The sequence below is a fragment of the Equus caballus genome, chromosome 20 (assembly GCF_041296265.1).
Source record: "Equus caballus isolate H_3958 breed thoroughbred chromosome 20, TB-T2T, whole genome shotgun sequence".
NCBI classification, from domain to species: Eukaryota; Metazoa; Chordata; class Mammalia; order Perissodactyla; family Equidae; genus Equus; species Equus caballus.
This window is the reverse complement of record NC_091703.1, coordinates 33,182,542-33,323,398: the sequence shown is the minus strand read 5'-3', so window position 1 is coordinate 33,323,398 and position 140,857 is coordinate 33,182,542. Positions and strand designations below refer to the sequence as shown.

The window sequence follows — 140,857 nt, the reverse complement described above, 5'->3', positions numbered from 1 at the left end:
AATCTAGTATTATTTGGAGGAACAGGCTTGAGGCCACACAGCCAGAAACAGAATCTACAACCCCACCATAGGACAGATCCCACATAGGAACCACTGCCCCTGCTGCTGGATGCAGATGTCACTACTCACACCACTGACACCCTTCGTGAAGGACACTGGATCCTGCGGCTGGGACTTCTACCGCCACTGCTCCTGGCAACTGGATATTGTTGCTGCCACTCATGCCACCCTTGCCAAATGCATTCTGCGCAGTTCCAGCCTCTCCATGTCACCACATGCTGAGTCAGAGTCTGACGTGGTCTCCTGACTGGCGGAGCCTGAGCTTCACGTTGTATCCATCTGCAAGAATGTTTGGGAAAGTGGGTTTTCCTCTTTTATGGAGAGAGGTGGTCTCTGCCTCCTACCAAGACTCTTTAAGTGTGGAATTCTCCTAATGTAGGTGTTTGGGGGTAAAGGATGGAAAAAGAATGACAAATTGTAATTCTTGGAGCAAAGATCTAGATGGGACTTTATCTGATACTTTGTAAGCACCCAAGTTTGGTTGGACAACAAGTGACTAATAAATGACATCACTCATCCCCTTGATACTATATTACTAGATCCCCCTTTGTCTACTCCAGCTTATACTCACAAATAAGTGGAGTGGCATTGCGGGATGGTGAAATGATTATTCAAAATGCCTCGCCCTGCCTTTGTCTCTTACTAGGATTAGAACACCCAGGTCTGTAAGACTTCAGAAGGTCTGGTCTGTGTGTGCACTGATGTTTTACAATAACATTTACATTTACATATATACATTGAAATATCTCTGGGGAGAGAATCTTTAACATTTACGTTTTATTGGACCCCCAAAAAAGACTACAAAACAAACAAACAAAATACCAAAACATCATTCTACTTTTCTAGTTTAGATGTAGTGCCACCAAAGTCTGGACCATGAACAGATGGTAATTGACCTGAGGACATGATATAAATGCTTATATTTTGCTTATCCTTTGCTCTGGGACAAGATAAGGTAGAGCCTTACTTGCTTACTCTTACTCTGAATTTCTCTTTGGGGGATAGTGAGGGTTTTTTCCTCCACCAAACAATTCTCTGGTTCTCAGCCACCAACTGAGTGTCCTACAATCAGAGAATTTTGACACTATCTTGAGCTAGTGTCAGACCCCTTAGGTTTAAGGGCTCAGTCCTAGAAGACTGCCTTCATTTAAGACACAAGTTGTCCCCATTTTACCATGGGCGCACATCACCTGCACTTCTGTCCCACTTGGCTATGAAGTTGGGTTTTCTCCTCCTACATTCTATAATTTGCTGTAACTGATAACGAGCCTCTTAATCTCAAATTCAATGTGCCCAGTGCACAGCAAGCCAAACACTGAGACATTGGTGCTTGGAGATGGGGAAAGTCTCCATTTGAGTTGGCCAAGATGAGAAGGTGGGAGCATGGGTCCTCTCAAATCCACCTTCACAAGAGCAAAAAGCAGTGGATGTTTTATAGAGCTAACGGGCTTGGCAAGAGGAGCTTCAGAGCAACAAAGGGGTCACTCCAAATAAGCCCCTGGACAATCTGCAATGGCTGCTGGGAGCTGGCCATCTGGTGATCCCAGCCTCCCCAAAGGCATATTCTTTCTTCTGCAAAACAAACTCACAGATCTTAGAGACCCAGGTCACCCCTCGAGTTAAACAAGAAAGCAGAAAATTGACAAGATTCATCTGTGTCTGCATTGGGAACAAGGTCAAAAGGCCATCATGTTCTTATCGAATATCTACAGTAACCCTCAGGTACCTGGCTTCATTAGAACTCATAGCACTCAGGAAAATGCTATGCTTGTTATTATAGTTTATTATCAAAGATACAAGTGAGCAGCCAGATGAAGAGGTAAGTAGGGTGAGGTCTAGAAGGGTCCTGAGGGCAGGAGCCTCTCTGTCCCATGGACTTGGAGTGTGCCACCCTCCCAGCACATGGATGTACTCACCAATTTGGAAGCACTCCAGATTTTGTCATTTTATGTTTTTTAATAGAAGTTTCATTATGTAAGCATGATTGATTAAATCCTTGACCATTGGTAATTGGACTTAACCTCCAGCCCCTCTCCCTGGCGGTCAGGAGTGAGGCAAAAAGTTCGAACTTTCTAATCATGGCTTGGCCTTTCTGGAGACCAGCCCCCACCCTGAAGCTATCTAGGACCTCTGGGCCAAGAGTCAAATCATTAGCATCCCAAAGACGCTCATCATTCAGCAGACTCCAAGGGTTTGGGAAGCTCTATGCCAGGAACTAGGGACAAAGACCAAATGTTTTTTATTATACCTCTGGCCACCCTCTGGTCTTTGACCACAGATCCCTTATACTAAAAGGACCATAACAGGTAAAAGATGCTGGCGCATTACTTGATCCCCATTCAGTCATTAATAGTTAGTCCAGTCCATCACCTATTGCATGAGTATGTCTCCCAGGACAAAGCCACTTGGGTTTACAGGCTTCCATTTGATCAGGTTCCAGAAGCAGAAATGATCCCAGCAATACATGGCTTCACCCTTTCAGGCATCTGGATAATTGAACTAAGAGACAATATCACCTCTTGCTCACACCTTTTCTGAGGTCTTAATGTAATATTGAATTTCATTCTTAACATATCCCATTTATTCATTCCTTTACATTCAGCTAATATTTCTGCTTCACTCTGTTTGCACCAAACTTTTCAACCTTTGGAAGGGACGTTAAGTTTGGCCACTGTGCTCATCTAGACTGCAACGATACTAGTCTAATGGTTCCTCCTCCTCAGTCCACTCCCATTCATAGAGGAGAGGGTCACATAGGCACAGAACTAGCGGGTTAACTGACCACTAGGCAATATAGCTGCATTCACTGTCAGCCACAGTTTACCAGATGGGGTGAAGGCACAACCCATCCCTTCAGGCCCTTAGGAATTCTGACATAAACGTGTAAAAATGCAGTTACAGTTTCTTGCTTAGGAATCATTCCCATTTCTGCCCCTTGTAGTTGCATCCCTGTCATGAGACCACTGCATCAGTTTGGAGGAAGAAAGTTAAGGTAAAACATAGTTATATCAGTGACCTCCCCACTTAGGAATAATTTTGTAGTCATATGACCATCCTGCCTCACCCCTCCTCCACAGATCCTCCAGGAAAAAGATAGGAAACTCTTTAGTGGAAACATTCCTGTAGCCCCACTCATGTTGAGCCTGAGCACTCACTCATGAAGGTGTGTAAGCCAGCCCTTCATACCTCTCTATTCCCCCACCCCATTTTAGACCACCAATGTTCAAATTGCCCATTCAAATTCTCTATCAAGCTATCATTCTGAGAAGTGATATCTCTCTGCCCATTATGGGACAATATGGGCTGTAAGGTATGTCCTTTGTTCTGAAGGAATGTGACTCAGCAGTCCAAATTGGTGCGATATCTTCTGTTCTGGTTCTTTTCTAGCACTCTGAGTATTTGTATCTCCCCTTGGGTAAGCAAAGCCCAATCCAGAGTCAATATCTACTCCCGTCAAGACCCATTTGTAGCCCCCTGGGCCACCAGCATCAGACTGGTTTGCCAGTTATGTTCAAGGCCTTCCCACTAGGGAATCGGCCACATAGCCCTCTGCAGTCTCTATCTCTTTTGCTGGCAGACAGAACAGTTCTTTTTGGTATTTTGTGCCTCAGAGGATGCAAGACAAGTCTAGACTCAGCCCATCTCTGCATTGCTACCACCCCCCCATGTCCACTTATTTCATGGACTCAAGTGGCCACCTCAAGTGAGGACACCATGATATCCACCCATCAGTTCCAATCACCTTCAAAATCCAGAAGGGGGTTCTTGTGATGAGCATCAGAATGTCCTACTTACCCACCCCTCAAATTCCCATAGTGATTTCTATAGGAGTGTGCTCCTTATAGGCATTCCTTTAAGAATAAATTCTCATTGCCCTCTGCCTGACCACATGGCCAGGCTTTTGGCCATTGCCCATGAGTTGGTAAAAACCAAAACATAGGGGATTTTATCATTTTCAATTCTTCCAAAACTGCTAGGGAAACATCACACAATTCAGCTCATCAAGCTGATCTGTTTTTACCTTCCTTGATCGGAGAAGTGAACTTCCAAACTAGATATTGTCTTTTCACCTGGGAACTGCCATCCACAAACCAAGCAGCTCTTTGTAGGTTGGTTGAGAGCTATTTATAGGACACTGTTAAAGTGGTGATGGAATCCAGCAGCTCCTCATGCAGTTACAAAGTCAGTCCTAGGGGAAAAGAGGCTCCCTGCTCATGTGTGTATCCTCCCTGCATTTCCCTGGTAACATTATCCTCTATAAACTGTGTCCACTTTTCTATGGAACTCTTCTGGACACTGTCCTCAACATTAGAGTGTTTCTCCAACCTTATCTAAGACCTCATGTTTATTTCAGGTTTCAAGATTATTTTATGTCCTTCAGTCATAGAGGTAGTTTCAATTAATGTCCAATAGCAAGCCTGTAACTGCCTCTTGAATAGAAATTCTCTAGTTCAAAATCCCATTAGTCAACACTGGGAAGGACTCAGGGGCTTTTCCAGAAGCCTCAGTGTGTGCTCCATGCAGGGCTATTGTACAGAGAATGTGTCTGCACTGCACTGAAGCTTCTATTCTACACTGTTTGGTTTCCACTGAATGTAAGCAATTAATATTGCTTGAAGGATGGATTTACATGCCTTCTGTTTTACAATTGTGGGGGACCAGAATTTTCCCATCCCAAAATGTGTCTCTTTGGTTTGATTATTTTTAAAAACAAAAAACTCTGAAAGAAACTTTGATCTTGCCCCTAGCTGCCTAAAAGAATTTAAGATGGAAAGTCTGTTCCAGGAAGGAGCTAATACCATATGATAACTATAGTATAATATAAATAAGGTGTGATAGACAGGGAGGAGCCTAGCAAGGGCCTTTTAATCAAAGTCCTCTCCATCTCTTTGTCTTCACAAGGTTTGGTTGACATTTGTTTACCAAACATTTGCTTTTCCATCTCCATGTAAATTGCCTTCCTTTTCTTTGAAGTCCCAAACCACTACCCCCAACATCCTCTTTTGTCCTTAGTTGAAGATGGTATTTAAGGTAATGGCTTCTGCCATTTTAGCAAGTTATTCAGTTTTCCTGGGTTTCTCTCATGTATACGTGTTATTAAACTTGTCTGATTTTCTCCTGTTATTCTGTCTCGTGTCAAAATAATTCTTAGACCAGCCAGAAGGACCTACGGGGAAGAGGAATAATTCTTCCTCCCCTACACGATACTAGGTAGGGAAAGTGTTTCCCTGTCAGACATAATATCCATTCTCGTAAAACATTCAGGTAAAGGAAACATAACCTCTCCTCTTAAAGCCTGTTTAAACATTCCATTTTCATCCAAATTTTCACCTTAATCCTGTCAACTCTTACATTTCTATATTCTCTCAGTATCGCTACAGCTCATGTTAGGGCTTGACCAATGGGTTTTAGTGCCACAGTGTGTGGAGCTCCTGAAAGGAGCCAACCTAGACCATTTTACCCACTCTTGTGTATAAGGCTTTGGGTCCCAGTGAGGGGTTGAGCCAAACTACTCTGGCTCTTTAGTTATCTTTGTCTTGATTAATCTGCCTGAAAAGTGATTGCATGTCAGGTTTATCATTGTAATCTTTGCCTTCCTGCTTTTTAAATTCCTCCAAGTTAAGTAAATAAGGCCATCTTGTTTGAGGCACTTTATTTTGGGGGGACCAGAAAGGGGTCTACCCAACCTTCAAAAGTGCTGTGTTAATACCTTTGTTTTAACTTCATCTCATTTCTTTTTCTTCTTCTATTTTTGCAAACAAACAAAGGCTCTTCAGTTAGGAAAACAAATGCTACCTTTCAGGAAAGGAATAGTGGTACCTCAGCCTTTCTTGCTACAGAAATGCGTAGTTTTAAAGACGATTAAAATAAACTGAAATAGATACCCAAAACAATCAGGAATGAGTCATATTTTATCATTATGTCTCTAGGCTAGTATTAAATAGAAATTCAACTGAGTAAATTTAAAGTTCATACTGGCTATATTCAACAATTCATGATTCAGGCAGCATCCCATCTAGCAAATAGAAAGGAGCTTTGCTAAGCTGTAGAAAAGGAAGGGTTTAAAAAGCCCGTGGCTAAGTGGTTAAGTTTACATGTTCTGCAGCCCAAAATTCTCCAGTTTGGATCCTGGGCACAGATCTACACCACTCGTCAAAGTATGCCATGGTGGCATCCCACATAGAAGAACTGGAATGACTTACAACTAGGCTATACAACTACATACTGGGGCTTTGGGGAGAAAAGAAAAGGTGGAAAGAGGGCAGAAAAAGGAAATTATAAGTAAAGAATATACCATTTCAAGCAAGGTCACCCTAAGAGGATCAGAAGGGGTCTATTGGATGGATTTCTTCCATAGTGCTGACTAGGTAATTCCAGGTTGACTGGTTAAAGGTTACATTCCAGGGAGAGGCTGAAACTGCAGTTAGGTTAGGTCTTGGTTTGCTAATGAAGGGCTTAGCACAAGTGACTGCATTTAGGGTCTGTTGTCTCCTTTTTAACACTAGCGTGCCCTTAGGAATACATTAGGACATTGAGATTGTCCCCACACTGAATCTTTGGGACTGTTATAGTGTTTTGTGTTATGCTAACTCTTTGTTGTACTAAGTAGTAAACAACATGCTTGGTTTTGTGTGAGCTGAACATGCATCAGTTTGAAATACTCACATGATCACTGGAAGAGTAATAGCCCCTGGGTAACTCTAGATTTTCCTTGAAGAGTCTTCTAGGAATTGAGCACTACTCTGGGGCCAGGATGAACTGGGCTGCAAGTGTGGAGCCAGCCATGGGTTTTCCTGAGGATCTGTCGACTTTGGAGGTGGGAATTGTGCACAGGGGCTATTCCTCAACATGTCTTGCCAGGAATTCCAACGAAGTTCTCTAGTTTGTCTTCCACCTAAAAATAAGAATACATTTTAAAAGTAACTTTAAAATTTTTTAAAAAACGGTTACAGGAAATTAGGGACAAAAGAGTGGGCATATTATAAACACAGCATGGTATGACTAAGTTCAGGCATGTTAAATATGCCACAACAGTGAAAACAGGGCAGATAAAAAATTAAATCATATCGTTACTTCAAAGGAAACAACAGAAGCAACTTGTTCTGCTCTGTTTGTTTTTTGTCATCAGAGAGAGCAATGTGGGCCCATAAAGGGAACAGACACAGCAAAGCAAGACTTGATGCTCTGAACCAGTGGTTTCAACCCTCCTACACATTAGAATAATCTGAAGGGCTTTTTAAAAAGACTAACATCTCAGTGTCCACCCCAAAGATTCTCATTTATTTTGATTTCGGGTGGGGACCAGAAATTGCTAGTTTTAAAAGCTTCTCACTGGATGACTGATGTCAGCATCATGACAGAGTAAGCTCTCCCCTTAAGCTCTCCTCTCTAAGATACAAGGAAAAGGACATTCATATTCCAACAGAGGACATCCACACAGCACAAAAGATATCTGAGAGACCCACACAGCCATAAGTCTGCAGGTGGAGGTGCTGCAGTCCCCCTGAGGAAGTGGAACAATGTAAGAGGAATCTTCTTTTCCTCCTAAAGGGCAGCAACCCAGGGACTGTGTGTGGTTCCAAGAGAAAAGGGGGGACTGCCCTCTGTGGGAACACCATCACTCTCTTAGATCCCTCAGAACCCAGGGGAAAGCACCACACAGAGGTGACTAGCTATCCTTGGGGTGTCTTCATCAACCTAACACCCCAAAAGAGCAGATAATTAGGGTGGAGCATGAAGCTCCCAAGATGGCACAGAAGAAAGTGCCCCTCCCCCTACCCAGTGCCACAGTTCAGCAGGTACTGAAAAGCGGTGGGCTGGGAGCTGAGCTGTGGATTGTGGCAGGCTCAGAATATGCAGCTCTGGATCGCCACCCAGTGGCAGCAGGTGGAAGCAGCAATCAAATACTACCACTATGTGGAAGCACAAATCCACACCATCTAGCAATATGAAAAAATATATTAAATCTCCAGACCAGAAGGAAAATGACAAGTACCCAGAAATTAATCATGAAGGCACAGAAATCTATAATCTAAATGACGGGGAATTCAAAATAGCTATCATTAAAAAAACTCAAGGAGTTACAAGAAAATGCAGATAGACAGTTCAGTGAATTCAGGAACTTCTTCACAAAAGAGATTGAAACTATAAAGAAGAATCAATCAGAAATATTGGAGATGAAAAACACAATGGATGCGATAAAGAAGAATATGGATTCCCTGAACAATAGAGCTGATATTATGGAAGAATAAATCAGCAATATTGAGAACAGAAATATAGAAATGCTTCAGATGGGGAGGAGAAAGAACTAAGACTAAAAATAAGTGAAGAAATTCTCTGAGAAATATCTGAATCAATTAGGAAATGCAACATGAGGGTTATAGGTATTCCAGAGGGAGAAGGAGAATGGAGCAGAAAGCTTCTTCAAAGAAATAATAGTAGAGAACTTCCCAAACCTGGGGAAGGAGCTGGAAATGCAAGTGAAATAAGCCAATAGATCTCCTAACTACATCAATATAAAAAGACCTATCATGAGGCATATAGTAGTGAAGATGGCAAAAGTCAATGATGGAGAAAAACTACTGAGGGCAGCAATGCATAAGAAAATAACTTACAAAGGAACTCCTATCAGGCTTTCAGTGGATTTCTCAGCAGAAACCTTACAGGCTATGAGAGAGTGGATGGTATATTCAAAACTCTGAAAGACAAAAACTTTCAGCCAAGAATACTCTATTTAGCAAAAGTTCCTTCAGATATAGTGGAGAAATAAAAACTTTCCCAGATAAACAAAAGCTAAGGGAGGTCATCACCACAAGACCCCCCTCTACAAGAAATCCTCAACAAGGCCCTTATACCTGGGAAAAAAAAGCAAGAGCTTACAAAGCCCTGAGTAAGGAGATAAATGGGAAGACAAAATCAGAAAATTGTAGCTATCCATCAGAACATTGCAAGAAAAAAAGCTGAGAAAGAGACAAAGATGTGGAGACTAAACAACATACTATTGAACAACCAATGCATCACTGAAGAAATTAAAGGAGAAATCAAAAACTATCTGGAGAGGGCCAGCCCAGTGGCACAGCTGTTAAGTATGCATGTTCCACTTCAGTGGCCCGGGGTTCACCAGTTAGGATCCCGGGTGCGGACATGGTACCGCTTGGCAAGCTATGCTGTGGTAAGCATCCCACATATAAAGTAGAGGAAGATGGGCATGGATGTTAGCTCAGGACCAGTTTTCTTCAACAAAAAGAAGAGGATTGGCAGCAGATGTTAGCTCAGTGCTAATCTTCCAAAAAAAAATAATAAACCTATCTGGAGACAAATAAAAGTGAAAATATACCAAACCAACTTATATGGGATGCAGCAAAAGCCATCCTAAGAGGGAAATTCATTGCTATACAGGCTCACCATAACATACAGGAAAAATCTCAAATAAGCAATCTCAAACTACACCAAACAGAATTAGAAAAAGAAGAAACAAAGCCCAAAGTCAGCAGAAGGAGGGAAATAATAAAAAAAAAATAGAGCAGAAACAAACGAAATCCAAACCGAAAAAACAGTAGAAAGGATCGGTGAAACTAAGAGCTGCTTCTTTGAGAAGATAAACAATATTGGCAAACCCTTAGCCAGACTCATTAAGAAAAAAAGAGAGAAGTCTCAAATAAACAAAATTAGAAATGAAAGAAGAGAAATTACAACAGATACCACAGAAAAACAAAGGATTATAAGAGAATACTATGAAAAACTATATGCCACAAATTGGATAAACTAGAAGAAAAGGATGAATCCTTAGATTCATACAACTTCCCAAAACTGAATCAAGAAGAAACAGAGAATCTGAATAGACCAATCACAAGAAAGAGATCAAAACAGTAATCAAAAACATCCAAAAAGTAAAAGCCTAGGACCAGATGGCTTCTCTGGAGAATTCTACCAAATATTGAAAGAAGATATAATACATATCGTTTTCAAACTATCCCAAGTAATTGAAGAAGTCAGAACACTTCCTAACTCATTTTATGAGGCCAACATCACCCTGATATCAAAACCAGGCATGGACAGCACAAAGAATGAAAATTACAAGCCAATATTATTGCTGATGAACATAGATACAAAAATCCTCAACAAATATTGGCAATCGAATGCAGCAATACACTAAAAGGATCATACACCATGATCAAGTGGGGTTTATACAAAAGACACGGGGATGGTTCAACATCTACAAATCAATCAATATAATACACCACATTAACAAAATGAGTAATAAAAATCACATGATCATCTCAATAGATGCAAAGAAAGCATTTGACAAGATCCAAAAACCATTTATGATAAAAACTCTTGATAAAATGGGTATAGAAGGAAAGCACCTCAATACAATAAAGGCCATATATGACAAACCCACAGCCACCATCATACTTAGTGGTGAAAATCTAAAAGCCATCTCTCTGAGAACAGGAACAAGACAAGCGTGCCCACTCGCGCCACTCCTTTTCAACATAGTACTGGAAGTTTGGGCCAGAGCAGTTAGGCAAGAAAAAGAAATAAACGGAATTCAAAGGGGAAAGGAAGAAATGAAACTCTCACTGTTTGCAGATAAAATGATTCTATATATAGAAAACCCTAAATAATCCATCAGAAACCTATTAGAAATAATCAACAACTACAGCAAAGTTTCAGGGTACAAAATTAACTTACAAAAATCAGCTGTATTTCTATACACTAATAGGAAACTAACAGAAATAGAAGTCAAGAATACAATCCCATTACAATTGCAAGAAAAAGAATGAAATATCTAGGAACAAATTTAATCAAAGAGGTGAAAGACCTATGCCCTGAAAACTATAAGACATTATTGAAAGAAATTGAAGAAGATATAAAGAAATGGAAAGATATTCCATGCTCATGGATTGGAAGACAAACATAGTTAAAATGTCCATACTACCTAAAGCAATCTACAAATTCATTGCAATCCCAAGCAGAATGCCAATGACATTCTTCACAGAAATAGAACAAAGAATCCTAAAATCTATATGGAACAACAAAAGACCTTGAATAGGCAAAGCCATGCTGAGAAAAAAGAATAAAGCTGAAGGCATCACAATCCCTGACTTCAAAATACAATACAAAGCTACAGTAATCAAAACAGCATGGTACTGGCACAAAAACAGACACACGGATCAATGTAACAGAATTGAAATCCCAGAAATAAAACCACACATCTATGGACAGTTAATCTTCAACAAAAGTGCCAAGAACATACAATGGAGAAAGGAAAGTCTCTTCGATAAATGATGTTGGGAAAACTGGATAACCACTTGCAAAAGAATGAAGGTAGACCATTATTTTACAGCATAAACAAAAATTAACTCAAAATGGATTAAAGACTTGAATGTAAGACCAGAAACCATAAAATTCCTAGAAGAAAATATAGGCAGTACACTCTTTGAAATGTCTTAGCAGCATTTTTTTTTTCAAATGCCATGTCTACTCAAGCAAGGGAAACAAAAGAAAAAATAAACAAATGGGACTACATCAGACTAAAAAGCTTCTGCAAGGCAAAGGAAACCATGAATAAAATGAAAAGACAACCCACTAACTGGGAGGAAATATTTGTAAATCATATATCCAACAGGGGATTAATTTCTGAAATATATAAAGAACTCATACAACTCAACAACAGAAAAAACAAACAATCCAATAAAAAAAATGGGCAGAATCATACACTGATATTTTAGCCTAGAAACCTCAGATTAATTTTGGAACTAAATTTAATTTGAAATTCATGTGAGTGTTAAAGCTACTTTTCATACTTGCCTCATAGCATATTATTAATTTTTCAAGTATTTTCCCCACCACCCCTTTCTAAAACCTGTGACAGGATAGACAAAAATTAAAGCCAGACAATAAAATTCTATGATATATTTTTTTAAAAGGGCAGAAGATATGAACAGACATTTTTCCAGTGAAGATATACAGATGGCCAACAGACACACGAAAAGATGTTCAACATGACTAATTATTAGGGAAATGAGATATCACCTGTCAAAATGGCTATAATTACAAAAGACATGGAAAAAAATTACAAAGGAAAAAAATAAATTTTAGAAAGGATATAGAGAAAAGGAACCCCTCATACACTCCTGGTGGGAAAGCAAACTGGTGCAGCCACTATGGAAAATAGTATGCAAATTTCTCAAAACATTAAAAATTAAAAAACCAAATGATCCAGCTATCCCACTATGGGGTATTTAGTCAAAGAACTTGAAATCAACAATCCAAAGAGACTTTTGCACCACTATGTTCATGGCAACATTATTCACAATAGCCAAGACATGGAAGAAACCCAAGTGCCCTTCTACGGATGAATGGAAAAGAAGATGCGGTATACATATGCAATGGAATACTACTCAGCCATCAAAAAAATAAAATTGTCCCATTTGCAACAACATCGATGGACCTTCAGGGTATGATGTTAAGTGAAATAAGCCAGACAGAGAAAGCCAAATACAACATGATTTCACTCATATGTGGAAGATTAACAAACACATGGATAAAGAGAACAGATTAGTGGTTACCAGAAGGGAAGGGGACTGGGGCTGGGAAAAAGGGGTACAGGGGCACATATATATGGTGACAGGTAACAATTAGACTACTAGTGGTGAGCACAATGCAGTCTATACAGAAATTGAAAAATAGTAATGTACACAAGAAACTACACAATGTTATAAACCATTATGATCTCTATGAAATAATCAGAAAAAATCATGTTTTCTTGTTCCAACAATTGTGTTGTGGCTGTATTGCCAATAATAACCCTTCTTGCCTTGGTAGCCTAGCTGATAATGGCACGTGTGGTTAGGTAGATGGATCGGGGTTGGAATGTCACAGAAGAGTAGGATTTATATTAACTATGCATACTGAGGAAGAGTCCTATATTTAGAGAAATGCATGGACGACGACAAGTCAAAATGGGATCTCACAATGCATGGTGCATTAATATGTCCCTGAGCATTTGGCTGGATCCTTCAGTAAGGGCAGAATTTGAAATGAGGAGCTTGGTCAAGCCACTTTGTAGACTGGCGGCCAACACATTGACATAAAACTTTACAGCGCCACTCGCTTGAGAGGAGTGAGAATGGGTGTGGCTCTCATACCACAAAGCAGTGGGGTATAATACCCGCCAAGAGCGGAATACCAGGCATCTAATTAACTATTCTACAATTATCCCATTGCCCAGGGTTAGCGGGCAATGATTCCCTTGAATCAATGTTCCACAGAGGTATCATTGCCTTAGACAGCAAGAAGTTCTGTCGCTATTTGCAGAGGTTTTAGCGGGCATGACTCCCACACATACTTGCCATTTGCTGTTGACCACCACGCCCTCTGCTGGTGCCTACCTACTGGCTAATCCAGCCTAGTCGAATCTGTTGTTGAATCCGTTAAGACTTTAGTAAGGTTTCCCCTACCAGTAAACCAGCAATCATTAGACAGTTACAAAATAAAAATAAATAAATAAGGTTTCTTCTGTTGCTTGGCAATATGACATTTTTATTTGAAAATTCTCAAGGGAATATGATAGAAATAGTATGATCACAAAAGGAAAAGCCAATGCTACATTATAATAGTGTTTGTTAACATTTCCATTCTTGCAACAGAGAAAGGAGTAAAAGTACTGGTGCTGTGAAGAGAGGAGAATCTACATTGCCCGATGCACAACTAGTCAGGATTTGAATAACATTACAATCATTCAAGATGGGACAGGGAAATATCAGCACAAGGTTGCTGCTGAAGGGGAAGTAAGGAAAACCGTGAATATGTTAAAACAACACACAGAAAAAGAACCAAATGCAACACCATAGCAGGTACTTCAAAGAACTCTTTGTAATATTCATAGTGAAGAGGTCCTGTTAATGCTACCAGAAAGAAACTCATTAAAGATGCCAGTGTATAGAATTCAAAATAGACATCAACCTCCAAACCCAACTTCCTTGCATGGAATTGAAATCCCAGGAGTACAAAGGGATCAGACATGGAGAACCATTTCTTATGCATGATTCCAGTGCACAAGATGATGAAAGAATTCTTATTTACACAACTTATGACAATATTTGATATGTAAGTATCAGTACCACATTATTGATGGCATCTTCAAGACAACACCAACACAGTTCACTCAGTTATTTACTGTGCATGATGTATTATTGGGTTATACTATGCCATGGATCTATGCACTAACAATGAAAAAGCAAGAAGACACAGATATACATATAAGAAAGCACTTGCATTTGTATGGGGAAGAAATCTCTTTTTCGAATGCCCTTTATTAATCCTTCATTAACCCTTCATTGTGTGTGATGGATTTTGAGATTGGAAATATGAATGCGAGTCGACTTGTTTCACTTTTCATAATCACTGTAGTGAAACGTATCTTCTTTGGGTCTAACACATGAGTATATGATGATGGAAAGTAAACCTGTAAGTATGCATCCATGTTGTTTGGACTTCCATTTGTGCCTTTGGAAGATGGAAATGAAACTTTTGAATACATTGTGGAGAGTGCAGAAGAAAATTTAGATGACCTAATTGATTATGTTGAGAGAGTAGATGACCATGGAAGGTGTGGCAGAGGCAGAACACCACCAGAAGCTCCAAGATCTCCACCAGAAACTTTGAATGTTTATACATCAGTACTGAATGTCAATCACAGGATGAACAATGCAGTGGAAGGCTGGCATAGGAAATTCGAAAGCTGGTAATAGTGCATCAGTCTTCAATTTGAATATTTATTCAAGTATTAAATGATGAACAGCATGTCAATGAACAAGCTATCACCTAGGTTCTTGGTGGTCACAATCAAATATGGGCACCAACTTCATGATGATACCAACAAAATCAAACTTGTATAACTGAAACTGTTAACAGATACAAAGAATATAAAGCAAATAATCAGGTCAATATGTTGAGAGGAATTGCTCATTTTCTTGAGTAATCCTGATGAACTTTATGATAAGGAAGAATAAGTGTGAAATCCAAAATTAATCATGAATTACAATAAAAACAAGGTAAGTAAAATTTTGACAAAGTTAAATTTTGCATTATTTACCAAATCATGGGACCAAATGTCTCAATGGACATTTGCCAAATATCAAGGAACTAAGATCCTTGGGCGTGGACCAAATGTCTCTATGGATGTTTTGGACAGTACCAAATATCAAAGACCTTTGGTCATGCACCAAATATCTCCGTGGATGTTTTTCACAGGACCAAAAGTTCTTCAGGGGCTGCTAGAAGCCATTTAGTACAGGGATTTGAATGGACTGTTCATGCCAAGACTGTTTACAGTTCTCAGTGTGTGTGTGTGTTAGTGTGATAAAAACAAGTGAACAAGGAGAGAGAATATATCAAATTCTCTTTGTTGCTGCCTTGTTCTAATGTATATATGATATTAGCAGTATGATATTAGCAAACAATGGAAGATAAAGTTTGAATCATTTGCATTTTCTAGAAAGTTGTTACACATCTGAAAAACAGGAGACACTAGGGAGATCTTTCACAGAAAATATACCCACTATGAAAACTATTCTTCCTCCTTTGGAAAGTACAAGAAAATTTCAGTACATTAAGTTTTATAGGTCTTTATGTATTTACCTTCAAGTTTCTAGTTATTACTTGCATAAATTTGTTTTCATTGCTCTATCTTTCTATCTATAAAAGTCATCTTTGAGTCTTGCATAGGCATAAAATGTACCATAATTTTTACCATTAGGAAAATTTTATTTTCTTTATATGTTTCATTTAAGGGCAGAGTGTCCAAAAATGAATTAAAGTCATTAAAGAAGAACAGGTTTCTATGCACTTGGACGTTTCTCTTGTGAAAGTCAGTATTCAATCATATCATCTACAAGTCAGGATACTATTAGCACTTTCTTTCCTATTCCTTCGTCATTCATTGCTTGTCACTTTCTGATGGCATTGGCTAATGTCTTCCAAATAATGTGAAATGATAATGAAAATAGTGGGCTTCCTTGTCTTCTTCCTAACTTAGCACATATGCATTCACCATTTCTCTAACAAAGTCAAATGCCAACTAGTCTGATCATCAATTACAATGTGTATGGGAGTGCTCTCCCCATACCAGCAAGCAGCTCAATTCTGTCACTACCTACCCAGAGATAGCATCAGATTCTGCAGGTTAAGGACTCAGTCCCACAAGACTGCTCTCCACTTCAGATGCCAATCGCAAGCCCAGGTTGATACCTGCGCTTCTGACTGACCGGCTACAGATGGGAGGTTCCCAGGACCTTCTCCTTGGCTTTGATTAATTTGCTAGAGAAGCTCAGAGAACTCAGGAAACCTGTTTACTCATTAGATTACTAGTTTATTACAAAGGATATTAAAGGATTCAAATCTGCTCACTATTTATTGAAATTTATTTATGATAAAAATGACTGAAAAATGTAAAATATGTCAGCCATTAAAAATATCAAGAAATTTAAAGCTATTCACATTTTCCACCTAAACTTTTTTTTTTTTTTTTGAGGAATGTTAGCCCTGAGTGAACATCTGCCACCAATCCTCCTATTTTTTGCTGAGGAAGACTGGCCCTGAGCTAACATCCATGCCCATCTTCCTCTATTTTATATGTGGGACGCCTACCACAGCATGGCTTGATAAGCAGTACGTAGGTCTGCACCCAGGACCTGAACCGGTGAGCCCTGGGCTGAACTATTTGAGAAATTTAAACAATTTCTCCTGAGTTAGAAAAATTATTCCTACTATATACACACACACAAACACACACACAACTTCAACAAAAAAGGCAGTCCAATATTGTGATTTATAAGAAATATATTTATTTGTTCATTCAGATGACCAGAATATATTTCTCATGTATATTTGGTCTTCTTTCATGGTTCCTGGCTCACGTGTCCCAAAATCCTTAATTTCCTCAGGGATAATAGCAATGGGATCATCTTTTGTTATAATATTTGGTTTCTTGTCCTCAGTTCCTGAAATAGCTTCAGAGCCATAGACATGAGTAATGGGAATGCCATCAGGAGAAAAAGAAAGAACAGAACTGAAGAAATATTTTAAACAATAGTGACTGAGAATTGTCCCAAATAATGTCAAACACAAAACCACAGATGCAGAAGCTCAGAGTACACTAAGCAGGACAAATATCAAAAAAAACTACACCTAGGCATATCATTTTCAAATTATGGAAAATTAAAGAAAAATTTAAAATCCCGAGAGAAGCTACAGGAAAACAATACCTTACCTATAGAGGAACAAAGATAAGAACTACATTCAACTTCTCCTCAGAAATGATGCAAGGAACAAGGGAGTGGAGAAAAAAAATCACCAAGCTAGAATTCTGTATCCCAGGAAATTATCCTTAAAAAGTGAAGGAGAAATAAAGACTTTCTCGGACAAATAATAATTGAGGGAACTTATTGCTGATAGTACAGCTTTGCAAGAAATCTTAAAGGAAGTTCTTTAGAGAGAAGAAAAATGACATAGGTCAGAAACTCAGATCTACATAAAGGAAGAGCATGAAAGAAGGAATAAGTGAAAATAAAATAAATACTTTTATTTTTTTGTCTTAATTGATCTAACAGAAAAGAGTTTGGTTAAAACAATAACAGCAACAATGTATTCAATGAAATACATGTATGCTTGTGTATATATCATATATATATGCTTATATATAAATGAAATGAATGACATCAGTAATACAAACTATGATAAGGAGAAATTAGGGTTATTTTGTTATTATAAGGTATTCACACTAGCTTTAGTATTAGTTGAAAGTAGATTACATTAGTTATAAATGTATATTGCAAACTCCAGAGTAAGCACTAAAAAAGCTTTTTAAAAGTATGCTGGTGTACTAAAAAAGAAGAGAAAATGGAATCATGTAAAATATTCAAACAAAACCACAAAACGTAGAAAAAGAGTAGAAGACCCTAATAGAAACAAAGGACAAGGGTAATAAGGGGAAAACAGTAACAATTATGGTCGATAAAAATCCAACAATGTCAGTATTGACTTTGAACATCAATGGTCTAAATGCACCAATTAAAAAACAAGACCCAGGGCCAGCCTGGTGGCATAGTGGTTAAGTTTGCACACTTCTCTTTGGCAGCCCGGGGTTTGCAGGTTCAAATCCCGGTCGGGGACCTAGCACTTCTTGCCAAGCCACACTGTGGCAGTATCCCACATAAAATACAGGAAGATTGGCACAAATATTAGCTCAGTGACAATCTTCCTCCCGTAAAAAGAGGGAGGTTGGAAATACCATATGACCCAGCCATCCCACTACTGGGTATCTATCCAAAGAACTTGAAATCAGCAATTCCAAAGGACCTATGCACCCCTATGTTCATTGCAGCATTATTTACAATAGCCAAGACATGGAAGCAACCTAAGTGCCCATCAACTGATGATTGGATAAAGAAGATATGGTGTGTATATATATATACAATGGATTACTACTCAGCCATAAGAAAGGATAAAATCATCCCATCCTCAACAACATGGATGAACCTTGAGGGTATTATGTTAAGTGAAATAAGCCAGATAGAGAAAGACAAACTCTGTATGACTCCACTCATAGGTTTAAGTTAAACACGTAGACAAAGAGAACTGATTGGTGGTTACCAGGGGAAAGGGGGTGTCGGGGGTGGGCACAAAGGGTGAAGTGGTGCACCTACAACATGACTGACAATAATGTATAACTGAAATTTCAAAAGGTTCTAAACCATCATAATCTTAATAAAAAGTAAAAAAAAAAAAAAAAAAAAGAGGGAGATTGGCAAGAAATGTTAGCTAAGGGGCCAATCTTCCTCACACAGACATTGAAAAAAACAGACCGAAATATATGTTGTCTACAAGAAGCTCACTTGAATATAAAGAAACATATAGATTATAAGTAAATGGATGAAGAAAAAATATACCATGCTAACACTAATCAAAGGAAAGCAGGAGAGGCTTTATTAATTTCAGATAAAGCAGACTTCAAATCAGAAAAGTTATCAATGATAAAGAAGGACAATACCTAATGATAAAGAGATCAGTTTGCCAAGAAGACATAATTCTTTACCTGCAAGCACCTAAAAACAGTGTCAAACTACATGAGGCAAAAACTGATAAAACTGCAAAGAGAAATAGATGAATCCACTATTATATTTGCAGACTTCAAAACTTTTCTCAGAAATGGGCAGACCAGAAGGCAGAAATCAGTAAGGACATACTTGAGCTCAACAAGTATGGATATAATTGAGATCTATAGACTACTTCACCCAACACTAGCAGAATACACATTCTTCTCAAGCTCACATGGAACACTCACCAAGATGGACCAAATTCTGGGCCATACAACAGCCCTTAATAAATTTAAAATTGAAATCATACAACGTCTGCTCTCAGACAACAATGAAATTAAACAAGAAATCAGTAACAGAAAGATAACTGGAAAGTCCTAAATACATGGAGATTAAAAACACACTTCCAAATAACACGAGTCAAAGATGAAATCTTAAAACAAATTTATAAATATTTTGAAGTAAGTGAAATGAAAACACGACTTATTAAAATTTGTGGAATGTAGTGAAAGCAGAGCTTAGAAGGAAATGGGTAGCACTGAATGCGTGTATTTAAAAAGAAGAAAAGGGGGCTGGCCCTGTGGCTGAGTGGTTAAGTTCGCACGCCCCGCTGCAGGCGGCCCAGTGCTTCATTGGTTCGAATCCTGGGTGCAGACATGGCACTGCTCATCAAACCAAGCTGAGGCAGCATCCCACATGCCACAGCTAGAAGGACCCACAACAAGGAATATACAACTATGTACTGAGTGGCTTTGGGGAGAAGAAGAAGAAGGAAAAAAAAAAGAGAAAAAAGAAGATTGGCAATAGATGTTAGCTCAGGTGCCAATCTTAAAAAAAAAAGAAGAAGAAGAAGAAGAAGTGATCATGTGATTTTTATTCCTCATTTTGTTAATGTGGTTTATCACATTGATTGATTTGTGGATGTTGAACCATTCCTGCATCTCTGGTATAAAACCCACTTGATCATGGTGTATGATCCTTTTAATGTATTGCTGTATTTGATTTGCCAATATTTTGTTGAGGAATTTTGCATCTATGTTCATCAGCAATATTAGCCTGTAATTTTCCTTCTTTATGTTGTCCTTATCTGGTTTTGATATCAAGGTAAGTTGGCCTCATAGAATGAATCAGGAAGCATCCATCTTCCTAAATTTTTTGGATTGGTTTGAAAAGTATAGGTATTAAATCTACCTTGAATGTTTGCCAGAATTCTCCAGAGAAGCTATCTGGTTATGGACTTTTGTTTTTTGGGAGGTTTTTGATTGCTGCTTCAATTTCTTTACTTGTAATTGGTCTATTCAGATTCTCTATTTCTTCTTGATTCAGTTATGAGGATTCTGTATATAAAAATCTCTAAATAATCCACCAGAAAGCTATTAGAAATAATCAACAACTATAGCAAAGTAGAAGGGTGCAAATCAGTTTACAAAGATCAATTGCATTTCTATACCCTAAAAATGAACTAGCAGAAAGAGAAGTCAAGAACAACCCCATTTACAATTGCAACAAAAATTAAAATATTTAGAATAAATTTAACCAAGGAGGTGAAAGACTTACACTGAAAACATTAACACATTATTGAAAGAAGTTGAAGAAGACATAAAGAAATGTGAAGATAGTCCATGCTCATGTATTGGAAGAATAAACATAGTCAAAATGTTCATATTACCTAAAGCAATCTACAGATTCAATGCAATCCCAATCAGAATTCTAATGATATTCTTCATGGAAATTGAACAAAGAATCCTAAAATTTATATGGAACAACAAAAGACTCTGAATAATCAAAGCAATCCTGAGGAAAAAAACAGTAAAGCTTGAGGCATCACAATCCCTGACTTCAAAATATGCTACAAAGCTATAGTAATCAAAACAGCAAGGTATTGGTACACAAACAGATCAATGGATCAGAATTGAAAGCCCAGAAATCAAACCACACATCTGTGGACAGTTAATCTTTGACAAAGGAGCCAAGGACATACAACGGAGAAAGGAAAGTCTCTTCAATGAACGGTATAGGGAAAACTGGAAAGCCACATGCAAAAGAATGAAAGTAGACCATCATCTTAAACTATACACAAAAATTAACTCAAAATGGATTAAAAACTTGAATGTAAGACTGGAAACTATAAAACTCCTGGAAGAAAACATAGGCAGTACACTCTTTGACATTGATCTTAGCAACATCTTTTCAAATACCATATCTACTCAAGGCAAGGGAAACAAAAGAAAAAATAAACAAATGAGACTACATCAGATTAAAAAGCTTCTGCAAGGCAAAGGAAACCATGAACAAAATGAAAAGGCAATCCATCAATTGGGAGAAAATACTTACAAATCATATATCTGACAAGGGGTTAATCTGGGAAATATATAAAGAACTCATACAACTCAACAACAAAAAAGCAAACAAACAATCAAAAATGGGCAGAGGAGGGGCCAGCCCCATGGCCCAGTGGTTAAGTTTGCACGTTCCACTTCAGTACCCCGGGGTTTGCCAATTCGGATCCCAGGTGCGGACCCACACACTGCTTGTCAAGCCATGCTGTGGCAAGCATCCCACATATAAAATAGAGGAAGATAGGCATGACGTTAGCTCAGGGCCAATCTTCCTCAGCAAAAAGAGGAGGATTGGTGGCAGATGTTAGCTCAGGGCTAACATTCCTCGAAAGAAAAGTGGGCGGAGGATATGAACAGACATTTCTCCAAAGAAGCTATACAAATGGCCAACAGGCATATGAAAAGATGTTCAACATCACTAATCATTAGGGAAATGCAAACCAAAACTACAATGAGATATCACCTTGCACCTGTCAGATGACTGTAATTACCAAGAGAAAAAAATAACAAATGTTAGGGGCTGGCCCAGTGGCACAGCAGTTAAGTTTGCGCGCTCTGCTTCAATGGCCCAGGGTTCACTGGTTCAGATCCTGGGCGTGCACCTACATACCACTCATCAAGCCATGCTGTGGTGGCAGCCCACATAGAAGAACCAGAAGGACTTACAACTATGATATACAACTATGTACTTGGGCTTTGGGGAGAAAAGAAAAAGAGGAAGATTGGCAACAGATATTAGCTCAGGGCCAATCTTCCTCACCAAAAAAAGAAGCATATCTTAAAAAAATAAATAACAAATTTTGGAGAGGATATGGAGAAAAGGAAACCCTCAAACACTGCTGGTGGGAATGCAAACGGTATGGGGATTTCTCAAAAGATTAAAAATAGAAACACTGTATGATCCAGCTATCCCACTACTGGGTATTTATCCAAAGAACATGAAATCAACAATTCAGAGAGATTTATGCATCCCTGTGTTCAATGCAGATTTATTCACAATAGCCAAGATGTGGAAGTAACCCAAGTGCCCGGCAACTGATGTATAGATAAAGAAGATGTGGTGTGTATATATATACAATGGAATACTACTCAGCTATAAAAAAGACAAAATCGTCCCATTTATAACAACATGGATGGACCTTGAGGATATGATAAGTGAAATAAGCCAGACAGAGAAAGACAAATACCGTAGGATTTCACTTATATGTGGAAGATAAACAAACACACGGACAAAGAGAACAGACTAGGGGTTACCAGAGAGGAAGGAGGTTAGGGGGTGGGCATATAGGGTAAAGGGGCACATATCTTTGGTGAATGACAAATAATAATGTACAACTGAAATTTCACAATGTTATAAGCTATCACGACCTCAATAAAATAATAACTCAAAAAGACAAGAAATAACAAGTGTTGGAGAGGATGTGGAGAAAAAGGAGCCCTAATACACTGCTGGTGGGAGTGTAAACTGGGGCAGCCACTATGGAAAACACCATGGAGATTTCTCAAATAATTAAAAATAGAACTACCATATGGTCCAGCTATTCCACTTCAGTGTATTTATCCAAAGAACGTGAAAACACTAATTTGAAAAGATGCATGCACCCATATTGTCATTGCAGCCTTATCCACAATAGCCAAGACTTGGAAGCAACCCAGGTGCTCATCACCAGATGAATGGATATAAAAGATGTGAGGTATACACACAATGGAACACTGCTCAGCCATAAACAAGAGAAAATCTTGCCATTTGCAGCAACATGGATGGACCTTGAGGGTATTATCCTAGGTGAAATAAATTAGAAAAAGACAAATACCACTTGATTTCACTCTTGTGGAAGATAAACAAACACATAGATAGCGAGAACAGATTGGTGGTTACCAGAGGGGAAGGGGGTACAGGGAGAGCGAAAGGAGCCAAGGGGTACATATGCATGGTGATGGATGGAAACTAGACATTTGGTGGTGAACACGATGCCGTCTGTACAGAAGCCAAAACATAATGATGTACACCTGAAATTTACACAATGGTATAAATCAATGTGACCTCAATAAAATTTTTTTTAATGTTGAGATGAAAAAAGAAAAGTCTGTTTTGTCTGATGTAAGTATACATACTTCTAATCTCTTTGGTTTCCATTTGCATGGGAATATCAGTTTTTAAACAAGGGGAGAGAATGAGGACCTATTTATCTTCCCTAGGAATATTGAAAGAGGGAGGTTCTTTGCTTAAGGTGAAGAAAGTCAAGGCTAACGGGCCAATAGCTGGTGAAAATACCAACCATGTATATTACTAGATGTGAGGTCACTCAGTATCACCTACCATGCTGACGAAGAGATTTAAGACTTCCTTTACAAATCTCTGAAACAGACTGAAACAAACATAATTTTTAAAAAACTAATGAAGATGCAAAAGACAAGAGGATAAGGAATCATTGGTGGCACCTAAAGAAATGAGTGGTAACAGTGAACCTTTACAAAACTCATCAAAATCAGAAATGACAATGTGGAAGTGAGCAGATTATCACTGGTGGCTAATGGAAGTATCAGTCATGATCAACAACCTACAATTCCTATTATCCTTATTCCTGGAGAGGGAAAGCCATAGAGAATAAGCACCAAGGACTACACAGTTTCAGAAGTAACATTCATACAATGGCCACTAGAACTTACAGAAAAGCAATGGGAGCAACAGAGCAGGAAGCAGAGTGATTGCATCAGGATAATTTGGAATATAAATATCAGAAAAAGTCAAGTAGCTTAAACAATTAAGGAGATTAATTATCTTACAAAACTGGCTATGCAGAAGTAGAACGAGTTTTAGGGATGTTGATCCAGTGGCTCAAGAATGGCACGAGACGCCCAGGTTTCTGCCATGTCTCTGCTCTGATATGCTCAGGACATGGATTTTGCCCCTAATACGATGCCTTTAAGGTCACAAGGTAGTCAGGTAGTCCAGGCTCATAACCAAGTATGGCCATGACCAAAGAATGAAAAAACAAGCTCCTCCAGTGTCTCCCTTTAAGAGACAGCACCTCCTTATTTATCATGTGCCACTTGGCAAGAAGGACATTACACAATCATTCCTAAACTGTCTCAGGGACAAGCAGGGTAATTTGTTAAAACGGCGAGAGAATAATACAACCTCTAATTACACTTGCCAAGATCTCGAAAACAAAGGAGGCTGAGTGGGAGAAGTCTGCCTGGTTCTTTATCTGGTTCTGTGACTAGCAATGTGTTTATCCAAGACAGCCCTCTTTGAAGTGGATGCCTCTTTGAAATGGATGCCTCAGCTATCAAAACTTGTCAGGCATGTGCATTACCAAAAAGAGAAAATCCAACGATGAGAGCTTACATTACACTCAGGCAGACCCAGGACCAAGTCTGTGGGAGAGAATAGACCACTGACTGTTGCTAAAGAGGGAGGTCGGAGGAAACACCTGTGGACTCCCGTTAGGATGTGGCGTCCACAGGGCGTTGGCAGCTGGGGAAGCCAAGCTAGACAGAGGCTCAGACCTGGTCCAGCCCACTTCCCTGGGGCTTCTCCTAGGTTCACTTGCCTTCTCACAACCTCCTTCAGCTTCTACTGCCTAAGGACTGATGATGCTGCCACATTTCCAGTAGCCATGTGCCCCACTTCCGGAGAAGCTAATCAGAGTTCTTAGAAGTTTCATTTCTAAGCAGGTGGGGATTTTAAGGTTCTCCCAAGATTCTGAGGTGTCTGGAGCAGCTGGTTCAAGAGGCCTCAATCCCCTTTCTACTCCTCTGGAGAGCCCTAACCCTCACTGAGACGTGGGCCCTAGAAGATTCTGGAAGAAGTGATGCTGAGGGAGGACCCTAACAGACATCGGGGTGGGACGGAGTCCAGGGAGCAGCTGAGCCCAGCACGGGGTGGACAGCCAAGAAAAGGGTGGGAGGGTCACAGCCCACTCCCCACCTATCCTAAAGGAACCGTTTCCTCCCCAGGCTCTCAAACTCTGAAGTATTTCCTCACCCCCTTTGTCTGCCCAGGCTTCACCACCACCACCTTCGAGGGCGACACGCAGTTCCTGCCCTTCAACAGCTACAGGGCGAATCAGAGCGTGACACTGCGGCCAACGTGGCTGGGATGGGGTCAGACTCTTGAGGGAGGAGAAGGATTTAATGAAAACGATAGCAGAAACATTCCGACCACGCTTGCTGCAAGGAAAGATGAGGATCAAGGGGACCAGGCCGGGAGCGACGTCAGGCACAGAGGGGCGGGGTTCCCCACGTGTCCAGGGAAGGGTCTTAACCTTGGAGACGCAGAGAGGCACTAACCCTTCTGCCTGGGAATAGCGTGCGGCATTTTACTTCAGGTTTCATTTTCAATCTGGGTCGTGACTGACTTTTGCTGTGACCAATCATAGGGACAAATATAAGAATGGGCGGGACAGGACAAGAACCACCATCCAAGATGACACCAGGCCAAGGTCCAGGGCCTCGCAAACTTGCAGATGCTGTCCTACTGTGTGGTGGCTCCGAACGGGACCTTCCTGAGGGAACTCTTTAAACTTGCTTATGACTGTGAGGATTTCATCTACCTGGACAAGTACCTACAGACTTGGACAACAACACACAGTTGGGCTAAGATGACGAAGCACCGCTGGTGGAAGACGAATTTTGCAAAGTTTATGAGGCACTATTTGACTGAAGTGTGTGTGCACCAGCTGCTCAAACACCTGGAAGTTGGGAAGGAGACGCAGCTGCCCGCAGGTACTAGGGGCAGCCCACCCCCTTCACGATTGCCCCGGGGGAAGATCAGAGTCCACTGTTGGCCTCACTGAAGGCACGGTGGGGAGAGGACTGACCTCTGAATCGACCTCTGGGACTTCTGGTCTTGGCAGGTGACTGGAGTGTGTGCGGGATTTCAGACACGTTTCCTGGCATACCTTTCCCAAAGTGACCCCAATTCCATTCAGTCTTGGGTCAGGTCAGAGGGAGGGCCAGAGGGAGAGAAGGAGGGAGAGTCAGTGACAACAAAGGAGCAGCACTTCCCTTAGTCCCGAAATGGACTGTGGGACCAAGTGTACAAAGGCGACTTTTACTGCCCTTCCCCTCTGTCCCCAGGACTCCCCTCTTGGGCCTGTGGCCCCCCACCCCCACCCTGTGAACTGATGCTCACCTGATCTTTCTCCACTTGTATTAGGATCAAGTCCCCTTCAGAACTGGAGCTGCCAACACTGTCTTCTCTCTCAGCCTAGAAAGTAGTTTGCCTTCTGACCGCTGGTTAGGGAATACTAGGTAATTTAGGAGACCCACACTCTCACTGAGAATAGCTGAGAAATTCTGTTGAGGGGCCAGCCAGGTGGCGCAGCGGTTAAGATCGCTCGGCGGCCCGGGTTCACCGGTTTGGATTTCAGGTGCGACATGGCACCGCTTGGTAAAAGCCATGCTGTGGTAGGCATCCCACGTATTAAGTGGAGGAAGATGGGCACGGATGTTAGCTCAGGGCCAGTCTTCCTCAGCAAAAAGAGGAAGATTGGTAGTAGTTAGCTCAGGGCTAATCTTCCTCAAAAAAAAAAAAATTCTGATGAAATGTGTGGATCACCTTCTTAAAAGCATCCGCATGCAATCAAAACACTGGGAAAGTGCCAGCCAAGGTCTCAGAGAGGACTACTGCCTGAAGAGTTGAGGTCAGCGAGTCCAGAGCTCCAGATTCACTTTTGCTCTGAAGGTATTTGAGAAGAAATTGAGCTGAGCTTTAAGCTGCCTCGAGGTCCTAAGGATAGAAAATCACCTCGTATTCCAAGTTTGCTGTGATTATTTATCATGAATAAGTGTTGGGTTTTGTCAAATGCTTTTTCCGAATCTATTGACACGATCTTGCGTGGTCTTGCATTTTTAATTCTTTAATCCGTTGATGTGGTATATTTGTTCAATTAATTTTACATGTTAATCCACCTTTGCATTCCTGAGACAAATCCTCCCTGGTTATGCATAAAATTGGTTATACATAAAATCTTTTTTATATATGGCTGCATTCGGTTTGCTAATATTTTGTTGAAGATATTTGTGTCCTTATTCATGAGAGATATTGATCTGTAGATTTTTTTTTTTTGTACTGTCCTTGTTTAGCTTTGGTATCAGGTAAGACTGGCCTCACAGGATGAGTTGTGAAATATTCCTTCTTCCTCTATTTTTTAGAAGAATTACTGGAGCATTGACTTTATTTCTTATTTAAATGCTCAGTAGAATTTGCCAGAGAAGCCAGTGGTCCTGAGCTTTTCCTTGTAGGAAAGTTTTTAACTACAGATTCATTGTCTTTATTTGCTGCAGATCTATTCAGATTTCCGCGTACACATTGAGTCATCTTCAGTAACTTCTTTCTTGCAATTTGTTCATTTCATCTAAATTGTCTAATTTGTTGGGAAAATGTTGTTCATGGTATTCCTTTATACATCTTTAAATTTCCATAAGGTCAGTGGTGATGTCCACTGTTTTTCATTCCTGATTTTGGTGAGCTGTGTCTTTCTGTTTCTTGGTCAATCTAGCTATAAATTTATCAAATTTGTTGATTTTTCAAAGAGCCAAGTTTTTATTTTCTTATATTTCTGCTTTCAATTTAATTGATTTCCCCTTTAATCATTAATATTTCCTTCCTTCTTCCTGCCTTGGGATTGGTTTGCTCTTTTTTTCCTAGATTCCTAAATGAAAGCTGAGATTATTGATTTGAGATTGTCCTTTTTTCTCATATAGACAATAAAGGTATAAATTTTTCTCTAAGCATGTGTATTAGTTTGCTAGGGATGTCATAATTAAATACTACAGACTGGGTGGCTAAAAACACAAAAACTTATTTTCTTACCCTTCTGAAAACTGTAAGTCCAAGATCAAGGTGCCAAAAGGCTGGATTTCTCCTGAGGCCTCGCTCCTTGGCTTGCTGGCAGCTGTCCTCTTGCTGCCTCTTCATCTGGTCATTCCTCTGTGCACATGCAACCTTGGTGTCTCTCTGGGTGTGCTAGTCTCCTCTTATGAGGACACCAGTCAGATTGGATTAGGGCCCGCCCTAATGGCTTCATTTTAACCTAATCACCTCTTTAATTCCCTATTTCTAAATACATATTCGTAGGTCCTTGGGATTAGGGCTTCATCATGTGAAATGGGGAGGGAAGTACAATTCAGCCCATAACAGCAGGCATTGGCTGTGTCCCATACATTTTGAAAGATGTGTTGTCATTTCATTCAGTTCAAAATATGTCCTAATTTCCCTAGTGATTTCTTCTGTGACCCACGGATTATTGGCAATGTGTTCTTTAAGTTCCATCTATTTCTGTATTTTGCAGATTTCCTTCTGTTCTTCACTTCTAATTCTCTTGTGGTCAAGGAACATACTTTGTATAACTTAATTCTTTTTTATTTATTGACTTACTTTGTGGCCAGGCATATGATCCATCCTGGAGAATGTTCCATGTGTGCTTGAAAGGAATGTTCCACAAGCGTTTGCTGGAGTATTCTATAGAGTCTACTGAGGTCAAGTTGATTGATAGTGGTTTTTAGTTTTCTACAGCTTTGCCGATTTTCCATCTAGTTGTTCTATTAATTACTGGGTGCGGAGTATTAACTTCTCTAACTATTAGTTGAATTTTCTATTTCTCTTTCACACTCTTGTCAGTTTTTGTTTCATGTATTTTGTACTCTGTTGTTAGGCACATTAATGTTTATAGTTGCTATATCATCCTGATGAATTGACCCTTTTTTGTTATGAAATATCCCTCTTTGTCTCTGAGACATGTTTTAAAATCTTTTTTAAGTCTATTTTGTCTAATATTAGTTTAGCCACTTCAGCTCCCTTATGTTTACTGTTTTCATGGTGCTATCTTTTCCATCTTTATACTTTCAGCCTATTTGCATCTTTAAATCTAAAATGTGCCCCTTGTACAGAGCTTATAGTTGGATCTTGTTTTGTTTATCCCGTCTGACAATGTCTCATCATCGAAGTGTCTAATTCATTTACACAATATAATTATTGATGTGATTGATTTATATCTATCATTTTGCTATTTGTTTTTGTAGATGTCCTGTGGTTTTGTTTTGTTTGCTCCTCTTTGCTGTTTTCTGTTGAGTTCAGTGGATATTTTCTAGTGTACAATTTACATTCTTTCGTGGGTTTTTTTTAACCTATTTTTATTGAGCTATAATTGACATATATTAGTTTCAGGTGTACAATATCATGATTCTATGTATGTATGTTGTGAAATGATCACCACAAGTCTAGTTAACATCCATCACCACAGGTAGTTACCAGTTTTTTTCCTTGTGATGGGAACTTTTACAATCTACTCTCTTAGCAGCTTTCAAATATACAGTACATTATTATTTACTGTAGTCACCATGCTGTACATTACATCTGCAAGACTTATTTATTTTATAACTGGCAGTTTGTACCTTTGACTCATTTTGCCCACCCACCACCACTCTCTGCCTCTGGCAACACAGATCTGTTCTCTATATTGGTGAGTTTGATTTTGGGGTTTTTCTTTTTTTGTAGATCCCACATACAAGTGAAATCATATGGTATTTGTCTTTGTCTGTCTGACTTATTTCACTTAGCATAATTCCCTCAAGCCCATCCATGTTATCACAAATGGCAGGATTTCCTTTCTTGATGGCTGAGTAATATTCCATTGCATATATATACCAAGTTTTCTTTATCTATTCATCCATTGATGGACACTTAGGTTGTTTACATGTCTTGGCTATTTTAAATAATGCTGCAATGAACATAGGGGTGCAGATATCTTTTCCAGTTAGTGTTTTCATTTCCTTTGGGTAAATACTCAGCAATGGAGTTGCTGAATCATATGGTATTTCAATTTTTAATTTTTAGAGTAACCATCATACTGTTTTCCATAATGGCTGCACCAATTTACATTCCCATCACCAGTGCAAAGAGTTCCCTTTTCTCCATATCCTCACCAACACCTGTTATCTCTGGTCTTTTTTTTTCTTTGATGAGGAAGGTTGGCCCTGAGCTAACATCTGTGCCAATCCACCTCTATTTTGTATGTGGAATGCTGCCACAGTGTGGCTTGATGAGCAGTGCCAGGTCCACGCCTGGGTTCTGAGTCTGTGAACCCTAGGCCATTGAAGCAGAGCGTGTGGACTTAACCACTACACCTCCAGCCTGGCCCCCCTTATCTTTTTTTTAATAGCCAACCTAATGGATGTGCGGTGATATCTCATTGTGATTTTGATTTGCAGATCTCTGATGATTGGTGATGTTGAGCACTCTCTCAGGTACCTGTTGGCCATTCGTAGGCCATTTGTCTTCTTTGGAAACATGTCTATTCAGATCCTCTGTCCATTTTGTAATCAGATTGTTTGTTTTTCTGCTATTGAGTTATATGAGTTCTTTATATATTTTGGATATTAACCCCTTATCAGATATATTATTTGCAAATAGTTTCTCCCATTCTGTAGTTTGCCTTTTCATTTTGTGGATGATTTCTTTGCTGTGCAGAAGCTCCTTAGTTTGATGTAATTCCATTTGTCTATTTTTTATTTTATTGCCTTTGTTTTGGTGTCATATCCAAAAAATTATCTGCAAGACCAATGTCAAGGAGCTTACTGCCTATGTTTTCCCTTAGGAGTTTTATGGTGTCAGGTCTTACATTCGATTTGCAGTCGATTTTTATGAATGGTGCAAGATAGTGGTCCAGTTTCATTGTTTGGCATGTGGCTGTTCAGTTTTCCCAACACCATTTATTGAAGAGACTGTTCTTTCTCCATTGTATATTCTTGACTTCTTTGTTATAAATTAATTGGCCATATATGCATGAGTTTATTTCTAGCCATTCTACTCTGTTCCACTGATCTATGTGTCTGTTTTTATACCAATACCATACTGTTTTGATTACTATAGCTTTGTGATAATAGTTTGAAATCAAGAAGGATGCTGCTTCCAGCTTTGCTCTTCTTTCTCAAGATTGCTTTTGCTATTTGGGGTCTTTTGTGGTTCCATATGAATTTTAGGATTGTTTGCTCTATCTTTGTGAAAAATGCCTTTGGAATTTTGATAGAGATTGCATTGAATTTGTAGATTGCTTTGAGTAGTATGGACATTTTAGCAATACTAATTCATCCAATCCATAAACGTGGAATATCTTTCCATTTATTTGTTTCTTCTTCAATTTCTATCATCAATGTCTTATAGTTTTCAGTGTACAAGTCTTTCACCTCCTTGATTATTTCTAAGTGTTTCATTGTTTTTTTTTAAGATTTGACTTTTCCTTCTTCTCCCCAAAGCCCCCTATACATAGTTGCATATATTTTTTAGTTGTGGGTCCTTCCAGTTGTGGCATGTGGGACGCTGCCTCAGCATGGCCCAGTGAGCAGTGCCATGTCCATGCCCAGGATCCAAACTGGTGAAACCCTGAGCCACCGAAGTGGAGCACGTGAGCCTAACCACTCAGCATGGGGCTGGCCCTGTCATTCTTTTTGATGCAATTGTAAATGGGGATTTTCTTTTTTTTTTTTTTCTTGGAAGATTCACTCGAGCTAACATATATTGTCAATCTTCCTCTCTTTTATTTGTGAGCTACCATGACAGTATGGCCACTGACAGACAAGCCATCTAGTTCCGCACCCAGGAGCCAAACCAGGCTGCCAAACTGGAGTGCACCGAACTTAACAACTAGGCCACTGGAGCTGGCCCAGATTATTGTCTTAATTTCTCTTTCTGATAGTTTGTTATTAGTGTATAGAAATGGAACTGATTTTTGTATGTTGATTTTGTGTTGTGCAACTTTGCTGAATTTGATTATTAGTTCTAATAGTTTTTGGTGGAGTCTTTAGGGTTTTCTATATATAATATCATGTCATCCACAAATACAGTTTTACTTCTTTTTTTCCAATTTGGATGCCTTTTATTTCTTTTTCCTCCCTAATTTCCCTGGCTAGGACTTCCAATACTATGTTGAAGAACAGTGGCAAGAGTGGGCATCATCTTCTTGTTCCTGATTTTAGAGGAAAAGCTTTCAGCTTTTCACCATTGAGTGTAATGTTAGCTGTGGGCTTGTCATATATGGTCTTTAATACATAGAGGTACACTCTCTCTCTGCCCACTTTATTGAGAGTTTTTATGATAAATGGATGTTGAATTTTGTCAAATGTTTCTTCTGTATCTATTGAGATGATCACATAATTTTATCTTTCATTTTTTTAATGTGGTATATCACATTGATTGATTTGTAGATGTCAAACTATCCTTGAATCTATGGAATAAATCCCACTGGATCATGGTGTATGATTTTAATATATTTTCTATTATAATTTAATATATATTTTATAATATAATTTAATATAATATAATTTGAATTCCGTTTGCTAATATTTTGTTGAGGATATTTTCATCTATGTTCATCAAGATATTAACCTGTAATTTCCTTTTCTTGTAGTGTCCTTGTTGGTTTTAGTATCAGAATAATGCTGGCCTTGTAAAATGAGTTTGAAAGTGTTGCCTTCTATTTTTGGAAGAGTTTGAGAAGAACTGGTATTAATTCCTCTTTAAATTTTTGGTATATTTTTAGTTATTTTGTTAGTGATCTCTGGGGATTCTATGTGTATCTTAACTTAAAATGACCTACTGCAGATTAATACTAACTTAATTCCAGTAGTGTCTAGAAACTACTGTGTATCGAAGTCCAATCTAGCTCTCTTCCTTCCACCCTCCTTTGTGCTCTTGTTGTCATAGAAATTACATCTTTATGCATTGTAAGCACAACAATAGCTACGTAATTACTGTTTTATGCAGTTGCCTTTTAAATCACTATTTAAGAGTAGAAAAGAGTAAAACGTATGTCTATACTGAATTTTATAATTACTAATGCAATTACCTTTACCAGTGCTCTTTATTTCTTCATACAGATTCATGTTACCAACTGGTGTCAGTTTCTTTCAGTCTGAAAGACTTCTTTTTAAGGCAGCTATGCTAGCAACAAATTCTCTCCATCTTTGTTTATCTGGAATTGTCTTTATTTCACCCTAGTTTTTGAAGGATAGTTTTGCTGGAAATAGAATTCTTGGTTGATAGTTTGGAATTTTTTTACCAGCATTTCAAGTATATCATTCCACTAGCTTTTGGACTCCATTGTTTCTGATATGAAGGCTGCTGTTAATCTTGTTGAGGTTCTCCAGCACATAAAAAGTCATACTTTTCTCCTGCTGCTTGCAAATTTTTCTTTGTGTTTTGACGGTTTCATTATGATGTCTCTATGAAGTATTTGGCTTGTGACAGTTTTACTGTGATAAGAAATAGACGTGAACCTCCTTGAATTTATCCTACTTGGAGTTCGTTGAACTTTTTGGACATGTAGATTAATATTTCTCATACTAGTTGGGATGTTTTTGTCCTTTATTTTTTCAAGTATTTTTCCTGCTTCTTTCTCTCTCTCCTCTCTTTTTTTGTGAGGAGATGTAATTGATTAATTGTGACTCCAATTACATCTATATTGGTGGTCTCCCACAGGCTCTGCTCATTAGTCTTCATTCATTTTCCTTTATGTTTGTCAGATGGGATCATTGCAACTGGCTTATCATCATTCGCTGAATTTTTGCCTGCCAGTTCAAATTTTCATTTGAGACCACACATTAAACTTTTATTTCAATTATTAAACTTGTCAACACCAGAATTTCTAGTTAGTTCTATTATAATTTCTATGTCTTTATAGTCTATATTGGGTGAGTTATTATTATCATCCTTTTAATTCTTTAAATATAATTTCCTTTGTTTTTCAGAATTTTTATAGCTTGCATAAATTATTTGTGTACTTAGTACAACTTCTAGGTGTCCACAGACTGCTTCTATTCACTGCTGTGGACCACAATTTCCTGTTTATTTACATGTCTTGTTATCCTTTATTTTGAAAAGTGGACATTTTAGGTAACATGTCCTGGCAACTCTGGCTTATGATCTGCACCAGGGGTTTTGATATTGCCTGTTTGTTTGTTTGTTTCATGACTGGATTTTTAGTGTAGAATCTATCTTCCCGGCAGTATACAGTTATAGAGACCATGCTCAGTTTTGTGGGGTTTTTTTAAATTCTTGCTTTATTTATTTTGTGTGTGTGTGTGTGTGTGAGGAAGATTGGCCCTGAGCTAACATCTATTGCCAATTTTCCTCTTTTTTCTTGAGGAAGATTGTCACTGAGCTAACGTCTGTGCCAATCCTTCTCCATTTTACATGGGATGCTGCCACAGCATGGCCTGATGAGCAGTACTAGGTCTGTGCCGAGGATCCAAACCCATGAACCTTGGGCCACTGAAGCAGAGTATGTGAATTTAATCACTACGCCACTGGACTGGTCCCCTAATTCTTGTTTTGTTTTTAAGCCTTGCTTTCTGTGATTCAATCCTCAGTCAGTCTAATGGTCATCCAATGATTGCTCAAAAGTTTTCCTTAAACACTTTGATCCAGCAAGACTTCTACCCTTTGCTGAGGAGATATGTGTAAGAGTTTGGAAAGTCTTCAAAGTTCAGACAGTTTGCAATTCTGCATTGGCTTTCACTTTCTGTTTGCTCAGAACCTCACAGTTAGCTATAGATAACTGGGGCCTTTTCTGGTCTTTCCTGAGCATGCACATGTGCACACCTTTTCAGATCCACAGGAATATGTTGAATATTTTCAAAGCACCCCCTATGACTCTCTTGTTTCCATGATCCCTCTTTTTAAATTTTTGAGTGTTTTCCTGCTTTCCCAGACTGATATCACAGTCTTAGGCAGCTGAAATCTTCTATTTGTTTGCTATGCCACAAAGCTGAGGAGACAATGAGCAAAGCCCCAATTAAAATGCCACAGAGCTCACTGTATTTACCAAATTCAGTAGTTTTTACAAAATAAACATTTTTCAACCAAAGCTATGAACCTTGTTTCCAGAATTCTTGAATTCTTTTTAAAATTTTGCCACTTTCATCATTGCTTTTTTGGAAAAAGAGTGTACTAAGGTGCTCGATATCCATTGCAGAAATGCCATCCTCCTAGAACTGAAGTTTGAAGTAAGAGAATTTCCCCTTCCCAGACTCTCAGGAATCTGGCATTAAAGTTTCTCAGTTTGCTTTCATCTTTCGGCACATTCTGTCCATGTTTTGTTAACTGTTTCTGTCTTGGAAAAAGAATTTTCTTAAATTTCTTCTGATTCCTCCGATCCTTTCAGTGTCACCATTAGCATATGTGAGCCATCAACCTAGGTCTGATGGCAACATTTGCCTGGGCCCTAGGATTTTACCCAGGGGAGATCATACTGACTTGGATGCAGGATGGTGAGAGTAAAACCCAGGATATTGAGCCGTGTAGACCAGCCCTGCAATCAATGGGACTTTCCAGAGGTGAGCATCTAGAGAGGATCAGAAACACACCTGTTAGGGACTGGCCCCATGGCTGAGTGGCTAAGTTCGCACACTCTGCTGCAGGTGGTCCAGTGTTTCGTTGGTTCGAATCCTGGGCGCAGACATGGCACTGCTCATCAAACCATGCTGAGGCAGTGTCGCATATGCCACAACTAGAAGGACCCACAATGAAGAATATACAACTATGTAATGGGGGGCTTTGGGGAGAAAAAGGAAAAAAAATAAAATCTTTAAAGAAATACACCTGTCATGTGCAGCCTGAGGGGCTGCCTGAACTCCTCATCATGAGGTGGGGTAAGAAGGGAGATGTGAAGGTAGAAGGCCCTTCTTAGAACCAATATAGCACAGATATTTTGGGTACCTGTGGGAGGGTCAGTGTATTGTCCACGAGGCTCATGGTCCCTACTATTCCCTTCTCAGATCCACCTTCCCAGTTCATCCTTATCACTGTGGGAATCATTGCTAGCCTAGTGCTCCTTGCTTCTCTGATCTTTGGAGTTCTGACCTGCAAGAAGATCTCAAGTGTGGAAAGAGTACGGGAATAAGGGATTCTTCAGTCTTATGTCTAGAGTCTCATCCCAAGGAGAGGATTTGCCATGACCCTAGACAGAAATGAAGATTAGTGACATGCAACAAGTTTTTGAATAGAGCCTGACAGACAGAGAGATTGTCAGAGAAGCCACTACCTGTTCAGGTGACCATTTGCATGCAAGCAGAGAAAAAGTAGGTAGAGAGATTGTTCCTGGGAATTGTAAGCTTGGAAGCAGGTAGGTTGGCAAACTGCTCGCTGGACATGGAGGCAGAGGATATCAAAGTCAAGAGCCCTGGGCTCCCATAGATCCCAGCGTCCAGGACATCCCCTTATTTAACTAAAGAACACTGGCCCTCAGACCATCGCTAGGCTGCAGAAGTCATGTCTGGACCCACATGTCCCACACTTCTCTGTGAGATTGTGGCCAGCAGGATAACAAATGTCTACATAGACATTGAGGGGGTATCCAAGGTTTCCTGAAATCAGATCAGATCTTTATGTCTTCATGTTCACCTTATAAAAATTGTGTCCTTCAGTTTTTACATTTCTTTGTAGAGATTAAGTGTTATCAAACCAAGTATTCAAAATGAACATACTAACTAGTAGATGAGTATGTGTGTGAAACAGCATCTCACATTGTATACATTGGGTGGGAAAAATAGACACCTGCCCAAGATGCAGCTAATAAGAGCAGGCAGTAGTGTTTACACCAAGCATATGGAATGTTGCCCACCCAGTACTTATAGGCAAGAGAGAAAGGTCCACTGCTGCAGCACAGACCTACAGGAGTGTGATGCTATTGTTTCTGCCATGTCTTCTCTCTCATTGTTCCCTGATGCTGCCCAAAGTCTGAGTTGAACTTCTTGAATCTTCCTTGGTGTATAACACTAGCCAATTATCTTAGAACCTCGATGCCCCTCCCCACTGTAACAACTTCTCAAAGGATGTTTTCTTCTATGTGTTAAATAAATGCATTAATTTCTAATTCAAGTGGCTATACGATAAGTGGTAGAAACCTGATCTCCATAACCTTTGTGATAAAGGAGAAATCCAAAAAGTAATCCCCATCCTATCCCATGACTCTGTCTGTGAATTAGGCCCAGATTAAACTTGAAGTTTTTCCCCAGGCAGTAAGGGAATGCTCAGGACACTCAGAGCTTCTTCTTTTTCTTTTTCTTTCCCTCTCCCCAAAGCCCCAGTACATAGTTGTATGTCCTAGTTGCAGGTAATTCTAGTTCTATGTGGGATGCCACCACAGCATAGCTTGACAAGCAGTGTTAGGTTTGCACCCAGGATCCAAACCAGTGAACCCCGGGCTGCTGAAGCAGAGTGCTTAACTTGCTTTGAAGCAGACAACTTAACCACTCAGCCACAGGGCTGGCCCCTCCTCACAGCTTCTTCAGCTGTCATGCTTAAGGGCCAGGTGGGAGAGAGGATTGAGGCAGTGGAAAACCGGTTTGGCTATAGCAGGTCTTTGGTTTTTGAAGTTAAGAATATGAAAGAGAGGTGACGTCAGCATCATGACAGAGTGAGTTCTCCCAGTGATCTCTCCCTGCCACGATACAATGAAAAAGACATTCATACTCCACAGAGGACATCCACACAACACAGAAGATGTCTGAGAGACCCATGTAGCCATATGTCAGAGGGTGGAGAAACTGGAACCTCCCTTGGGAGAGGTGGAACGGGGTGAGAGGAAACTTTGCTCCTTCCCCAAAAGACTGCAATCTGAGACTGTGTGTGGCCTCTGAAAGGGAAGGAAGGGGGGAGATCATCAAAGACCCCAGAGGTCCCTTGCAGGTTAGGAGGAAGCCCCCTACAGGGGTGAAAGCTATCATGGGGGGGCAACCTCATCAAACCAACACCCCAGGAGAACAGATAGTGAGGGGAGAGCAAGTAAGCCTGTGAGAGCATGCAGAAGAAAGCCCCCTCCCACCCCCCAGTCAGTGCCGGCTCCGGCACCTGGGATCCTGGTGGGATGCAGAGGACTCAGAATACATGGCTCTTTACCCCCACCCAGTGGCAATAGGTGGTAACTGTGACCAAATAATACCAGGATGAAAAGAACAAAGCCACGCCCTCTAGCAGTATCAAAAATTGTATTAGAGATCTCATCAAGATGGCGGTGTAGGCAAACTCTGAACTCACCTCCTCCCACAAACATAACCAGGTTACAACTATTTTTGGAAAAGTTACCCTGGAGAGAAAACTGAAAACTGGAGAAAAAGAACCCCCACAACAAGGGACAGTAGTGACTAAGGCAAAAGAGGCAGAAATTCCTTCTGGAGATAAAAAAGCCACCTTTGCAAGAGGCAGAGCTTCACAGCCAGCTGGGCAGGAGCCACCCTAAGGTATGCAGCCCTCCCTGGAGAAGTGGGGACCAGTGCACCAGCCTGTTACAGCTATAAGCATCCTTCAGACTCAGCACAACTGAGATGAGTGTCCTACTATCTGGCTTCACTGGCTATTAACTACAACAGGGATATCCTCAGAAAAACTATCAGACAAAAGCCGAAAAAACCCAGCTCATAACGGGCCCATGCACAAATTCACGTGTCTCAGAGAGTAACCTAAAATCACCAAAAAGAAAGCTGCACAGTCCTTTGATGAAAAGAGACTCACCTGATAGGTTCTGGGTGCATCTCAGTGAAAGATGAGACCTCTCCAGAGACTGAGACATTGGTGGGGGGCCATTGTTCTGATCTGGTCCAGGTGTGCTGACACAGACTGGCAGACACCATTGAAGTTCTCCCCCTGGCCTGATAACCCAGGGTCTGCCACATCCATTAGAGCACAGATTTAATCCAGTTCAGCCAGGGCAGGCAGCCTGCCCTAGGGACCAGCCTCACAGCAAGCCCTCAGACTACTTGCCACACTGCATGGACTGGGTGCCTTGATCCTCTACAGGCAGGCAAGTGTGTCCACCTCTGTGAGGCAAGGCCTATGTGGGGACTAGGTGACCTGGGGGTGGGGGCGGGGGCATTGGTGGAAGGTGGGGGCCTCTGCAGTGGGGCAACTGGGTATGCTCCAGGGGGTTGGAAAGTGTGCATGGACCAGGGTTGTGTTGACAGTGTGTGTGGACCTGTGGGAGGTGGGGCTTATCAGTGGCAGAAGACATGTGCTTCACAAACAGCCACAAAGAGGATCGGCCCCACCTTCCAAAGCCTGAAGAAATTGGGTGCTCCCATGCCTACAGCCAGCCCCACTCAGCTGCAATCCTAAGAGAGCTGACAACAGCCTTGCAGGCCTGAGGCCTACAGCAACTCTAAGCACCTGAGCCTAGCAATCAGCTACACTGAGTACCTACTCAATTAACAGGAAAACTGCAACAGCAGTGTGCTATTAGACCTTGTAGCCAGCAGTGCTGGGGCTCCCCAAACCCGATTTACAAACAGCTGGCCAGGGAGGGAAAGACTAGACTCCTTGAGTACCTGCAGTAAGAGCAACTCTGTCAGTAGCAGAAGGACACAAGTAGCTCACACAGGGGTCGGTCACTCCTGGGTCATTTGGACTGGTGGCAAGAGGGAAGCACACTGCTGGGCCTCAAAAGGCATCTCTTACATAAGGCTACTTATCCAAGATCAGGAGACATAGCTGACTCACCTAATACATAGATATAAGCACAGAGAAAGAGGCATAATGAGGAGGCAATGGAATACATTCCAAGCAAGGGAACAGGGCAAAACCCCAGAGAAAGAACTAAATGAAACAGAAATAAGCAGTCTACCTGACAAAGAGTTCAAACAAAAACTCATAAGGATGTTCACTGACATTGAGACAAAGCTGGATGTACACAGTGAGAACATCAACAAACAATTGGAAAATATAAAAAAGAACCAATCAGAAATGAAGAATACAATACTGGAAATGAAAAATTCACTAGAAGGCCTCAATAGCAGAGTAGATGATACTGAAGAATGTATCTGTGAGCTGGAAGAAAGACTAGAGGGAATCACCCAAGCTGAGTAGATAAAATAAAAAAGAATTAGACATAATGAGAACAGTCTAAGGGAACTCTGGGACAATATCAAGCTTACTAACATTCATATGATAGGAGTCCCAGAAGGAGAAGAGAGAGACAGAGGGGCAGAGAATCTATTTCATGGAATGATAGCTGAAAACTTTCCTAACGTAAGGAAGGAAACAGACATCCAAGTACAGGAAGCACAGAGAGCACCAAAAAAAAGGAACACCAACAGGCTCACACCAAGACACATTATAATTAAAATGTCCAAAATTAAAGATAAAGAGAGAATCCTAAAAGTGGCAAGAGAAAGGCAATAAGTGACATACAAAGGAAAGCCCATAAGGCTATCGGTGAACTTTTCAGCCAAAACCCTACAGCTTTTGTGTTGTAAATGAAGTCAAGTAATCTTAAATCAATGCACTTTATCCAGGAGAGGAGGGACACAGGCTAGAAGAGAATGGCATGACATATTTAAAATGCTAAAAGGAAAAAACCTACAGCCAAGAAGATCAAGCTAAAGGGACTATCAACTCAATATAGATTGCTATATACATAGAATATTATATAGGAACCTCATGGTAATCACAAACCAGAAACCTATAATAAGTAAACAAATAAGTAAGAGGAAAGAAATCAAATATATTACTAAAGAAAGTCACCAAACCACAAGGGAAAAGAGCAAGAGAAAAAGAAAGGAAGAGAGAACTACTAAGATACACAGAAAAAGAAAAGTAATAAAATGGCAATAAATACATTTTCATCAATAACTACTTGAAATGTCAATGGACAGATTGTTCCAATCAAAAGACATAGGGTGACCAACTGGATTAAAAAAAATAAGACCCATGTATGTGCTGCATACAACAGACACACTTCAGACCTAAAGACACTCACAAACTGAAAGTGAAAGGATGAAAAAAGATACTCCATGCAAATGGCAAAGAAAAGAAAGCTGTGGTAGCAATGCTTATATCAGACAAAAGCAAATTTAAAACAAAAACTGTAACAAGAGACAAAGAAGGGCACTACATAATGATAAAGGGAACAATCCAACAAGAGGCTATAACATTTGGAAATATCTATGCAGCCAACATAGGAGCACCTAAATATATAAAGCAGTTATTAATGGACATAAAAGGAGAAATAGACAGTAACACAATAATAGTAGGGGACTTTAACACTCCACTTACACCAATGTAATCCAAAAAAGGTAATCCAAACAAAAGATCAATATGGAAACATTGGCCTTAAATGACATTTGATCAGAAGGACTTAGTAGATATACACAGAACATTCCATCCAAAAACCACACGATACACATTCTTTTCAAATGCATATGGAACATTCTCCAGGATTGATCACATATCAGGCCACAAAACAAGTCTCAATAAATTTAAGAAAATTGAAATAATACCAAGCATCTTTTCTGACCACCAAGGTATGAAACTACAAATCAAGTACAGGAAGAAAATCAGAAAAGCCACAAAATGTGGAGATTAAACAAAATGCTACTGAACAACGATTGTGTCAACGAAGAAACCAAAGGATAAATCAAAAAATACCTAGAGATGAATGAAAATGAAAATACGACATGCCAAAATCTATGGGATACAGCAAAAGCAGTTCTAAGACGAAAGTTTATAGCAATTCAGGCCTGTCTCAACAAACAAGAAAAATCCCAAATAAACAATCTAACAATGCACCTAAATGAACTGGAAAAAGAAGAACAAGCAAAGCCCAAAATCAGCAGAAGGAAGGGAATAATAAAAATCAGAGCAGAAATAAATGAAATAGAGACAACAAAAAAATAGGAAAAATTAATGAAACCAAGAGCTGGTTCTTTGAAAAGATAAACAAAATAGACAAACCTTTAGCTAGACTCACCAAGAAAAAAAAAGAAAGAAGGCTCAAATAGATAAAATTCCCAGAAGTGAAAGAGGAGAAATTACAACAGACAACTCAGAAATACAAAAGATTATAAGAGGGGCTGGCCTGGTGGTGCAGTGGTTGAGTTCACACGTTCTGCCTCTCAGTGGCCCAACGTTCACCGGTTTGGATCCCGGGTGCGGACATGGCACTGCTTGTCAAATGCCATGCTGTGGTAAGCGTCCCACATATAAAGTAGAGGAGGATGGACATGGATGTTAGCTCAGGGCCAGTCTTCCTCAGCAAAAAGAGGAGGATTGGCAGTAGTTAGCTCAGGGCTAATCTTCCTCAAAAAAAAAAGATTATAAGAGAATATTATGAAAAACTATATACCAATATATTGGATACTGTAGAAGACATGGATAAATTCTTAGAATCATACAACCTTCCAAAACTGAATCAAGAAGAAGTAGAGAATTTGAATAGACAAATCACCAGTAAGGAGATTGAAACAGTAATCAAAAATGTCCCAGGAGCTGGCCCCGTGGCCGAGTGGTTAAGTTCTCACGCTGCGCTGCAGGTGGCCCAGTGTGTCATTGGTTCGAATCCTGGGCACAGACATGGCACTGCTCATCAAACCACACTTAGGCAGCATCCCACATGCATACAACTAGAAGGACCCACAACGAAGAATATACAACTATGTACTGGGGGGCTTTGGGGAGAAAAAGGAAAAAAATAAAATCTTTAAAAAAAAAATCCCAAAAGATAAAAATCCAGGACCAGAAGGCTTCCCTGGTGAATTCTACCAAACATTCAAAGAAGACAATATTATCCTTCTCAAACTGTTCCAAAAAATTGAAGAGGAGACAAGGCTTCCTAACTAGTTCTACAAAGCCAACATTATCCTGATACCAAAACCAGACAAGGACAACACAAAAAAAAGAAAATTACAGGCCAATATCGCTGATGAACATCAATGCAAAAATCCTCAGCAAAATATTAGCAAATTGAATACAACATACATTAAAAAGATCATACATCATGATCAAGTGGGTTTTATTCCAGGGAGGCAGGAATGGCTCAACATCTGCAAATCAATCAATGTGATACACCACGTTAACAAAATGTGGAATAAAAACCACATGATCATCTCAATAGATACAGAAAAAGCATTTGACAAGATCCAACAGCCATTTATGATAAAAACTCTTAACAAAATGGGGATATAAGGAAATTGCCTCAACATAATAAAGGCCATATATAACAAACCCACAGCCAACATCACACTCAATAGGGGAAAACTGAACACAATCCTTCTAAGAACAGGAACAAGACAAGGATGCCCACTATCACCACTCTTATTCAACATAGTGCCGGAGGCTTTGGCCAGAGCAATTAGGCAAGAGAAAGGAATAAAAGGAATCCAAATAGGGAATGAAGAAGTGAAACTCTCGCTGTTTGCAGATGACATGATCTTATACATAGAAAACCCCAAATAATCCATCAGAAAACTATTAGAAATAATTAACAACTACAGTAAAGTTGCAAGGTGCAAAATCAACTTACAAGAATCAGTTGCATTTCTATAGTCTAACAACGAACTTACAGAAAGAGAACTCGAGAATACAATTCCATTTACAACTGCAACAAGAAGAATAAAAAAGCTAGGAATAAATTTAACCAAGGAGGTGAAGGACTTATACAATGAAAACTATAAGACATTATTGAAAGAAACAGATGATGACATAAAGAGATGGAAAGAGATTCCATGCACATGGATTGGAAAAATAAACATAGTTAAAATGTCCATACTACCCAAAGCAATCTATAGATTCAATACAATCCCAATGACGTTCTTCACGGAAATAGAACAAAGAATCCTAAAATTCATATGGGGCAACCAGAGACCCCAAATTGCTAAAGCAACCCTGAGAAAAAAGAACAAAGCTGGAGGCATCACAATCCCTGACTTCAAAATGTACTACAAAGCCATAGTAATCAAAGCCATGGTACTGGTATAAAAACAGGCACGCAGATCAATGGAACAGAACTGAAAGCCCAGAAATAAAACCGCACGTCTACGGACAGCTAATCTTTGACAAAGATGCCAAGAACATACAATGGAGAAAAGATAGTCTCTTCAATAAATGGTGTTGGGAAATCTGGACAACAACTTGCAAAAGAATGAAAGTGGACCATTATCTCATGCTATACAGAAAAATTAACTCAAAATGGATCAAAGACTTGAAGCTAACAACTGAAACCATAAAACTCCTGGAAGATAATATAGGTAGTATGCTCTTTGACATCAAACTTAAAAGGATCTTTTCAAATACTATGTCTTCTCAGACAAGGGAAACAAAAGAAAAAATAAACAAGTGGGACTTCATCAGACTAAGGAGCTTCTGAAAGGCAAAAGAAACTAAGATAAAAACAAAAAGACAACCCACCAATTGGGAGAAAATATTTGCAAATCATATATCCGACAAGTGGTTAATCTCCATAATATATGAGGAACTCACACAACTGAACAACAAAAAAACAAACAGTCCAATCAAAAAGTGGGCAGAGGATATGAACAGACATTTTTCCAAAGAAGATATACAGATGGTCAATAAATACATGAAAAGATGTTCAATATCACTAATCATCAAGGAAATGCAAATCAAAACTACACCAAGAAACCACCTACACCTGTTAAAATGGCTATAATTACTAAGACTAAAAATAACAAATATTGGAGAGGGTGTGGAAAGAAAGGAACCCTCATACACTGCTGGTGGGAATGCAAACGGGTGCAGCCACTATGGAAAACACTGTGGAGATTCCTCAAAAAACTAAAAATAGAACTAACATATGACCCAGCTGTCCCACTACTGGGTATCTACCCAAACAATTTGAAATCAACAATCCAAAGTAACATATGCGCCCCTGTGTTCATTGCAGCTCTATTCACAATAGCCAAGACATGGAAGCAATTCCAAGTGTCCATCAACCAATGATTGGATAAAGATGATGTGGTATATATATACAATGGAATACTATTCAGCCATAAAAAAGACAAAATCATCCCATTTGCAACAACATGGATGGACCTGGAGGGTATTATGCTAAGCAAAATGAACATGAGATTTGAATAGACCTTTCACCCAAGGAAATATACGAATAGCTTATAATAAGCATACTGAAAGATTATCAACATCATTAGTCATTATGGAAATGCAAATTAAAACCATAATGAGAGGGGCCGGCCCCGTGGCCGAGAGGTTAAGTTCACGTGCTCCGCTTCGGTGGCCCAGGGTTTCGCCAGTTCACATCCTGGGCATGGACATGGCACTGCTCGTCAGGCCATGCTGAGGCAGTGTCCCACATGCCACAACTACAAGGACCCACAACTAAAAATATACACCTATGTACCAGGGGGGGCTTTGGGGAGACAAAGGAAAAATAAAATCTTTAAAAAAAAAGCTATAATGAGATACTACTCATTATGAAAATGGCTATCACAAAAATGACAGAAGCAAGTGTTGCTGAAAATACAGAGAAACTAGAACCCTCATTGCTAGAGTATACACTGCTGGTGAACATGTAAAATAAAACAGTGATTTTGCAAAATGCTTTGTCAGATTCCTAAAAAGTTCAATATCAACATACCACACAACACAGTGATTCCACGTCTAGATATACCCAAGAGAAATGAAAATATATGTTCACATAAAAACTTAAACATGGAGATTCACAGCAGGATTGTTGATTATAGCCAAAAACATAGGAAACAATTCAAATATGCATCAGCTGATGAAAGGATAAAGAAAATGTGGTTTATCAATGCAATGGGGCACTATTCAGCAGTAAAAGGAAAGGAACCATAGATACATATTACAACTGGAATGAACTTAAGAACATTATACCAGAAGCAAAATAAGAGTGCATATCATGTATTTCTGTTTATATGAAGTGTACAGAAAAGACAAATCTAGAGAGATAAGTAGCAAAATAGTGGTTGCCAAGGGTTGGGGTGGGATGCAGATTGAGTGTCAGGGGGGTCAGAGGACTCCTGGGGCGATGGAAAGTTTCTAAAACTGGATTGTGGAGATAGTCTATAATGTTCTAAAAATTATGGAGTTACACATGCACACAGGATGAATTTTATGGATGTACACTGTAGAGAAGCAGAATTGGCCACCCCAAATGTGTCTCTTTGGCTTGATTATTTTTAAAACAAAAGACTCTGAAAGAAACTTTGACCTTCTCCTAGCTGCCTAAAAGAATTTAAGATAGAAGTCCTGTCCCCAGGACAGGCCATCACCATAGATATCTCTGGGTACCAGTAGACTCAGAGGGTCCTTGCTAAGCCCATTCTTATCAAAGTTCTGTCTACCAAACATTTGATTTTCCATCTCCATGTGAACTGCCCTCCTCCCCTTAGAAGTCCCAAACCACTACCCGCAACATCCTCCTTTGTCTTTAGCTGAAAATGGTATTTCAGGTGGTGTCTTTGGCCTGTCTGGCTGAGTTACTCAGTTTTCCTGGGTTTCTCCCTTGTATACATGTTATTAAGCTTTGTTTGATTTTTCTCCTGTTATTCTGCCTCATGTCAGTTTAATTCTTAGACCAGCCAGAAGGACCTAGAGGGTAGAGGAATTGTCTTCCTCCCCTACAAAATCATACCTCCATAAAACTGTTAACAAAAGAAAAAGAGGAAGCACAGGAGAGCTGATAGCTGAAGGAAAGAGTCTTAGAGAGACAGACAGAAGCAGAACAAGTAAAGAAAGAAAAAAAGGACAAAGGCCTTGGACATTCAGGGTTTTTTTGAGAACAAGGTAACCAAATGTCAAGGAGGACATACTCAGGCAGGACATCAGCCTTACTGCACACAGCGACTTTTCAGATCTCCCACTCACCCTGTGAAGCACACAGGGCAGGTGTAATTATCCTAATTAACAGATGATGAAAGCAGGCACAGAGGGGACTCACCTCCCCAAGATCACACCAAAGTGGTGCAGACAGCAGGCCTGTATCTCCTGGACACTTCACCAGGTCCCTGTGCCCTGCTCATACCCCACTCTCCACCTGTTTCATTGCCTTTATTATATACTAGAGAACAGACATTTTCTCTCCCCCTTTTAACTCTTCTTTCAAGCAATTAGGTTGTGGAGCAAAAATTGTTTCCTGCCATCCCTTACTGCACATTCACTTGGCGCTGACCACACCAAGAAATGAACATTAGCTCAGGAAAGGCAACCTGAGGACACAAGAGCACTGACAAAATGCCCATCTGTAAGTGGTCCTGGAGACTGTGCCCCACGATGGGCTGGACGGGAAGAGAACTTAGAGGCAGGATGAAAACAGTAACCAAGGTCCCCTGGAGAATGGACTGGTTCTTTAAAATAGTCCATGTATATCTGTTCTTCCATATTCTCTGAAGGGAAGCACCAGGAAGCATGAGAATACGCTATGGGCAACTTGAAAAAGAGTAGAGGCTAGGAGTGACTCAAAGGATAACAGAATCAAGCTCCTACAGGAAGAATCTGAGGAGCTACATAATGGAGAAAAGACCGTTATTTCTGCCCAAAACCCATTGGCCTGTCAGGGCTCCCCAAGGCACTTCACATACAGGAGGCTCAGGCACTATGCAAGCACCGTATTTGGGCATCATGTGCATTGTCTTGCTTCCTTACAGTGGCAGGAGAAATTAAGGGAAAAGGAGGAAGGTAAGCAGACAAAATAGTCTAGGTACATCACACCACACTCCCCATCCCTATGCCCCACTTCCTCTTCCTCCCCAGGGGATCCAAGACTTCCCCCATTTGATCCCCTTGACCCCAAGTTCCTTGTGGGCCTTGCCCATAAGCACGTGATCCCCACCACAGTTCAACAGGACAAGCCCTGCTGAGCCTGACATGAAAGGAATGAGATCAGAGCACAGGTGGGAGCCACAGCCCTCCCTGCTGTCAGCTGATCGCTCTCCTTATCTAGGCAGCATAGAGAAGCCCAAATTAAGAATTCAAGATTCTTGGCTCCGGCCTTGGCCATGTGCACAGATAAGCAGCATTTGTGGACTTACTGCCCCCAATTCCTCTCACACCTACTCCAACTTGCGTCTCCTGTTACACTCCAGTGAGCAGGAAGACTTGTCATCTCCACTCCTATCTGTGCAGAAGGAGAAGAGAGGGTCCTGCACATTTCAGCAGAGCCCCTCTCATCACCATCCACTGCCCAAGTTTTTCACCTGAGCTTTCTGCAGCTGATGTGTCTTCTCCTTGCACACCAAAGGGCATACACAATAATGGCACTAATAACAGCAACCCCCAGAATGGGTGGCCATCCACTCTGCTGCACCACGGCCTTTCCTGAAAAACAGCCTTATTATAACCCGGGCACCCAGAGCACAGGCATGCTCTCCTCTCTCCCACCCTGGCCCCTGACCCTAGCAGGGGCAGAACCCCCTCCAGGAGCATCCCAGGCACAGGGTGCAGTGTGGTTCCCACTATGTTCCACGTGACACATGAACCTCTGCTCTTCTCCTTGGGGAATCCTTATGGCCACCCAGGTGTGGTAGGTGTCATTCCCATAGGGCAGGACCCCCCCAGACTGCTGGGCTTCCTGGCTCAGGGGTTCCTCATCCTGAAGCCAGGTCAGTGAGATGTTCCTGAGAGAGAACCCAAAAGCCCAGCAGGTCAAGGTGACCAGGCCCTCCCAGGCCTGGCTGCGGGTCACGTTCACTGCTGGCTGCTCTGGGGAGGAAAGCACAGAGGCAATGAGGCTGGCAGCCAAGTTCTGTTCCCCTCCAAGGGAGACAGAGATAACAGGGCTCTCCCCACCTTTCCAACTCTGGCTGAAGCCCCCACTGACCCCAGACCTTCTCCAAATCTGTTCTGCACCCTGGGGTCCAATTCCTCCCAGTCCTGGAAGGAGGATGGGCAGGATTTAGGTCTCTCTCTCTTGAATCCAAGTGCTGATGCTGAGTAGGGGGATGTGAGGGGTGGTTTTTCTGTGACAGGCAGGCTGGGAGCCAAGGGGACTGGCCCCCCAGACTCCCCAGAGAGGAGTGTCAGTCCTCTCGTGCCTGACACTCACCTCCCCAGATTCAGCGTTCTGTCTGAGGGTGCACCGCTTCCCTGGTTTATGGACACTGGGACAGTTCCCCACCTGTGTGGTGTCTTTATCCAGTGGCTCTAACAGGACAGTCAAATCACAACACAACATGCCAACACAACATATATGCATCCCATAGTACAGGGATGGTCCCCTTGGGCAGAGTTGAGGGGGATGCTTCAGGAGTCTGGTGGATAGGAGGGACCTGACCCAGGGTCATACCTGTTCTCTCCATGAAACCCATCCAGGATTCCAGATATCTCCACAGCCTTCCACAAAGCTCTCCCTACACATGGGCCCAGTAATCCTTGCTTTGAAAGCCATCTGTGTCCCAGGACTTCTTGATCTCCACAGTCAGGGTCTGAGCCAAGAAGTGGAGCATCATTCATCATGGGTCTTGGGGTGATAAGAGAGGAAGAGCTCCCCATCATAGTAGAAATGTCTTAAGCCCCTGGCGCTGTTGTCTTCTTGAATCTCGCAGCCCCAAATCTCCTGGAGGGAATGCAAGTCTGCCCCCACTCAGCAGTGACTTCTCCATTCTCTGTGTCCCTCTGCCTTCCCTGCCCAAGTGAGAAACTCCAGCCAGGACCCCCCTCCTTTCTCTCCTCCATGTCTTCCTGTGCTGGCTGAGTAACAGCCACCTCCATGCTGAATTCCACAGTCCCCAATCCTCACCCCCTCTCCCAGCCTAATCAGTGGAAAGACACAGGTCCCTGCTGTCTGCCCTAAACTTTCCTAGAAAAGATCTTACATCACTCAGGCACACTCCCCACTCTCACCTCCTTTCTGGTCCTGCAGGACCATGGTTTCTGCCAGGGTCTTTCTGTTGTCCTTCCCCTTCTCTGCCAAATCCTTGGTTTCTATGTCCCACATGTCAGTTCCCAGGACAGCTTCTGCCCACAGTCCCTAGGGCTCTGCTCTGCCTTTCTCACTATCATAGTGCAGGAAGGGCTGACCATCCAAGTGTCCCTCAGCAAAAAATCTTGGTTGCACAGATCCATCCTGGGACACCACTGTGAAGTCATAACAAAGACTGGGATCCTGGGCAAAGAGGAGACCAGATGAAACTGCTTCCCGGATACAACTGGACATCAGATGTTTCACAGAAAAGTTCTGCTGTCTTGAGCTTCTCAAGGTCTTGAGGATGCAGAAAATGCACATGAGCAAAAGGACAAGAATGAGATTTCCAATACAGGAAAGTAGGAAAGGGGAAAGGAGGAGAGGAGAATTGAGGAATGGAAGGAGGGGGATGGAGATGGGCAAACATGTAGGACAGGTACCAGGAGAGGGAGGCATGGTTGTCCTAAGGGTCCAAGTAGGAGGTCAAGGGGAGAGGCTGGCCTGCAGGGAACAAGGGAGATGCAAGAAGGCCATGGTGAAGGGGAGATCTTGTCAGCTTGGGAGTGAGGGCATGTGAGGGGCCCAGGATGGGAGGGATCCATGGTCAAGTTGACTGTGGTGCAAAGGCGGTTAGGGTGAGATGGGGAGTGAGGGGCTGTTGCCTGTGGTGAAGGCTCATCATGGACAAGCTGGGGCCAAGGGAGGGTGTGGCAGTGAGGCACAAGGGGTGGATTGTGACACAAAGGAGTTTAGGGTGGGTCAGTACCCCTGGAGGAGGTGAAAGTGTGGGCCTGGGCCCAGAGTGGAAGAGGCATGATGAGGCCCCAGGTGGGGAGGTGGATGGACCTACCAATGTCCCCTGGGGAGAGGTGGGTGGTGGGGTCTCAAAAAGGCAATGCAGTGTGTCCAAAGGTAGTTTAGAGTTAGAAAGAAGGAGGAGGGATGGAAGAAAAAATAGATCTCAAATGCCAAGGTACACAGCCTGGGGAAGGACCTACACGGTGGGAGTGGCTCAGGAACAGAGGCAGGTCCTACCTCCAAAGAGGGTTGGGTTAGACCTCCAGCACAGGAAGGGCAGTGCTTGGAGAAGGCCCACTGTAGGGAAAGAGCGGAGCCAACCAAGTGTCATAAATAAGGATTTTGGCTATGTGGTGTAGGGACTGAGAGGCCAGTGGGGTCAAGGAACCAAAGGGGGAGGGATGAAGGCCAAGGAGCTAGCAGTTGGACCAAGAGTAGGTTTTCATGTCGGTGGTGGGTACGGAGGAGCACAAGAGGCAGCAGAGGAGATAATGGTGAGAACTTGGGACTGGGGGCCGTGGAAGAGCACTGCACAGGGGTGACTGGAAGAACGCGGGTTAGGGTGCCGACAGGAGGGGGTGCTCTGAGAGAGGGTGAGTGAGGTCAGGGTGGTGATTGCAAGGGTCCCATTGGAGGGGGCTTGTGAGAGATAAGAACTTGGTGAAGGCCCCAGGCAGATGGGCACAGGGTGGGATCAGGGCAAGGTGCCATGGCAGGAGGGGTGCTGATAGTCCAGGGAGAGAGGGAGTCTAGTACCTGTGGGCTGGAGAGTGGAGGCCTTAAGAGGGTGAGGTTTGGGATAGAGGAGTAGGGTTGGGTGGTGCTGGGTGAAAGGCTCATGATGAAGCAGGGCCAAAAGCAGGAGCCTGTACTGGAGGGGAGGGAGGGCAACTGGGCATCAAGACAGGAGATGGGTCTGTGCACAAGGGATTGTGCACTGTGTCTCAGGGCTCCCCTTGGTGAGGGCAGGAGCGGAGTGGGGATGGAGGGAAGACCACCTGGGCAAAAGTCACCCCCAAAAAGTTAGGGTTCAGGAAAGTCATGAGGAGTTAGAAGCCAAGCAGGTGAAGGCTCCTTGTAGGCAATGGCCCATGAGGGGAGGAGAAGGGACTTGCCGTTGGGGGAAGAGGAGGAAGGGAGGACGCACTAGAGAGGGGTCAGAGAACTGCAGAGAGGAGGGGATGGTGGGAGAAGGGAGGACAAAGGACTGAGGGGCACATGACATGGCAGGAAAGGAGGCCAGGACAGAACCTGGTGTGGGAAGCTGGCATATCAGAAAATTAGAGTTAACCTTGGGAAGGGACAGTGAGATGGGAGGAGGGTGGAGACCAGAGAAGTCACAGATGGAATCCCTTGGCCAGAAGCCTTCAGACTCTACCCTCCCTCAGTGTGAGAGTCAGGAGCAGCCTCAGTGCCCACAGCAGGAGGAAACACGGTTAGAGCCTGGGATCCCCCATAGAGCTCCTGGTCACTAGAAAAAGGCCTCTAACTCCTAGGAGTGAGGATTACGCCTGCCTGGATTCTCCTTGTTACCCAAAGCAGGAATTGGGACAGGAGCAGAGAGGACAGTACTCAGGGCCCTGAAAGGACACCCCAAAAACTGGTGGGAAGTGTTGTCTGAGCCTCCGACCTCCAAGGGCCCTTGAATGTCATTCAAAGCACCAGCCCAAGAAGCAGCCCAGGGCCCGGGGTGGTCGGAAGGACTGAGATGTTCAAATGGGAAGAGGAAAACAAAGAGAGCAGAACATGGGGGCAGGGGCGGAATGAGAAGAGACCTTGAAAGAGATTGGAAAAGCAGAAAGCTGGGTGAGCTGGAGTGGCGACAGGCCATGTCCAGCCCCCAGCCCCCCTCCCCCGACGCCACACTGCAGGCGCGATGGTCCCCGTGACACTCACAGAATCCGCCCCCTCCAAGCCCCCCAGACCCCTGGAACTGTCCTAGGGTCCTATCTGGCCAAGGACCTCAATGAGCCACCTCAGTAGCGGTGGTACGCAAAGAGCCAGAGGGCAGCGAGGGCCGGGAGCAGGAGGACATGGCACAGTCACATGGCCACAACTTTGCCAACCTCGCAGCAGGCCAGACAGCGGCAAAGCTCAGCTGAGCCCCAGCAAATGCGGGCGGAAATTGATTAAGGAATATACCGGCCCGCTCTACCACGCTTCTTTTGCATGGACTCGTGAGCAGGGAGCAATGGGCTACACTTGTGAAATGTAACGCCCCCGCTGAGCCCAAGCAGAGGGGGAAAAGCGGAAACCTCAGCCAGCTAGACCTGACATCATCGCCGTTCTAAGCGCCAATGCTGGCAAAGCGTGCGAGGTGGGATCTCCAGGCAAGTTAGACCTCCCGTGAGTGCAGCCAAATACCACAGGGACAGGCTCTGAGCAGCTGAGTGGTAGGGCCCCAACCTCAGGGGCACCCAGATCACTGCCTCCCTCCTCACCAAAGCCGACTCCCCGCCCAGGAGCATCGCTATCCTCACAGAGCTCCTTGTAGAGACACGCACCTACCTGCTGGCCTCTCCCTGGCTTCTTCCTTTCAGGACAACCTTCTCTCCTACACACACCTCTCTCCTTAACCAAGCACAGCATTCTTGGCAACATCACTAGTGACCAGATTTGCATACCTCTATGCAGATTTCAGCCACCTCTGCTGTCTCTCAGAAGCAACTTCCCCAGTTGAATCACTCAGAGTCCAAACTCACTTAGATCTTGCAGCCTCCTCCACCTCCCAGTGACTCCAGAGACAACCAGGTCTCTTTTCCTATGGCCACATCCTGTAAGTGTCTATCCAGTCCTCGAGGGATCACAGCCCAATGGGGCGGCTCCCCACCTTCCACGTCAACAGCAATGTCACTCCAGACTCTGCCTTCCAACCTACCTCAGGACATCTGCACCTCTTGGAACATCTGCCTCTCAAATCCAACAGGTCTACAAGGAAACTACACCTCTCCCACCAAACCAGCCTCTCCCCCTCCCCTACTTCTCTTGGCATCACCATCCTCAGTCCCTTCTGATCCCCCTTTCCCCTGCCTCATGGACTCAAAGTCAACTCCTCCAACCCCTTTTCAATCCCACAGCCACTACCTTAGTCCAGGCTTTCATTTACCTCAGCCTAGAAAACTGTAAAGCCTTCCTGAACACTGTGCCTGTCCCCAGATATAACTATAAGGTCTCAAGCCATCCACAGCTTGCCCATCTGCTGTATTTAGTACATAATGCCTCTCCTCTACCATCAAAGCCCACAGCTGCCACAACCTGCTGTCTGGCATCACCCCCATTTCTCTGGAGGCATGTCCCCTGGGTTGCAATAAAAATGGACCCTCCCCATCTCTTTACCCTGTCCCACCAAAATGTCACTGCTTAAGCATTTCCCTCCTCTGGATTACTCTCACCTCTGCCTTCCAACCCATCAGACCTGCACATCCTAAAAGATCATCCCAATTAGATGATGGTGATGGTGGCACAACCTTGGGATTATACTAAAAACCACCTAATTATACACATTAAAAGCGTAAACTATGTGATATATGGACTATATCTCAATAATATTAATATTAATATTAACAAGAATGCCATTGTGAAAGACCCTACTGAAGGCTGTGCTTTATCCCCAACACACATCTCTTGGTCTTTGGAACATTTCGCCCATGGTCCTCAATCTTGGCTGCTTCTTAGAACCACCTGGAGAGTTCTTACACTCCATATACCCAGGCCGAGGCCAAAACCAATTGAATCAGCGTCCCTCGAGTTGGACCTAGACCTTAGTATCTTTTCAAGCTCCCCCGACGATTTCAATGTGTAGGCGAGTCTTAGAACCACTTGTCCAGCCCGGGGTTTGAACCTCCCCGATGGTACCAAGCGTGCCCTGCCTTGAACCCCATCTTACCAACTTACAATCTCCCCATTAGACAACGAGCCACTCCAGAAGCAGGAACTGCTCATTTCACCTTTGTCTGCCCTGCAAATCCTTTTTCAAAGTTGAACTGTACCCACCATTACTAACCACTCCACTAAGACCCTTCCCCTAACACTTTCTGTGGACGGAAAAGTCGTGCATCAGAAGGTTTTAACAATTTCTTAGATTTCACATCCATTTTTATTAATTACTTTGACCATCATACTCTATTTCACAAATCAGGAATTGGGTCCTGTCCCATCTCAGAGAGGTTCTTTTCCTTGCTAGAGGTCACAAGGGGAGTGCGAGTGTTAGAGGCAGATGGAACCCAGCTCTCCTGACAGCTGGTCCCAAGCCCTTCTATCCAAGATGTCAACCCTTCTTGAGGACTTCCTAGGTGTGGCAGCTCCAGCAAACTGTCTCATTCAGCTCACCCCTCCCTCCAAAAAAAGTACTTTTAATACCTTAAATGAAAATAAAAATAATAATAATAATAATAATATACTAATATAATAATAATATAATAATAATAATGCTGTTCCACAGCATTTAGAGATGGTTGCAATGAGAGACGAAGCCATTCCCACTCTTTCTGGGAGTTAGGAGAGGCTCTGATGGTCTCGAGCTCCGGATTTGGGGTGCTCCCCAGGATCTAGGCCTGGCTGCCCCTCCTCCACCAAGCCTCCCAGGTCATCTTCCATACAAAGCCCTCTCCCCTCAACCCCACCCTACTTTCAGCCCTCTTCTCTGCTGCTCCATAAACTTTTTCTCCTCCATTCTCGCCTTTAGACCCCTGGCCTCACAAGCATAGAGGCGTCATCCTCGCGCAGACCTCAGAGACCTCTGCTGGATCCGGAAAAGAAACTAAAAAGCCCCAGTGAGCTTACATAACCCAAGGCAGGGCGGCCTGAGCACATTTTCAGGTGGGCTGGTCCAGAGTTTATGGGGACGATTGAAGATCCCCCGTCCTGCCCCCGCCCCTTGCCCCACTCTGGCCTAAACAAAATAAAAGTTGCTCATTGATATAAAAGCAGAATGAAGGTGCCATGGGCAGAGTGGAAGGGAAAAGAGTTGTATTTAGGTTTCTAGTTCTCAAACTCTTGGACAGTTACACCTGCCGGTGGTGAGAACGCAGACCTGCCAGGTTCTGCAGGACATTCGGAGCCCCAGAGTCTGGAGGGAGATCTGGAATCTGACTTATTTTAAACAGCATCCTGGGTGATTCTGAGGCAAGTGAGTAGGGAAATGCTGCTTCCAGTCCCCTCCCCTACAGGGCCCGACCTTGGATTCCAAGACCTGAAAACCCTTCCCACAGCCTGGCGTCACCCCAGACTCACCCCAGGAAGGAAAGTGTCTGGCGCGGGAAGGTCCTGTTTCAATCGAACTCTGCCGGCCTGATGAAAACCAACGACTAAGAATCCAGGACAAAACCACCGAGCTTCTGTCACCTTCGGTGAGGAATATATTTTAGACCTGGTGTGACTTCCATCAAACACTGGAGTGACTTTCACTGAAACAGTGACAGCGCGCTCTGGTAGCGCTTTGCTGCCTACAAAATGCACCGGTGACCAGAGCGCTTTGGAGTCTCTGTACCTGAGGGTTCTGAGTTGGACACAGTCGTACGTGTTGACCAGGGGGCTCAAATATGCAGGGAATAAGATGTAAGGGAGAGAGTGGGAAAAGGAGGGAGGGAAGAGGGAAAGGAAGAAAGAAAGAGAGAAGAAAAAGGGAGAAAAATGCTAAAGGGGAAATAAATTTTAAAAGATATAATTTTATTATTTCTAACCTTTATTTTCCCCCTCTATTTAGTTTTGTCTTTTATTAACATTTGACTCCAGCTGATTTATCCCTCTCTGAATGCATAAATAGATGGCTATTTTTGTTATTGCCGGACCATTTGAGAGCAGGTTGCAGATCTGGACCCTTTACCTCCAGATGTGGTGGAGTGTGTCTTTTTTTTCTTCTTCTTCTTCTCCCCAAAGCCCCCCAGTACACAGTTGTATATTCTAGTTGTGGGTGCCTCCGGCGGTGGCATGTGGAACACCTCCCCAACCTGACCGTGCCAGCGGTGCCAAGTCCGCGCCCAGGACCTGAACCGGCGAAACCCAGGCTGCCCAGGTGGAGCGCGAACCCAAACACTCAGCCACGGGGCCAGCACCTGGAGTGTGTCTCTTAAGAAAAAGAACACAGTGATTTGTTTGTTTTGTTTACAGAACCAAAGTACAAATTTCAAAGAGGATAATATTTTTAAAACCAACTTCTTTGAGGCATACTTTACATACAATATAGTGCATCTATATGGAATGCAATTTCATTTGAAATGGTTGACTTTGGGCAATTGTACACACCCATGTCACCATTGTAGATGCAGAACGTTTCCATTGTCCCTAAAGAAAAGCCAGGTGATAAAATTCTATGCAACCATTATAAGGAATAAGATATATTTTTAATATATTGCTATGAAAAGATGTGCTCAGCATACATCTAAGCTTTTGTAAAAACTAAAGAACATACTGAATTATAATGCCATTAATACCACCTACATAATATAATATATATTTTAAATACAGGGAAACCTGGAAGATTACTCACCAAAGTTTTGACAGTGGTACCTCTGGGGACTGAAATACCTTGGTGACTTACACTTTGTCTGAAATGTTGGAATTTTACCTTTTAATATAAATTTGGATTTGTATTGGGGAGGATGTCAGAGAGAGAATATTTCTGTTTAAAAATATTATGAAGCTAAACCCCAAAGTCAGTAAGTTACAGATTTTTAAAAACCAGAATGTTAATTAAAACCCAACACTAGATATTTTCTCTTTTAAGATAATCCTTCACATTTCGATAGCTCTGAATCTTTTTAAATTGTTTCTGAAAGGGATGTTTTTAGTGGGGTCGACAGACAAGTCACAACTATGACAAAAGGTGCAGGCTAGAATTAAAAGAAGTGTAAAAGCCAGTGCAGGCACCAAGGACGCTGTCACAGTTACACTTCAACCACATTCGAACCCCACGTTGCCATAGCATCCTCGGGTCTTAGACAAAGTCAGGGCAAATCTTGTTGCTTGAGCATCGATTTGCCCTTGAGAAAGGTCAAAGGCTCTGGAGCAAGTCTAAAGAATGACACTGACTTTCTGATCGAAAGCACTTTCAAGAATGTTTGGGCAAAGGCAGGGTCTGTAAGAGGATCCAGCCCATCTGGGTGATGCTCTCTCAGGCTCACCCCTTGTCAGTGGCTGCAAGGAGACAATGCAGAGAAACTGCACTGGCAGGTCTGAGATCATGAAGGGCTTCCTGGGCCGAGCACTGGGGCTCTCCTTTGCTCCGGTGTGAGTGGGATGAGGGGTGGGGTGGCAGCAGGGAAGCAGGAACTCAAGCAATAACTGCCCAGAAAGGAAGCGTGGAAGGGAGGGCCCAAAGCCCCCATGCCCTTCCTTCCTTCCTCGACCTCGCAGCCCCAGCCTCCCTCAGCCCAAACTGTAGGTGGAAGTGCAGAGACCTGAGCAGCTAAGTAGGTTCGAGCAGGCACTGTGGGCCTTGTGATGGTGCCTGGCTCCCTTCTTCAGGTGACTGGTGATGAGTTCAAACTGGGAGGAGACTGTAAATGTTTTCCTTTGAAAAGTAGGTCCCTATTTCCCATGCCTGCTGATTTACCAAATTCATCTTAATAAAATACAAAAACAAAATAAAACAAACTCTACCCTGATTTATCTGGCCAGTAGAAGGTTCTACACTCTCCCCATTCCTCCTGGGCTTCAGGCCTCCCAGCAGTGAGGCTCCAGGCTCCAGACCTGCTGCCAGCAGGCCAGGCCCCTCTGCTCCTGGACCCTTCACCTCCTGCCCAGCCCCTCTCTGCTTTGTCTCTACCTCCTCTTCCTTTTCCACTCTCTACACTCACCCCTGAATATCTCACACCTTCTTCAAAGTTTTCTCCTCCTGAGTACAAATTCCTCCAAACTTCAGGAAAACAAACACCAATGGAGAAATCCTGCAGGATGCCTGGGGCTCCCACTCTGGACCTCAGCCCCCACATCCACCCACCCAACTCTGTGTAAATGGAGAGTCAAAGTCTAGGAAACCTCCCCACGTTGGTATTGCAAGCAAGAGTCTGTGCTATGTGCACATGTGCCTTTATTTCAGGAGATGGGACAACGATATTCATCAGATCAGCAGACTGTGGAAGATGCCCTAGTCCCCTAAAGTTTAAAGGACTCTGCATTAGGGAGGAGGGAGAGAGTGGGGGAGCCTTTGACTCCAAGTCTACTGATCGCGCCTACACAAAGGGATACTGAAAAGAAGTGCAAGGCAGTCCGTTTTTTCCAGGGACCAGGCAGGGAAGTCAGAGTCACTGTGAGTGGACATCAAAATCCATCAAAGAAATACCGTTACAAGAAAATCTCTCTGTCACACTTTGAAGCTCACACAAATGATCAGACAGAATCAACAACAGAAAACTAAAATCCTAGCTCAGCTGACATCACTGAAGTTGGCTGTAAGGCTTTGCGGGACGGGTAGATAGAAAGAAGGACATCAGGGCCGGCCACATGGCTGAGCGGTTAAGTTCCTGTGCCGCTTTGGTGGCCCACTGGTTCAGATCCTAGGCATGGACATGGCACTGCTCATGAAGCCATGCTGAGGCAGCGCCCCACATAGCACAACCAGAGGCACTCACAATTAGAACATACAACTATGTACTGGGGGGATATGGGGAGAAGTAGAAGGGAAAAAAAAAGAAGATTGGCAAGAGTTGTTGGCTCAGGTGCCAATCTTTAAAAAATAAGAAAGAAAGAAAGAAAGAGAGAGAGAAAGAAAGAGAGAGAGAGAGGGAGGGAGGGGGAGGGAAAGAGAGAGAGGGAGGGAGAGAGAGAGAGACAGAAAGGAAGAAAGGAAGGAAGGAGGGAGGGAGGGAGGGAGGGACAGAAGGAAGAAAGAAAGAGAGAGAGAGAGAGAGGGAAAGCAAGAAAGCAAGCAAGCGAGAAAGAAAGAAAGAAAAGGATATTTCTAGGGCTACAGCCCAATAGCACCTATGTCTTGGGGCCCCGAGAAATGACCCTCTCTCTTCAGCAGTCACAGTGAGGTCATGTAGAATGTCCTTGGTTATCTGAGGTTTTTACACTTACTCAACGACTTTGTAGGTGTTGAGTTAATCTTTGAACATCTTGGGATTAATTTGTTTGACTCAAAGTGTAGAACTGGAAACCGTTCCTCGAGCAGGAACAGGGGACTGACCCTGAGCTGTTGCCCCACCTAGTGTCTCTCTTATGCAATAACCATAAGCGATTTTTGAGCCAACAAAATCCCTAAGTAAACAGTCAACTCTCCGTTTCAGCAAATATTTCAGATGTTCCAGTTTGCCTAGTAATGTTCTAGCTTCACCCCAGTTTTATGTTAAAATTTATGTTTTCCTTGGTGTTGACTTTTAAATAATTCCTGTATATTACATTGGCTTTGTTGCAGTAAGCCACTTGAATCAACTGCGGAATTAAAGCAAGGAAATAAATGAGTGATTCTCCATAGAATTACTGATGACACCATCTTAAAAATGTACCAACGCATGGGGCCAGCCTGGTGGCGCAGCGGTTAAGTGTGCATGTTCTGCTTCTCTGCGGCCCCAGGTTCACCAGCTCGGATCCCAGGTGCCGACATGGCACCGCTTGGCAAAAGCCATGCTGTGGTAGGCGTCCCATGTATAAAGTAGAGGAAGATGGGCACGGACGTTAGCTCAGGGCCAGTTTTCCTCAGCAAAAAGAGGAGCATTGGCAGCAGTTAGCTCAGGGCTAATCTTCCTCAAAAAAAAAATGTACCAACACTGAATCCAGTCACTTCTCACACCTCTACTGCTTCCATCCCGGAAGCATCCTCTACAACAGTGCACAGGTGGGCCTTCCAGCTGGGCCTCCTGCTGATTCCATGCCCTGTTGTCCATTACCCATGTAACAGACAAAACAATCTTTTTATTTTTTTTTAAAGGAAGATTGGCCCTGAGCTAACATCTGTTGACAATCTTCCTCTATTTTTATATGGGACACCACCACAGCGTGTCTTGACAAGTGGTCCTAGGTCCGAGCCCGGTATCCAGGCCTGTGAACCCCAGGCCACCAAAGTGGAGCAACCAAACTTAACCACTATGCCACCAGGCCAGCCTCCCAAAGTGATCTTTTAAAATGTGCGTTAGAACATATCCTCACCACCACATCCCACAGAACACTCCAGTGTCTTCCCTTCTGGGGCAGAATGGAGCCCAGTCCCTCACCACTGCCTACAAGGCCCACAGGACAAGGTCCCTCTGACCACTCTGGCCTCATGCCACCACCCTCAGCCTAGCTCACTCTTCTCTACTCACACCAGCCTCTGGACCCTGCCTGCGCCTGTCTCAGGGCACCTGCTCCTGCTGTGACTCCCCATGTGCACCTCCCCCCTGGGGACCCACATGGCTGCTCCTCACGCCTTTCAGGTCTCTCCTCAAGAGTCCAGTGGTCAAGTCTTCAGAAACATCGTGTCCAACAAACCTGTCTGAAACATATGCCCTGCCATTCCCCCGCACCAATCTTCTAGCCCAGACATATTTTTCTCCACAGCAATTATCACTAACGTCAGAATAATTGTTTTTATTTGTTGACTGTCATTGAAATATATGTTCTTTAAAGCAAAGACCTTATCCACTTCTCATCACTTGTATCCCCAGCATCTAGAACAGTCTCATTACAGAGTAGGGACTCAATAAATATGGGTTTAATGAATGAATATAAGTGGTATAATGCTGTTGAGAAGCAATTTGATAACATGTACAACAAGCCTTCAAAGTATCCATAATCTTTTACCCAGTCATTTCTTTTCAAGAAATCTATGATTTTAAAACAAAATATAGAGGGATATTTAGGTATAAGGATATTAATCAGACATTATTTATAATGATAAAAAAGATACAGGAGAAGAGTGGTCATATCCTTCTTTTGGAAATAGCATACAGTAGGTAAAAGCAGAGTTTAAGAAGAGTTTGTAATATATAAAGTTTCTTATTGATAATAAAAAAAGTTTTCAAAAGCAAGATTCAAAATAAATCATAACATATGACCACAGCTACATAGGCCTGTATAGACATGCACATACATAAAAAACAACCGGTGGGAACTCAGGGTGGCTGCAAAGCACAGCTCCAGGGGCCACTTCACAATGAAGTCTGGGGAGATCTGCCCATCAGAGCTTTCACCATGATCCTGCTGAGGGAGACAGTAGGTGGTTTCCCATCTTTCTGCTTCTACACATTTTTTATATTGTCTGTGATTGAGCAGGCTTACTTTTCTAATAGGATAAGATAACTATTATGAAATTTTAAAACATTTGAAATAAAATTTTAATGGAAAAGGTCCAAATCTCCTTTCCCAACTCAGCTTGAAGCAAAATCTTTCCTTGGACACCAGGCGCAGAAATCCCAGTTGATGATTCCTCCAGAGGGAAGCAATGAACTCTCCCTCCACAATCCTTGATCCATCCTTGGGTTATAGGGGTTGGCTGAGCAATAAAGGCATCACTAAGAACACCATCAATTTATAGATCACTGATTGTCATATAATTGTAATCCCACCACACCTAAGAGAGTGGGATGGATTCTTTCATTTTCATAGCTTGAGAATCTGAGGCCCTGAGATCCCGAATCCCTGGCCAGGATTCTCCAAAAATGTTGGCCTTGAGATCTAAAGGACGCTCGACCTCCTGGGAAGCCCTCCCGGGCATGAATCACACCAACAGAGGCTCCACAACAGGGGGAAGAGGCATGCCAGCATCAGACCCCAGAGACCTTCCCACTCACAGATGGTCTACACCCAGTGGAATGCAGAAGGGAGGTCCAAGTGAGAATCTAGCCCCTTCCTTCAGCAGTGAGTGACAGATGGGTGGTTCAGTTAGGTGCTAGCATTCCTCAAGATATCTGTAGCTTTTCTCGTGAAGATCCTTGTGCATACCAAAACTATGTATTCATTTGTCCAGCAGGCCTCTCTTTAGAAATGCAAATATAACTTCCCTAATGTCAAGGCCAACCATTGTCCCTCCCAGTGAATCATCCTAATTGGATAATTTCCTAATCCCAGTGAGATTTGCCTCAGAGTTGCAGCTCAGCATTGGAATCCAAGACAGAAGTCATCTGGGGATTTGAATGGCTGATCTGGAAGGCAGTTCTGAAAGCAAACTCCAGTGGGCTCTGTGGCCCAACAAAGGGATTTGGAAAATCTTCTCCCAGCCACTTTTGGCTTGTAGTTTCCTGTTCCAATTCTCTGCTCCATCGGAGCCAATTCATTTATTTGGTAAGCATGTATTAAACACCTACTATGTTCTGGGCATTGTCTTTAGGAGGAGCTGGGGCTGATGGAACCGAACTCTCCCTGCACTCAAGGTTGGGACAGTTTGCTCAGGTGCACACGGGTAAGGAAATTTTGACACAAATGGTAAGTGTGACCTGCACACATGCTTTGTGGACATAGATGTAGGCCATCAACTATGACCAAAGAGTCACAAAAACCTTATAAGAGAGACAAAATTGGAGCTGCATTTTGAGGTGTAAGTAGGAGCCCAACAGGTACCCAGGACAAGTAAACAGGGCTCAGAATCCAGGATGTGAATTTCTTTGCCTGGGCCAGGCCAAGGCTCAGACCAAGCTGATTAAGGACCCAAGTGCCTCCTGGTAAGAAAGTATGTCCCAACATCTGACTGTTCAGAAATCACAACTACTATATATTGAGACTTGAGAGAGAAAGAAGCCTTATTTGAAAAGCAAAAATCTGCTGAAGGGCTTGTTAAAATCCAGAGTGCCGGTTCCTCCCCTGGAGTTTCTCATTGGTAGGTCTGGGGTAGGGCCCGAAAATTGCATTTCTGACAAGTTCCCAGGCGATGCCAAGGCAGCTTGCCCAGGAACCACACTTTGCAAACCACTGCCCTATGCCTGTCAGTTTGGTTTCTAACATCAGAAGAGGGCTGGAAGAGGGCTATGAAGCAGAGTTACAGGACAAGCTAGACCATACCTGGCCCATCCCTGGAACCCCACTCCCAACCCAGTGATCCAGTATTTGGTTTCCTTTGGGTCCCAGGAATGGCAGATACCCAGATAGGGACCAGATTTGGAGGTCAGAGAGGATGATCCAGAGGCAATGCCTTACACACAGCACCTGGGGCTGCCTGCAACTCCATAGACTGGTTCCTGTACCCTCAGGTCCTTGCCATCCCTCAAGCCATCAACCTCCAGGCCTTGTTCTATTACATCTCAGCTGTTTGGGCCAATGATGTGCCCAGAGGAGTTCTGAGCATACTTTCTGATCCCAAGATAGGGTGACATAGTCTGACAAGTATGAGCAAACTTATAGGGACAACACAATGGGCTAATTATAGAGGTCCCTGAAATTTTGGCAAATGGCTGCATCAGGTATCCTAGACTAGAACTACCAAAGTGATTTTTTTCTAATTATTGAGATCTGGAGCCACATGGACACTAGAGGGCATCCTGAGCTTGCTGAAGCTAGAAGCATTGTGTCCCACCACCAAAAAATGCCTTATAGACTGGGCTTTCCTACCTAAACCAAGATTTGGTCAGTTTCCTTCATTAAACAATTGCATTTCTTAATTAATCAAGGTTTTGTTTTACCTTTTAATGAATGAAAAACAGACATGTAAAGAAAGATAAGACAATTAAAAAAGAAAACAACATACTGAATTAAAATGGTAACAAATATCCCTGTTCGAGGAATGATAAAATTTTAGATAACTGTTTTACCTTAATAAGGGTAAAAGAATTCTTTCTTTTTTTTTTTTAAAGATTGGCGTCTGAGCTAACAACTGTTGCCAATCTTCTTCTTTTTCCTTTTTTTCTGCTTTTTCTCCCCACCTCCCCCCCCGGTTTATAGATGTATATATTTTTTTGTTAGTTGTGGGTCCTTCTAGTTGTGGCATGTGGGACACCACCTCAACATGGCCTGATGGGCAGTGTTGTGTCTGCGCCCAGGAGCCGAACCGGTGAAATCCTGGGCTGCCGAAGCAGTGTGAGCAAACTTAACCACTCGGCCGTGGGGCTGGCCCCTAAAAGAATTATTTCTATCGAGGTTTTTACTAAGTTTTCACTTTGAGGTTTTTTGTTTCATTTGTTTTGTCTCCTTTAGAATTATCTTGTTTTATGTTTTGATTTGGTTCAAAATTCAAAAAGGTAAGAAGTCTCTCTCACCCCCATCCTATCCCTGACAGACAACCACTGATATTAGTTTCTTTCTTTTTTTTTTAAAGATTGGCCTGAAGCTAACATCTGTTGCCAATCTTCTTTTGTTTTTTTCTTCTTCTTCTCCCCAAAGCCCCCCCACTACACAGTTGTATATTCTAATTGTAGGTCCTTCTAGTTCTGCTATGTGGGACGCTGCCTCAGCAGGACTTGATGAGCAGTGCTAGCACTGAGCCCAGGATCCGAACCGGCGAAACTCTGGGCCACCAAAGCAGAGCTTGTGAACCTACCCACTGGGCCACGGGGCCTGCCTCTGATATTAATTTCTTGCTTATTCTTCCAAAGACATTTTATGCATATGCAAGCAAACATAAATATATAGGTATATATTCTTTCTCCCTTTTCACACAAACTTCAGCAGATTACACATGCTCTCCTGCACCCGGTTTTTTACGCCTAATTGTATGTCATGGAGACCATCCTATGAGGATATATCAAGAGCTTCCCACATCTTTTTTTTTTTAATTTCATGGTACTCCATCTTATAGATATGCAACACTTTTTAACCAGTTACCTACTGATAGACACATTTGGATTTTTTTTTTTTTTTTTTTTTGCTTTTACAAACAACGCTGCAACATGTAATTTTGAATACAGTCATTTTGCCGGTATGCAAGTATATTTTTGGACACATTGCTACAAGTGGGACTGTTAATTGTATGCATTTTTTAATTTAGACAGAAATTACCATTTTGCCCTTCCTAAAAACGTTACCAGTTTGCAATCCCATCTGCAACAAATGAGAGTACCTGTTTTGATGCGGTTATTTTTTTTCTATTATTAATGTTATGTTGCGGTTATTTTTTAAACTATGAAAAAGCTTAGAGGTACATATTTGGGAGCCATCTGTATATAAGAGAGATTGAAAATCCTGAAACTGGCTGAAACTAGAGCAATTGGGAAGGCACTAAGAGCAGAGCAAGCAGCCCCGGCACAGCTCTTAAACACGCCAACATGTAGAACAAAAGGAGACTGAGAAGGAGCAGCCAGGATGGTAGGTAGAAAATTCAAACTGCATCATGTCATAGAAGCTAAAAAAGCGGGAGAAGGACTATATATTAATACACCCATTTTGGAGAACAATTTGGCATCATGCAGCATCACACGGTAAAGGTGTGCAGTACTTCCTCTTCTACGTACATATCCTGCGAGAACTCACACAAGGGACCAAGAAATGTCCAAGAATGTTCATTGCAGTCTACGATAGAAACAACCTAAAGGTCGATGAGGAGAAGAGAGAAATTGTAGCATATTCATACTATGGACACTATTCTGCAGTGAAAACAAATGAACTATTTGTATAAACATGGATTCATCTCTTCCGTATACAATGTTAAGGGAAAAAACAAGCTACAGAATGATACATTCAGCAGGTAACAATTTATACAAAGTCCAAACACATGCCAAAGGGATAAAAAAAAATTCTTAGTAAAAATATAAAGGCATACACCAAATTCAAGACACGTGCACACACACACCCCCAGAGGCAGTCCCTGCCTTACAGTGTGAACTGAAACATATGCATATCAGAACCAAGCAAAATGAAGACTGTTTACATATATTTCTATTATTTACTGTGCATACTACACACAGCAGATAACATAAAAATGTTACAAATTGACAAACCTGGACGGTGACTCCATAAAAGTGTCTTACACTTTTTTATTCTTTTCTTCCAGCTAGAACTACTTTGTAATAAAATTTGTGAAGTAAATGCAAAGGAATTAAGCAAAATAAATAAAAGAGTTGTTGAGTGTGGGCAAAGTTGCTGAGAGATAAAGAACGTTGAGGAGATGACATCTCCTTCAGAGTTGACAATACTGAGCATGTCCGTGACCTTGACCAGGTTAGATTTAAAGTTCTTTGTTAGGATGTTTGCAATACATGTATCTGACGAAGGATTCATATCCATAGTATATAAACTCCTATGACTTAATAATAAAAAGACAAATAAGCAACAATGAACAGCAAAAATTAGTAAAAGACTTCAACAGGCACTCTGCAGAAGTCAATATGGTCAATATGCATGTGAAAAAGTTCCCACCTTCAACAGTCAACAGGGGAAAATGCAAAGTAAAACCGCAGTGAGAAACCACTATGCACCCACTAAAATGGCTAAAAGTAAAAAGATCAGTAACTACAAATACTGGCAAGGAGATGGAGCAACCTGAACTCTTCATCCACTGCCTGTGAGGATGATAAAACAACCACTTCGGAGTCAGTTTTATATCTTCTAACAAAGTTAAACAAGGACTCTATGACTAGCATTTACATTCTTAGGTATTTACTCAAGAGAAATGAAGATATTTGTCCATAAAAAACATGCACAAGACTGTTCATAGTCACTTTATTTGTAATGGCCAAAAACTGACAAGACCCTGAAATGTCTAAAAATTTTAGTATAAGCTACAGTGGAACACCACCCAGCAATAAAAATGAAGAACCACTGATCCATGCAACGATGTGGATGGATCACATGCATATTATGCCAAATACGAAGAGTCGACACAAAGGCGGCCATAATCTATGACTGCATTTGTATGAAGTTTTAAAACAGGCAAAACTACTCTATGGTGATAGCCATCAGATCAGTGGTTGCTTGGTGGGGGATGGGGAACTGAATGAATAGGGGCAAAGGGAACTTTCTAGCACAAAGGAAACTTTCTGTATCTTGATAGGGGTGTGGGCGACATGGCTATACGTATTTGTTAAAATTCATCGATGATTCACTAAAGATCTGTTCATTTCACTATATGTAAATTGCACCTCAATTTTAAAATGTTTATAATAAAAATGTTTTAATGTTAATCATAAAAGTGAGATAATTGGAGGCAAGATGTATGAAGACATGTGCCCCAGCATTGTGAAGGCAAAAACTGGAAACAACCAAAAATCCATCAACAAAGGGCTGGTTAAGTAAACAAGAATACAATGGAACTCTCAATTTTTGTGGCTTCTTTATCTTTTTTAGAATGTAACTTTGTATTGTTGTGTATGTTTTTAAACATGTATCTGTCTCGTGTATCATGTATCTTTGACTGTAGACTCTTTGAAGGTAGGAACTGCCCCAAATTTTAATAATCTGAAATGGAATATTCTGCCCTGTTATTCCTGTAAACATATGAATCATTTCTTTTTAAGCTTTGGGGCTCTCTTTGGACCCCTACCCCACTCCCTTTCAGTCTATCAAATACCATCTGTATGGGGCTGAAGACTCAAAGGAGAGAGTAAGGAGGCTGCACAAACAGCTTTTGCAAAGGGGATTCATAACTGGTGACATGAAACAGCTGCCGAGCACCCAAACTAGGCCAGAGGGAAGAGAAGCAGAAAGAGCTCAAAACCCCTGATATTGGGCACCTCCACATTTTAAGAGAAAAGAGTAAATGTACCAAACAACTACAGGATAATGATATAAGATCATATGCATCTGCTAGCCAACATTTTGTGACTTGTATGATTTCAGAAAAGAGAGAAATCAATGTGGGCCAGAGGAGGCATTAGGGGTTTTGTGGGAAGAGGGAGAAATTGATGGAGTGAAGTGGCTCACTTCTTTGTAACATATATTATTTGCCAGGACCTTTGTATTAGTACAGTATTAGGAACTATTAGTACAGTATCTCCTTTAACCTTCACAATGTTTCTTGGAGGAGGAAACTTCCATTTTAGAGATCTGTAACTGAGAGTCAAGAGTTTAAGTACCCCATCTACAAAATCACCCAAAAGCAAAGCTGGATTGGTACCAGGACTCCTGTTTCCATATCCCACCTCAAGACTCCTAAAAAGAAGGGTCCGACCCGGCGGCCGAGTGGTTGAGTTCATGTGCTCTGCTTCGGCGGCCCCGGGGTTTTGCTGGTTCAAATCCTGGGCATGGACATGGCATCGCTCATCAGGCCGTGCTGAGGTGGCGTCCCACATGCCACAACTAGAAGGACCCACAACTAAGGGTGCACAACTATGCACCGGGGGGCTTTGGGAGAAAAAGAAAAAACAAAACTGAAAAAAAAAAAAAAAAAAGACTCCTAAAAAGAGAAAGATTTTGCATGGGTCATGAGACTGGGGACAGTGCCTTCCAGCGAGCTGGATCTGCACTAAAACCCCGCCCATGGCCTCCTCAAAGAATCGGCATCTCCCCTCTGATCCACCCAGCACCCCTTTCTCTCTCTCCTCTAACTCACAAGGGTTAGAAGAATAGGGGAGGAAGGAAGAAGAAATTGCTTTTGCCCTTCTTGGGCCCTCCCTCTCCTGGGGTCTCTGCCTTTCCCCACACCAGCCCATTCACTTCATGACTGAGTGTTTATTGTCTGCCAAGAACTGTGCTTGCCTCTGGGGATAAGAAAATGAGTAAGAGAGCACCTGCTCTCAAGGATTTTACTGTCTAGGTGGGAACAAAGACACTAGAGCAAATTGTGATCATCTCCTTCTGTGTTAAAATTAGATGTCATTCTGGTCATTGGAGGGAGGCCCGGGTAATTCAGAGAAGGAGACCTGGATACAGCTGACACATAGGGTATGGCAGGTTCCAGAACTCTGTTAGAATTCAAGTCTGGACATTGATGAATAATGCTCTTCTGACTGAATTCCTTTCAGTCTTCCTGAGGAATGGGCAATCTCATTCCAGAACAAGGAAGACAGCTGGGGTGAAGAGGCCAGTCCCCAAGGACGTTGGCCCAAGACACTTGGGTTCTACTGGTCACTACTGCCCACTCGGACTTCTCCTGGGTCTAGCCTTCTTCCAAACCTCTCACAGCCCTGGAATGACTGCATCCCATGGTGTTCCCCATGGATGTCACTGACACAGCCAGCCTGAGAGCAAGACTAACCATGGCTGAATTAAAGGGGAGATGAAATCTCCTTGAGGCGCAGATAAACTTGGCACTTCAGCCTCATTAAAAGGTTTAAATTACAAATCCAAATGACCTGCAAACCTATGAGAGGTCACTCAGCTGATTAGCCATGACATCTACAGCTGATAAAGACACAGGGAAAAGAGCATTCTTGAGAATGAAAACTGTGGAGACCGAAAACTGCTTCCATTGTTTGTGAACATAATTTGACGATATTTATGAAAATGCCACCCCCAGCCCGGCAACCCATGGTCTGGAATAGCCCCTAGAGAAGGAAGAACCTGAGGTTAAGAATATGTAAGAATGTTTATTGTAGCTTTATTTGTAGTGTTGAACTGGAAACAACCCAAATGTCCAGCAAGAGCGCAAAGACTGGATAAATTGTGACACATCCATGCTATAGACTATTATGCAGTTATTACAAAGGAGTTTAACCTGTATGTATGGAGGGATGTTTATGAGTTGCAGAGTATTATTAGCATTAGTCTATCTTTGTTAGAGCAAATATAAAACTTTCAAATGTGGATATCTGTTTGTACAGTCATCAGAGAAACATGTGGAAGGGTATACAGCAGACTGGTAAGGTGGTTACCTCCTGGTGGTGGAAACAGTGCATTTGTTAACTTTTCTTGTATAAATTTTTGGGTTGTTCACTTGTAACAACAAGCGTGTATTACTTTTGTAATTTAAATTTTATACATATCAAAAGCTCTTTGGTGATGGTTGCACAACAATGTAAATGTATTTAATGCTACTAAATGGTACACTAAAAAATGGTTAAAATGGTAAACTTTACAGTATTTTATCTCAATTAAAAACAAAACCAATAAAACTTCTGATGTATCTTTAAATGATCTTGTGACTGAAAATGGAAGTTGGGGCTAGTCGGAGGATAGGAATTCAGACATAAAAGCTGATTTTTAAAAACACAATATTACACAATGACCGAAGAAGAACAACTTAAAAGTCAGATTTCCGAGCCGGGATGGACCAAAGCGCCTCTCTGCGACTGCGGAAGACGGAGTCCCGGCTCTAACTAGATTTAGTCCAATGGGAGGCAAGGAAAAGGGAAAGTACCGCCTCCCAAGCAGCTACGGCCCAATGGGAGCCTCTCGGGACGCGCCGCTCAGGCCCGGACCGGGCGGGCCCAGACTCAGCGGCTCCCCGGCGTGGTGTCTGACGTCCGCAGCGCCGCGGGCTGGGGCTCAGACCCCGGGCGAGATGCGCGCCTCTCGGCCGGCCGGCCGGCCTGCTCTCGCTGGTCCTGCTGCTGTGCTTGCTGGGGGCGCCTTGTTGCAGAAGCCAGGCCAGTGAGTGCGGGAGGCCGAGTGTGCGGGGGCCCTACTCCGCCTTCCAGGCCTGCTGACCGCGCCCCCACCCCCACCCTCACCCCCACCCCCACCCCTATCCCTAGCCCCGCAGCAAGAGGCTTGCCCTCCAGGGAAACTGAGGCCTAGTGCCCCCACCCCCACCGCCAGAGCTCTGACGGTGCCTCTCGGGCGCTGAGTTGTGGGTTGGCCCAATTGTGTAGACCCCCTCCAGTTCCCGCAACCACACCCTCCCCCAAACTGTGGCCTTTATGAGGCCCTTTGTGACCATTTCCTGAAGCCAGGGAGGACTGGGGAGATGGAGATTGCCAAATCTGAGGGAAGATAAGGCCAGGCGGGGGAGGTAGGGTGTCTCTGAGACCAGTTGCCTCTGTTACATAGATTACCCCGAATCCTCTCCGCCCACACTTGAACCTTGACCTTAACTCCTACACGTAGCGTGGCAGGAGATGAATAGAGAAAAGATGAATTTTATATCAAATTGATTTTTGCAACCTTTACTCAGTGATTAACTACTTCCTGCTTGTCATGAGGGATGCAAAGATGAATAAGATCTGATCTTAAAGGGTGTCAGTCTGGTGAAAAACTATGGAGCAGATTAATGCAGTCGAGTGTTATAGATGTTATCATAGCAGAATGCTAGGGTCTTGGAGCTTCCCAAAGGAGGGAGTGAATTCCACTCTGGAGGTGCAGAAGGCTTGAGATGTCAGCGGCTGATACTCGGTGCTGGAGGATGAGCAGGGTCTGGGGTAGACAAACCAGAGGGGAGAGGGCACTCCAGGCAACCAGACAGCCAGAGTGGGGTTCTAGGAACCACAGGTAGATCTGAAACCTGACTGGGGGTGGGAAGGCGCAGGCTGAATCAGCATATGGGTTGTTAGAGCGCTCATCTCTGCCTTTGCCTTCTAGGTATTTACTAACATTAAACTATTGACTCTCAGCCAGATCCCTCAGGTCTTATTTTCTGGGTTATGGGTTATAGATGAGACAGGGAGGCTTAGAAGTTATATAATGTCCCTAAATTCACACTGCTGGTATGTTAGTGACTGAGGGATGTCAATCCAGATTTTTCTGATTCCAAATGCTAGGCAGGTCCGAGTTTCCCACAGGAATCAGGCCAAGAAATTGATTGTTTTTGAAGGCAGTGGGGAGGGTCTCATTGAAGGGTCTGAGGCAGGGCAGTAAAATGATGGGACTTGTTTTTGGAAAAGATCACCTGAGCAGCTGTGTGGAAGAGAGATGGTGGGAGCCACAAGGGTAATGAGAAGTCCCAGAGGTGAGTGGGTTTCTCCAGGCAGTACTTGGAGAATGAGCAGAGGGTAGGGCTTGAGGAAGTGACTCAGAAAACCTGACAGTCAGTGCTCAGGCACTGGGAGGTGAAGAGAGGAGTCAGCTCTCAAGCAGGACAGTGACAAGAGGACGAGAAATCCAGGGTCACCGGCTGCTGAGAGACCCCGTCAGATAAGGGCTGAAAAGAGTTGGTGGATTTAGCAATTAGGAAGTGACTGGTGACCTCAACAGATCAGCATGTTGTTGAGGTGGAGGCAAATGCAAAGTCTGATGAGACATATATTTACTAAGTGGAAAAATAAATTACGTAACAGTAGAATCTCATTTTTTGTTTAAAAAGTGAGTTACCTATTCATGAAAAGTAATCTGGAAGAACATTCGCCAAGTTGACAACAGTAGTTATTTGGGGAGGGGGGGTTGGTGGGCCTATCACTTTCTTCGTGATATTATTCTGAGTTAGTTGGTATTACTTTTTTATCAGAAAAAAAATCAAGTAAGATATTTTGTTAATTAAAAGTGAGTAGGGGCTAAGGAAGTAGAGAAGGACAGTTTATTCTAGGGGCTTGTTTAGGAAGATAAGGAGTGAGTCTAAAGAGAGATATTTCTGAAAAAAGAGCCAATGACAACAGCAGCTATGTTTAATTACAAATATGCTTTAAAATACCTACTAGACGCTTTTTTTTTTTTTGCTGAGGAAGATGTGCCCTGAGCTATCACACATGCCCATCTCCCTCTATTTTGTTTGTGGGTTGCCACCACAGCATGGCTGACAAGTGGTATAGGTCCCCGCCCAGGATCCAAAACCACAAACTTGGATCACCAAAGCAGAGCCTGCAGAACTTTAACCACTAGGCCATGGGGCTGGCCCCTACTAGGTGCTTTTTGTGGGGGGAGGGGTGTTACCTCTAATCCTCTGAGTTGGGCGTTATTTCCTCTTTGTTTCCTTTGTGAGGAAGATTGGCCCTGAGCTAACATCTGTGCCAGTCTTCCTCCATTTTGTATGTGTGTCACCACCACAGCATGGCTTGATGAGTGATGTAGGTCCATGCCCGGGATCCAAAGCCCCAGCTACCAAAGTGGAACACGTGGAAATTAACTACTATGCTACCGGGCCAGCCCTGTTTCCTCATTTTATACATGAGGAAAATAAGGCTCAGAGAGTTAAAACCTGGTCAAAGGCAGCACATCTCATAAGAATTATCAATGAAGTGCTTGTTAAAATAGATTGAGCCCCACCCAAACCTCCTGAGTCGGGCTCTCGAGAGGAAAGTCCTGGGAAACAAACAGCCCAGGTGATTCCTAGGCTCTGGCCAGCTTGGCGAGACTGCACTGTACCCTCCTACCTCTCTCAGGGGCTGGTGCTCAGGGCAGTTTCCCTGCTGGATAGAGGGGAATAACCAAGGGATCAAAGGGAGGCCAAGGAGTTGACTTCGAGCAAGAAAAGGGACGGCCTGCTCGGGAAGTACAGCTGTAGATGAATGTGTAGGGGATGTGTGTGGCCTTGGATTAGCCCACCATTCTCTGCGTATGAGTCGGAGGTAAGCTCCGAGATAAAGGGGTCTGGCAGCATGGTAGATGGCTTGAGGCCAGGGTAAGGGCTTCTGTGCTGGTGCATGGAGCGGAAGAGGGGAATGAGTCTTCCCTTGAGTGTGGACATTCTCAGGAAGACACTGGGCCGTGGAGGAGCGGCAGGAGGATGGAGAAGCTCAAACATTCCTGGTCCAAGAGGGTCGAGTGAAGGCAGGGAGTGGTGGGAGATGAAGGTCGAGAAGTCAGCCTTTGAGGGGCCTGCTAAGAAGCTTGGAAGTCATCCTGAGGACAAAAGGAATCCTTGAAGGAGCAGCAGAGTGGTACGTAGTGAGATATGTGTTTCCAGATAGGTCACTCTGATTATATCAGGAAGGACAGATTCTAAATGGTGAAGACCGGAGGAGGGAGACCAGTTGGAAAGACTCCAGCTGTAATCCGAGAGAGCCATGCTTTGGATTGGTTTGGTGAGGATAGAAAGGAATGTCGAGATCAAGAAATAGGAAGTAACAACTGGGCAGGTTTGGTAATTGTTTGAAACTAGGAGGTGTTGAGGGAGGCAGCAATTTAGGATAAGCAGCCATGGAAAGCACAGTTGCTCATTGTTTGGGAATAGCCGGTTGTGCTATAGAAAACAAGAAATCAAATGAGATGGATGGAACTCATAAGAAGTGTTACTCATAGATAAGTAAATTAGTAATCTGTGAGCCATGTTAGACGTTGATAAGTAAGTAGAACTTATTTGTGCGAACTGAGATAGGGGAAGAAGGACCAAGTAGGCACTAAATACTCATGATACCCTAAATCTATGGGACATCTCAGGTACCTACTGTTCAGGAAGCCTCAATTTGATGGGACAGGTGCACATTGGGTAACCCAGAATTCGGGCTGTGTGATCCTTCCACCCAACTTGCACCTGATCCTGTGCTACCCCATCACTTTCCCCTTGTTTCTCACTGTGTTTTACATTTATTTAGTAAGCCATATGATTCGAGCATCTTTACTTGTTCTGTGAGCCTTTTGGTTCCGTGACCTCTGAAACACCTTCGTGGTACTGTACCAGGAGGCTACCGGGGCATCGAGGTGGTTTCCCACACCACAACCCCGTTCTGACTTGAGTAAGCAGGTGGATTAGATAGTGATGCTACCACCAGGAGGGTAAGATGAGGGCCAGGTTGTTCCCTGGTGGTACTAAGGGGATATGCTCAGTTTGGGTGTGTTGAGTTTGAGGCGATGTAGGACGTTCGGGCAAGATGGCCAACAGGTGGTTGGATGTACTGATGTGAAGGGCAGGGATTTAGATATTGGGAGTCATTACTATTTAAAACAATGAGCCTGGATGAGATCCTGCAGGGAAACAAGAGTTTCCGTTCCCACTGTTCACTCCCCATTCTCCTTACCCATTCTTTTGATGCCCTAAAAATAGTCATACAGCCTCACCTCATGGGAACCTGGTGAGACCATGTCCCCGTGACGACGCCTCCTTTCCCACCATATCTTTTTCCCTCAGCAACCCATTCTCTGCGCTGTGACTTCATTGCTCTTTCCCAGTCCAGCCCTAGGCAAGCCCCTTAGGAATTCTCAGGCTACTTGGATGATCAGCCTTTCTTATGGTGCTGCAGGGAGGGCAGGTGGGCAGAGCCCCGGGCACCCTGGTCCCAGGCTAGGGATCCAGGGGCTTGGGAGAATCTGATTCTCAGACTGAAGGCCAGAGCCCAGCACCTTGTTGTCAACCTAAGGAGCATCATGGAGCAAGAACCACCAGAGCCCAGGTGATTGTGTGTATGTGTAGCAGGGAGAAGGTGATCAGTACAGTCCTAAAGCTATGGAGCTGTGCGCTCATTGTTGTTCAACTAATATGTATTAAGCTCGGTGCAGGGCACTATGCTGGGCACTCTAGATACGGCAACCTTCACCGAGATTCTGATATCTCCTTCTTCTTTCTGGGGGATTTCATCCCTGACATCAAATCATATTGTGTACCCAGAGGTGCCAAAAAGTCTAGATATTGGGTATTGGAAAGCGTAGGACATAAGTATAAGACTGCCACCCTTCCACCAGTCAGGGAGTAGGACTAGAGAAATCCCCGTTGTCTCTAGGCTCCCAAGCCTTCTCTTCAGGTGAAAAAAATCATATCCAACTTTTCAAATCCAGGGTCTAGGAAATCATCAGCCTTTTTCTGACCTAGCCACCTCCCCACCCTGACCAGTAATTATAGGAACCCTAGAGACCTGGTCAGTGTCCCAAGGGAAATCTGTTTCTAACCTACATCATTTTTTTTTCATCTAGCAAACATCTGAGGGTCTAGTGAGTGCTGTTCATTGTGCTGTTACCAACAGTGAACATTACAATAGCAGCTACCATTTCTTGAATTCTTATTGGCAGGTTTTACATTAGCACCAGCGTGCATTATCTCATTTGATCTTCACTTGTGAGGCAAGGACTATTATTATCTCCAATTCCCAGATGAGGAAAGTGAGGCTTAGAGAGGTTCAGTTACATTTGCCCTGGGCATTATAGCCAGCAGTGGCATTTAGATGTAGCATTTAAACATGATGCTGTGCTGGGCCCAGGGCATGGGTCCCTGCCTTCAGGGTGTATAGCAACGAGGACCCAGTGTGGTCAGTACCATAACTGTGGCATGAGCAATGCATGCTGGGAACGCAGGAGGGAGCCACTTGCTGCAGGGGGTTGAGGGTGGGGTGCAGCGTGACTTCGCTGGGCCCCTACATGACAGAGAAGGTATGTCTTAGAGCATGAGTGAGGGTTTTTATCAGTTGGAGAAGGGAATTCCAGGCATTTTGGGAAGTGGTGGGAGTGGAGGTGGAGAATGCCACTGTTTTGTTCTCCTGTAACTTTGGAGCTCTGGGGCTTTGGCATTTCAGAATCACACACCCTCCAGACCGTAGTGGTCTGTAAGTTGCGGGGGAAACAAAACAGCCGGGGATACTGGCGGTAAAACTATGATGGCCAGGACTTCCTTCTCAGCACACTTGAGTTTTCCAACTCCAGCCAAAGCAATCCAGAAAAAAAGCAGAACTGCAGATGGGGAGAAGGGAAAGGAGCAATCCTTCCTGACCCAGAGCTGCATCTACCCTCTCCAGAAATACCTGGAAGCTGGGGTGGGGCCCCAGCCTACCATAGGAGTGATAGGTGCGGACTGATCAGTGTAGGAAGGTGGAGGGGCTGAGGGCACTGCGTGGAGGGTTGGGAGAGCAAGCCTCTGAGCCAGCCTCACGCATTCCACATTACCTGGGTCCTTTGTGAGCACAGTTCCGTCACTGACCAGCCTAGCCATTCTGCTTGTCTTCTCTCACACATATTTGGCCAGCCCTTTCTCCACTTAGTGTTCAAATTCTGACCCAGGGCTTAGCACCCAAGGACACTCAGGGTGGGGCGTGACCAAGAGTCACCCTGGAATGCAGCGCCAGTAGTGCCTGGGTGGTGGCCCTGGCCCTGGAGTGGAGGATGATGCACGGCAGTTTGGCAAGACCAGAGGCCAGAGGCAGCAAGTCTTCCCTGGTCCGGGAGGTCTTTAGGTCTCCTTTGCCATCACACTTATGTCCTCTCAGTGTGTGTGACCCTACGAAGCCCCTAGAAGGCCCTTGGCTTCTGTCTTCCATTAGTCCAGCTAACCTAGCTGAGGGATGGGCTGCCCCTAGACCCTGAGTCCCGGGGACTTCAAACCACATGATCCCAGGGGGATAGGACTGCTGAGAGCCAGCAGTCCACTGAGATGCCCTTTGACATGAGCGGAGGCTGTCCTGCCTGGTGGAGCACCAGGCCGATGCTGGGTCTCTGCAGGACCTCAGGTGAGCAGCCTGAGTGGCCCCAGGAAAGGTGGAGTGGGGGGTGGGGGGAGTCTGGCTGGTCTGTCAGTGGCCCACATGCCCTCATCTTTCAGAGACCCCTGTCTAACCACCCCCACCCCCTTGTCTGGATCTTCTGTGGGCTTCTGGCTTCTGCTGTGGTCATTGTGGGAGCTGCAGGCACCTTCCTCCGGAAGCAGTGGAAGAAGGGCAGGACAGCAGGTATGCTCAGAATTTTAGAGCTGGAAGTGACCTTGAGGATCATCGGCAATCCCTCTCTCTGGGAGGCTGAGGCCCGAGAGCGGCGATTTAAAGAGCAACTGAGGGAATATGATGAGAGGAGGGAGTAGATTAGGATTTCCGTTTCCTCCCTAGCCTTTGGCCTGGATTGTCTCCTTCCCAACTCACACACACGCGTACATGCACATGTATGTGTGCACACACACGTCTCTGTCGCTGTCTTCCATGAGAAGTTTTACCTCTTGAAGTGTGTTTCTCATAAGCTCCCAAGCGCTGAAAACCAAATCAAAATTGGCCTCCCAAACTCCTCACACATAACTTGATCAAACTTGGTGGGGAAACCTGCCAGATTCTCAGGAAGGCTGCTTAGAGGTGGGAGGTGGGGTGCAGGAAGGCCCCTGCCAGCGTCTCACTGAGTCCCTCCCCTCCCACCTCCTCAACCCCAATTTCTCTTCACAGGTGTGCAGAGAGAAATGTATATTCCCACGTCCAGTAAGTGGCGAGGGTAGACAGGAGGGTGTATGGGGCAGCAATTTTATGTTGGGGCTGGAAGGAAATTTAGAGTTCCATTAGACCTGTTCTTCTTTATTAGGTGAGGAAACTGAGGCACAGAAGGGGGAGTTGCAACCTCATGCTCCCTCAGCCAGGAAGTCAGAGTCAGGGCCTGGAACCCTGGTCTACAGCCCCTTGGTTTATTCCTGACTACTTCTCCTGGCTCCCCACCCTCACTATCTCCACTGCAGACTACAATCAGAGAGCTGTCTCCTCAATTTGAGGTAAGAGTGTCTGGGTTTGGGAAGAGAAGACTTCAGTGTGCAGATCTCGTAGGAGAGAACAGAAGGTCAGGTGTTGAGAAGAGGGGGTTGGTTTATAGTGAGCAGTGGAATATGTGTAAAATGAGAGGAAGGGGGATCATCTCCCGCAGTGGGCGGAGCCTGAACCCTTCTCTCCTCAGCCCTCCATTCTCTCCCTTTCTCCTGCCTTCAGAGTGACAGAACCCAGAGGTCAAAGAAGTGAGTTGCTACCCTGGTCTAGAGCAAGTCTCCGTTAGTTCCCATCTGAGCCCTTTCAGCTGGTTTTTCCAGCCAACCAGCACCCCATGCTGGAACGAGGGGATGGCTGGGCTGACAGCAGCGAGGCCACCATCACACCTCTTTGCAGCCATACTTGTCAGCCACATCTGGGGACAGGTGGACCTCACCTGCCCTCCCTTGGTCTCCTAGCATGCTCTGCAACCAGATACTTGCGTTTGTCTCTGTGAAGGACCTTGACATTGCACTACAATAAAAGTGTATGAGGAGAGTTTGTGAGCCTAGTCCTAAATTGGTTTGGGGACTGGAGGTTTTTCAGTGACTCTCTAAGACCTAGGAGAGTTGAGGAGCGAGGCCAGAGGACTCAACCTCGCTTCCAGTCTCCTCCAGGCCTGCAGAGAGCTGGCCTCCACAGAAGTGAAGCCACCTACCCTTCAGGCCTAACAGGAGGGTGACGAAGGGGGAGGGGAGCATTTCTCAGCCTCAGTCAGCCCAGAGCATCCCAGGAGGGGGCTGGCTAGGACTCCAGACAAATTTAACCTGTCATTAAGGTTCTGGGTCAGACTCCAGGCAAGCACAGAACTGACCTGGTTTCAGATGTCCCGCCACAAGCCAGGCACGGACCCAGACATGCACCCCTCCTCTTACTTTCTCCCTGGAACAGGCCTCTTGCCCAGGCCAGAACCATACCGCCTAGAGCAACTACAAACTAATCTAAAACTACAAACGGGTGTGGCTGAGTGGGGAAACTGGGGAAGGTGTTTTAGGGGCTGCTAGGAAGACAGGGGCAGCAGGGGCTCCCTGGACTGGCCTGGGGAGAGGGGTTTCTGGGAGCCCAGAGGGTGGCGAGCCAAAGAGCAGTGGTGTTGGAGATTTCCTAGGCCTGCCCCTCCCCCTCCTCTGGGAGGCCGTCTTCTTGGCAGACAGCAGATAGATGCATGACAAAGGTGCCGTGATGGCTCTGTCCTGGGGGTTGGGGAGATGACTGGGGAGGGGCCCCTCCTATTCCAAAGCACATCTCTCCCCCACCAGGCCCCTTTATCTGTCTGCCTTTTGGGCAGTTAGTGGCTCAGAGGTGAGTATAGCTCCAGCCCCACTGCCCTGTAGATCTTCCAAACAGAGTATTGAAATGTATGCATACGGTTAGTTGTCCACAAAGTACATACAGATGGGCCCAAGAACAGGGCTGCGTGATAGACTTAGAGGATTAAAAAATAGGCTCAAAAGACTCACAGATACCACCAAGGTGAAGACAGCTGGCCACAGTCAGGAGGGCCCCCACTGGGACACCCAGCCCCTCAAAAGGTAGACATGGAGCCACTGACCCCAGCAAACGACCCCAGACAGGGCTGAGAAGAAGAGATGTCTCAGGTCAGCAGAGGTCAGCAGTCCCACGCTCAGCGCTCTGGCCTTCCGAACTGTAGGGAGCTCTGGTCCAGAGACTTTCCGGAGCCCTTAATTCACCCTGGGGCCTCCATTTTGGGTGAGTTTGGGGAGCAGACAGACAAACATCATCCCTCACAGACGGGCACTCTGAGGGCTATTCTCTTGCAAACAGAATCAAGCACTAGGCCAGCAGCATGAGCCCTCAAGATCCTCAGGACAGGCCCAGAAAAATGGGCTCTGTAGGAGAGCTTAGGGCAGGCTTCCTGCACCCCCTCCACAAATCGCTCTCCACCCCCTCTGCATCTTTCCGCCAGCCCCCCTCAACAAAGCACATCCCAAGGCCTGGGGGTTGGGGGAGGGGTGGATGCCGAGGCTGGACGCCCGAGTCCTCCAGAGGAAGGGGAGTGGGATACCTAGGTGCCAGTGGGGGGCCATGTCTGAGGCTCAGTCTTTGAGGGGGATTGGGGGGGAGGGTGGTTGTGGAGCTCTTTTAGCCCATCTGAGGGGGATTCTGTGTGAGGGGATTGGGGCTGGGGGGTTGAGGGGCAGGAAGCTGTCCCCAGGGGAGCCATCCAGGCCCATTCAAGGGTTGAGCACTTGTTTAGGGTTAGAGCTGCCCCCTCTGGGGACCAGGATTGTCCAGCCAAGGCCATTGTCCTACCCCCTTCCCCCAGTCCCTCCCAAGCCTCTTTGAACCTGAAGTCAGATATTTCTTTCTCCCCCCGCCCTCCTTGGCTTTCCCCACCCAGGGCCTAGGGCTGGAGGCCTGGGCTGGGGAGGTGGGGGAGGGACAACACAAACTAGGTACTAGAAATTTGGGTCCCTGAAAGGGAGGCGGGGACCTGATGTGCAGGGACCCTGTGAGGGGGTGATTGAGCCCTCAGTCCAGAGAAAGGTTGGGGAGCTATCAGGCCCAGTCAGTTCAGTCCAGAGCCTGGCCCCTAGAAGGGAAAGCCCGTGTCAGTTCCTGGGTCTGGTAGGTGAGGGGGCTCTGGAACCGGAAGACTCGGGATATGGAAGGGAGGCCTTGTCTGCCCCTGGAGATGGGGTGGAATTTAGCAGGTTGGGCAGCCGCGGCTTTGGGGTAACTGAATCTGGCTGGTAATCTGGATGGGAATGCCTAGGTTCCTGGGCTGGGGGTGGGGGAGGCCAGCAAGGGGTGGGTTAAGGAATTGAGGGGTAGCTCCAGCAGTACACAATAAATGTTTGAGGAACTAAGAGGGTGGCTGGGCCCCATTGAAGAGAAGGTGCCAGGGTCTTTGGGCTCCTAAAGAACGTGGAGGAGGTGTGGAAGGGATCCCAGATAGCTCTGAGGTGTCCAGAGCCCAAGAGAGGGCTGGGCAGCCTGTTGGGAATTGGAAGAGAGGGTCCGCATGGGGGACCTGCACCAAGGCCCTTGGGGTCTGGAGAGGCACCAGGTTGGAGCCCCCTGGCTTTCCCCTACCACAGACACCACCGACACCGTCAGGCCAACACCCTTCGCCTCAGTTTCTCCCACCCCCACCGCCTTCTCCTCCACCCATCCAGGGGGCGGGGCCAGAGGTCAAGGCTAGTGGGTGGGATTGGGGAGGGAGAGAGGTGTTGAGCAGTCCCTTGGAGAGCCCTCATTTCACCAGGCCCCCGGCTTGGGGCGCCGTCCTTCCCCATGGCGGGACACCTGGCTTCCGACTTTGCCTTCTCGCCCCCGCCGGGGGGTGGAGGCGATGGTCCAGGAGGGCCGGAACCAGGCTGGGTTGACCCTCGGACCTGGCTGAGCTTCCAGGGACCTCCTAGTGGGTCAGGAATTGGGCCGGGGGTTGGGCCAGGCGCTGAGGTGTGGGGCATTCCGCCGTGCCCCCCGCCGTATGAGTTCTGCGGAGGGATGGCGTACTGTGGGCCTCAGGTTGGAGTGGGGCTGGTGCCCCAAGGCAGCCTGGAGACCTCTCAGCCTGAGGGCGAGGCGGGAGCCAGGGTGGAGAGCAACTCCGAGGGGGCCTCCCCTGAGCCCTGCGCTGCCCCCCCTGGTGCCGTGAAGGTGGACAAGGAGAAGCTGGAACAAAACCCCGAGGAGGCAAGTGAGCTGCAACGGGGGTGGAAGAGGTGGCAGGGCTGGCAGGGGTGGCCAGGGGAGGGGGAAGCGGTCGCCTGCAGCTGCCTAGGCCTGGAACCCAAGACGGGAGCAGGCAAGGGTGGCACCCCAGGCAGAGAGGGGTGTGTGGCGACTGCAGACGGTCCTGAGAGCAGGGACGAGGTGGGAACTAGAAGTCAACACAAGGAGAACCGCAGGTGAGGCCAGGGGCGGCCTGGGGGAGTTGGAAGCTGGCCCGGGCTTGCCTTGCTTTCCCCCTGGCCCTGGTCAAGTAGGTTCCTTCTTCCCCTTCCTAGAGCTGACCAGTGTCTGGTCACTCACCCATTACCAGCCCAGCACCAGACCCAGCTTGGGGTTTCAGCCTCTTCTCCTACCCTGAGCCCTTCTTGAAAACATTACCCTTATCAGACCCAGGATCTTGGCCTTAGAGTTAAGCGTGGCCTAAGGGTAAAAACAGTGCTTATCCCGGGGTTATTGTTCCTGAAGGGCTAGGGTGTGACTAGTTTCTGATAGAAGCTCCTGTTCAGGCCATGTGTGTGGACGTGTAGTTGGGTTTACCTCCCGTCAAGTTTAGGGCTTGTCTTCCCTTGACCTCTGCCTCGGGGCCAGTGAGTCACCACTATGTGAAGTACACACCCCAGCACCCCTTGTAGGGAGATGGAAGGACCGATTTCAGCCTTAATTCCATAAGTTGTGGACAAAGAAAAAGGGGAAGAAGTCATCTCCATGCCATTGCCCAAATGTCGGGTTTGCAGAGGGATTGAGGACTTCCACATCCAGCCCCGCTGGGGACTATTAAGGCTGTGTCGCCCAGGCCTTCGAAGACACGAGTGTAAGCAATTAGAGATCAAGTACTAAGCCTTTAGGCTTCTCCGAAGGAGGTGTGAGTGGTTTCAGCCACCCCAGTAGCCCTACGCTCTTTGCAGGAGGCAACTGCTGAGCCTTGAATAATAATGGCTGCCAATTGTGGTCCATTTCCTAAGTGCCAGGCTGTGTGCTCAGCTCTACATCATTAGCTCATTAACCGTCACAAAATCACCTAGGGAGGTATTATTAGCCTATTTCACGGGTCTTAACTGCTAAATGATGAAGCTAGGATTTATATTTGAAATGGGGTTTACCTTATTTCAAATCCCAAAAATAGGATAGGGAAAGCCAACAAGGGGACAGCTGAGGACATTTATAGGTTTGAGATATTGGCTGAGCAGAAGTTAGGCGTGGAAGTTAGCCTGTTTGAATTTGATGTGATGGATCACCCTTGAAATACCTCCCTCAAGGCTTCCAGGACTGCACAAAGGCCTGGCTGCTCTTCTGCTCCCCTTGGCCGCTTGCCTTCCTCGGAGTGTCCCAGGGCTTCGTCCATCAACCTCTGCTGTGTTTACCTTTCCTTCTCACCCACCCTCAAGGCTCATATACCTTGTAGACACGACTCCCGCGTTTTCTCTCTTCTGCAGTGGTGGCTTCCTAAGCTGCTCCACCCGATCCATCACGCAGTAGCTCAAGGCCCAACCCAGTCATCTTTATTCCTTTCACATCCTCCATCCAATCCTTTGGAAACACCGCTATAATTAATTAACCTTGGAAATACATCCTGAATCAATGACATAACACCTTGCTGTCCCAGCCACCATCATCTATTCGGGAATACTGCAGTTGCCTCCCTAGTTATATTCTCACTTCCTCCTTAGTCTATTGTCAACTTGTCAACTGGAGTGAACATTTTAAAATGTGAGCGTCAGATCCTTTCACTCCACAACACCTTTCAGTGGCTCCCCATTTCACGGAGCAAACAGCACTCATGGTCTACAGGATCCACCCTGCTCACTGCAGACCTCATCAGCTCCTCCCCTCTTCCCTTCCCTCCATCCACTCACCCTGCTCCAGGGGCCCACCCACCTCAGGGCCTTTCCACTGGGCTCTTTCCCTTTGCTCAAACATCACCTTCACTGACTATCTTAAAACTGCCACGTTCCCCGGCACCGCCTACCCTGCTGTACCGTTTTCCATAGCACTCCTAACAACAGACTGGATGATAACTATCTCTCCACAATGGAATGGAAGCTCCAGGAGGGCAGGGCTCTTTGTCTACTTTTGGTAGTGGCTGGCTTATAGACAGCGCTCAGTAAGTGTAGAATTAATCAGTGAGGAGACATCTATATTGCAAAAAGATACAGTAATAATAAAGGATAATCATATTTTTAAAAATTGAGTACTAACTATATACAAAGCACTTGATTCATACCTCTTACGACACCTGCTACTTGTTGGAGGGTGTTTATTTGTGTATATGCATGCCGTGTCAGTTTATGGGGCCTTCAAGGCGAGCGTATATTGAAATAAGAATCAGAGATAACGGTGCTCTTTATTTCTCTAGTCTCAGAACTTCCTCACACTGGGGGCAATACTTGAGTCAAAAAGCTTTTGTGAGTATTAAACGGGCTAGTAGGCAGCAGCTCCCTTCATAACCTGACGGGTGTTCTCATCGAGGCCAGGGCCTGTCTTTCCATCCTTGCATGGTGCTGTGCATCTAATGGATGTGTTGCTTTCTGGGGTGAATGAAATTTGTGTATAGGTTATTTCTAGATGTGAGGTGAGCAGCCTGGAGGCAGAGATGACACCCACAGACCATTCTTGGGACCATAGTCAGGTTCTTGGGGCCCAAATGGAAGGGGGTCGATAACCAGTGTGTTTTATGTTCTAAAATGTCCTCTGCCCTTTTAAATGCAGTCCCAGGACATCAAAGCTCTGCAGAAAGACCTCGAGCAATTTGCCAAGCTCCTGAAGCAGAAGAGGATCACTCTGGGATATACCCAGGCCGATGTGGGGCTCACCCTGGGGGTTCTCTTTGGTGGGTCCCCCTCAGCATGTTCTGACCACAGAACACAGGGACCACATCTACCCTGGAAAGAACATTCCTGAACTTGGGCCTTTACCCCCCACCAAGGGAGTGAGCAGAGGGTGTTTCAGGGACCAGCTCTACCCTTACCCATAAGGAGGGTAGAGAGGGAGGGGAAAGATACCTCAGCCTTGAGTTCCCTCAAGAAGGGAAGTAGGGGGACCCTGGTGTGGGATCTTGTGAGGGTGGGAAGAGGTGGCGAGGCCTGGTTCTTGGGGTCACAAGGGACCAGCCTACTGCCTCACCTTGCATCTTTAAACCCGCATCCCCAGGGAAGGTGTTCAGCCAAACGACCATCTGCCGTTTTGAGGCTCTGCAGCTCAGTTTCAAGAACATGTGTAAGCTGCGGCCCCTGCTGCAGAAGTGGGTGGAGGAAGCTGACAACAACGAAAATCTACAGGAGGTGAGGGTGGGAGGGATGCACAGGGACCTGCCGAGTCTCAGCCCAAGTTCCATTGCCTCCATCCCTGGCTTGCGGCTCTCCTTGAGCAGTAGTCCTCAGTGGGATGGAGTGCAATTCCTCAGTTCTGCTGGGAGAAAGCCCAGAGCCACTGGTCTAAACCCACGCTTCCAGATACCACCTGGCACTGGTGACACATCCAGTCAATGCCCCCATAGCAATTTGCTCTTGAGTCACTGACCCCACCGTGCTGTTGCTCATTAGGTTTGAAGCTTGCCCTCCCATCTCCTTTATCACCCCCTTCCCACCTGCGCAGATATGCAAAGCAGAGACCCTGGTGCAGGCCCGAAAGAGAAAGCGAACTAGTATTGAGAACCGAGTGAGAGGCAACCTGGAGAACATGTTCCTGCAGTGCCCGAAACCCACACTGCAGCAGATCAGCCACATCGCCCAGCAGCTCGGGCTCGAGAAGGACGTGAGTCCCCGTCCCTGTGTGCTCCATCTCCTCCTCCCCAGTCTCTACCTCCCTTCCCCTTGCTCTGGCTCCTGCCCTCCAGCCTCTCTAGTCTGTTGGCTTTGGGTCAAATGACCAAGCCAAGCCAGACACACCTCCTGGAGCTTGGGGGTTGAATGTCATTCTCCTTTGTATCTTCCACTCCCAGGTGGTACGAGTGTGGTTCTGCAACCGTCGCCAGAAGGGCAAACGATCAAGCAGTGACTATTCGCAAAGAGAGGATTTTGAGGCTGCCGGGTCTCCTTTCTCAGGGGGACCGGTATCCTTTCCCCTGGCACCAGGGCCCCATTTTGGTACCCCAGGCTATGGGGGTCCTCACTTCACTACGCTGTACTCCTCGGTCCCTTTCCCTGAGGGTGAGGCCTTTCCCTCTGTGTCTGTCACCACTCTGGGCTCTCCCATGCACTCAAACTGAGGTGCCCGCCCTTCCCAGGAATGGGGGCAGAGGAAAGGGGAGAGCTAGGGAAAGAGAACCCTGGGGTTCCTACCAGGGCTTTGGGATCAGGTTCTTCATTCACTAAGAAAGGAATTGGGAACACAAAGGGTGTGGGGCAGGGAGTTGGGGGAACTGGTTGGAGGGAAGGTGAAGTTCAATGATGCTCTTGATTTTAATCCCCACATCACTCATCACTTTGTTCTTAAATAAAGAAGCCTGGGACACAGCGAGTAGATACTTTTATCTTTGGTTTCTCCTCCTCTGCTTACCGAAAAGGGGATGGGGGGATACCTAAGACCCCATAGCATATATTAATAGCTCAGACCCAAATGGCCCTGAAACCAAGGTGCCATTGAAACTGCTCAGAGTCACAAGTCAGAGGGAGAGGCTGGGACTGGAGTCCAGGTTTATTTGGAGAGGACCTTATAGGCATGAGCTTGTTCCTAGGAGCCCATGAGGTGGGGTCCTGGGGAAATTTGAGTTGAGCGACTTATTTTTGTCCACACGTGCAGTTACCATGTAGCCCGTTAGCTATTAGGAGCTGGCTTTTTGCTTTCCCCACTCTTATCTGGAAGTCCCCTGTGGCTTTATACTAGGAAATCAAGTCTTTAAATACTTCTTCTGCATATCGCCTTATAGAAACTCCACCTTGGGCTTTCTTGATACCAGCATTCACTTGGTTTTCACTTAAGGTTTTTGTCTACCCTCTCCATAAGTGATTCACCAACGCCACCCCCCCCAACCCCCCCACGTTTTAGTCTTTTAGTCCTGGCTCTGCCACTACCTAATTGGGGCCCTTGCTCTGGGGCTGTTTCCTTGATGGGGAAAACACTTGGGATGGTAAGTCTAAAGGACAGAAGGGGATGGTCATGCAGGTTGCAATAGAATAGGTCGAGATAAGGCTTTCCTAGTAAGAACTATAGAAATGCTGCTTCGACAATATCTTGGCTTGGTGCAAGGCTCACAGAAGAGAATCAATGTACTATATGTGAGTTAGGTCCATCCACCTGGACCAGGTCAGCATCTGCTCTAGCAGGTGTACCAGGTTTTCTCTCTTCCCGGTAGCACTGGTGAGACTTGGTAAAGTTCTGCCACCTTTATGAACTTAACCAAAACCCCAACTACCTTATTTTAATGGCAGTGGATCTGTTTTCCTTTAAACTAGAAACCTTAATTACCTGGATTCCTTTTTTCCTGTCTCCCACCTCCAACTCATCCCATATATTTGCACGTTTTCAGTGAGCAGGTTCATATTTCTCTGTGCCTTGTCTGCTCATCTCTTCCCCCGAGATTCGGAATTTGTTTTCCAGACCTTACCAAATCCATTCTCCCAAGAATTGGAAAGCAAGGAGTATCAGACCCACAAAAAGAGTAAATGCCTAGGAATGAATGAAGATGCTCATTCTTTATTTGGAAATGTAAGCAAAGCTGTGAAAAGCCAGGTCATGATCATCATGGTCAGTGGCAGAACTACCCACAAGTTCAGGAAGTTTTGAGGCTGTGGTCTAGGTTTTCCCAGAATTCCTTAGGTGGTGCCATCCAAGAACATTAAGAACTCACTTGTTCAAGTCTGGGGCTTACATCTTTCCAGGCATGGCCTCTGCAATTGATGGTTGGTCTGACCACAGATGTTCTAGTGTCCATGACAACAAGGACCTACAGCTTGTAACGGAATTTTCAGCTCACTGGGAACTTCCTACAGGCAGCAATATCTTTGGTAGGAAGCCATCTCTTCTGTCACCTTGGCCATGAGGGCCTGCTCCAGGCCTTGAATCGATATCCTTAGTAATGGACCCTTCCCCTGTAGTCATTCCCTCCTGGGAAGGCAAGGGAAGAAGGGGGCATTTCTTAGGACTCAGTGGCATCCCACTGTGTTCACCCATGGCCTGGAGGTGCCAGCTTTGTCCTCTGGTGCCTTGATGGTGGCCTTAGGTTGGGATGCCTATACGACACCCTGGGCACCGGAAGTCAGCCTCCCTGGCAGCCTGGATGCTGCAGCCAACACAGGCCACATGGAACCAGACATCACAACCATCACACTGAACCCAGGCTACTGTCTCTTCTTGGGGCAGGCAGCAACAAGGGGCTGCACAGGGCTCCCCACCCCCAACTGCAGGGGGAGCCATGGGGGTGCTCACTGGGTGCTTCCGAGGACGCCCACGTCGATTTCTGAAGAAAGTGACATAAAAACGAGGGTCACTGGAAACCTGTAGAAGCTTAGAACTGTCCCCTGGATAATCACAGAGCGAACCTAGATAGACTCACTAGACTAATGGTGAAGCTGGTTAGTAGAGCTAAACCAGGTCTTGCCATTCTAACATGTGTTCCACCTCTGCCCACCTCCCATCTCCCTCCCCTGAGCAGAGGGCCACCTCCCAGCCTGGAGCTCTAAAAATGAATAAAAAGCCAGTGAAATTGAGACAACGATCTCCACTTACCCGCTGGGTGTAAGTGGGGTTTTCTCAACACGGAGTTTCTTCCTGGGCTCCATAAGGACTGGTGGGGGGCTCTCGGGAGCCTCTCTCTCATCATCCAGTTCTGCCAACACTCGGTGAGCTGATTTCCTCCGATTCCTTGGGGGTGGGGCAGAAGGAGTGGTCCCCACTTCCCCAGGGGGTGTGGGAACAGGCAAGCTCTGTGGCCCACCCCCACTCCTGGAGAAGGTGAGGGGCTGGGGCTGGAGCTTGCTGAGGCTGCCAATGGAGTTGAGGATCAGCGTGGCCTTGGGGGCAGGGGAGAGGGTGCTGAGGGGGCGCTGTGGAGCGCCCTGGGAGGGCAGCATGGGCCGGAAACCAGCCCCGGTTCCCTCTTCTCCCCTAGACCGTGGGATGGTAATGGCAGCAAAATCTTGAGGTTTGACGCGGACTTGCTGAAACATGAAGTAGAACTCTGAGGGGCTGGTTCCTGGGGGCCCTTCAGGGCCAAAGGTCAGAAGGTCACCATCACTCAGCTCTAGCCTGTGACCCCTTGGGAGTCGGACATTATTGACCAAAGTCCCTGTTGATGGTGAAACACCAGGCAGATACAGAGAAGGACAAAACAGAAATGACCAGAGTCAGTCAGGAGTGGGGGAATCTGGCCCCGTTTGATTTGCTGGGGCACATGAGGAAGAACTTGACACCTGTCATGAAATTCTCTCACATTCTAAGTACCTCAGCAGGTGATATCAGAGATTAAGCTCCTTGTGAGCTGGGAACAAGATTTATTTTTCTTATGCCCTCCCAAAGGGCACACGAAGGGAATGGACTCCTTCCCTCACTCTAGTGAGGTCTAATTCTCAGAGACACACTCATCCGGCCTCAACTCAAGTTATCATCAGCATAGCTCATCCTGTGTGGGTTCAAATCCTAGCTCCACCACTTACCAGCTATGTGACCCTGGACAAGTCAACCTCTCCATACCTCATCTCCCTTGCCTGTAAGATGGGGATGATATTCACGCTCACCTACATTCAATGCACTTAAAACAGTGCCTGGTTTGTAATAGTAAGCACTGCATGACTGTTGGCTACCAATGTTATTCAATCCCCACAACACTCCAAAACAGACCTTACAAAGACTTAGATTTTACCTAAGAGGAAACTAAGACCCAAAGAAAAGTAATAGGCCAGAGGTTTCACCAGGGCCCAGTGGCAGAGCTCAGATGTGAACCCAGGACTTCTGAGGCTGGCTGTTGCTGCCCTCAAGCCAGGGAGTAAGACACAGACCAAGATCATTAAAACAATTCAGCGTATAACTGCCCTAAGACAGGAACAAGACATCTCAGCAAAGCTGGAAACTGAGTCAAGTCTGAGCTTGGCCCCCAACAGCCCCAGAGCAACCCCACAGTTTGTACTTCCCTGATGATGCCCCAGGCCCTGGATCTACCTCCCAGTCCTAGCATGAGCTAAACAGGGGCCCTCAAGGATCAGCCTGGCAAAGAATTTCTGACACAGCACATTTCTGGTGGGAAGATGGAGGACTGGACTACAACTGTCCATCAAACCTGAGAGGGAGTCTGGGAGGCAGGCAGGGTCTCTGTGGAGTCCCTTAATCATTCCAGCCCAGAACTGTGACTGCCCAAGTGCAAGGCTGCCCTGCTCACTGCTCACCTTGGCTGCTATGGTCCTCCAGGCTGACCCTCCAGTCATCGCCCCAGCGCTCAGCGTGCAGCTCCGCGTGGACTCCAGAGATGAGGCCAGGCTCCTGCTGGGGCCGCAGGGCCACATCACACAGGTCGGCCCTGTGGCCCAAGCGATAGGTGCAGCCAGCTTCGCTTGGGGGGTGGAAGGTGTAGAGATCACCGCCCCTACCGCCCCCTATGCGTAGCAGCTGGAAGCAGGGCAGCATGGGCGGTGCCCCGTCCCCACCACCTCTTCCACTTCAGGAATCCGTCACCTTTCCCACTCCTGGGCGATTCATGGCTGGGCTAAGGTTACTTTCCGTCTGACACAAACTTGAGCTGAACTTTGTGCAATTTCAGCTTTGAGCACACTCCTTGAACAGTGCAAACTCGGAGGGTAAGGAGCCTAGGCACGCGATGCAAAATTGGCTGTCAAGCAGCTTTGCAACTGAAAAATTCGGAGAAGGTCCCGGTGCAGTGCAAACCCTAACACGTCCTACAGCACCTTAGTTGAACCGGATCCTCAGGCCGCAAAATATTCGCAGAACCTTCAATCTGTGCAAGGCAATATACATTAGGCAGCTTCTGGGGAAATATACTGTAGGTGTGTGCATGGGGGGACCCTGCTTCTGTGCAATACTAACTTGTCACCTCAGTGTAATTTGGAGAAAAGCAGCTTTTTCCTGTCAGATCTGCTCATCCAAATGGAGTAATCTAGCTCGCCCGCGCCTCGCTCTTCTGGCCAATCCTTCACTCATAACTAATTAGCTTGAACCCCAGTGGGAAGTGAATCCACTGTCACCCCCCAAAAGGCAGTGCAAACGGGTCCTTACGCTCTCCAACAAAATGGATCTAAACCTCGGCTTCTCCAGGTGGGATAAAAACAGAGGAAAGTGCTCCCCAAGATCATGCAAGGCAAACCCAGCCTTTTCCCTCCACGCCCCAGCCTCGTTTCTGATTACCGCGCGGTGCAGTCTCGGAGTGATCTCCTCTCCAGGCAGTGCCAGCCTCTCGGCGGCCCCGGGACCCCTCGGGCTCCGGCCGCTGCCGGCGCTCCAGCGGCTGTTTGACAGCGAGGAAGCCGAGGCCAGAAGGGGCGCGGCCTCCGCGCGCGGGCAGCGCCGACCCCGCCTTCGGAATTCCCGGGCCCGAACTTCGCGCCGAGGGAGCCCGCCCCCGTGCCATTCCTGATTGGCCAGATCATTTGCCCTCCTCCGCTCCATTGGGCGGCGCGCTGGGAGGGTCTCTGATCTCCCGCCTTCCGCTTTTTCTGATTAGTTCACACGTTTTCCCGGGTTCCCGGAGTTGGGAGGAGCCGCCAGGGCGCGGAGCTGTCTCAACTCCGTAATTGGGCCCGGCTTCAGACACTAGTGCGCATGCGTGCGTCTCTTCCCTGCCTCCTTCCGGGGTCAAATGGGGCTTTAGAGCGGCCCGCCAACCTGCCCGCTTTGCGCAGGCGCGGTCAGGAGTGGAAGCCGCGCCCGGGGGCGAGATATAGGGGGTGTGGTCAAAAGGCAGAGGGAGGGGTTCTCGCGCTGGGTAAGGGGCATTCGGGAAGAGTCGGTTGGGGGCGGGAAGGGGCTGAGCGGGGGAGCGAGGGTGGGTTCAGGGGTGCAGAGGGGAAGCGGGGCACGGGGGGCCGGGTAAAAGAACAGATGAGGTCGTCAGAACAGCCTTAGAGCTCAGGGCCCGGCAGGGTGAAGACTCAGGGATATCTGGGGCGTTGGGGGGGCAGAGAACCGGCTATTGAATAGAGAGATGAGGGTGAGAGTGAGGGAACAGAATAATTCCTTCAGAAAAACAGAGTAGGAGGGAGGGAGGGGCAGAGAAATCCCAGATTGGGGGGAGAATAGATGAATTCGGGTGGGAGAGTAGGGAGATAGTGAAGACCCTCTCTATGCTCTAGGACTCCGGAGAGAGGACGGTGGGCGACAGGAATGGAAGCTGAGGGGATAGTAGAGAGAAACTGAGAAGAAAGTTGTTGGAAGGGTTTGGATGAGATGTCAGGAAGCTGGCTTTTCTGCCAAGGGATCTAGGCTGCTTGGATTCCCAGGGGTCCTGGGGAGGCATCCTACCCTACATGTAGCCAGATTCTTCTGGGACCAGGCCTGGGGCCACCACTTGAATAGGGAAGGACCCAGGAGGCATGGCTTGGTGGGGTCTGGATGGGCTTCCCCAAGGCCTTGCTGAGCCGTGGAGAGAACTCTGGAGATTGGGCTCACAACCCCTGCACAGCATACCTCCTTTCTCACCTCCGACCAGGAACGGCAGAGACTATAGAAACTTGAGGAGGGTAAAGGCACTCCCAGAGTCCTCAAAGTATGAGTAAAGCCTAAGAGAGCTCCCTCTCAGCCCGTCTCAGTAAATTCCCTCCATCTCATGCTTATTGTCATAGTTCTGTCAGGAACTAGATTAGGTCAAGCAAGTGATCTTCGGGTATTTCCTGCTTCTTTTGGAAAGCAGGAAAAGAGGAGCTAAGGGTTGGTTGGACCTGGCTGTTATTTAAGGATTGTGACTTTGTTATTGTAGGGGCTTTCTCTTTGGAAGGTGGCCTGAAAATTGAATTGGAGTGTCCTTGTTTCTCCTATTGTCCAGGGGAACATAGATGGCTGGACACTGAATCTAGAGACTTCAAATAATGTGGAAATGTTTCGACCTTCAGGTCAGTGGGACCTGGCAAGGGGACTGGTGATTGCCTCTCCCTGGGAAGCTGACCATCTTTGTCCTTGTGATTCCTCAGGTTCCACTGGGCTGATTCCCCCATCCCACTTCCAAGCTCGACCCCTTCCAGCTGTGCCAAGAATGGCTCCCACCTGGATCTCAGACATTCCCCTGGTCCAACCCCTGGCCCATCAAGATGTCTTAGAGAGGCGGCCAGACAACCAGAGACCTCAAGTGATCATGTGGGAACGAGGTGTTTCTGGCAATGGTCAGGAGCCAAGGCAGAGAGGCAGGTAGGGATCCATTATCACTTTTCTTGGGCTTGCTTGCCAGTGACCCTTCTTCACTGAAAAAGATTCCTTACCCTATTTCAACCCTTAGTTCTATAATTTGGTTATTTTTACATAGGCAACTATTGGTGCCTACAATGCATAAATAACAAGGCAGTGTGTTAGATGCTTGGGATGGGGATAACAAAAATGAATAAGAGAAACCCTGCTATCAAGGAATTTAACCTCCTAAGAGACTGACCAACAGCTGATCATAATAAGCATAGTATAAGGCAAGATGAAGAAGTGTGAACTAGGAGTATAGACTGTGTACTGTAGTATGTGGATTCATTCGGATGGAGTACATGCCATTGGAGGTGGTCATGCTATTTGTCATGTGTTGTCTGTAAAAATTCTTGACGTTTTGTGTGCGTCTTTTCCCAAATGTAGTGGAACGTCATGCTGCCATTTTGCCCTAGAGTGGAATTGCAGATGGGTCTACCTTGGACCCCATCAAAGAGGAAGGATAATGATGATGAAAGGGGAGCACTGGAGTGGGTTTCAGGAGGTGGCAATTCTCCCCTCTTTCTTCATACCTGCCTCAAACTTTTCCTTGCCCTTAAATCAGAATTCAGAAGTCTCTGCATGTTCTTCCAGCCTCTCCAATTCAGAATGTGTGGCCTAATGATGTGCACAGTTGATGTTTAATATATCTGCCTGTATATAGCTCTCTCTAGAGATCGTGTTCCATGATCTCAGCTAGCCTTAGGTCCTGTGAGCCCAGACAGTGGACCTGATGTGCTTAGTAGGGCCTCGACGAATGACAATGGTGAGGGAAATGCAGAGATCCCCATGGCCCAGCTTCATCCTCCTCATCTCCCCATGTGGGAAGAGAAGGATTCTCTTCTCCTTCTCCTGTTTCCATTTATGCCCTTGGCCACTTTCCTAGCACCAGAGACAGGTCTCACCTATGCTAATCTATCTTTGAAGGTCCCTGGAGGGGTCGCAGGCCCTGAGCCAGCAGGCTGAGCTGATCTCTCGGCAGCTGCAAGAGCTGTGGCGGCTTGAGGAGGAGGTCCGGGCCCTGCGGGAGACCTCACTGCAGCAGAAGATGAGGCTGGAGGCCCAGGCCATGGAGCTGGAGGCTGTGGCACGGGCAGAGAAGGCTGGCCGAGCTGAGGCTGAGGGCCTGCGTGCTGCCTTGGCCGGGGCCGAGGTTGTCCGGAAGAACCTGGAAGAGGGGAGCCAGCGGGAGCTGGAGGAGGTTCAGAGGCTGCACCAAGAGCAGGTGAATGTGGGAGTGGGAAGGGTTCAGTTTCATAATGGTGAACTGGCAGTAGCTTCCAAGCAGAGAGCGGGAACCAAAAAGGCCACCAGCAGTGGAGTGATGAGATTTTTGGAAGGTGAAAAAACAGATGACCTGGAAAGAGGGAGAACTTGGGTGTTTTGGGCTTACTCAGATCGCACTTTTTTCCAGGCTCAGGTGACCCCCCACCACTTGAAGCCCTCCTTCCCCTTCCAGTAGGAAGTAGACTGTCTTCCTACTTTGCTCCAGATACTCAGTTCATCTGGGAGCCTTGGCGCGTGGGCAGAGGGGTGAGAAAGGTGGGAGTGGGGTCCTAAGGTGGACTGGGGAGAGAAGATTATTCAGTCAGCAAGCATTTAGCAGTGTTCACTCTGCCATCCCTGAGATAGGAGCCAGGACTCTGGGGTAAGCAAATCAGCCTGAGTCCTTGTGAGTGGAGCTAATAGCCTAATGGGGGACACACACATTTAACACTTAATTTAATCCTAATTAATTCATTGCAATTGGGAGAAGTGCCATAAAGGAGAAGGACAAGGAAGCCCTAACCTGGTAGGGGGTTAGGGAAGGCCACCCTAATCGGTCGACATGTTAAGAAATGAAACGATAAAGGCACTGGAAGAAAACATGGGTGAATTCCTTTATAACCTTGGAATGGGGAAGGCCTGTACTTATGAATCAAAATCCAGAGCCATTAAAGAAAAGATTGATACACTGTATAATACTGAATTTAGCAATGACAAAATAAAAGTAAAATCAAAGGATAAATGATAAACTAGGGAAGAATATTTACAGCTCATATCACAGGAAAAGGCTGATATCCTCACTATATAATGTGTGCCTAGAAATTGATAAGGGAAAGACAGCAATCCAGCCAGAAAATTGACAAAGGAGAGAGTTCAAAGGAAAGTATAAAGGGCCTTTAGATTCACGAAAGATGTTTAATGATAAGAGTTGACATTTGTGCTGAATAGGAGTCGGCTGGTGAGGAGGCAGGTGGGGACGCGATGGGAGCTGGTGCGACACTTGGCAGCATGGGGGACAGGAAGAGGCCAGAGGGGCTCTGGATGGTGTGAGGATTGTGAGGCCTCGGGCCTGTTCAGAACTTTATACTTTACCTTAAGAGCAATGAGCAACCGTTGAAAGGTTTTAAACAGGGAGATGACATGATCAGATTTGTATTTTATGTCTAAAATGACTAGTTTTGTGATTTAAGTCCTAAATGATCACTTTGTGGTATGGAGATTGCACTAGAGGGGGCCACACCAGAAATGAGGGCAGCACTCTCCCTCCTTCACCATCAGTCCCACGGCTCTTTCAGTGTCTCCAACACCCTTACCACCGTTTGAGGTACAGAGAGAAAAAGACAAGCTTCCCAGAGCTTCCTTTCAAAGGGGGTGTGGCAGATAGTAAGCACATGCAGGAGTTCACTTCAGTTGATAGTAAGTGCTGGAAGGCCATGACCAGGTGATAGGACAGAGCGGGTGGTGGGTGGGGACTGCAGCCCAGGGAGGCCTTCCCGAGGAGGTGATGTCACCCAGGATTTGAGGAGTGGGGAGGCCAAGCCTTCAGGTAGACTCTGAGGTGGGAAAGAGCTGGCTTGTTGGGGTGAAGAAGGGAGGGCACTGGCTGCAGCAGAGTGGGCAGTGGGAGATCGGTAGGAGATGGGCTCAGGGAAGTGGGCAGAGGCTGGGCTGTGATGGGCTTGGCAGACTGAGAGAAGCTGAATTTTTGTCTGGGTGCCATGGTCAGCCACTGGAGGTTTTTAAAGACCGGTCAGGAGGTTGTTGCCATTGTCCAGGCCAGAGGTGAGGGTAGCTTACCTCAGCTGGTGGCAGTGGAGATGGAGAGGAGTGAGACATGTTTGGGGAGGAGACCTGACAGGAACTGCTGATGAATGGGAGGGTGACAGGGGAGAGTGAGGCGCCAAGTCTCGATTTTGCCATGCGCAGTTGGGTGATTTGGGACAGGGCCAAAGCAGGGGGGATTTTGAAAGCCCAGATGTGGGAGAGAGCTGGCCCCTGCTGAGCCCCCTCTTCTCTCTGCAGCTCTCCTCCTTGACGCAGGCTCACCAGGAGGCTCTTTCCAGTTTGACCCACAAAGCTGAGGGCTTGGAGAAGTCTCTGAATAGTCTGGAAACCAAGAGGGCCGGGGAAGCCAAGGAGCTGGCTGTGGCCCAGAGGGAGGCCGAGCTGCTGCGGAAGCAGCTGAGGTAAGGGGTGGGGAGGGAGGTGGCTAAAGGGAGATGTGGGTGGGGCAGGTCTCTAGGGTGCCCCACTGATGGTTCCCCTATTTCCACCTCAACCCTAGCAAGACCCAAGAAGACTTGGAGGCTCAGGTGAACTTGGTTGAGAATCTAAGGAGATATGTTGGGGAACAAGTCGCTCCCGAGGTCCAGAGCCGGACATGGGAATCAGAGCGACAGGAGCTTCTAGAAACTGTGCAGGTGAGAGAGTGCAGGGTGCATCTGTGCCAGGATGGGGAGTGGGACTGGAGGGCTCAAGGATCAGGTCTTGGGAGAGGGGTGGCCCCTGGAGAAGAAAACAGTCCCCAGGAGAGAAGGCATTGCTGTTGAGAGGGTGCAGACTGGCTGCTGCCTGAGGGCCGGCATGGTGGCCCTATGGAGGCGGCTGCTCTCTCCCTCCCTCTCCCACCCACAGCACTTGCAGGAGGACCGGGATGGCCTGCACACCACAGCAGAGCTGCTGCAGGTGCGTGTGCAGAGCCTCATGCACATCCTCTCCATGCAGGAGGAGGAGCTGGCCAGGAAGGTAGGCCCCTGCCCCAGGCCCCGCTTCCCCCGGCACCTCTCTGTGGGTGGGAGGGGTTGCTGTGCTGCCAGAACCTGCCGGGATCTTTCTTTCCTTGAAGGCGTATTCTCCCTGTGTCTCCTGTTGCTGGGGCAGGACAGAAGAAACAGAAAACACCTCCTTCCTCTGCTCCCCAGGAGCCCACACTTTCCCCATTCCTCCACCTTGCAGGTTCAGCCTTCAGATTCCCTGGAGCCTGAGTTCACCAGGAAGTGCCAGTCCCTGCTGAAGGGCTGGCGGGAGAAGGTGTTTGCCCTCATGGTGCAGCTGAAGGCCCAGGAGCTGGAGCACAGAGGATGCAAGGAGCAGCTGAAGGGACAGGTCACTTGGTGCCCTCTTTCTTCCCAACTCCTTGCTCCTTACATATGGGGTGACATTTATTCAACAAATATTTATTGCGTGGTTACCACGTACTGGGAACACAGCCCTGAACAAAGACAGACAAGTACCTGCTCTAAGGAGCTTATATTACATAGGAGCTTACATAGGAGCGGGAGTCACGTAATAGGCAAGAAAACAATTAGATGATGTCAGGTAGTTATATGTGCTCTAGAGAAAAATGTAACAGATCCTGTGAGAGACAGAGACCGTGGGGTGGGCCAGCCTTAGGCAGGATGGTCAGGAACGGCCTCTCTGAGGAGGTGACAGTGTCTAAGGATGGGAGGCATGGGCAGAGGTGGTAGGTCCTTGTGGGTGGGTCACAGGGCAGTTTCTCAAGGTGTGGGCACATGGAACATGCTTCTGGAAGGAAACCTGGACTCAGACTCCATTCTCGGGAACCCAAGCTCCTTGTCTCCCTGCATGGCATTCTTTCAGAGACCTGGGCACCTGCCCCTTCATTCCAGTGCCCGCCCTCCAGCTTGCTGCTCTAGCCATGCCCTGCCTCCTCTCCTCCCGCAGGTGGCAGAGCTCCAGGAAAGAGCTGCAGCCCAGAGCCAGGAGCAGGCCATCCTGCAGCGCTCCCTGCAGGACAAAGCCGCAGAGGTGGAGGTGGAGCGGATGGGCGCCAAGGTCAGTGTCTGAGACAGGCAGAGGCTAAGGGAGGCCAGGGAAATCCCTGGCCCGGGTCTGTGGGCCAGAGCCGTGGGGAGGGGACCCTTGTCTTTACCGCATCCTTCCCAGGCCCTGCAGGTGGAGCTGAGCCGGGTTCAGGAGGCCCAGCGCCGGCGGCAGCAGCAGACGGCCATGGCCGAGGAGCAGCTGAAGCTTGTAGCCAATGCTGTCAGCAGGTACCTTGGGAGGGGGGTGTGGAGTGGTATTTCTGCTTCCCCAGCTTCTTGGGCACCTTGGAGTTCAAGAGCCTCAGGCAAGAGGGGCTGGAGAGCTGTCAGCTGGAGTATGCAAGGCAGAGGTAGGTAGCCCTGTACAAGTCCTTGTGTTTGTGTTTTCCTGGGGCACCCCCTCCACGTTCACACCAGGCTCGCTTGTTATGACTCCCACTGCACACTTTGTTGGAGGTGAGGCAACGCCTCCTGCAGTTCGGTCTAGTACCGGCTTGAGCTAAACAGAGCACCTGGGAGGATCTCCACCTACTGAGCTGTCGGAGGATGGGGAGTGTGGCTACTTGGTTTTCCTTCCTTCCTTTAAAATTTTACAGGCATACCCTGAGGAGTTGAAAAAAAATTTACTCTTTATTTTAAAGCTGTACACCTACTGGCCTACTAGATACTCCATCTAAAATGTATGCCAGTTTCCTTCTCGGTCAATTGCAAGCCTGTGTCTCTCATACCAACTTCCTAGTTTTCTTCCCAACTCTTGTTACATAAGCTTTAGAAAGCCATCTAAGGAGAAACACAAGCTTCTTCACATTGGTAACAGCCCCCCTCAGCCGTGGACGTTGGGGTGCTGAGAGGGATCCACATAAAGATCCTAGCACAGTGCCTGGCTTGTTGTCTGTACTCTGCAGAAGTCTGCTGTTCCCATGAGGCTCTTCTTGATGGATCACATAACAGTTTTTGGTTTAGCAAAGTTGTGATGCAGGATGGGTCCTTGCCCACTAGCCCCTTCTGTTGGATTTGTACCTTGGGGACTAATTTAACTTTAAAAAATTATGAAAAATTTCAAACATGCACAGGACAAGAGAGACTAGTTATGATGAACCACCACCCAGATTCAATCCATTGCATGTGCCTCCTACCTCTAGGAGAGGAGAGAGAAGCGCTGTGGACAGGGTTTTACTTCAGTACCAGGACATCACTGCAATGGTTCTTATTAATGATTTTATTGCCAGAAAGTCCCCTAGGCTTAAAACAACCCAAACTTGGTTTGTTGCCAGGTTTGTTAGTCTGTAGATCGCTTGGAGACCTTACCAGAAAATGGCTTTCGTAAGAGCCCCCGCAGTAGGTGTTGAAGTACCCACTCACACCATTTTCAGATAAAAGTGATCTCTGCTGTGCTGCTAGGGACATGACCCCCAGCTTTTGAGGGCCGCTTGTTTTTCTGTCGGTGCAGACTTGGACTCTCCTGGGGAGTTCCTGCCCTGCCTCTGGATACTGCCTGGGCCTCCTCCCCGGGGGCCTGGTTAGGGTTCTGAGCTCTCATGAGCCACACTGGCCCTGCTTTGGGTACCACCCACTGATAAATCATGGGCCTGCCTCCACTGGTATCAGGGAATTGTTAGAGAGGATGACTTTGATCTCTGATGCATAATAGTGACCAAAAAATAGATCGTGAGAAATAAGCTTCTCAGGTTGTTTGAGAAGATACACAGCCATTTAATGCCGCCTTGTGGCAAGGGCCCCTTAGAACTGATGGAAGCTATGGGCTTTGTTCCTTAGAGAAATGCACATAACTTCATATAACCCATACAGCACCAGGAGATTCCCTAAACCCAGAGACATGTCCAGGGGCGAGCAGGTGAAGTCAGAATGAGCTGGAGATTAGGCAGCCGTACAGCACTCATTTTTGCCACCGTAGAATCGTTTTCAGTGAACTCTTTGCTGTGCTATGGCATCTGGGCCAGATAAGGTCTGACTTCGGGAACCTCATTATGGTTTTTACTGCAGGGCTGTTTTTAAAGACACTGATTGCTAGGACCCACACAAGAAGCTTACCATGGGTTTTGGGACCAGAAAGCTGTGCTTTCCTTATGAGCAAGTGGATCATTTTTACCCGATAGTCACTAAAGGGCTTAAGCTCTCAGATTTTCTTCTTTTATCCACTGAGGAGCTCAGACATGACTGGCAGGTGCAGAGTTGGGGCCCCTGCTCTTGGCCTCAGCTTCTCTTTTCCCTGCTCTGACTTCCCCTGCCCTGCTTTCCCCATGCATGTACATAGCAGGACAGGGCAGAGGGAGTCAACTCCTTTTGGGAAGGAGGTGGGGTTGGAAGGTCAGTGACCTCCCGCCTTCTCTAGCTTTCAGACCTGGCTCCAGTGCACCATGGCCAAGGTGGAGCAGGCTGCAGCCCGGCTGCCCAGCCTCAGCAACCGAGTCAGCTATGCCGTCCGCAAGGTCCACACCATTCGGGGTGGGTAGGGTGACTCCCAGATGCACCCTAGCCCTGCCCCTGCCCCACCAGCCCTCTCTCATCCCACCTTCATCCTCCTGCCTCCTTCTCACGGGTCCAAGCATCTTTTCCCCTTACTCCCTCATCTCCCCTTTTCTCCTCCACAAAGTTATCCTGCTGTAGCTCTCGGCCTTTTCTCCCCAGGCCTGATGGCTCGAAAACTGGCCCTTGCTCAGCTGCGCCAGGAGAGGTGAAGTTCCGGGCACTTTGAGGTGGATCAGGGAGGGGAGTGGGGCTTTAAGGTGTTTGTTGCTGGGACCCCTAACAGTGAGGACCGAGGAGGGATGACTTGAGGGTGAGGCAGGTGGGTGAGTTCCTCTGACTCTGTTTCTCCTCCTGTCTCAGCTGCCCTCCACCCCCACCGGCTATAGATGTGAGCCTGGAGTTAGAGCAGTTGCGGGAAGAACGGAACCGCCTGGATGCAGAACTGCAGCTGAGTGCCCACATCATCCAGCAGGAGGTGGGCCGGGCCCGGGAGCAAGGTACGCCTGGTCCTGACTCACTGAGCTCCCGCAGGGGCCAGAGTCTGGTGTGTTGGGGATGGAGAGAAACAGGCAAGAGCTGGCATCCAGGGCAAGGAGAGGCCTGAGTGAGCACCTCCTCTTCCCAGGGGAGGCAGAGAGGCAGAAGCTGAACGAGGTCGCCCAGCAGCTGGAGCAGGAGCTGCAGCAGACCCAGGAGTCCCTGGCCAGTGTGGGGCTGCAGCTGGAAGCGGCTCGCCAGGGCCAGCAGGAGAGCACAGAGGAGGCCGCCAGTCTCCGGCAGGAGCTGACCCAGCAACAGGAGATCTATGGGCAAGGTGTGCACAGGGGAAATGGGCAAATCCATGGAGGGTGGGGTGGGAACCATGAACCAGGGCTCCCCCTGCCACACCCCATCTGCGCCTCACCCCAGCTCTGCAAGAGAAGGTGGCTGAAGTGGAAACTCGCCTGCGGGAACAGCTCTTAGAAACAGAAAGGAGACTGAACGAGGCTCGGCGGGAGCATGCCAAGGCCGGTGAGATTTGCTGGAGTGGATATGGGCTTCCAGGAAGAAGGCAGTATTGAGACATAAGGTTATTTAAAAAAAGTTTTTTAAAGCATGCAAATAATGAAGTTATCAAGACATGGCGCTGATGAATTCTCAGGTGGTGTACACACCCATATAGGTAGCACTCAGGTCAAGCAACAGCATGTGACCAGCCCTGGAGCCCCTGCCGGTCACTCCCCTCCACAAAGGCAACCACCGTCCCAACATCTCACACCCATGATTACCCCCGACTTTTTATTGAGAAGAACTTCCAACACCTAGACAAGTTCAGAAGAATCATGTAATGGATACTCATGCACCTTCTCTAACTAGATGCAGCAGTTACTAACCTTGTCACGTTCCTCTCTATCTATATACACACACACATCAATATGTACATTTTTTGGAATCATTTAAAGTAAGTTGCAAACATCAGCTGTGTCTCCCACAAAGAGGAAAATTTCCTGTGAAACCTCCATACCATTGTTACACTTTAAGAAAATGAACATTAATTGCACAAAATCTCATGTCCAGTCCATATTCAGATTTCTCCTAAGGGACTCCGGGAAGGTTTGGGCATGGGGAAGGTACTTTGGCTTCACCGATTCATAGGCTCCTAGAGCAGCAGCCCACCCTCCCACTGTACACAAGAGACTGAGAGCCACGGAGTGTAAGTGGCTTCCCCCCGTCACAGAGCTGGGGACCCAGCATTCTTGCCTGTCATTCCAGTCTTTTTTTCTGGTGCTTCACTGCCCCTGGGCTGCCCCACACCTGTCCCCTCTGTGCCCTGGCTTCCCTGCAGTGGTCTCCCTGCGTCAAATCCAGCGCAAAGCCGTCAGGGAAAAGGAGCGGAACCAGGAGCTCAGGCGCCTGCAGGATGAGGCCAGGAAGGAGGAGGGGCTGCGGCTGACACAGCGCCTGCAGGAGCTGGAGAGGGACAAGAACCTCATGCTGGTAGGGGACGGCAGAGACTGGGCCCTGGGGTTGGTTGGGGTGAGAGGTGTGGAAAGGGGAGGGGGAGGCTCTGCCTGGGTTAGGTGGCGTTTAACCCTCTCCTTCCCAGGCCACCTTGCAGCAGGAGGGTCTCCTCTCCCGTTACAAGCAGCAGCGACTCTTGGCAGTTCTTCCTTCCCTAATGGAGAAGGGGAAGTCTGTGGAGTCCAGCCCCAGGCCCCCAGAGTCTTCAGCACCTGCCCCTCCAGCAGCGGCATTCTCCACCAGGCAGGCCACGAAAGGTAATGGTCTAGGTAGGAGGAGACAAGTGGGGGGACTTCAGCAACCTCTCCTCCAGATACTTGAGGACATGAGCCTTGTTCTCTGTGACCCTTGGAGACCCCCAGCCTCTTGTATCCACGCCCACGTTGGACCAGAGAACCTTCTGCCTCAGAGAAGGTTACTCTGCACGGTAACCAAGACAGCCTTCTCTTGTCCGGCTCTTATCCGTTGGGGTCTTCTTTCCTAGGATCCCTCTGTGTCCTGCTCGATGACCTCCAGGGCCTGAGTGAGACCATTTGCAAAGAGCAAGCCATTCCTCAAGGAGACAACCAGAACTCTCCTGCTTCAGTCTGCTCCTGAGCAGCCGGATGCTCTGAGCACCTGGGAGCTTAAGGGGGTCCCAGAGATTTGTGGAGAAGTGGGGTGGGGGGTGGGGGGGACATCCCAGCCCTCTTCCCCATCCAGCTGCCCTCGTGGACACCAGCCATCAAGATGTCTGTGAATTCTCCTGTGGCTCAATAAAGATGACTATAGTAGGAGTCGTCGTTTGGACATGTTATCTCTGGGAATGTAAGGGAGATCTCTTCAGGGAAGTGTGAGAAGTGGTCCCATACACAGCTCTTTCTCTAGATGGTACCTCTTTCAAAAACCCCTTTCCTAGGCTGCTTGGGAAGTTTTTTTGAGAAGCTCCAGGTTTTCTTTATTTTCAACTTTTGTTTTAAATCTCTTTACCTCTGGAAGATGATCTTCCAGTGCCAGCGCAGAGGAAGATAAAACATTTACTCATTCAACGGGACTCTCAGAGCCAGGCAGTGTCCTAGGTCAGGGCTACAGTGGCAGCCGACAGACAGGTCCCTGCTCCCATGGCATGTCCATCCTAGTGGAAGAGACAGATGATGGACAAGTACCTAAATGAACGAACAAGAGCATTTCAGACAATAACAAGTGCTATGAAGAGAAAGCAAATTACAATGATGAGATAGAAACTGACTCTGTCGGGGCGGCATTAGATGAGGGGACAGGAAAGGCCTCTGAGGAGGGGACGTTGTGCTGAGATCTGAGTGGAGAGAGGAGCAAGCTGTGTGACCCCCTGGGAGAAGAGTTCCTGCAGAGGGCAGGAGGGAGAGTGATGGAGGGTGCTGCAGGGAGAGGCCTGGACCTGGCAGGGTTTGGGTTTTCTTCTAAGTCACTAGAACCCCCTTGGAGTATTTTTTAAACTGGGAAGCAGCCACACAATTGGATTTACATTTTTAAGAGACCCCGTGGCTGGCTGTGGAGGCTGTGTTTGGGTGTAGGGGAGGGATGCAGAGTGGGAGCAGGGAGACCAGTTAGGATGGCATTGCGGGAGGCTGGGCAGGGATGGCGCTCCAGGATGGGGCGCTCCAGGATGGGGTGGGGTGGCACAGGGGAGGAGAGGAATGAAGGCTGCACTGAGCCACAGAGGGAGAGGGGTGTCCCTCACCTTGGGGAACAACTTGGGAAGGAAGTGAGTTCTGTTTTGGACACATTACGTCTGAGAGGCTCATTAGACCTCCGGGCAGAGGAGCCCATCCTGAAGTTGTTCTCCAGGGGTCCCTGAGAGACTGACAAGACAGACTGAGACCTAAAGGATGGAGGGAGGGGGTGGGCACAGAGCATTGGCGTCAAGGACCAGGGGAGGGGGCCAGAGGGGCAGCGAGGAGGATTCCAGAGGGAAGAGGAAGAGGCTGAGATGACAGAGAGCTGAGGCAGCTTCTTCCTGGGCCTCCGGGCCGTGACATGGAGTGAGCTCAGGGGTGGGGAGAAGGAATCAGGATGTCCTCATAATTCCTTCCTTACCTGCAGTCACCCCAGGTGGCTCCTGATGAAACTCCTCAGATGTCACTGCTTGGGAGGCCCCCTGTGTGCCTAAAGAAGGGACGTGCTGGGGAGCAGCATGCCTGGGTCCTGAGAAGAGCAGAAGTTTCAGGGAAAGAACTGAGCCCTGATGGGGAGGGTTCAAAGTGGGGTGGAGGGGTGGGGGGTGCTCAGTGGGCTAGTGAGACTGTCCTAGTTACATCCCAGGTGTTCAAAGGGCGCAATTCTCCCCTCCCTCCTGCCGGCGTCCTGCCTCCTGGCCCGTGTAATTACACTGCTTCCCCACGCATGCCTTGCTCCCATTCCTTGGCTTCCAACGGCTTCGAGCAATGAAAGGTGGAAGTCCCTGTGATTACGGAGCTGATGCATGGGTATCGATTCCTGCAGGGTGTGTATGGAGGAGGATGTGAAAACAAGGGTGGGGTGACCAAGGGCTAGGTCAGTGATAGAGCCGGGGTGGCTGGGTCCTGAGCTGGGGGGCTGAAATGAGGGACGCCAGCCTCAGAGGTTACACACCAGCCGTGGCGTTCCAAACAGGTCTGACCAGTTAGGTTCTGATGGGATTCCTTGTGTCACTGGGCTGGCCCCTCCCCAGAGACTGGCCTCCTCCTCTCCCTCCTCTCCTATAAAGCCTCTTGGGGTTCACAGGCACCCAGACTCATCCCACCCCCGACTTTGGGGGTTCCGGAGATAGCCATGATGCTCAGCTGGAAGCTACTGGGGGTCCTGGTCCTTTGCCTGTATGCCGGAGGTGAGCTTGGAATGGAGGCCAGGAGTGCCATTTGGGGTGATGGGGGATGGTCAAGATGAGGTGAAGGTGACCACTAAGAAGGAAAGGGTGAGCTGGGTGCACAGGGATGGAGGATATTCTGAGAATTCATAAGGGGAAGAGTTGGGGGATGCAGGTGATGCGAGAAGGTGCATTCAGCTCAGAATAAATGTTTTGCTTGTTCAGGTGTAGTTCCATGTGGCAATTTAGATCAGAATTCAGATGTGAGGCAAGCATTCAGCTGAAGTCTGTGTTAAGGAGGGTAGAGGTCATTATAGGGGTGGGGTCTGGGTGTCACATGGGGCCAAGGGAGTAGACCACTTTGGGGCTGCAGACCAGCATAGGGCCATGCCAGTGGGTTGTCCCAACCAGGGCTGGATGGAGCTGATCTGGAGGGTCTGGTCAGTTTAACGTTGGTCAGGTTAATGGTTCAGGACAGAGTTTTCACGTCATTTTAAGAGCACATTGGTATTTTGTAAATGTGTGGAGAACTCTTTGAGAGTTACTTTTGAGGTCTGTTTGTGGGATCAGCTCACTGGGAATACAGGCCCCAGGGGCCTGTAACTGGGGTTGGGGGGTGGGGATCTGGCCTTCACCACCTTTTACCTTTCTCCTTCCTCCTTTATAGGCATCTCGGGCAGCGGAGACCACCCCTCTCCCCCACACACAGAGGCCCGAGAGGAGGAGGGCTCCCCACCATTGCCTCGGGGCCCCCCAATCCCTGGTGACCCCTGGCCAGGGGTACCCCCTGTCTTTGAGGACCCTCCACCTCCAGGCCCTAATCGTCCCTGGAGAGACCTGCCTGCATCTGGAGTCTGGCCTCCTGAGCCCCCCACAACTGATCCCCCTCAACCTCCCCGGCCTGACGACCCCTGGCCGGCAGGACCCCAGCCTCCAGAAAACCCCTGGCCGCCTGCCCCTGAGGTGGACCACAGATCTCAGGAGGAGCCAGACCTTGACCCACCCCGGGAAGAGTACAGATAACGCGATCCCCCAGAGGCGTCCTGGGCCTCCAGACAGAGTGCACCCAAGCCCATCTCTACCCTTCTCTTCTCCCCAGTTTAGCCTAACTCCTTATTCCCTTCCTCATTCCTTCAGTTTTATTCTGAACCCTGAAGGTGTCATTCCCAATGTTTTCTGAGATCCGTACTCCCTATGGATCCATATGGATCCCTTGAGATCCACATTCAGCCCCTACATTTCCCCTCCTTTTCGCTCTGACAGCCGAAGCACACACCCCTACCTCGTGTCCAGGCCTGTCCCACCTCCTGCTCCCTCCTCTTCCCCGTCCCTGAGACTCGGCGGGCAGCACCGTGTTCTCTGCTGCCACCTGGTGGTCTACAGTGGGAACTATCAGGAGACAGTGATGGTGGGTCCAAGAAATGGAAAAATAAAAACCACGTTTTCTTAATTTTGAATCTAGGCTGATTCTTTGCCAATATTCTTTCAATATTTGGATACTCTCCTCAGAACCACAAACCTACAGAGATCTGGAAGCAATGTGAGTTCCTGTCTTGCCCTCATGCATAAGGATGTGGAGCCCAGCAGGAGGAGGGTTGGAAATGTAACCATCAGAGTTACAAGGACATTCAGACTCACATTTCTCCCATTCTGGGACCCCTATTTTGAAGAATGAGAAACCAAGTTAAGTCTCTCTTTAAAAGCTTCTGGGGGCCGGCCCTGTGGCCAAGTGGTTAAGTTTGTGTGCTCCGCTTTGGCAGCCCAGGGCTTTGCTGGTTCGGATCCTGGGCGCAGACATGCCACCACTCATCAAGCTATGTTGAGAAGGTGTCCCACATAGCAGAGCCAGAGGCACTCACAACCAGCATATACAACTATGTACTGGGGGTCTTTGGGGAGAAGAAGAAGGAAAAAAAAGATTGGCAACAGAGGTTAGCCCAGGTGTTAATCTTTAAAAAAATATATATTAAAAAAAAGCTTCTGGTTTGCATAGCCCTGCCTGAACATGAAAACTTTCCCAGGGCCATGTGGGCAGGACCAAGTTTTAAGAGGATCAATTTCCAGAAGTACACATGTCCCTTACTAAAATGAATCTCCCTGAGAACCATCTTCTCCTTTTCCGCCTGCCTCCTTAACACACCACCCTTCTCCCACTAGCAGAGAAAGACCGAGCTCTCTCGCCCACCCTGAACCGGACCAGCACGCTCTTCCTGGAGATGCCAAACAAGAGTCAATGGGAAATAAAAATCTGCCCTTTCTATCTCCTTAAAAGATGCATTTTCTGGGGCCGGTCCTGTGGCCCAGTGGTTAAGTTCACGGGCTCCTCTCTGGCGGCCCAGGGTTTCACTGGTTCGGATCCTGGGCGCAGACACGGCACTGCTCGTCAGGCCACGTTGAGGTGGCGTCCCACATGCCACAGCTAGAGGGACACACAACTAAAATATACAATTATGTACTGGGGGGATTTGGGGAGAAAAAGCAGGGAAAAAAATGCATTTTCAATAAAAGTTTACCTTTCCATTTAATCGTCATCAATATTTGTAGTTTTGATCAATTGTGAGTTGTAATAATTGTAATTATAAACCCACTGCAGAATAACTTTTTAACGCTTAAGAGTCTCATGGTCACCAGAACTAAATTTCAATTTATGTAGGATGTTTTTGTTATAAAGATATACTATAAAAGACTTTTCAAAAAATACAATAAAATACAAAAAAAGCGATACAATGAAAAAATATTAGGATTAAACTCTATATGGAAAGTGGAATGGAAAAGGGAACTAAAAAGAAAAAGAAAGGTAAATTCACTGACTGGTTGAGGGCTTGTTCACTTATTAAAATGGTCTTAATGGATAGGAAAGTGCTATGGTATTATGTTCCATCTGCCACGTTTAAAAGACTGATGTGACTTTTAATATGCAAGTATTTACAATTCCCTGGAAAGTATACCCTTTGCGATATTTAAACTTATGACTAAAAATGTTAGCTGTTGACTTAAAAATGTGTAAGGGGTACATAGTTTTTCACAATTCTTTAAGGGAGTATTTGAACAGGAAAGTTGGAAGGGCAGGAGTCCAGAGAGCCCAGTGGCCTAATGTCAATCAAGTGGCTGACCAGGGTGGGGGCTGGAGAGGGGCGAAAAGAAATTGAGGGTGTGTGACCTTAAAATTCACCCTTAAGACCCAGTTTTTTACGTGGTAACTCCGATCAGAACCTATACGTGACCAGCTTGGAAAAAACCCCCTAGGTTTAGATTTTAGAAATAATCTTAGAGCACATAAGAATTGTAGGGGTGAGCCTAGTAGAATTTAATAGGCCCCAAAGTGACTAGATTCACCATTCAGTCAGTCAGTATCTTATACCCTTAGTACGTCCACCAACGCCAGGGGCCATGGGAGACTATAAAGAATAAAAATACACACTTCTTACTCTCAGGAAGCTTAAAATTAGGCCAGCGGAGACAGGATTTACATGCAAACTTAATTACACGAGGAAGCACCAAAGTAATAACCTTGGCAGTAAACGCCATGAGTTAAGAAGAGAGTCACAGCGAGCTGCAACAGTCAGGGTAGACTTCCTGGAAGAGGGCCCGGGGCGGGTCGCGCCGCGGGGACGTGCCAGGAAGGGGCGGAGCCGGGGCGTCACGCGAAGGCGCAGGCGCAGAAGCTGCCGGGGCTGGCTCGCAGGGCTCTGCAGCCCCCGCGCCCACTCCTTTTACCACCGGGCGGTCGGTGGTGGTCGCCGCTGCAGGCCTCTGCCTCTGCGTGTAATGATCCCGCTGCCTGGAATGGCCTTCCTCTCCCCAACCAGATGTATTGCCCTTCAGTGACGCCTCTCCAGGCGCCGCTCCCCACCCGCACCTCCACCTCCTGCCCCCGCCACCGCGTCTTGCGGTGCTGCTGCTCCTCAACAAAACTCACATGGCAGTGATTTATTCCGGTCTGTCCTCCACTCCTAGACCCCAAGCCTCTTGGGGACAGCAATTGTTCTGCACATTTCTTCTCGGACCCCTTCACCATTTTTTGTGCCTACTGACTCCCAGGGTGCTCTCCCAACAGCCCACTGGTGCCTGGGGCTGACCGGACGTTGCCAGGTGCAGGAAATGCTGGAAGCACCTGGCAGTGTTCCCCTACGTCGTCACTCCCCCACCTCCCACTCCCCCAGCCCTTAATGGATGACTGACAAAGACGGGGGCATCAATACTCCTGTCCTCTGAGCCCAAGTTGCCCTCCACAAGTCAGCTTGGTTCCACACACTTGTTTGCCCTCCTTCCCTTCCAGGTCCCACTTCTCCTGCCCCCGTTCCCTCCTCCCCACCCTCATCACTTTACAATAAATCCCGTTTACCTGAATCTCTGTCTCAGCATCTGCTTTTGTGGAATCCGACCTCAGACACAGAGTGTGGTTTGCTGCAGGCCATTGCAGCCAGTTTTTACTGCGCACGTGCTGTATGGGCACTGTTGCCCAGTGCTAAGATTAAGCTCTCACTTAGTTTGCACAATAACCCCATTATTATCACCTTTTCTCAGAGGAGAAAAACAAAGCCTCACTGAAGAGAGGTACAATGACTCATGCAAGGGCACACAGGGACAGACGGCAAAACTGGGGTTTGATCTCGGGTCTCCAATGTCTCTGATTTTAACCACTACATTATCCCATCTTTTTATTCATCTGTGTAGCCCTGACACACAATACAGTGCCTGGGCCTTCCTGGACACTTACTGGTTCTCCACAGAAACAACCAGTAGAATATACATATGGGGATTTCTTGTGGGAATTGGCTCTCGAGATTGTGGAGGCTGGGAATTCCCACAATCTGCCACGTGTAAGCTGGAGACCCAGGAAAGTCAGTGGAGTAATTTATTCGGAGCCTGAAGGCCTGAGAACTAGAGGAGCCGATGGCGTAGGTCCCAGGACAAGTTCAAAGGCCCAAGAATGAGGGGCTGATGGGTGTAAGTGCCAATGTGAGTCCAAAGGACAGAGAACCAGGAGCACCAATGTCGAAGTCAAAGGGCAGAAGAGAGATGTCCCAGCTCAAAGAGAGAGCAAATTCGCCCTTCCTCCACCTTTTTGCACTATTCAGCCCTCACAGGTAGGATGATGCCCACCTGCATTGGTGCGGGTGATCTTCTTTACTCAGTCTGCCAATCAAATGCTAATCTCTTCCAGCAACAGCCGCGCAGACACACCCAGAAACAATATTTTACCAGCTACCTGGGTACTCCTTAGGCCAGTCAAACTGACTTTCATAAAATTACCATCACATCGTGTTTTATGAATGGCTGAATTCATTAATGAATGGTGAATTTGGGCAACAGAGAGTAGATTGCAATGGTTAGAGTGAAGGGTTTATAACCTGGAGGAGAGGGAGATATTGTTGGACAGGTAGTTTGGGGGAAATTAGGGCAAGTGTTGGTGCCAGCCTCAGGAGCTCATGTCTGAAAGTCTTTCTCCTCTGATAGAACTGTGCCCAGTGGTGGGGAGGCACACACACATGTCTGGGGGTACTGTGACAGAAAGGTGTGGGATGGAAGGGAAGAAGGAAGTCTGGACCCTTCAAATTGACCCTCAGCAACCTCCCAAGCCACTGAGATGGAGTTCATTGGGAATGGAAAGAGAAAAAATACCCTTGGGGCCTGCCCAGTGGCATAGTGGTTAAGTTCACACACTCCACTTTGGCCACCAGGGGTTCACAGGTTGGGATCCCGAGCACAGACCTACACACTACTCATCAAGCCATGCTGTGGCAGTGCCCCACATACAAAATAGAGGAAGATTGGCACAGATGTTAGCTCAGGGCCAATCTTCCTCACCAAAAACAGAACAAAACAAACAAAACCCTTAAAGGAGAAAGCGAGGGAAAGGAACTGAGTCCCAGATGTGGCCCAGGCAAGGATCTAGGGCTCTTTACATCATGCTGTCTTACTTAATTTCCACAACATTATGTTGGTTTCCATGTCTTTCTCCCCTTGTAAAGTATGAGCTTCTTGAGGGCAGGGACTGTGCCCCGGCTGTCTTACTTCTGTCCTAGTACCTGCCCCAGAAGGTGTTCAATCAAGCAAATGATTAGCTCCATTTCACAGATGAGAAACTACTGCTGAGAGAGGTCTAACATATAACACGAGCGCCAAAGTTAAGACTGGATGCAGGACTGCTTGGCTCCAAACCAATTCTTCCCAGTCTGACACACAGGTGGGTGCGTGGGAGAGAGAAGGGGGAGCCATAAGGTAATTGGAGATTTTAATACCTATTAATAGGCAGCAGGTATCGGCACTCAAACAAGCTGTGTTTATTAGCTGGGGAGGAGACTGAGTGGGACTGGATGGTATTAACACAGGGGAACCCATTGTGCCAACTTATCCATTCAGTTTAGACAATGTGGATTCTTCCCCACCTGCCTTGGCTGACCTCACCTAGGGGTGAATGCAGTGGGGACACTGTTGCACCTTGTGTCAACAAGGAGTCATAGAATTAAATAATAGAATAGGATCACAGATTTAGAGAACAATAGCTCAGTACTGCAGACATGGAGGCAGTCAATAAATGCTTCCAATGAAATAAAAGAACCCAGAGCCTGTATTGCGGGATAATCTCATTACAGAAGCTGAGTTACCTTGAGAAAACATTGGCACAGCCCTCAGCCGTTGGGCAGGCGAATAATGTCTTTGGACTGGACAGAAGAGATGGTTGTCTGCTCTTCTTGGAAGCTCTCTAGGCAGAGACACTCCAAACCACTCATTGGCTCATCTGTTTGCCCATCCAGCAATCATTTATTGAGCATCAACTGTGTGGGGTGCCAGGTGATGGTGACAACCCCAAGAAGCAGTCTCAGTCCTCCCTGCCCTGCAGGAGCTCTGTGTCTAGGGAGGAAACAAAATGAGATAAAAGTTGATTAGAGAGGGGCACACCCTGAGGTGGGAGGCCAGGAGGGAGGTCCTAACTCCTCTGTCAATTGCATGTTTCAGATACCTTTGACGGAAGACTTGCCTTGGTATAAACATCAGCTCCCTTGCTATACATTTTCTCCCTCTAATCTTTAACTAAATGCCCACCAGCTGCCTGGCACTGGCTCAAAAGACTTGTTGAGTTAAACCAAATCCACCTCCTAAGATTTTTTTTCTCCCTAACATCCTCAAAGTGTCTATCAGCCCTTAGCCTTCCCTTTTGGAGCATAGTCTCAGCTCCTGTGATGGGGCAGACAAGATCGTATAACGGTGAGAGCATCCACCTGTGATCTAAGTCCTTGTCCCTAATCTGCCATCCATTCTCTGTAAGACTTTGGGATGTAACTTTACGGGATTTCTTTAATAATCTCTGTATTCCCACTGAACGCTGAGAGCCTGAATTCCTGGTGCACGTGTGTTCCATGCTCCACCACCAGAGGGCGGCCTAGAGACTCCTCTGAGGTGTTACCCTCTAGAGTCCTTGCTCTTTGCCTCTAACATCACCCACTCCCCGAGGCCTCTGTCAGGTGCCGCTAGTGCTCTCTTAGTCGCCAAGGTGACCTGTCTAAGGTGAGTCAGGCACGTGAAGTAAGTTGAGGCAGCCTCCAGGGCCCATAGGAAAATTCGGGCATAGCCACTTGGCCAAGTGGTCCCCATATTTACTATCTATTCTTTCTCTCCTTGATTATTTATTGAGTTCCTTCTATGAGCCAGGCAATGCTCTAGAGCTGTGGATACAGCAGTGAGTCAAGGAGAGGAGGGCTTACCTCTAGTGGGGGAAGTGAACAATAAGTAGATGCATATGGGATACATGTAATAGGATGTCATATCATGATAAGTGCGATGCAGAAAAATAAAGCAGAGGAAGGAAGTAGAGAGTAATGGTCCATGTGTGTGGGAGTGAGGGGGTTGATTTTAAATAGAAAAGTCAGGGAGGGCCTCTGAGGAGCTGGCAGATGACAAGAACTGAATGAAATGACAGTGAGCCAGGCTATGGGAATATCCAGGGAGAAGAGGAAAACCCAGCTTGGCACAGCATGTACAATGCAGCATCAGGATCCCAGGTAAAGTCCCCAGCTGGTAGTAGGCCTTGTTTTAACTCCCTGAACTTGCGTCTGCAGCTCCAAAAGACAAACAGTAATTTCTGTTTCCTAGGGTCACCGAGAGAATCAAGATACATCCCGCATGCGCCGATGTTTGTGGCGAGCTGATTGTCGTATACGGTCGGGGGGTCAGTGCTGCTCTCCGGTTCTAGTCCCTGGGTCCAAGAAAACAGGGCTGGACACAGGATGCCAGGCTCTCCAGTAGGATTCTGTGTTTACCAGTCCCCTCTGTGTGGGTGCTACATCAGATGCCAGGGACACACTGGGGGAGAGGAGAAGCTCCCCACCCGTAAGGAGCTCTCAGCCAGAGGGATTCAGACAGGCCAGAAGGAGAGAAGATGGGCCCACGCTGATCCCACCCCCAGAAACTGAGGGCCACACCCGGACTAGAAGTCTCTCCTGGTACAAGTCCTTCCAGCCTCTCCCGAAAGCACATTCCGACTGCACCCTGGCGCCTCCCTCTCACCCTCTCCTGCTCCTCCGTCCTCCGGATCGGGAAGGAAGCTGGGTCTCTAATTCTGGTGACCAGTAACAATAAAATGCATTAATAGCAACAGTGGAAAAAATGACTGTTTAATAGGTGAGCCTAACGAGCAGCCAATGAACCCTGGTTTCCCTGCAGTCCCTCCACAGAACAGAGAAGAGGAAAAATATTATTGTTACTCTGAGAGCTAATCACAGCCTCTGGATTCACCTCCTCACAAGACAAGCGGGGTGGTGGCCACGTCAGGTGTGACTTAAACAGAGATGTGAAGTCTTGGCACAAGAGCATGACCGTCGCTCAGCTGACTCCCTGCTGCTTGCATAAAGCGGGGGATGGGAAAAGAATAGGGGGCAGATAGCCTGGTGGGCAGAGCCCCCACCTGCCAAGTTCTTCCTCTACAGGATTCACTGCCTGGGGATGCCACTGGCTCTGACCCGGTCCTCACTCCCATGTGTGCCATGCGGTGCCCCAGGTCCCTTGGAGAGTGCCAGCAGGGCTGCTAAGAGGGTGAGGACAGGCTATGGGTAGAGCAAAAGTGGAGGCTGACTAGGCCAAATTCCAGGAGGTCAGTCCTAGAGGAGAGTGATGGACCGGGGAGCCAAGTGGAGAAGAAGGAGGTAGAGCTGAGTATAGTCCACAGCTTTGAATATATTCTGAGGAAGTAAAATATATTTTGACAGGGTGTGGACCGCTACCCAGAGCAGTGATTCTCAGCTAGGGTCAACATGCTATGCTGGCGTGGCAGCATTCCCTAAAAGAATCACCTAGGGAATTTTGAAAGAATACAGCTCTGTCCTACCCCACCCCCAGCATCGAATTAATGCCTTGTCCAGGGGGAAATCCCAGTACTTCCTCATCACGGCCATGTGAACTCTGGTGTTGTTAATGGAAATGTGCCGCATCCCTCAGAGAAAAGAGATCTTCCAGTGGAGAGAAGCGTGGAGACAGTCACCCATGAGGAATGTGGGTGGGACAGCCCCACGAGAGAGCATGAGTGAGTGGCTCTGTGTCAGAGCCAAGTTCCTGATCCTGCTGCCCCCCACCCAGCTAGACTGAATGCTCCTGGAGGCAAGGCCTTGTCTATACGTGCATCCCACCCAGCACCTGCTGGGGGCTTTGCATGTTGTAGATGAGGTTGGGAGGGGTGGAGAGCACAGAAACCAGAGAGGAAAGGGATGTGTTCCAGAGTAAGGTAGAAAGGGGAAAAGTGGCCTGGACACATTCATTCATTCTTTTCACCAAGTGCCTACCATGACTCAGTGCTTGGAATTCAATGAACAGACATGTGCTGTGCCCACCATCATGGAGCCCACGGTCCAGGGCCAATGGTTTCCATCCCATTTTGAGGTCGTGTGAGGGCCGCGTAGGTTACATGTGGCAGAGTCTCTCTGAGAAAGGGGCAAAGGAGTCAGGCTAGGTGGAACGTGGATTCTGCCCCTGGTCATCTACCACAGGGAAGAAACCACAGAAGTGAGGAGGGCATTCCCAAGAGGCGGGCAGAGGAGAGACTAAAGCTGAGTGAAGTTTAGCCATCACATGGCCACACCTGGGCTAAGGAGGGTCCACCCAGCACAGATGGGCAGGAACACCTACACACAAATGCCTCCTCTCTACATTCTTGGTCATGAGAGGGACGAGGTGGAGAGTGTGGATGACTCAGAGCCACCATCCCCACTGCAGGAAAAACAACTCGGAGGCAGACCCTACTGGGAATGGCCTGGAGCACCAGCCTTGCATGAGGGAGCAGAGGATGTTGTGTTGCTAGAGAGATGAGTCCTCACAGGTGGAGGGATTGTGATGGAGAAAGAGAAAGGAGGAGAGGCAGATGCCTCATCTGGAGCAGAGCAGAGAGAGGTGCGGAGAAGGGGGCGCCCACAGGTCCTGGACCCCAGAGTGGCTCTGGGGGGCCTCTCCCCACCACAAAATAAGCTCCTCTTTCAGCCTTTTTCTCTTTCTACTTTTTTCACTCCCTTTTCCCTCTGTCAAGCCTAAGCCCTAGGTCTACCAAGGACCCTTGTGTGAATGCTTGTTCTAGAACATCCATTCTGACTTTTAGGCCCCTGGATGAAATGCAGAGGAGAAATTTTGAGGGTCAGCAGGATTCTGGAAACTCCTCTCTCTAGAAAAATGTACACAGACAGGAATTTCACACACATTCTTACAGGGGTTAAGGAACCTCTGAAGTCTGTCCAGGGACCACAGCCCTCAGTTTATGGCAGGTGTCGGCTGCATTGAGTAATGTGATCCACGTGAGCTTTCAAGTCAGACAAGCCTGGGTTTGAGTCCTTTCCACTCTTTTGCTTGTTACCAGCTGGTTTGGGCAAATAGTTTAAACTCAGTTTCCTCATATGTGAAATGGGGGATAAAAAACATTTACCCCGTGGGGCTGTCATGAGGATTAAACACTCGAGCATGTATGGAGTCCTTGGGATGACGTCCGGCCACAGCTGGCAATCGGGAAATGGTGGTTCTGTCCCCCAAGCCGCTCTCTGACCATGCTGTTCCCCATTCAGAGTCCGCTGTTCCCTGCGCCCTCCAGCACGCTCTCCGTTCCTCCCTCAGCCTGGTGTTAGGGATCACCTACAGTGCTGGTCCAAGCAGCCTTTCCATTCCTCCGCCCACTGTTCCTTGGCATGAACGTTCCCCACGCCAACACGAGCCAGCCGCTCCTTCTACAAATACTTTCAGCACTGCCAGTGCCTGGGTCTGAGCTGCCGGCTCCCTGCTCTTCTCCTCATTCCTCAAGGCCCAGGGAAAGTCCTGCCACCTCCTGGAAGCCAAGTGCCTGCCCCCTTTCTCCACGCGAGCCTTCTGTCTACACTGTGTGTTCCCAGCTGGATGCAGCTCCTTGAGGGCAAGGACAATCCGTCTTCCTCCTCCTTGCAAGGACCATGTGTGCTGACCCACTGCCGGGGGCAGAACACACCAGCACAGGGCAGCCCGGGGTGGCCTGGACCTGGGGTGGAAGTGAACTGGCTTCTTCACAAATACGAGGCAGGATCCCTGATCTCTTGCCTATGGAAGGCACGTGCTTTGAGTTTGATTGTCTCTGGTGGGGGGTTACCCTGTGTCACCCACACTCTCTCACCGAGTCCATCCATTGGGTAGGGCACTTGCTGGTGGGGTTAGGGGTAGACTTTTTTGCTGGGGAATGCAGCAGACACCTGTACCACCAAGGGCATCATCCAAATGGTGAGCATCCTAGAAGGCGGCTCTGGCCTAGGCCAGGCACTCAGCCCTTCCCTCCCCTCCTCGACCCCATTAGCTTAGGTTTTTGCTGCTGAGCCGAGAGAAGGGTTAACGTGAGCACCAGGGAGTAAAACACAGTGAGCAGCTAGGCTCTCAGTAAGAAACAGGGAGAGCGGAGAGGAGCTAGGAGGGCCCACATGTGGGCTGGGCGGTGGAGGGACGGGGCAGATGTGGGTGGTAGGATGGGGTGGACAGAGTGGACAGGAGGACAGCAGTCGGAGTTGGAACGTAGCCATACACCAGGTTGTGTGGGTGGCTGGAGATCTGGCAAGAGGCCGAGAGAGACTGTGCCTCCTCCGGCCCTGCCTGTCCTGGCCAACGTCTGACAGCATTTGGGAGGAATGAGACAAAAAAAAGTCACTTCCTATGTTTATGCTGGAAAAGAATACCCCACAGGCCCCACCATTCCTGCCCTTCTCTCCACCCACAAGGCTCCTTGCACCTCTCTGTTGTGGCCACTCCCCTCCCTGCTCCCAGCAACCCTCCCTCCTTCCCCTTCTCCTCCTGGGCTTGGAGCCAGTGGTACCTGAGAGTCTAGGGAGGGAAGAGAGGTGCCGTTCAGAAGGAGCACCATTATTTTAAATAGCAGCCCTGTGTACAGCATGTCTGCTGCTCTGTAGGGGGCAGAGGGTAGTGAGACTCTCCCAGCTCAGCTGGGCTGGAGAGAGAGCCTGGGGCTGCAGGGTGAGCCCATCCTGTTTGTTTTCCCCCAGTGGAGGACACAGACAGGATGCTCCATTGGCTGAGCATCTGTGCCAGGAGGGCTACAGCCCTTGTCCCTTTTAATCCTTCTGCTAATATCCCATTTGATCTTCACAAAAACCCTGCAAGGCAAGCATGACTTAAAATACCCTCATTTTCCAGATGAAGACACTGAATTTCAGAAAGGTTCAATGAGTTGCCCAAAGCTGGGAGGTTAGCTGAGACCTGAACCCAGGTCATCCCTATTGTAAAGCCAGTGTAGCCAGTGTTTCCCCGCCCCCCCCCCACCTCCTCCCTGCATCAATCCTCTCCAGGGGATGCTATCCTGTTACCTTACCTCCTCGCTGTCCCATTAGCCCCTTTCCCTTACCTCCTCAAGCCCCTCTTCCTTCCCACTCCCATTTTGAGAGCTGGCAGAAAGTCAGGGACTAGATTAGACTGCATGTGGCTAGTTACATTTGAATTAAGTGAAATTAAAAATTCAGTTCCTCCATCAGCTGTTGATTATACTAGCCCCATTTGGAATGCTTAGTCCCCACATGTGGCTGGTGACTACCATATTGGACAGCACAGAAATAGAACATGTCTATCATCAGACATAGAGCATCTCCATCATCGCAGACAGTTTGAGGAACAGTGCTGGGCTGGAGTTAGGGGCAGGGCAGGACAGAGAGGGGGATAGCCCAGGCAAGGGTTCAAGGATAGGGCTGCCTTTGTGAGTAGACTGGGGGTTATGGAAATGAGAGCCTGGTGTGGGGGAGCATGAAGAGATCTGGGTGGGCCAGGGGAGGAGAAGAGAGCAGCTTGCCCTGACTCCCAGGCCCCTCCCTCCAATACTGATACTCTCAGCAACACTAGTGAGCAATTAATTGGCTGGGGTGGAACCAGGGTCGAAGCAGGAGGGAGGGAATGCAGTGGAGGAGGAGCCGCCCCATCTTAGCAGGTCCCAGGGCTCTGGTCCTCTATGCCTGCCTTCCATCCTTCAGGGACCCGGGAGCCTGCCCGGCCCTCCTTTATCCTACCAGGACACGAGCTGCCTGCTTCCTGTTCGCTCATCCAGGCCAGGCAGCCAGCTAATGGGCTGCAGGGCCACCACCTTCCCAATTAGTCTTACTAGCCTCTTGCTCACCCACTGGAGTCAGGGTCACCAGCCATGGGAGAGGGGCTGTGACTGGCCTGTGAGTAACTGAGGCCCAGCTATGACAAGGGTACCCGGGCCAGGCCTCTCCCCAGGCCCAAGCCCTGGCATTCAGCACCCCTCGTGCTGTCCCTGGAGCCCCCCAGAAGGGAGAGGTCAGGGAGCTGGCGTTTGGAGTGCCAATTCCCAGTTTCTGAGAGGGAAAAGGCTCACTCATTGATAGAAGACAAAATAGTTATGTGGCAGGCATGGTACTCGGGCAGTGACAATGGGAGGGGGGTACAAGATGCTGGGGGTAGGTGGAGGTCCTTATATCTGGAGGAGGAAAGTGGAGGCTAAGTGATGAATCCTGAGGAAAGGGGCAGAGCCAGGGGCTGTGGATGGGAATCTGGGTGGGGTTAACCACGCGGTGGGGGTTAGGGGCTGGAGCAGGTACCCCAGGGCATCAGGGAAAGTTGAAGTGCCCAGTCTGTGAGTGGAGGGAGGATGGGGCGTTAGACAATACTGGGGAAGGCAGGAGAGTGAAGGAGCCAGGTGACTGGGTCCAGTGGTGAGAGTGGTCTCCCCAGAGTGGGCAGCCATTGCGGCAGAGCACATGGTTCCAGGTAAGGCAATGAGGAGCCAGGGACAGGCCAGTCAGGTGGCAGGAATTGTGAGGGCCCCATGGCCACGGGTACCATACACTGCAGCCACCTCTGCTGCTGAGTAGGCAGATGCCCAAACTGATTACTTCAGCTCCTCTCAGCCACACCAACTTCCCCCAGGCACCTGCCTCTCCGCCTCTCCTCCCCTCCCCACAGTGACTCCTGCCCAGAGAATGTCCAGCCCTGGCATAAAGGCCCCGGGTGTCCATGAGCTGCTGTCAGTCAGAAGGTCGCATAGTCCAAGATGGGCTCTTCTCAGGCACCCCGGATGGGGCGTGTGGGAGGGCAAAGGATGATGGCATTGCTGCTGGCTGGTCTCCTCCTGCCAGGTAGGAGGCTGGGGGCCCTGGGAGTGATGGAGAGTGGGGAGGGCAGAGGAGGGATTCAGATACCAGGTAAGGGAAGATTGGAGGGATCAATGCCTGGGAGGGACACCCCATGTGGGGAGAGTCCAGGAGAGGACCTGGCAAGGGGGGAAGGGCAGGGGTTCTGGAATCTGACCTTTGGGTCTAGGGGCTGCTCCTCACTGCCTTGTCACTTCAGACAAGTTACTTAAACTTTCCTCATATTCTGAAACTCTAGAATGGGGTTAATGATAACAGCTAGCTCTAGTCTCCCTGTGGGTCTCAAATAATGTATGTGACAAGTGCTTTGGAAGTTCCACAGGGTGATATAAACGTTGGTTGTTGCTATTATTATTCTTAGCGCACTAGAAGATAAAGACTGGATATTTAATGGCCATAATAATTGCTGCCATTTAGAGAGCTCTTTTTATGTGCCACACACTGTTGTAGCCCTTTAAATACATTCACAGTTTGATCATTAGAAGAACCATATGGGAGATTTGTTATTGGCACTCCACAAATGGGATGCTGAGGCTCAGAGAGGTTAGGAAACTGGCTCAAGATCACAAATTAGAAAGCAGTAAAATGGGATTCAAACCCTAGGCCGGGGGGGACTCTGGGGCCAGTGCCATTGACCACTTGATATTTATGGTGACCTTCCCTGGCTCCGTGAGCAGGCTGCATGGCGCCTGGGGGAGCAGAGGAGGCGAGCAGCTGACTGAAGGGGCTGCGGGCAGAGCTGGGTTTGGTGTGGAAGGGGACACAGAGGACTCCTTTTTGAGCAGAGAGGGAAGCATCACAGATTTGGAGAGCTGCTTGTTGGTGGAGGGTTCAGGGAAGAGGGGCAATAATAAATCATAATGTCTCACACTTCACGTGTTTTTAAAGCAGGCTCCACATAGACGATTACATTCAGTGCTCACAGTAACGCTGTGAGGAGGGCAGGACAAACTCAGCCTCTCTGAATGCATAAAGTACGCAGCTCTGTCCATGCCACTTGGGATGTGAAGGGGTAGAGGTGGGGAGTGGAGGAAGGATGGGGTCAGCGTGAGCCTGGGGTTGGGAGCAAAGGGCCAGTTAAGGAAAGAAGAGGTTCCACATCAGGAAGGGAAGTAAAGGCAGGAGCAGTCAGATGTGGGCCTGTGGGGGCAGACAGGCATTTGCGTGATGGCTGGGCAGGGAGAGAGGTAAGCTGATGAAGGTCATGAGCCATGGAGGAGGGTTTCATCCTGGTGTCCCTGGACTGGGCCAGGAGTGCAGGGGTGGCTCAGGGTGGGGTGTCCTGTCACACTGGTACCAGCAGGTTCTGAAGCAACAGTGAGTGCCCCCACATCCTGGCCCACATCCAGCTTTCCTGGCTTGGGCAGTACTGAGACTGGAAACAAAATTTCCATCCTTCACCCAAGCCTGGACTCTACAAGGAAGCTGGTGACCAAATCTTAGTCCTCAAGTACCCTACGCTTTACCACAGTCCCTCTGCCACTGCTTTCTCTTTTCTCAGCATCTCCTTTGCTATTTTCCCTTCCATCTCAGTCCTCTGTTGTTTTGTCTTCTTTCATTTGGTCCCTTGGTCTCACCTGGGGTTTCTTTCCTCGGGACTTATGCCCCCAGCTCTCAGAGTCTCAGTCTTCCTGCTCTCTGTCTCTCTGGGGTCCTTTCTTTTACACCTATTTGTTTCTGCCACTTCTCCCTTCCCTCTTATCTCCCTTCGAGCTCTCCTACTTCAGAGCCTCATTTTCTTTTCCCTGGTAGATGTTTGCTCCCCCCCCCACCGCCCTGCAACTCCCCCAAGAACAATGAGACAGCCTTTAGTCTGCCGTCTCCTTTTCCTTCAGAGACACAGCCAGATCTCCTTCCCTTTTCCACTCCAGACTCTCCCGAGGGGCTCCTCTCAGGAGAAATCAGAATGGACGATGACTGAAAGGGGAGGGAGAAAGCCAAGCCTCTCTGTGCCCTCCTAACCATGACTTTCCTCCCCAGGGACCTTGGCTAAGAGCATCGGGACCTTCTCAGACCCATGTAAGGACCCCACTCGTATCACCTCCCCCAATGACCCCTGTCTCATTGGGAAGGGTGGCTCCAGTAGCTTCAGTAGCCACAGCGGCTCCAGCAGTTCCGGCAGTTCCGTTTCCAGTTCCAGTGGCTCCAGTGGTGGCTCCAGTGGTGGCTCCGGTGGCTCCGGTGTTGGCTCTGGTGTTGGCTCCAGTGTTGGCTCCAGTGGATCCAGCGTCGCCCAGGGTGGTTCTTCAGGATCTTCGTTACTTAAGCCAGGAACAGGGTATTCCCAGACAAGCCACTCCTCCAGTTCTGGCTCTAGTCTTCAGGGTGCATCCAGCTCCTCCCAGTCGGGCAGCATCAGGCCCCCAACGGGAAGCATCAACTCCCCATCAGGCAGCATCAGCTCCCAGTCAGGGTCTGGCTCAGCTCTACCAACTGACGGTGGTTCTTCAGGCAGCATCAGCTCCCAGCCAGGGTCTGGCTCAGCTCTACCAAGCAACAGTGGTTCTTCCCGCTTGGTAGTAAGCTCTTCCCAGTCTGGAGGAGGCTCAAGCTCTTCCTTTTCCCAAACCTCCTGGACATCCAACAGTGGTGGCCAAAAGGTCAACTCCAACCTGCGCCCTTGTAGTTCAGACGTCCCCGACTCTCCCTGCAGTGGGGGGCCCATCGTCTCAAACTCTGGCCCCTACATCTCCAACTCCCACTCTGTGTCAGGAGGTCAAAGGCCTGTGGTGGTGGTGGTGGAGCAGCATGGTTCTGGTGGCCCCAGAGTGGTTCAAGGTGTTCCCTGTAACAACGGTGGCCTTTCAGGCAAGCCCTGTCCTCCCATCACCTCTGTAGACAAATCCTACGGCAGCTATGAGGTGGTGGGTGGCTCCTCTGACAGTTATCTGGTCCCAGGCATGACCTACAGTAAGGGCAAAATCTACCCTGTGGGCTACTTCACCAAAGATAACCCTGTCAGAGGCTCTCCAGGGGCCCCCTCCTTTGCAGCTGGGCCCCCCATCTCTGAGGGCAAATACTTCTCCAGCAATCCCATCATCCCCAGCCATGGCTCCTCTAGTTCCAACATCTATCCGTCAGGAGCTTCCTCGGCCATTGCGTTCCAGCCCGTGGGCTCTGGTGGCGTCCAGCCCTGTGGAGTCGGCTCTAAAGGCTCTAAGGGGCCCTGCTCCCTCTCCAGTTCTGGAGTCCACAGCAGTTCTAGCGTTTCCAGCAGTTCTGGTTCATCTTCCCATCCCTGTGGCGGTGTTTCCCAGGGGCCCTGCTCCCCACCTGGCACTGGCTCCTTCAGCGGCAGCTCCAGCTCCCAATCCAGTGGCAAAATCATCCTTCAGCCCTGTGGTAGCAAATCCAGCTCTTCTGGTCACCCTTGCATTTCTGTCTCCTCCTCAACATTGAGTGGGGGTCCCAACGGCTCTCCCCAACCTGATCCCTCAGCTGGTGCCAAGCCCTGTGGCTCCGGCAGTTCTGGAAGGATCCCCTGCCGCTCCATCAGGGACATCTTGGCTCATGTGAAGCCTCTGGGGCCCCAGCTGGCTGACCCTGAAGTTTTCCTACCTCAGGGAGAGTTACTTGACAGACCATAAGCCAGCTTTTGCTTATGTATATGTGCAGGCATACACACAGATGCACACACCATCTCTCAGTTGAGAGAAGTCCAGGGGCCCAGGCATGAGGTTAGCTCATTTTCCCTCCTCCCTCCCAAGAGAGGTCCTCTACTTCCTCCATTGCTCCAATGTGGCAGACTCTCCCTTATCACCTCTTCTTTCTTCATCTCCCCAAATTGTAGAGTCCAAATCCCTTTCCTCATTCTTTCCTACTGCTTAGATTCCCATTCTACTGCAGTACCCTCCCTGCCAGATAACCATGCCCTAAAATTTCCTCTGCCATTTCTTTGAGATGGTACAGTCCTTTGGCTAACCCTGCCCATTAAGATTCTTGACTTGGAAACCCTTGAAATGTCCCAGAGTAACTCTGATGTCTCGACAAGTCATCCTCTTCTCTCCCCTTTTGCCAAATAAAGCACAGCCCAAACCATTACCTGAAAACAATGACCTCTTTGCCATATGGTCAACCAGCACAATATGCCATTGGGTTCTCACACTCCTAATTCCTCTCCCATCCCCCATTAGAGAGCTCACTACATTCCTCTGTGAGTTCCCAGCACTCCTCCTTGCCTCTCAAGGTCTCCATGTCAGTCCCCCTTTTTGGCTGCCATTTCCCTCAAGGCTCAGATACTTCCCTGTGTGAGGAAGATGCCAGGGCTCTGCAGAGACTGGAGCAGGCTCCCTGCTCTCTCTGGATCCTGGACAAATGTCTCAATAAACCGTGTGAACTAGATGTAGACTTTTTGCCTTCTTGGAGTCCTGGGTCTCCTCTTAGGACCTGGAGGGTACTCTCCTATGCCTCTAGAGGTCCCGTGTCTCTCATTTTCATTCATAAGTTTGCCCAATATTTCTCTTATACCTTATAGCTTCTCCCACAAGGGAGGAAAACAATAAATATTTGTTGAACTGAAATCAGAGGTTGTTTGATCTCTCAGATCCTTCCTCCCACTTTTTTCCTCTCTTATTGCTCCTGGAAATTCATTCTCTCTCCACTCTCCATTCACCCTGGGGTCCTTCCCTCTCACTAAAGAGAGCCCCAATTATTTCCTCCCTTTGCCCACCCAGGCTTCTTCTCCTCTACCATTAGTTTGCTTCACCTTCTAGACGCCACCCTCTCTGGGAGTCCTGAGTGTTGATTTCCTTGGGTTTCTGGGACACTGGAACCTTGGGAAGGCTGGAATGCAACAACCCAGACCAGACTCCTGGTGACTGAGTAGGAGCCCAGGTGGGCGTTGTTCTGGGAGCTGGGGGTGGAGAGAGTGAAAGAGAGGGTGGGAGCATGACGGAGATTGCAGACAGGTATGGTGACTCACTGGCCTAAATAAAAATGCCCCAGCCCATGGCAGAACAGAGTCAGCAGTGTCCTCTCCACCTCCACACTCTTGCTGCCTCTGCTACAGTTCTAGAGTGAGAGCTGTGGGAGGTGAGAGGGAGAGCGCCGAGGTGGAGGTGGTCTCCATGTGAGAAGAGAGAGAAAGCAGAGAGGGTGGTAAGGGCCATGAGACTATGTCCTAGAGAGAGGCGGGGAGAGGCTGAGGCCAAGTATGTGTTCAGATTCCAAGGAGGGGAGAGTGGGCTGTGCTTGTCCCTATAGGAAGAGCCTCACCCCAAAGCACAGGCCACCTCTCAGAACCTCTGCTTGGCTGCAAAGGAATTCACCCCTACCCTAGGATCTAACCTAGTCTCTCCTATTGGGATGATGTTAGCTGGACTCAATTTTTTTTTTTTTTTAAAGATTTTATTTTTTCCTTTTTTCTCCCCAAAGCCCCTCTGGTACATAGTTGTATATTCTTCGTTGTGGGTCCTTCTAGTTGTGGTATGTGGGACGCTGCCTCAGCGTGGTTTGATGAGCTGTGCTATGTCCGCGCCCAGGATTCGAACCAACGAAACACTGGGCCGCCTGCAGCGGAGCGCGCGAACTTAACCACTCGACCACGGGGCCAGCCCCTGGACTCAAATTTAAGACTATTGTTGAAATTCCAAGTCCCGAACCAGCAGAAATGTATTACATTGATCAGAAATGACCTGGGGCAGCTGCGCCAACCAGCAGGGTTGACTGAAGACAGAGGAGGGCTCCAGAACAGTTCTGTTTCTGTCGTCACTGTTGAGTCACCCATGGTCTGGCATCCAGTCCCTGAACTGCAGCCAGCGACAGGAACTGAGGCCCTCAGAGGCTCCATGGACCATAACTGCAGTGTGTGTTGTCGGGGGAGGGGTACGGCCTCTGATGTGGGAATTCCTCTAGCCTCTGGTGTGGTCCAGGTCAAAAGCTTTTGCAAAACTGGTGGATGTCACCCAAAAAGGCCACTGCCCTCCACTGGCCAGTTCTGGAGAGGGACTCCACTCTTCTAAAAGCTAGCCAGAAGGGACTGGGGATGAGGATGGAACAGTAGAATCTCACAGCTAATATTTAGACTTCATGCAACCAGGGAAGCCTAGGTCTGGGTGTGTCCCGGAAGCAACAGAGAGAACAAAGGCATTTAAACACTTTTTAGTGTACAAATTTCAAACGTATTTAAGAGTAGACAAAACAGTTGATGAATCCCTGTGCTCCCATTGCCCAGAATTAACAATGATCAACTTATGGCCATTTGACAACAGCATTTAAATGCCCTCCTCTATTGTTAGTTGGAAATATCTGCTCTCTTTCAGTGTTTCTTATATTCTGTGGATACATTTGACCACCTGTGGTAGACACAATGGTGCCTCCACCACCACCAAAGATGCCCACGTCCTAATCCCTAGACCCTGTGAGTATGTTAGGTTACATGGCAAAGGGAAATCAAAGCTGCAGATGGAATTAAGGTTGTTAGTCAGCTGACCTTAAAATAAAGAGATTATCCTGGATTATTTGGGTAGGCCCAGTGTAATCATAAGAGTCTTTAAACATGGAAGAGGGAAGGAGAAGAGGAGGTCAGAGTGATGCAATGTGAGAACATCCTGCTGTTTCTGGCTTTGAACATGGGGGAAGGGACTGTGAGCCAAGGAGTGTAGGGGGCCTCTAGAAGATGGAAAACCAAAGGAAATGGGTTCCCTCCTAGAGCCTTCAGAAAGGAACATAGCCCTATTAACACCTTGATTTTAAACCAGTGAGACTCATTTTTAACTCCTTTTCTTCAAAACTGTAAGATAATAAATTTGTGTTGTAAGCCATTAAGTTTGTGGTAATTTGTTACAGCAGCCATGGGACATTAATACACCATCATCTCTTAAGAATGGGAATCAGGTCTATTTCCCTAGATACAGAGTCTCATCTAGGAGCAGCCCTTCAGATGGGGGCCACTTATGTACCCAGAACCTCCTGCAGGTTGGGGTCAAGGCAAAGGAGCTATGGGGGTGCATGAGAAAGGGGTGCTGGGAGAGAATGATCTGGATCCCAAAGAGAAAGAGATGAGAACCAAATGTTTCTACTGGTGAGAAAGCAATGGAGATGGGGATCCCAAGGGTGAAGGTCCTCGTGTGCTTGGCATAGGGACCCAGAGAATGGTAGGGCTGCAACCATGATGAGCTGTGAGCCAGGACACCTGGGTCAGGAGGGGTGGGGAGCTTGAGGAAAGGAGCCAGGGCGGCAAACACCCAGCTTCCCTGGGACATTCAAATGGCACCTGTTGCCACAGACTGAATTAGGAATGAGGGTGGAATGTAGAGTTTATTGTCTCCACAACCACTGGCCCAGCCTGTTTTTGCTGTCCCCCGCCCCACTAACAGGATAAAGGCTGGATGTCTTGGGGCTGTGGGAGATGCTAGAGCTGAGCAAGATGCAGGGCCGCATGGCACGGAGCTGTGCTCCTCTGGGCTTGCTCCTGGTTTGTCTTCATCTTCCAGGTATGGAGGCTGTGCCCGACTCTTGGGCAGGAAGGCACTGGGGGCCTCAGGGGGACCGGAATTGAGTGAGGGAATGGGTAAAGGCAGAAGGGTGCACACTTGGGTCCTTGGGGGAAGTAAGAGTTCACAGAGGGGAAGTGAAGAGACTTGAAGTGAAGGGAATCAGAGAATCCGGGAAGTGAGGGCACTGGGACAAAACATGCGTCCATTGGTGGCCTCGTCTTCCCTTTCCCTCAGGCCTCTTTGCCCGGAGCATCAGTGTAATGAAGGAGAAAGTTCCCCAAGACTTGGGGACCAACTCACCTCTGCTTGGACAACCTTTCTTGGCCAGCCTCTCCAACTCCGAACATCCCCAGTCCAAACCAGACCCTGGGTCCAACGATTTAGCAAGGGCTCCTCTGAAGACCAACGCTTCTCCATCAGACAGCTTCCAACCTGCAGGAAGTTCTGAGGTTCAGAGGTGGCCCCCATCTGAGGAGCTGCCCTCCATGGATTCCTGGCCCTCTGAGGATCTTTGGCCAATGATGGCTGGTGCAGTCGAGGACGATGGGGGAGAAGTGCTGCCCGAAGAACTGTCTTTCCTTTCCAATGCTATTGCCCTCCCTTTGGACAGTGGTCTTGTGCCTGCAGGGTCCTCTTCACACTCTGCAGACCCCTCACTTGAGGTTTCACCCCTCCACCAGGACTCTGAGTCTAGACCATTATCCCGTTCTAATGTGCTGGGAGACCAGAAACAAATCCTTGCCCAACGCCCACCCTGGTCTCTCATCAGCAGGATTCGAAAGCCGCTTCTGCCTGGTCACCCCTGGGGGACCCTGAATCCCAGTGTGTCCTGGGGAGGTGGAGGTCGTGGAACTGGGTGGGGAACAAGGCCCATGCCATGCCCTGTGGGAATCTGGGGCAATAATAAATGCCCAAGTACTAGCTGGGGGAATATTAATCAGTATCCAGGGGGCAGCTGGGGGAGTATTAATAGGTATCCAGGAGGTAGCTGGGGGAGTATTAATCGGTATCCAGGAGGCAGCTGGGGGAGTACTAATCGGTATCCAGGAGGCAGCTGGGGGAGTATTAATAGGTATCCAGGAGGCAGCTGGGGGAGTACTAATCGGTATCCAGGAGGCAGCTGGGGGAGTATTAATCGGTATCCAGGAGGCAGCTGGGGGACTATTAATCAGTATCCAGGAGGCAGCTGGGGGAGTATTAATCGGTATCCAGGAGGCAGCTGAGGGAATGTTAATCTACAGCCAGGTATTATTAATCGATTTCCTCCCAGAGTTCTCAATCCCCCTGGCACTTCCTGGAACATCCCAGCTGGCTTCCCCAATCCTCAAAACCCCCAGTCATAGTTGGGTTAGGAGAATGACAAAGGGGGAAAACCCTAGGTTGGAAGTCAGAGAAGGGAGTCCTGCTCCTTCCTCTTGCAGTGTGAGCTAAATCAAGATTCAGTCAGCATGTTTTCTAGCATCATCTCCACTTTTCATTGCACCCCCTGCTCCCCTCATGATGATTTCAAATAAACACAGCAGTTATTGAATCTGCTCCTTCTCAGTGTCTTTATTTCTGCGGGCAAACTGAAGTGAGTTTTGTTCATCCCCATGTTCCTGTAGGGTCCTCAAGATGCTCTCTTGCTGTCCCCATCTTTTGCAAAAGATCAAAGCCCAGGTGTTTGGGGGTGGAGCCTCATGGTCTCACTCAGGGCAGGTGGGACAGCTGGTTCCAGAGTTGTTCTGGATCTGAAAAGGGGAGGAGGGGCAGTAGGAGTAATTGAGATGGGAGAGGGAAGGATGGGGTCCAGGACGTTGGTACCAGGGCCAAGTGGGGAATGACTATTCTTTGATTCACAAAGAAACAGAGAGTCAAAGAAAGTCTTTCTGTCTTTATTTATCCTTTCTTCCCAAGAAAGCAAGCTTCTTGAAAGCAGAGGATGCATTGATCTCCTCCCTTACATGCATCACTTGGCACATTGTGCCCCAGAGAACCACAGACTTTGAACACTTGCTGAATAAATAGCAGACCTCAATAGAGGAAGAAAGGAAAGGGAGAAGGGAAAGGGAGAGAAAAACCTTGGAGCCAACAATCTTACCTGCGGCTGCACTTGATGCTTTTATTCCCAAGTGATGACACAGTCTCTTCTTTTGGTCACACGGTTGTGTCTCTGCCTTCCCTTTGGTTTTCCCAGGAGCTCGGTATTGTTGCACAGGAATTGGAGTGAGGCTGAGGAGGGTCATTCTAAGAAAGTGCAGACCAAAGTTAGCAGGAGCCAGCTGGGGGTGATGGGGTTTTCAGAAGGGTGTGCTCCTGGTGCCCACCCATGTTTTTCCTGGTGCCTAGTTCACCGAAGTGGTCTAGGTGTACGAGTCCTCTGCAAAGCCTGAAGATTGCTCCAGGTCCTGGGAATTGGGCAGGTTGTGGGGCAGGAAGTAGGAGGAGGATAAACACCAGAACTGGAGGGATGGGGAGCTACCTGTCTGAGTGTGAGGTAGATGTTCTCAGAGAAAACTCTCCCGTCCCAGTGTCTGCCATAATGCTCCATCCTGTGCCAAGAATTCCTTATTGGGATACTTTCCCATTACCAACCACATTCCCTTCGCTATCACCTCAACCTCTTCCCCCAATTCGTTCCCACCTTGGACTCTCGGTTTCTCCCTGTCCTGCAGCAGGCGGTTGTTTTCAGCCCTGTCTCTTCCATAAGCCCACGCTCATCCTCTTAGGGTTGGAGTCTCATTTCTCTCAGTCCCTCTTCCGGTCACCCCCTTTCTCTAGTCACTCCTACTTGCACATTTAAATTCTGTCTCAGCACTTCTGTCCTGTTCCCCACACTTCCCGGAGTGTAAGTGCCAGGACAGGGACTTTGCTGGTTCACTGCTGCACCCCCAGCACCATGGACAGTGTCTGGATCAAGGTTGGCACCCAGCAAACACAGTGGATCAACGAACCCTCTCTCTCTTTCTCTGAGCCTCCTGTTTTCTCTCTTCTTCCACTTTATTCCTGAGTCACACGGCTGCATGCCGAGTCAGATCTGTTCTCCTGCTGTGACCTTCTAGAGCTTCACCGACACCTCCTCCCAAGCCCCGTGAAGCTCTTCTCAGCTCATCAAATCCTCTGCATATTTTATCATTTAACCCTCCTTACCATCTATGAGGAAGACGTTATAAGATAAAGAAACTGAGGCTCAAAGAGATTAAGCAACTTACACAAGGTTACATAGTGAACAAGTGACAGAGTCAGTGACTCAAACTGAATTTTTCTCATTATTTGTCTAGGGAGTGTTCAAGTACAATATGCAATTAACAAAAACCCATCTAACTTTTGCTGAGTACCTATTATATGCCAGACTCTGGATGAGGTGCTTTCACATACGCCCTTCCAGCTAATCCCCACAACGATCTCATCGGTAGTCACTGCTGGGCCCATTTTACAGGTGGAGATAATGAGGCCCAGGGAGAGAAGTGAACGACGGCTTGCACAGAGGTGACACTAAGCTGATGGAGTGAAGTCTGTCTGGTATCTGTCTGGTACTTGGCACTGATGGAGGGTCCTGGGTACCTGTGGTCAGCCCCATCAGAGTGGTCTTTGCCTTAAGGTCAGTTGTTGCTAAAAAAAAAAAGAGAGAGAGAGAGAATGGGTTGGTATTCTGTGACATAATAAAGGTCCTAAGGTTTGCAGTGGGAGTTGCTGCTAATGTACTGATTTTTACATATTTATTAGTAGTTAATTGTTGGAAGTGGTGGATGGAGTAGCAGGAGTCATTTCTTCTATCCTAGGAGGGAAGGTGTTGCAATATAAAGAGGACTTGTCTGGACGTCAGAAGATTGAGGTTCCCCTCCTGTGTGTCCACACAGCCTTCTCTGCCACATCAGTTTAGGCTAGTCGTTCACTCCTATGCACCTTAGTTTTGGCATCTTTGAAATGGGATGAAGGCAGATGTCCAGTCTATCTCACAGAGTTGTTATGAAGCTCAATGAAGATAATGACAAAGTGCATTAGAGACTGGAAAACTCTGAGCAATTATACGGGAATGATTATAAAGCAGTACCTTGTCCCAGTGAGGCAGTCCTGGTGGGATCACACAGAAGGACAGTTTTTAGCCCCACAGTGGAGGCTGGTCTGGAGACATGGCATAGTTGACTTCACAGTTCATCATTAAGGTTGATGTGATGCTTCCCACTGGGAATTGCACTCAAGAGAATTATTCCAAGATCAAGAAGAGGGAGTTGCGAGGCTGGCCCCGTGGCCGAGTGGTTAAGTTCTTGTGCTCTGCTTTGGCAGCCCAGGGTTTTGCTAGTTTGGATCCTGAGCACAGACATGGCACCACTCATCAGGCCATGCTGAGGTGCCATCCCACATGCCACAACTAGAAGGACCCACAACTAAAATATACAACTATGTACTGGGGAGACTTGGGGAGAAAAAACAGGAAAAAAAAAGAAGATCGGCAAGAGTTGTTAGCTCAGGTGCCAATCTTATAAAAAAAAGAGAGAGAGAGAAGGCTGGGACAAAGCAAAGCAAAGGGCAGTTCAACAGTTCAGAGGCCAATAAAGACCGCATGAGGCCACGAGTCTTCAGTACAAAAAAAAAAAAAAAAAAAAAAGGAAGAGAGAGGTGGCTTCTCATTTAAATATTTCATTCCTCAAACAAACTGAGCTCACTCAGTCAGATGTTTCTCATTCACACACACACACTCCTGGTGATGATAACAATAGCTTCTTCTATCATATATTTACCACGAATTAAATGTGTTACAGGGTTATTTCAATTCTCACAACAATTCTAGGATGTACTTATTCTTACTGTTTCCTTTTTACAGATTAGGAAACTGAGGCTCAGCAAGGTTAGATAACTTGCCCAAGGTCACACAGCCAGTGAGAGGTGGAGCTTGGTGATGGTACAATTTGGAAACTGCAAGCGCGGGTGGGCAAACTGCACAGAGCAGTAGAAAGTGAGATTCTCCAGCCCGACAGCTTAATCACCACCTGGAGTCCTTCCTCTGACAAGTCCTTTCTCACGTCACCTGAAGACCAGCCGTCAGGTTTTGGTATTGTCTTTCTCTCTAGACCAAATGCCTACCTCTTGTGTTCCTCTTATTTTTCAGTTGGAAGGATGTCCCCTATTGTCCTTTTCCTATCTCTTTCTAGGTCATTATTCTCCTTTTGCTGGCAGGAAACTGGTGAACGCATCCAGGGGGCACTCACCTTTACAAGGTCATATTGTCACATCCAAGAGTGAACTCACAAACCTTCAAGATTATCCATCACCCACCAGGGCTTATAGATCTACCCACTTACAGAATATCCTGGTCATGGAGGGTTTGTGGGAGGAGAATGGCTGCTTCAGGTCTCAGAGACGTGGGTGTGGCGAGGGTACGAACAACCATCTTCACATTCTCAGTAGCAATGGCTGTTCTAGGGGTTCTTATTGGCCCCATATCAATTGATGGGGTGTATATGGTTTATCCTAAGGTGGTAGTAAAACTTGGTGCTATAGCTGTTGTTTATTCAAAGGAGTGGGAGAGGCCGATATGAAAGAATTTTTGGTCTCAGATAGTCTCCAGCTAGGCACAACCTTCCGTGGAAAGGTGGTAGAAACAAGCTGTGAAGTAATTTCGAGACCATTTAGTCCTTCTTGGCCTCAGGATGGCAGTCATGACTGATGGACTGGAAGCTGTTTTCTTTAGCACCTTTCCCGCTGTCCCCCTGTCTCCTTTCTCCATATCCTTTTCCTGCGCTCCCTGGTGATCCAGGACCAGCCATTGGCATTCCCCTCTGACTGGGTCTGACCGCTGGTCCCAAGCGCTGGACTTTCCCTCTTGCCTCACCCCATCAAAACCCATTTCTCCTGTACCCATTGCTTTGGGGCTCTCTGTTCACTGAGACACTGTAATGTGCTGAATTCAGAAGAACCAACTCTGTTGGTGATTAACAGGGGCAAAGATGATGAGCCTAGAGAGATAAAACCAATCTACTATGTTAGCGGACCCTAAACCATCTGTCCCCAACCTGCAAACTGAGGCTCTCCTCCCCTCCTGGGACACACTGTCATTGTCTAAAGGACTTTAAGGCATTTCTGTGTAATGTAAACCTTGCTACCTTTATGAATTTATTAAACAATTAACATTTAAGTATTAAACAACATTCTCCTATTTACATACTACTTACACAACTACTACATAAAAACTTAAGGATTTAATAAATCAAACTTATTCAAACATTAAATATTGTTTCACACTGAAACTAATTTAAGCATTTAACTAAAATCTCGTCTGATATATAAGATTGTCTTGAATGTCTTAAACTTCCTAAGAAGTAAACAAATGTAAAAGTTATTATAATGATTACAAAACTGATCACTTCCATGAAAAATCATTTACAAGAGGCTGGTGCCATGGATTTAAACTTATTTCTTCATTCTCCTTTTTTTCTTTCCTCTTCTATTCTTGGGTTACCTTTCTAGAATGTCAGTATTTGCTATTTTTATACCATTCTGGATTTTCAATAATCTTAGGATCTGCATTTTAACCACTTGGGTCTTGGCTGGACTTGAGCGCTGGTTGCATAGTTCATGATCCGGATCTGGTCTGGGCTGCTAGTCATCAGCATGAGCTGCCGCTCTGTCTCCTTTCGCCCTTCCTCCTCCTCTTCCTTCTCCTTCCCTCCTCCCCCCTTCCTTCTCCTCCCTTCTCTCTTTCTCCTTTTCTTTCTTCTAATTAAGGACTATTGAGTCAATAAAACTGTTTAAAACAGCTTTCTTGAGATATTAGTTCACGTACCATACAATTTGACCATTTAAAATCCGTAATTCAGTGGTTTTTAGTATACTCACAGAATTGTGCAACCATCACCACGGTCGACTTTAGAACATTTTCATCGTCCTCAAGAGAAATACCGTATCCCTTAACGATCACTCCCCACTCCTGCTTTCCCTAGCCTTAGGCGACTGCCACTTACTTTCTGTCTCTATGATGGATTTGCCCATTCTGGACATTTCATATAAATAGAATAATACAATATATAGTGTTTTGTGATTGGCTGCTTTCCGTGAGCACAATGTCTTCAAGGTTCATCCATGTTGTAGCAAGGATCAGGACTTCATTCCTTTTTATTGTCCAGTTCCTTTTATTTCATTGTACGGATACAACACATTTTATTTATCCTTTCATCAGTTGATGGCCATTCTAAGTTGATTCCACTTATGCATAACACTACTATGAACATTTGTGTGCAAGTTTTTGTATAGACATATATTTTCATTTTTCTAGAGTATATACCTAGGAGTGGAATGTATGGGTCATGTGGTAACTCCATGTTAAACCTTTTGAGGAACTGCCAGACTGTGTTCCAAAGCCGCCGCACCATTTCACATTCTCATCAGCTGTGTATGAAGCTTCTAATTTTTCCATATTCTTGTCAACAAGAATTTGTTATTACCTGTCTTTTTATTACAGCCAGACTAGCGGATGTGAAATTTTATCTCACTGGATAATGAGAGTCTTTTTTTTTTTTTTTTTGAGGAAGATTAGCCCTGAGCTAACTACAGCCAGTCCTCCTTTTTTTGCTGAGGAAGACTGGCCCTGAGCTAACATCCGTGCCCATCTTCTTCTACTTTATATGTGGGATGCCTGCCACAGCATTGCGTGCCAAGTGGTGCCATGTCTGCACCCGGGATCCGAACCGGTGAACCCCGGGCCGCTGAGAAGAAGAACATGCGAACTTAACCGCTGCACCACCAGGCCAGCTCCTGAGACTCTTTTTAAGCTCATAGATTTTAGAATTTTGCAACCCATTTTCTCCCCTTAATAAAACACACTTAAAGAATCTCTCCTGACCAGTGTTACATAAGATATTTTTTCTTAAGATATATTGACTTGATCTATTAGCATTATTAAAACTTATGCATTCCTTATTTGTATTTTATTACAATTAGTAGGGCAATCTAGATTAATAACCTTCTAGGAGACGAGGAATTGGGTTGACTTTGCTAGCTCTCCTTTTCAGTGATTTTTTGTTTAATTTATTGTCTTGGTCCCTACTATTGAAATGCCTTCTCATTCATTACTGCCTCTGACAGCACTCCTTGTCAGACATTCTTATTTCTGCTAAAGTTCATGCTTAGAGTGGGGCTGCTTGGCTTTCTCACCATCCCCTGTTTTTCTTTTCTGCTTACATAGCTGAAAGTAAGCACCTATCCCTGCTTTATAAACAGACACATAATTGATAGAAGAAACACAGTAACAATTCCCTTTTTATTAAAATCAATTTTTTGAAACTCCATCCTTTTCTATTACAGCATCTTTTGTGTATTTTATATTAACTTTTACCTTTTGAGTACCATAATGATATCATGGCCTTCTACAGCCTCAATTTACTTCAATGAACCATAATTATCATTCCTGCCCCTCATCATCTTTCTTCTCATGCTCAATTGTCTCACATTGAACAATGGGAGCTCCTTTAAGTTGGCTCCTCTGTCCTTTTTAGCACGTTCCTTGACATTCTTTTTTTTTGAATTGAGTTCATAATAGTTTACATCAATGTGAGATTTCGGTTGTACATTATTTCTTGTCTGTCACCACATAAGTGCTGTCCTTCACACTCTGTTCCCCCCCATACACCCCCCTTCCCCAGTAACCACTGAACTATTTTCTTTGTCCATGTGTTTGTTTATATTCCACATATGAGTGAAATCATCTGGTATTTGTCTTTCTCAGTTTGGCTTATTTTGCTTAGCATAATTCCCTCTAGGTCCTTCCATGTTACTGCAAATGGGATGAATTTGTCTTTTTTTCTGGCTGAGTAGTATTCCATTGTATATAGATACCACATTGTCTTTATCCAATCATCGGTCGATGGGCACTTGGGTTGCTCCCATGTCTTGGCTATTGTGAGTAATGCTGCAATGAACATAAGGGGTGCATATGTTACTTTGGATTGTTGATTTCAAATTGTTTGGGTAGATACCCAGTAGTGGGATAGTAGGGTCATATGGTAGGTCTATTTTTAGTTTTTTGAGGAATCTCCGTAGTGGTTGCACCAGTTTGCATTCTCACCAGCAGTGTGTGAGGGTTCCCTTCTCTCCACACCCTCTCCAACGTGTTATTTTTAGTCTTAGTGATTATAGCCATTTTAACAGGTGTAAGGTGGTATCTTAGTGTAGTTTTGATTTGCATTTCCCTGATGATTAGTGATGCTGAACATCTTTTCATGTGTTTATTGGCCATCTGTATATCTTTTTTGGAAAAATGTCTGTTCATCTCCTCTGCCCACTTTTTGATGGGGTTGTTTGCTTTCCTATTGTTCATTGGTGTGAGTTCCACATATATTATGAAAATTAACCCCTTGTCAGATATATGATTTGCAAATATTTTCTCCCAATTGGTAAGTTGTCTCTTTGTTTTGATCCTAGTTTCTTTTGCCTTGCAGAAGCTCTTTAGTTTGATGAATTCCCACTTGTTTATTTTTTCTATTGCTTCCCTTGTCTGAGAGGACACAGTATTTGAAAAGATCCTTTTAAGTTCGATGTCAAAGAGTGTACTACCGATATTACCTTCCAGGAGTTTTACAGTTTCAGAGACGTTCCTTGACATTCTTGAAGGCATCCTTGCCTTCTGCCAACAACAGAACATTCAAATCCTGGCCTGATTCTTTCCTTCCCTGAGACATGGAATCAGCTATCCTCTAAGGATTGCATTCTAAGGGGTCCTAGTTTCTTTAAGTGAGGAATAGTATTTGAAACCAAAGGCGAGGTGCTGGGGGTCCACAGGAGAGCGTAGTGAAAATGCTACCTCTTCTGTTGGCCTCTTTTAAGATAGAAAATTTATACCAAGTTTTATCATTTAAGATGATACGTTTATTGATCCCACTTTTATTAGAGAGTGTGTGTCGTTAACCAGGAAGACCTTCAATATCACCAAGAGACTGAAGGAGGGAACAGATCGTGGACCAGGTTGTGCGCGAGAATGAAGTGAAGGCACATGTGGAGGCCAATGCAGGTGTGGGGAAGGTCGAAATTAGGCAGCAGCCAGGTGAGGTGAGGTTAGAAGCCAGTGAATCGGGAGCCAGTTCACTCTACAGATTCTGAAGTCATCAGATTGGGAGAGGACAAGGTGCTCAGTGACTTTTCCACCTGTCATTCTCACCTGGCTGGGACCTGCTTGAGCTACAGTCATTCAGGGTGAGACCATGTTCAACCCTGTTACAGGTTGAGTTGTGTCTCCCCAAAAAGGTACGTTGCAGTCCTAACCGCCAGTACCTAAGAATGTGACTTATTTGGAAATAAAGTCTTTACAGAGGTAATCAAGTTACAATGAGGTCGTTAGAGTGGGCCTTAATCCAATGGGACTGGCATCCTTATAAAGAGGGGGAAATCTGGTTACAGACACACACAGGGAAGATGATGCAAAGACACAAGGATAACGTCATCTACGACGAGCCAAGGGATGTCTGAGGCTACCAGAAGCAAGGAGAGAGGCAGGGACTAGGTTCTCTCTCACTACTCTCAGAAGGAGGTGGCCGACACCTTGAATGGAGGTGCTTCAAACGTGCCAGGAGCTGACTCCAGCTGGGCAAGTCACCAGGAGAGGAAATGACTCTTCAGATAGTCCCGCAGGGCCTGGCACAGTGCTTGCTTCATGCACAGGGAGGTGCTTTTGTTTAATTATGAACCTTGTTTCCTGTTTTTGCCCTTCTTTCTCACATGGAGATCCTCATCACCTCCTGCTTTGGCGGTTACAGGAATCTCCTAATTGGCCTCATGTCCACAGGCCTTGTTGCTCCAGCCCATCCTAAAAGTCAGCTCAGGCCGGGGGGAGGGGACAGTGGGGAGTTATTGTTTACTAGGTATGGAGGTTCAGATTTACAAGATGAAAAGGGTTATGGGGCTGGATGATGGTGATGGCTGCACACCAGTGAGAAAGTATTGAATATTACTGAACTGTATACTTAGAACACTGAACTGTATACATGGTTGAGATGGTAAATTTTGTATACGTATTTTAATATAATTTTAAAAAGTCAGCTCTAGTCACACCACTCCTCTGCTCAGGTATTGACTGGTTGCAGAGCCTGGAGCCCACACGGAAGGTCATTCCTGTGAGGCCAGGTGCCTCTCCACATTTTGGGTTCCTCTACTCCTCACCCTCACCCCTGGGTCCTCCTCTGTGCTGGGCAGACACCACTGGTGGAACTCAGAGGATGTCTGCAGAACCAGTGAAGGCATGCGCGCACCAGGCCCCCGGCCCCGCCCAGCCGTCCTCAAGCCCTGGGCCGCTCTGCAGCCTTGCTCCGGTCATCCACCCACCTCCTCTTTCTCTGCTTATTAAATGGTCCATTCAACCACTGAGACTCCAGTTGCAGAAGATTTTAACAAAACCTGGGGGAATCCTGGGAGGTTACAGTAGAGGAAACAGGAGGAGGGAAGAAAAGAGAAAGCATTTTTGGTTCAGGGGAAAGACTACAGATACTGATCAGTCTTTGACGTTAAATAAAAATATAACTTTAAATAGCTCTGTTAAAAATTTAAGGCTAACCATAAATTCCCCTAGAACTGGAAGGTCCATGCTTAAACTACTGGAAGGGCTGAAGGCAATCCTTTCAGTGAAAATCAGGAAAGACAAAATATTACTAGAAGAAATGAAATAATATAGACAAACAGCTTGATCTCTTTTTTACACAGTATACGCAAGGAGAGACTTCCGTCAGGATGGTACTCACTAGTTACTCCCTGGTGCTGGAAGCTTTTCAACTTTTTACTTTGCAACCATACGCATAGTTTCCAAGAACTAGGCTTACAACAAAAACAGAAACCAAACCAAGCAGCAGAAAAGCCACCCATCTGCAAATGACTCCTTGTACAAGTTTTCCTTGACCCCTCAAGGAACTCCCTTGCCCCGTGCCTTTCTCATGACATTGCATAATTACAGTCATAACTGCTACAACTAATAGGCCAGGCACTAAGCTCTCTACGCCTCAGTTTCCTTATCTATAAAATGGGAATAGTCAGAGTTCTCATCTGAAAGGGTTGTTGAGATGACTAAACCAAATATTTGCACGTTAAATGATGAGCATAGTGTCCGGCACAATAAAAACTCAATAAACTTTTGCTGCTATTACTACTATTACAATTTAATTCAAAACAACTCTCCAAGGTAGGCTTTACCAACATTATAGATAATGAAAGTAAGGCTCAGAGAGGTTTAATAACCTGCCTAAAGTCACACAGCTAGTAAAGGGCTTCCTGGGAAGTTAGATGGAAGTTAATCACCCATGAGTGCTAGTTGGGGTGAATTTGCACACAGTGAATGAGAGGCACATCTGGGGAAGGAATCGAAGATGGTGCTAAGGAAATTCGGGAGGAATGAAGTCCAATCAAAGGGTAATCGCAGGAAGCATGCCTGGATGGGGACTATGACTCAGGAAGAAAAAATCGAGTCCATGGTACTGGGCCCCTTCTGAAGAAAGAAAGTGGCTGCCGAAAGGGCAGGGTGGGAGGGTTATAG

The 140,857-nt window shown here is 46.6% G+C and overlaps 6 protein-coding genes, 1 long non-coding RNA gene and 1 pseudogene across 53 annotated transcripts in view; 6 read left to right on the top strand and 2 right to left on the bottom strand.

The window, feature by feature from the left end:
• The window catches only part of LOC100054536 (MHC class I antigen pseudogene), a 5,334-nt pseudogene extending 5,027 nt beyond the window's left edge, over nt 1–307 (top strand). Inside the window, exon 6 of the transcript NR_003616.2 lies at nt 72–307. The product of NR_003616.2 is annotated as an MHC class I antigen pseudogene (transcript). The remainder of the gene's footprint in view (nt 1–71) is intronic.
• Nucleotides 308–71,073: 70,766 nt separating this feature from the next.
• On the top strand, nt 71,074–87,115 carry POU5F1 (POU class 5 homeobox 1). 12 transcript variants are annotated; one of them, XM_070244374.1, is made up of 8 exons: nt 71,120–77,921; nt 78,014–78,140; nt 78,618–78,650; nt 78,751–78,934; nt 85,371–85,491; nt 85,812–85,942; nt 86,256–86,414; nt 86,602–87,115. In XM_070244374.1, the coding sequence occupies exons 6-8, from the start codon at nt 85,874–85,876 to the stop codon at nt 86,866–86,868; spliced, it is 495 nt and encodes a 164-aa protein (XP_070100475.1). In that variant the 5' UTR covers nt 71,120–77,921; nt 78,014–78,140; nt 78,618–78,650; nt 78,751–78,934; nt 85,371–85,491; nt 85,812–85,873; the 3' UTR covers nt 86,869–87,115. The 12 variants fall into 12 exon arrangements, with proteins under 12 accessions (XP_070100477.1, XP_023480000.2, XP_070100480.1 ...); XM_070244377.1 differs by having other exon boundaries at nt 71,139–71,274; XM_070244382.1 differs by lacking the exon at nt 78,014–78,140 and adding an exon at nt 82,458–82,625 and having other exon boundaries at nt 71,140–71,274.
• A 1,160-nt stretch (nt 87,116–88,275) lies between these two features.
• Nucleotides 88,276–92,344, bottom strand: TCF19 (transcription factor 19). Of its 7 annotated transcripts, none has more exons than XM_070245214.1 (5): nt 91,953–92,344; nt 90,980–91,073; nt 89,328–89,462; nt 89,028–89,058; nt 88,276–88,706 (listed from the first exon to the last, which is right to left on the bottom strand). In XM_070245214.1, exons 1-5 carry the CDS (start codon nt 92,211–92,213, stop codon nt 88,697–88,699), a joined length of 531 nt encoding a protein of 176 aa, XP_070101315.1. In that variant the 5' UTR covers nt 92,214–92,344; the 3' UTR covers nt 88,276–88,696. The 7 variants fall into 7 exon arrangements, with proteins under 7 accessions (XP_070101315.1, XP_070101310.1, XP_070101311.1 ...); XM_070245209.1 differs by having other exon boundaries at nt 89,328–89,886; nt 91,953–92,311; XM_070245210.1 differs by having other exon boundaries at nt 89,328–89,886; nt 90,980–91,545; nt 91,953–92,178.
• Nucleotides 92,239–104,301, top strand: CCHCR1 (coiled-coil alpha-helical rod protein 1). Of its 28 annotated transcripts, none has more exons than XM_070245191.1 (18): nt 92,347–92,529; nt 93,520–93,652; nt 93,731–93,944; nt 94,911–95,208; nt 97,272–97,435; nt 97,534–97,669; nt 97,884–97,994; nt 98,205–98,354; nt 98,934–99,044; nt 99,156–99,262; nt 101,388–101,500; nt 101,684–101,729; nt 101,885–102,021; nt 102,150–102,338; nt 102,434–102,535; nt 103,350–103,501; nt 103,653–103,782; nt 104,010–104,301. In XM_070245191.1, exons 2-18 carry the CDS (start codon nt 93,637–93,639, stop codon nt 104,120–104,122), a joined length of 2,289 nt encoding a protein of 762 aa, XP_070101292.1. In that variant the 5' UTR covers nt 92,347–92,529; nt 93,520–93,636; the 3' UTR covers nt 104,123–104,301. The 28 variants fall into 28 exon arrangements, with proteins under 28 accessions (XP_070101303.1, XP_070101292.1, XP_023479956.2 ...); XM_023624188.2 differs by having other exon boundaries at nt 103,611–103,782; XM_070245193.1 differs by having other exon boundaries at nt 92,381–92,529; nt 93,586–93,652.
• Nucleotides 102,595–125,765, bottom strand: LOC111769200 (uncharacterized). Of its 2 annotated transcripts, XR_011429955.1 has the most exons (4): nt 125,640–125,765; nt 112,940–113,186; nt 105,581–105,688; nt 102,595–104,670 (listed from the first exon to the last, which is right to left on the bottom strand). It is a non-coding gene; the product is annotated as an uncharacterized lncRNA (long non-coding RNA). The 2 variants fall into 2 exon arrangements; XR_002802016.2 differs by lacking the exons at nt 112,940–113,186; nt 125,640–125,765 and adding an exon at nt 110,674–110,785.
• PSORS1C2 (psoriasis susceptibility 1 candidate 2) lies at nt 106,229–107,778 on the top strand. The gene is made up of 2 exons (XM_014734674.3): nt 106,229–106,349; nt 106,996–107,778. The coding sequence occupies exons 1-2, from the start codon at nt 106,295–106,297 to the stop codon at nt 107,349–107,351; spliced, it is 411 nt and encodes a 136-aa protein (XP_014590160.1). The 5' UTR covers nt 106,229–106,294; the 3' UTR covers nt 107,352–107,778.
• Nucleotides 120,759–125,454, top strand: CDSN (corneodesmosin). Its single transcript, XM_001489257.5, has 2 exons — nt 120,759–120,919; nt 122,915–125,454. Exons 1-2 carry the CDS (start codon nt 120,835–120,837, stop codon nt 124,519–124,521), a joined length of 1,692 nt encoding a protein of 563 aa, XP_001489307.2. The 5' UTR covers nt 120,759–120,834; the 3' UTR covers nt 124,522–125,454.
• Nucleotides 125,766–128,268: 2,503 nt separating the features above from the next.
• On the top strand, nt 128,269–129,901 carry C20H6orf15 (chromosome 20 C6orf15 homolog). Its single transcript, XM_023624233.2, has 2 exons — nt 128,269–128,367; nt 128,605–129,901. The coding sequence occupies exons 1-2, from the start codon at nt 128,283–128,285 to the stop codon at nt 129,591–129,593; spliced, it is 1,074 nt and encodes a 357-aa protein (XP_023480001.1). The 5' UTR covers nt 128,269–128,282; the 3' UTR covers nt 129,594–129,901.
• The last annotated feature ends 10,956 nt before the right edge of the window (nt 129,902–140,857 follow it).

What these genes read in the sequence shown, in the direction of transcription:
- POU5F1 (XM_001490108.7), top strand. Translation starts at nt 82,221, where the DNA reads ATGGCGGGACACCTGGCTTCCGACTTTGCCTTCTCGCCCCCGCCGGGG. An exon ending in CACCCTGGGGGTTCTCTTTG is followed by an intron (nt 85,492 to 85,811) that starts GTGGGTCCCCCT and finishes CCGCATCCCCAG; the next exon opens with GGAAGGTGTTCAGCCAAACG. An exon ending in ACAACGAAAATCTACAGGAG is followed by an intron (nt 85,943 to 86,255) that starts GTGAGGGTGGGA and finishes CCACCTGCGCAG; the next exon opens with ATATGCAAAGCAGAGACCCT.
- CCHCR1 (XM_023624184.2), top strand. Translation starts at nt 93,137, where the DNA reads ATGGCTTGGTGGGGTCTGGATGGGCTTCCCCAAGGCCTTGCTGAGCCG. An exon ending in AGGAGGAGCTGGCCAGGAAG is followed by an intron (nt 97,995 to 98,204) that starts GTAGGCCCCTGC and finishes TCCACCTTGCAG; the next exon opens with GTTCAGCCTTCAGATTCCCT. An exon ending in CAAGGTCCACACCATTCGGG is followed by an intron (nt 101,501 to 101,683) that starts GTGGGTAGGGTG and finishes TTTTCTCCCCAG; the next exon opens with GCCTGATGGCTCGAAAACTG.
- PSORS1C2 (XM_014734674.3), top strand. Translation starts at nt 106,295, where the DNA reads ATGATGCTCAGCTGGAAGCTACTGGGGGTCCTGGTCCTTTGCCTGTAT. An exon ending in CCTTTGCCTGTATGCCGGAG is followed by an intron (nt 106,350 to 106,995) that starts GTGAGCTTGGAA and finishes CCTCCTTTATAG; the next exon opens with GCATCTCGGGCAGCGGAGAC.
- CDSN (XM_001489257.5), top strand. Translation starts at nt 120,835, where the DNA reads ATGGGCTCTTCTCAGGCACCCCGGATGGGGCGTGTGGGAGGGCAAAGG. An exon ending in GGCTGGTCTCCTCCTGCCAG is followed by an intron (nt 120,920 to 122,914) that starts GTAGGAGGCTGG and finishes TTTCCTCCCCAG; the next exon opens with GGACCTTGGCTAAGAGCATC.
- TCF19 (XM_070245208.1), bottom strand. Translation starts at nt 92,213, where the DNA reads ATGGAGCGGAGGAGGGCAAATGATCTGGCCAATCAGGAATGGCACGGG. An exon ending in GGAGGACCATAGCAGCCAAG is followed by an intron (nt 89,887 to 90,979) that starts GTGAGCAGTGAG and finishes CACCATCAACAG; the next exon opens with GGACTTTGGTCAATAATGTC. An exon ending in ACCCCACTTACACCCAGCGG is followed by an intron (nt 89,059 to 89,327) that starts GTAAGTGGAGAT and finishes CACTTTCTTCAG; the next exon opens with AAATCGACGTGGGCGTCCTC.
- C20H6orf15 (XM_023624233.2), top strand. Translation starts at nt 128,283, where the DNA reads ATGCTAGAGCTGAGCAAGATGCAGGGCCGCATGGCACGGAGCTGTGCT. An exon ending in GGTTTGTCTTCATCTTCCAG is followed by an intron (nt 128,368 to 128,604) that starts GTATGGAGGCTG and finishes CCTTTCCCTCAG; the next exon opens with GCCTCTTTGCCCGGAGCATC.